Source organism: Thermobia domestica, chromosome 1 (genome assembly GCF_964235325.1).
Source record: "Thermobia domestica chromosome 1, izTheDome1.hap1.1, whole genome shotgun sequence".
Lineage (NCBI taxonomy): Eukaryota > Metazoa > Arthropoda > Insecta > Zygentoma > Lepismatidae > Thermobia > Thermobia domestica.
In genome coordinates, this window is record NC_137454.1 from 254,965,102 (window position 1) to 255,104,623 (window position 139,522).

At 36.4% G+C, this 139,522-nt stretch overlaps 2 protein-coding genes across 2 annotated transcripts; both read left to right on the forward strand.

Annotated features, from left to right (window-relative positions):
- Positions 1-2,688: 2,688 nt before the first annotated feature.
- LOC145679416 (uncharacterized) lies at positions 2,689-6,418 on the forward strand. Its single transcript, XM_081750001.1, has 2 exons — positions 2,689-4,078; positions 6,399-6,418. The coding sequence occupies exons 1-2, from the start codon at positions 2,689-2,691 to the stop codon at positions 6,416-6,418; spliced, it is 1,410 nt and encodes a 469-aa protein (XP_081606127.1).
- An 11,670-nt stretch (positions 6,419-18,088) lies between these two features.
- On the forward strand, positions 18,089-120,655 carry LOC145660523 (caspase-1-like). Its single transcript, XM_081725703.1, has 7 exons — positions 18,089-18,614; positions 80,408-80,679; positions 83,256-83,429; positions 89,329-89,579; positions 101,019-101,197; positions 110,485-110,614; positions 120,289-120,655. Exons 1-7 carry the CDS (start codon positions 18,582-18,584, stop codon positions 120,516-120,518), a joined length of 1,269 nt encoding a protein of 422 aa, XP_081581829.1. The 5' UTR covers positions 18,089-18,581; the 3' UTR covers positions 120,519-120,655.
- Positions 120,656-139,522: the final 18,867 nt, after the last annotated feature.

Genomic DNA, 139,522 nt, shown 5'->3' on the forward strand with positions numbered 1-139,522 from the left:
CAACCAAAAATTTTGAATAAATCCCAAAATATGGTAGCACTAACGTTAGTGCTTAGTGCGTTTAAGTGCACTAATCACGCTCTAACGATTGCCGTTAACCCCATGTTTCTACCTCTATTTGTATAAAATTTGATATTTCTGAAGTTGGCCCCCACCAAAGATCTTCAATAAATCCCAAAATATGGTAGCACTAACGTTAGTGCTTAGTGTGTTTAAGTGCACTAACAATGCACTAACGATTGCCGTTAACCCCATATTTATACATCAATTGTATGGAATTTGATATTTCTGAGGTTGACTCCTAACCAAAAATCTTGAATAAATACCAAAATGTGGTAGCATTAACGTTAGTGCTTAGTGCTTTTAAGAGCACTAACGATGCATTAACGATTGCCGTTAACTCTATGTTTCTACCTTTATTTGAATAGAATTTGATATTTCTGAAGTTGCCCCCGAACAAAAAAACTTGAATAACTCCCAAAATAAGGTAGCACTAACGTTAGTGCTTAGTGCATTTAGGTGCACTAACGATGCACTAACGGTTGACGTTAAATCTATGTTTCTACCTCTATTTGTATAGAATTTGATATTTCTGAAGTTGGCCCTCCACCAAAAATCTTGAATAAATCCCAAAATATGGTAGCACTAACGTTAGTGCTTAGTGCGTTTAAGTGCACTAACGATTGCCGCTAACTCTATGTTTCTACCTCTATTTGTATAGAATTTTATATTTCTGAAGTTGGCCCCCCACCAAAAATTTTGAATAAATCCCAAAATATGGTAGCACTAACGATAGTGCTTAGTACGTGTAAGTGCACTAACGATGCACTAACGATTGCCCTTAACCCTATGTTCCTATTCCTATTAGTATAGAATTTGATTTTACTGAAGTTGCCCACCCCACCGAAAATCTAGAATAAATTCCAAAATATGGTAGCACTAACGATAGTGCTCAGTACGTTTAAGTGCACTAACGATGCACTAACGATTGGCGTTAACTCTATGTTTCTACCTATTTGTATAGAATTTGACATTTCTGAAGTTGGCCCCCCTCATCAAAAATCTTGAATAAATTCCAAAATATGATAGCACTATTGTTAGTGCTTAGTGCGTTTAGGTGCACTAACGATGCACTAACGATTGCCGCTAACTCTATGTTTCTACCTCTATTTGTGTAGAATTTGATATTTCTGAAGTTGGCCCCCCACCAAAAATCTTCAATAAATCCCAAAATATGGTAGCACTAACGTTAGTGCTTAGCACGTAAGTGCACTAACGATTGCCGTTACCCTCGTGTTTCTACCTCTATTTGTATAGAATTTGACATTTCTGATGTTGGCCCCCCACCAAAAATCTTGAATAAATCCCAAAATATGGTAGCACTAACGTTAGTGCTTAGTGCTTTTAGGTGCACTAACGATGCACTAACGATTGCCGTTAACTCTATGTTTCTACCTCTATTTGTATAGAATTTGATATTTCTGAAGTTTGCCCCCACCAAAAATCTTGAATAAATCCCAAAATATGGTAGCACTAACGGTAGTGCTTAATGTGTTTAAGTGCACTAACGATGCACTAACGATGTGCTAAATTTTGTGAAAATGTGTCTGCATAAAGATGGGTGGGGGGCTAACTTCATATGAAGTTGGCCCCCCACCAAAAATCTTCAATATCTCGTAAACGCTGATAGTACTAACGTTTGTTCTGAGTGCACTAACGTGCACTAACGATGTGCAATGTTTGATGTAATTTTGGAGAGGTGGGGGGCCAACTTCAGGCACGTGTATTCTGAATATGTTTGTAGTGTTTTTTCCCTCAACATATCTAAGTATTAGAAAACGATAGTACCTTAATAATATTTTAATCCCACAAGGTTGTTTAATTAATCAGTTTTAACTCTTCGAAACAACATACTGTGGTTTCCCCAAGGACATCGCACCCATTCTTTTAGGTCACCGATAATCGGCAAGGAGGAAATAGGGTAGACCGGGGCTGGTTGACACAGATGTAGGTTGACACACTGCAAATTAAATCCACGTTCAGCAGTTGGTACCCCCGATATTCATGTCATGGGAGTGGCTATGTAAGACGCAGTTGCTGTTGTATTTCATGGATATAAGAGAGCATTTCAAGAGTTAAGAAGAAGAAAAAAAAGAGAGTATATTTTAGAGGGAGCAAGTAAATTTTTATAATTCTAGTTTTTATGTGATTTGAGGTAGTAATTTATTAGTAAAGAAAACTGGATTTCAAAGATCACTATTTCGCATACAATAGGCAATGGTGTAAACAGTGTATGACTCATTGTTTAGTCCTAACTTGTTTATTTAAATTGTTTAGTTTTGTTTAAAATGTTTGTTCAATTTAACTTGTTAGCTGTAGAAGAAGAAGAAGAAAGGGTAGGTGCTTGTTGAAACTGTGTATAGCAGCAGTGTGTGAGTGAGCGCGTAGCCTATAGCTGCATCATCGTAGTGTTCAATGTGCATTTTATTTTAACTCGGGAATTGTAAGAAATATTAACAATATTATTAAATCGAACTATTACAGAACGAACCAGCGTTTGTGTGATACAGTCCATCATAAAGATTTGGTCCTCCTACCCAGATGTTAATACGTGTTTATGTGTTTTATGTGACCTACGTGCTAGGACTTGTGTGTTAACAAGAAAGAAAAAAAATTGTGTGGGCGACAATGGAAGCTTACAATTCCCGAAAGCGTGTTTTAAAAGGCAAGGTCACTCGCGCTGAAAACTGCATAAACAATATCACAGAACAGGAAGATATTAGTGTAGTTCAGGTCTACAAAAACAAAGTGAGTGAACTGTCACGTGAAACAAATGAGCTTTTGTTTCTAGCCAGTAACTTGTGTGCCGAAGAAGAAATTTATTTGGTGCAAGAAGAAGAGCTTGCTGCTATTGAAGATAGACTTACAAAGCTTAACGTGAAATTAGTGGAAGTGCAGGGTAAATTATCTCACGCTTCTTCTAGTGAAGTGAATAGTCAAAAAAACACAACAGAAATTCGACTTCCAAAATTGCAGTTGCCATGCTTTAGCGGGAACTTAAATGATTGGCTTTCGTTTCGTGATTTGTTTATCGCAGCAGTGCATAATAATGAAAAATTGACGGGTGCACAAAAACTTCAGTACTTAAAAACTAGTCTGCAAGGTGAAGCAGCAACACTTATTCAATCTATACAAATAACTGACGATAACTATAAAGAAGCTTGGGACCTGTTAAATTTAAGGTATCAAAATAAACGAGAATTAGTCACGTCTATCTTGCGGCGGTTTGTAAGTCAAGGTCAAGTGCAGCAAGAATCAGCTGGCGCGTTGCGTCGGTTGTTGGATACAAGTGTTGAGTGTGTGCGATCGTTATCAGTGTTGGACATAAAGGTAAACGAATGGGATCCTTTGCTTATATTTCATATAACAGAGAAGCTAGACAGTGAAACAAAAAGACAGTGGGAACTTTCATTGTCAGACAGTGAACTACCAACATTCGACCAATTGGTGAAATTCATAGATCATAGGTGTCGTGCATTAGCAAGTAGCACTTCCAATGCAAAATCAACCCCACCTAGTGAGTCAAACAAGAGTATTAAAAAATCAACAATAGCGCATCATGCTTCAGCTCAATTTTCGTGTTGCCAGTGCAAAAGCAAAAATCATCCTTTGCATAAATGTGATGACTTTCTTTCGCTGTCAGTTGACGAACGTAATTCTTTAGTGAAAAACAAAGCATTGTGCTTTAATTGTTTACAATCTAATCATAAACTGCCCAGTTGTAAATCAGCATCGTGTCGTAAGTGTGGCAAACGTCATCATACTTTACTTCATTTTCCAAATAAACAGAACTCAGGTGTTTCAGTGGGGACTCATTTTTCAAGTGAAACTAATGTGCAACCTGCAGTGTTATTACAAACTGCAGTAGTGATGGTGAAGGATTCATATGGTAATTTACAACCTGTGAGAGCCTTGTTAGATTCAGCCAGTGAAAAAAGCTTTGTGTCAGAAAACTGCTCACAACGGCTTGGTTTACAAAAACAGCCTGTGTATGTACATGTTTCGGGACTGAGTTCCAGTAATGTTGCTCGGGCAAAAGGTGTTGTTAATATTTCTTACAATTCCCGAGTTAAAATAAAATGCACATTGAACACTACGATGATGCAGCTATAGGCTACGCGCTCACTCACACACTGCTGCTATACACAGTTTCAACAAGCACCTACCCTTTCTTCTTCTTCTTCTACAGCTAACAAGTTAAATTGAACAAACATTTTAAACAAAACTAAACAATTTAAATAAACAAGTTAGGACTAAACATAGCCCCCACCCTTGAACGATCTAGTTCAAGATACACACAAAATGATGAATCTCATATTAAATTCATTACGTTTGGAAGTGCATGATGTAATTGCCTATTCTGACTCTACTGTTGTGTTATCGTGGCTGAATTCGGATTCAAGCAGATGGAAAGTGTTTGTCGCGAATCGTGTAGCAAAGATTCAAACTCTTTTGCCATCAGTGAAGTGGCTCAAAGTGGATTCAAAGAATAATCCAGCAGACTGCGGTTCTCGAAGTTTATTACCTTCTGCCTTACTTGTACATCACTTATGGTTCTCAGGCCCAGAGTGGCTCAAAAACCCCATTCTCCCAGAGTGTAATGAAGATACAGTGGATTCAAGGTTAGTCAACCAAGAGGAAAGAAAACATATAGTTTCTATGTATGTTCATGTTGATACCTCCATTATTGACAATTGTTCATCGTTGGTGAAACTTGAGCGAACTATTGCATATTATAAGCGCATTATTAATAATTGTCGTGTGCCGCAAGGAAACAAGCACACAGGTCCACTTACAGTAACAGAACTTTTCCATTTACATATTGTTTCAATTTTTACAGTTCTTTCAAATATCACTAATTCATCTTTTGTGTGTATCTTGAACTAGATCGTTCAAGGGTGGGGGCTATGTTTAGTCCTAACTTGTTTATTTAAATTGTTTAGTTTTGTTTAAAATGTTTGTTCAATTTAACTTGTTAGCTGTAGAAGAAGAAGAAGAAAGGGTAGGTGCTTGTTGAAACTGTGTATAGCAGCAGTGTGTGAGTGAGCGCGTAGCCTATAGCTGCATCATCGTAGTGTTCAATGTGCATTTTATTTTAACTCGGGAATTGTAAGAAATATTAACAATATTATTAAATCGAACTATTACAGAACGAACCAGCGTTTGTGTGATACAGTCCATCACTCATAGTCATTGTTTGCGGAAGCAAATAAGCTGACATGGCACGATGGGGCTGGTCGAGACAATAGGCTTGGGGTAGATTGACACGTGTGTCAAGCAATTCTGTCTTGTGATGAAAGATACTTTGAATGTATTTTGCTAAGTCTTACGGGAATATTGTTTCATTTTCAGAAGTTTGGCATTTCCTTCTTTCAATTTGGTACTGTAGGCCTATATTTATTGATCGAAATTTCATTTCACTTCACGTCAACCAGCACTTTCCTACCCTCTCTCTCAACTCACTCCTTCCCAAACGCTTCCGATTTAGCAGGTCTCCTTTCTTGTCTAAAAGAGTATTAATTATTTTCTCCATTTTATTTCATTGGCTAAGCACGTAATGATGAGGAACTTCGAGGGGGTGTTTGCTGCATATTTGTCTTGCACTTTTGAGCCTTGAGACGAAGGACAATGTTTCTTGTATTCCTAAAGCAGCAGAAGAGTTTGCGGAAGAGTATGGTGCAAAGTATGTGGAATGCCAAGCGAAAGAGTATGATTTTTTAAGGTAAAAGATGGAGCCAGGAACGGTGAAATAGTTTTTCTATTGTAATATAGATAGGCAGGCAGAGACCTACTGTTTTTTTTTTTTTTTTTTTTTTTTTTTTTTTTTACAAATACTCAATGAATAAGAGGAAAGTAAAATGGGAAGTGAAGGGGAGAAGTAAACATATTCAAGCAATAACTTTTCTTTAATTTACGTCATTAGGTCTATAATAGGCTACTACAAGAAGTACAGATTGCAGCAACATGTCATTATCTTTACCAATAATAAACCAAACGAATCATGAATCCAATGCTCACGGTGCAAGTACTGGGCTCAAGAGGCATGTATTGACACTAGCAAATTCTAATTGTGCCATAATTGTGATTCAATGGACGATATGTCTGAGTGAAAAATAATGTATGCAACGTTTTGTGATTTGGTGTAGCTAGGCCTACTTTGTTGTGAAATAGCTATTAGGTCTACGTTAGATAAAAATATTTTACATATTGTTCTGTTTTGTTCTGTTGTGAAAAGGGTAACCAAAGGTCAATTATAGGCCTATTCCAATCTATAGTTCTCTTAGTTGTAGGAAGAATTAATGTGCAATTTTGATAGTACTTTTGATTGTTCTTGTTAGGTAGGAAAAAGAAGGACTGATTTCCTTTTTAAAAAATTGTGAACGTTAGCCTGCATATACAAGTTTTCAGTTGCCTACAGTAGACCTAACACTTCATTTGCATTAATTGTATTCAAATGTTTAAGATAATAGTAGTATTAGTCATTTTCGTATTTATTAACTAGAATGTATAATTTGGAAATACACTGAGTATGAAAGAAATAGATACAAAATATTTCAATATATGAGTGTGTCCACTTACCCCATACAGTGTGTCAACCAACCCAAACTCGGGGCTAGTTGACACATATCACTTAATGTTATTTTCACACGTCTAGCTCCCATAATATACTACAGATAATATTCCACATTGTTTTAATTAGTAGGAGAAAGTATGACGAGTTTGCTAATACTTCTTTTCCTTCTCTAGAAAATTTACCTCACCAGTTATAGCCGACAAATGAAAAAGCATCAATCATACCTGGTCTCCCCTACTGTCGGAAGATGCAGGTGAAACAGGATCTAAAAGAACTGACATCGACCACCTCTTTTTTCGGGATCCAGGATGCTTCGTGTATTTGAAGTTCGCGAGTGACGACGATTCAAAGAACTTCTCTTTGTCGTCGACTACAGATTGGAAGTGGCTGCACACGTGAAAGAACAGGGACATATCGTTTATGAACAAGCTTTCAGGTATCTTCTATGGACTTTGGACTTAAGTTTACCCTTTTCCTAATTATTCTTGTCCTAAATCAGTGCCAGAATACGAATAAACTCGATTTCTTCAGAAATATTCAAATCCAATAATAATAATAATAATAATAATAATAATAATAATAATAATAATAATAATAATAATAATAATAATAATAATAAATAGTACTAGATGAATATCAGACAAATTAGGTTTTTAATATCTTATTTTGCACTGCAAATCGTGGATCATTTCGTGGCAGAAAATATTATTTCATGAAAAAGAGTTTCTTCTGTTTCACATGTGAAAGTTCTTAGAAGAATAAAGTGGATAATAATTCAAATCAAATGTTCGAGATAATATTCTAAGAAATAACGACACGAGTGAGAACGTAAGGGCATTTTCAAGTTAGCAATCGTATCACTAACAACTAATTCCAGAAAAACGTCTGCTTTAAATGCAATGCTGCGATAGCCACAAAACGAAGTTTTATTGTACACGCAGGGTTCGTCACCAGTCATCCTGCTGTCTAGTAGCATCCTCGAATCTCTTCTGCATGATTCAATTTATATGGACTATATGTTCGGAATTTATCAAAACAATAAAAATATTTAATTATTTATACAAAAAGAAAAGAACTGAATAAAATTATTTGTTTAAAGGAATTCATATAAACATGAGAATAAAAATAAAATTTGCAGCAATAAAAAAAAAACGCGTTACATACTGTGGTGGCTCTGTGGTACAGCGCTCATCTCTGGTGCGAGGGGTCCTAATTTCAAATGGACTATATCGTTCTATCCAGCGGTCTTCAGACAGGTAATCGAAATAATTTCACAGAATAGAGGCATAACAAGACAGGTATTACTGGTGTAATGAAAATTATTAGTCCCATACTTTTCAGATGCCCTGTGTACGTTGTTGATCTGCGCATTTTAGTTTCATGCAATCTTTTATTCTTTCTTATTTGCGTTAGGTAATATTAGGCAGCATATTTGCGTGTATGCGTGGTTTCGTTGAAAGTGTCAATATATTGATATCACGTGTTGTAGTTTACACCACTACGTCCAAGCAATTTCGATTTTCAAGCGAGTCTATACATGTTTCGAGTACTTAAAGCAAAAAGTTTATTAAGAATAGTTTAGTCTGTTTGTTATCGTTTATTACGCTAAGTTTAGTTAGCGTCACGGTGGGTTAACTAGTTATTTAAGAATGAGTGGAAGAAAACGTAAATATTGTGAGATGCTCTCTCCAAGCAAGAATAATCAATCAAGGTATAATAGGCAGGTAAGTAAGTTCTTTATTCTTTAATATTGCATTCTTTTTTTTTTTTATAAAACATATGACGATAGTTGCATGTTAAGCTTACACGACATGGCTAATACCAAACCAAATATTGATCTTGAAGAAAATTGTAAAAATAGAGTCTTTGCTGGTGATAATCTAACCACCCAAGCCAGAAATTTATTGCTCATATTTGCGAGTACCAAGTAAGTTTACTATCAATGTAATATTAAGACTTATACCGCCTTATGCAGAGTCGTTTTGACTTATGATTAGCGTCATACTAAAGGTTTAACTACTGCAGGAAACCTATGTTAGTCGAGCTCTTTAGTATTGCACTAATCACTTGTCAGAACGACTCTGCATAAGGCCCATACTGTCCCGCGTAGCGTAGTCGCTAACGCTCTCGCCTTTGGTTGATTTAATTTGATTTCAGTTTAGCGTCACTTTCAGCAGCGAGGCTATATAAGACGTGGTCCTACACCTTAACGTGGGATCCGAACCACATGAGCTTCCGCTGGGAATCGAACCCGGGTTTCCCACGCCACAGGTGCGTATGCTAACCGCTTAGCCACGTAAGAGTTGCTCTCGCCTTTAGTGCGAGCGGTCCCGGGTTTGATTCTCGGTGGAGACACTAGGTCGAAAAAGCGTAAAATATTTTCAGGCTAGTCATACTGAATGAGGTTTTCCTGGGTTTCCTCATTCAACCAGATAGCCCCAGCCCACTTCCTTCTTTCCTTATTCATTTCTCTCCCCCCCTTCCCAGTTTTCCGGTTAGTGTGATCGCCGAGGTACGTAATCCCTCATACTGACGGCTGACGGGCTGTTGGCCATAGATACCCGAAGCCCAAAAATTTAATTTCTAATCCAATCCTAATTAAGTCTTATCTAAACATGACAATTTTTAATGACATTGTTACAAATTGTTGCATTGTTAGAAATAAACTTGTAAAAACATTGGAAATAAGTAACAGTGAAATATTGCGAGGAAATCAGTCAGAGCCTATACATTAAGAGTAGCATCTCAACCGCCTGAGAAGCTGAGAAAATATATTAGAAAAATTCGTCAGGATACTCGACAAGGAGCGGGAATCAATTTTATTTCGTCTACACCCATTTGATAAGATGAAATGAAATGAAATCTTTCTGGTTTATATTCCACGATTATGCGCTTTAGACTAAAGGAAACGATGATTAAAGCAAGTGAATGATGATGGAAGAATTGGCGGAATAAGAAAGTTGGAGGAAACTAAAGTGTCATGAGAAAAACCACGGACACGGTTGTCTACTTTAAACTTGGGCCACTTGATAAAATGTAGGACTGTTGATCAAACTAGTTTTCTCTCTTGTATTCATAAATGTTCTTTCCGATTTTGCTATTCAAGTTGCACACATTTTTACTAACTAACTATCTCTATGGCCTATGGAACCCGGAGGTTCAATGCCGCGTTCACCAAAGCTCTCCGCTGACTTCTATCCTTAGCTAACTGCATCCAGTTTCTACTTTGTATTCCAATCTCTGCGAGATCCATCTTAATATTGTCTTCCCATCTGCGTCTTCCTAATGGACATTTTCCGATTGGTCTTCCAGTCAAGACTTTGAAAGGGTTTCTACTTTCTTCCATTCTAGCTACATGAAGTACCCACCTAAGCCTCCTACACTTGACGACTCTAACAATGTTGGGTAAACCATATAACTTATGTAGTTCCTCGTTATGAAGTTTCCGCCATTCCCCATTCCCGTTCCTCTTGGGTCCGAATATTAATCTCAGGATCTTGTTCTTCTGATTGTAAATTGAAAGATGCGAAACGACAATCAAATGTTCCTAAAGAGATACCGGATTTCTCCGCTGAAGGCACTGAAAAAGTCTGCGTAAGAAAATCTTCACAAGGGAGAAAATGTCAAACAAAAAAGTGACGTACAAAAACATGAACGAGGTTTCATACACCTGTTGAAGAACGCTCAAGAAACAAGCAAACAAAACTTCCTTTTTAGGTAAGAGGATATCGCTCACTTTCACCCATAATATTTTCTACATGTAATTAGTTACTGATAACAGTTTAAAACGATTAAACAAATATTAATTTGTAAATCTATTTATTCATTTTCATCACATTCGTGTTTGAAAAAGAACACTTCGGTTAGCCTAGTCGAGTGTGTGAGGCAGTAGGCTACTCACAGGTTGGAGTCCCGCTCAAGACAGAATTATGTATTGTTGTTTCATCACGTATTTCATCCCAATCAATCACTTCTTATCGTATTCCTTAACTAATGTTGTAACTAGGATATTTTACTAGGGGACCTCTTATTGCTGAGAATTGAAAGAAATTTACCTATGGTAAAACGATGTTCTAGGCAAGCCGCCCCTCTAGTTTTGTCTATGCCTTTAGCCTAAAGAAGAAACGAAGGACGTAAAACTGAAAACATAAATAATAACCTTGTATTATAACATAGCTGGATAAAGAATAAAATTCTTTCATTTGTAGCGCAATTTCAACTAGATTTAAAAAAAAAAAGTGTTTCCTTGTGGTTTTTATATGTCAGACCTTAGTTTGGACAGGTTGAGATCTCAATTATGCAATAAATAGGCTACTATTTTTAGGTACTGATAATGGAGGATAAAGAAAAAAACTTGAATCTATTCTACATAGGCTTAGATTAAGACTATTGTGGATCCTGGAGCGGGAAAATACATGAGGCCCCATTCAAATAATAATAATAATAAATAATAATAATTTTAAGATTTTGAGAAACAAAATCGAATCTATTAACTATGGCTTTAGGAAGAATATTCTGAACAAACACTTAAGATTTATTTTTAAATTTACAATATCTCTTCCCCAACAAGCATACAGCCGCTCGCTTCAGTATATGTCATCGACTTACAGTACAGACACAACAGAGTAGCCTTTTTTTTTTTTTTGTAAGGAAGCAACTTTGAAACAAATTAAAATATTTTAATTGAATTCTTTATTAGTATATTATAATTACGAATAATTTAGGGGGCTCATCATGGAAAAAATCTTTTTTACGTTGTCTTTATGATGGAGCACTTTCTCAACATTTTGAAAAAAAAACTATAATTCATGTCATGTTTTAAAATTTTATAGTGAAATGTTTTTTTTTTTTTAGTAATTTTTAAAAAAGTCTTTGAGGCCCCTTGATCGCCGACCGCTCCTCCCTTAATACGGCCTGATTCTACAACTTCTCGAAAATTCAACAAAATCCACAGTTTAAACAAAATGAAATCTTGGACTTTTAGGTCCCAGAATTATGCCGTGTTATGTAAAGGATATGGTGATTATGAGAATTAATGAAATGGTAGTAGGCTATGAATAAAGTAAGAGGAAACGGGAGAATCCCGAGAAAACCTGCGCACGCGGTGTTTGACCACGAAGCACATTTGGTGCGAACTGGGATCGAACAAAGGACACCACGCATGAGAGATGAAGGCTCTACCAGTGAGCCATCTCAGTCCCCACCCCAGTTTAAAACGCCCGACTGAATAACTAATCGATTTCAACAAAAATGTTGACTTTCATATTTGCTGAACTTTCATATTACCTTTTAAAAATCTTGCATGGTATAGTCACACAGTTTGTGAATATGCATAAAAATATACGTAGCTATTTATGTTTCATTCAGTTTCTTTTTACAATACAAGTAATATAAGACAGGGTTTCTCAACTTGGGGGTTGCGAGACAGTTTTATGGGGGTCGCGAAGATAAGCAGAAAAGATAAATATAATTACAATCTAATACCGGAAAATATTTCTAAATATTGTTTTGAATTTTGTTCTGACAGACATATTTTTATATTTATACATACTATTAAGAACAACAAAAAGTAGGTCTATTAAACGTTTTCAACGGGTGTAGTGTTGTTTAAAAATCAATCAATTTTAACAGTTTTTGGTGATACTGAACACATATACAAGAATGTACCAAATTTACAACAATATGAGGCAACTCAAAGTGGCGGCCTCTCGAAAATGAAAATACTCAATAACTTTTTTAACAACTATCCAAGTTTTTTTAAAAAAAATCAAAATTAGAAATCACTTTATTTTTTTATCATATGACCCAAAATTAAGGGAGTTGTGAAGTTTTAAAATTTTCAAGCGGACTCCATTTTGATACCCTATGACGGATCCGATTCGATATTTGTAATACAACTGAACTGACCACTGATGATGAATGATGAAATTTGGTTTTAATCCATTCGCTTTTAGGAAAGTAACTGTAACCACTATATGTAAAAAATGGATTCTACTATTATAGAAATAGATGTATATCGTGAGATCTCCGCAATAGGTATATTAAAAATCCCACACAAGCTTATTACAAACCAGAAATTACAAGGGGTTCGCTGGCAAGAGGATGTGATAAAATGGGGGCCGTAATAGGAATTAGGTTGAGAATCACTGATGTAAGGTAACGAAGGTCATAAAGAATTCGTGCGTTAAAAACCTCGCTCAGAAGCAGGCGCTTCTATTGATTTTACCCGCTTACACACTTGCTCATTGCACGCAACATCATAATATGTATGTCATATTGGAGGTTCTTGGAGAAAATCACCCAGGTAAGACTTTCAAATTTATCTCTACAAGCTAAGGAAGAATTAGTTTACAAGGATTAGTAGATTAGGAAAGTTTTCTTCGTTTATCTTGTAGCGATATTTTTTTTTTTTCGATGTGTTTTATCTCAAGAACTGCCACTGCAAGTCAAACGAGTAACCTGTACGAAAGTCTACAATAACAAATTTTCCAATGAAGAGTTTATGTTGTCAAAGCATAACTCAAAACTACAGACAGTTATCGTTCATTTTTCAGCTGTATATTCTTGACTGGGTTCTTAAAAGTTGAATCAAAGTCGATGAATCTTCATTCATATCAGCCGTCATTTGCATATGATTTTCTTTATGATAGGAGCCCAGTAGAACTATTCGCAATGTGGCTCTGTTTCTCACTTTGTCGTAATATTATAGATGCAGTTTGTTGCTTGTCGATGAGGCACTGCATGATGTAACCACTATGTGATGAGTTGACAGAGGAAAAGTAAGTACAACTTTTCCTGTTTTGTGGAAACATTTCTCCACCACAAATCTCTTGTATAATGCGACCCGAGTTCAGTGCGAAAATTTTTGTTCCAAATCATTTTATAATTAACGGATTATCATACAGCATACAAGATCACTACTATTTTAGCAAGTGAGTTGAGTTGATTTTGAGTTTAACGTCCCGTTCAGCACCGAGGCTATATGAGACGTGGACCTACTGATTAACGTGGAATCCGAACCACATGAGCTCTATTTTAGCAAGTGAACCTACAGTATATTCCTACTTACATTACGATGAAATTCTTTAAACAAGTTCTATATCTTGTTTCTACAGCTCTACATTTCATTTGTTTATTTATTTGTTTACCTAGTTTTCTAGATTTTTAAATCTTAGAACTGCAAGTCTGCAGACGTTGTTCTCTTTTATATATTTAATCAAATGACACCTGAGTTTGATCGAAGAATGTAATAAGTAAATTCTTGCAGGATTTACTTCGCGAATCCGAACTTCCCCTGGAATGGCTGTCAGCATTACAGTATCGAGTTTGTTTTCCAAAGAGCAAATATATAATCGCTACTCTATCTAGAGTATATACAAAATGAAATGAAATCTCTGAGCTTTACGTCCCACGTATATGCTGTATACTTATACAGTCTTATACAGTCCTGTAAGTATGCTTTAACAACTGTATTATGTAGACTACGTCAGGCAGGAGATATTGTCGCTCACATAAATATTCGGTTTTTATTAGGAATTGCCAAAAACGAATTGGATTTGGATAATAAACGGTCAAGTAAACGTAATTTGTAAGGCAAATGATACGTGGATACATATTGAACTCTGAAAGAAAAAAAAATGTGACACAAAATGTTAATCAATGCTTGGTAACAGGACGTGAAACAGATAATGGACCTTAAATGCCTCCCATTAATATTCGGTTTCGATAACACCAACTGTGTTTACTCGTTTCTGTACTATGTAGAGGGCATGGTATGGTGACAAGACCTGTACTGCAGATGACAGCACAAGAGAGGTCATGGCACAGGTGCATAAGCATCACTGAATGTTGTGAATCAAACAGGTTACATGGACTGTGGCGAATATGGGTAGAAAAGGTAAAAATACAAGTCTCGAGCAGTGGCAATTGGTGATCTATCACCATACGAAAGGGCGTAAATACGCTAAAATAGTTGAAATATTACACATCTCCAAGAGTACCGTTGGAGACATTGTCAGGATGTATAAAAATGAAAATAGAATAGAATCCATACCACAAATTGGACAGTCCAGGAAACTGTCAGATAGTGACGAAAGTGCTATTCTTCGCAAAATTAAGAACAACCCCAGGCTAAATGCATTGAGTATTGCGGCATCCCCAACCCCGAGTTAGGCAAGAACGTTATCGTGGAAACAGTCCGCAGAGTGTTGAAATATTCCGTGTTTCATGGTAGGGTACCAAGTAAAAGACCATACGTAAGTAAAGTCAATAGAAGAAAAGATTTAATTTCGCACGAGAACATATAGGTAAGTCGACAGACTGGTGGGAAAACGTCTAAACCAAACACCTCAACTTTACTTTCGTCCACGAATAAGACTTACCCACTTACCCCACATGCATTGATAAAGCATATTAAAAATTCTGATATTACGCCACTTATCAATACGATTTTATTATCGTTGAAAATTCTATAGTAGTTACATGCATGTGATTTATTTTGCACGCCTTAGGCTGTAAACAAACATTAAATATATTGTAATATTCGTTACAATATTATTATTCAATATTGACTCTCGTTTTTAACTTTTTAAAGACCAAGGGATATATTTGTCCTATTCCTTTAAAATGTTTTAGAATTGTAATAGATTATCTAAAGTTTCAATTTAAAGGTCCATAGCTCCAAAACTATGGAACCTTCGTAGTCAGCTAAAGACTTCACTTAAGAACTGATATATGTGCGATCCAAAAGTACATGTTTGGGAATCTTAAGGTACTCACAAAACAATTTTTCTACAGGGAGTTTGGCTACGGGCATGTAATTTGAAGTACTCGTCAACTACCTCTATAAAAACTGTTACGAAAGCACCACAGGATTCTGAAACATGAATATTTGGACAGGGCACGTACTAGTTCCTAAGTAAAGTCTTGACCCGACTACGGTAGGTCCCATTGTTTTGGAGCTATGGACCTTTCAAGTTCATTTTTCCATGTTTTTGGAAGCCTATAACTCTGAAAGGAAGCATTTGTGCACCCAGGTTGGTCTATACGTTTTGTCTTACCTTGGTGTCAGGAATCACCTCAAAAACGTTAGAGATTAGGGATGGCCAATTCCGTAATTTTTATTTTCCGGAATCCGGAAACTAAAATCGGAAAAATTCTGGAATTCGAATCTGGATTACGGAATTTTCTAAATTCCGGATTTTTTCCAAATTTCAATTTTTTCTGAATTTCTGAATTTTTCCGAAATCCGGAAAGTGTAAGTAACCGGCTTCTGGAAAATTTTAGCCATCCCTAATATATATATATATATATATATATATATATATATATATATATATATATATATATATCGTTACTTACAATTTTTATAGTCCTGAAAGGGTTAAACAGTGAGGTTGTAGGGAATAGAAACCATCAAGAATATAGTATAGGATGCAACCATGTAATTTTTATAATTTTACCGAGGATCTAACCGAGGCCTTCAGTACAGTGATGGTGCCAGCTTTAATTTCTTGTGGGAAAAACTGAAGGGCGATTTTTTTTTTTTTTTTTTTTTTTTTTTTTTTTTTTGTACGGGAGAAGCTATCATTTTATACATTAGAAAGGATAGTTTTATATTACTTGCAGTATTTTAGCGTTAAGTTGCGCATCCATATTTCAGAAGTCCATGTTTCAGAATTCACAGATACCGGCGAAGCGAATGCACCATTTGTACTTAAAAGAGTATTCCTATACCTCAACTTCCTTTGTACTGTTTGTTTCCCCTGTAACGGAGGATGGTAAAACATGGATATTTAAATAAAGCGCATACTAGTTCCTGTGTAATTCCTTATACCGCTTGGAATAGGTCCAAATTTTTCTAAGGCATTTTGAAAAGTGATTTTTCGAATTTTCGGCGGTTCATAACTCTGAAAAGAGACGTTTTTCGATCCGTGTTTATTAGAACATTTTTTTTTCATTTTATATAAGGAATCACCTCCGAAAGTTTCTCGGTGGAGTTACCTTCCACCCTGTATAATCTTCCTACTTGATTCGCTTCTGTAAAGTAAATGCGAACATGCGATTCGTACCGAGTGAATTTGCATGATCTCTAATTCACAAAGTAAACTCAAAAATTGGTCATTTTTAGAACTTGATACTAATTTCTATAACACAGCTTAGATATGACATTTAATAGCAACTGCAATAAATCTATATCTAATCATTTGGTTTACATATAATACACAATTTTTTACATACACACACACAAGTAGAAACAAATTTAGCTAACGATTTTAAAAGCAAAAAAACAGCAGACTACTCAACTTTCCGTGCTCGCTTTTGTCTTTCACACTGTTAACACACTCTGGTATTGCGATTAAACAGAAGCCGAACTTAGATTGTGGAAAATGTATGTGAATTACCGATATCAACATAGGCTCCCGAAGGCCTCCCCCCCCCCTGGCTCACGAAAATGTATACATAATATAGCAAACAACGTATATTAAATACCAGAAATACCAGACGTAATATAGCAACCATATAGATGGGCCCCCTCTAGAAAATTTTCTTCGCCCCCCCCCCTGGGTATCCATTTCTATTTCCTAATAATTTTCCTTGAAATATGATTTAACATGTAAAAGGAAGAGCGAAAAGTATGCTGGATTTAAGATAGTACCATTCCCCTAAGTATAGTATCATTGCTACTGAAATATTTTTCCAAATGTCTCTTTGCCAGGTTGTTTCAGCTAGTGAGAAGCGCACATAACCACAAGCGCGCGCGCGTCACTTTCAAGTGGGAGCTTCACCCAAGGGTGCCGAATTCTCTGTAAATTTTGGGGGTCCCATTCAGATGCAGAAGGTATATAGAAGATTTTAAGACAAATTGAACTCAAATTATGCCAAATATTGTATATTCATAAATATAATAGGGGGCCCACATGAGCTTTTGGGGAGGGGGCCCTCGGCCCCCCAGGATCAGCGCTCTTGGCTTCACCAATTTCTTTCAGTCACGTTGATACTCGAGACATGTTTTTTTTGGATGTATCTCTGTAGCTTGTTTGACGGAAACAAAATTTTTCTTCCCCAGTTTCGAAAAGTAAAATGATTTACAAATTTAATCCTACCACTACTCCATTATCAATGCCATCGCCAACCCTATTACCATTACGAGTATATTTTTCTACAACATGAAAAGTGTATTGATTCTTACTTATAAAAGGTAATTCTAAAACTATGTACTTTTAATTTGAAAGGGTAGACAGCGTTTCAATGTGTCATTGAACTCTCACGCTACTGATTACTTGACCTACATTTTAACAGTCGAACAGGCTAGACAGCAAAGTACGCTCACCCCCATATTTCCCTTCTGTTGTCACTGCTTCAGTACCAAAAGGTGAGGAAGGTTGAATCCTTTATTTTTCTAACTCTTTCCAAATTACCTTGAGCTCCCCTGTAGCTACGCGATTAGTGTAACGCGCCTTTGGGTTCGATTGCCGGCAGGTAGCTAAACACAGTAAAATAAAATCGTAACTGACCTTGGACTTCAGCCAGGGCAATGTGTAGTTACTTGCGAACTACTGTGATTCTTCCGAATGTCATCAGTGATAGTTAGTAGCACATGTATCAACAAGCCTTTACGCGAGTTGTCTGACCTTCGATGATAAGTTGCACAATTGGATAAGTAGATGTCATTTGTTATAAAACACAGGAAGGAAACAGGAAAAAGCTGCTAAGCACGTATACGTATACTTTTTTTTTTTTTTTTTTTTTTTTGTGCAAACAGTATAGTTTCGCTATTAATATGTTTAAGTGATAACATATAAATGTATTGTTGTAGTGGGAGAAATGATATTAAAACGAAAAGAAAACGAAAAAAAAAAGATAACATTATCGTTACGCGGCAAACAAATGAAGCTCTTCTATCAGTAAGTGTTGTGTCTGTAAAGCAGCAGGAGTAAAGAGGAAAATGTGTGAAAACAAGAGTGATTCAAGCTGTCAGGTAAGTTAATAATGTAGACTTTTTTTAAAATTATTATTACTTAATGGATTTCCACTACAAACATGCGCACGTTTTCATTGTTTTGCCGATAGAAAAAGAGCCTACAATGTGAAAGGTATGTGGATTTGATCTTAATAAATGTTCAAGAGTTTGTCATGTTTCAACGCTCTGCTTGAAGAAGTTCTAGCCCACATACCTTTACGTAGTTGGGTTGATACACTAAGCCAAGGGCGCCAATTGGGAAAATCAAGGGGGCGTCGCTCCCTTCTAGAGGAAATTGTACTTCGGAAGATCGAAAACCCAATAGAATTTTTAGAATGCAGCCGAGCACTACGGATTACAGACCACAAGATTCATGAGATTTTTTCAAACTTATCGTATTCGTTGCTATTAAAAGTTCAATAATATCGTTGGATTTTGAATTTTCTTGATTTTTTTTTTTTTTTTTTTTTTTTTACATATTAAATATCCGACAATATTGTTTCCATCTTCAAATAATAAGCATTGATAAATCACGTAAAGATCAACTCTACCTTACTACTCTGTTTCAAATATTAGGTCAAAGTCTATTTTTTCTTTACAAATATTTGAGAGATAGCAACGCCAACTGGATATAGTATACATGAAGCTGCATCAGTTCCCGAAGGAGCAGGACGCTCATACTTTTAGGGATTATTCATTGAGTATGTACGAACTTATAAAGGGGGTAACAAAGCGACTTTTATTTACTTATCGACTGATACGAAAATAAAAAAGAACGTACCTGTACTTTATATCTGCATGTATAGTGCCCTTGTACTTTATCTATGACTATGTGTGTGTGTAGGGGGGAGGAATTTAACGCATAGCGCATGTCTTGTGCACATGGATACTTCTTACTATTGCACTACGTAGAAAATTTAATGTATTTCATGTAGAAGTAGTAATAGAACACAGAAGAAACGCAGATCAAAGGGTTCTCATGTATACTATTACCATGAAACATTTTCCTGTGAAATGCAAACAAAAATTATAAGGCATTTTCAGAAAACTTTACTGAAAAGAAGCGCAACCCCAAAAGTAAACTACCCCTTGTAGATTTTTCTACATTAAAATGGCTTATGCAATATGTTAGAATTACGAAATACTATCTGTATAAAATAAGAAAATTGCAGAAATCATGTATCAAAAAAAAAAAAAAAAAAAAAAAAAAGAACTTGCCTCAAGAGTATACTACTCCTTATAGTAGGGATGGCCACATTTTTTTGAAAAAAAAACGGAAAATTTTTCGAAAACCTAAAAACGAAAATTTTTTCGAAAACAAAACGAAAAACCAAAAATTTTCTATAACCAAAGATTTTTCGAAAAACGGAAAGCGAAAAAATTTCGAAAAAACGAAAAATGAAATTTTTTTCGAAAAAATGAAAAACGAAACTTTTTCCGGAAAAACTAACGAAACATTTCGAAAAGCGAAAAAGGAAAAAATTTTCAAAATACGAGAAAAGAATTTTTTTTTCGAGAAACGGAAAACGGATAATTTTCGTAAAACAAACTGAATTCATTTCATTTGTTAGTACTTCCAAACTATAATATACTATACATACGTATAGGAAGTCTTATAGAACGGCTATGTTCATCTGTCTGTCTATCCATCCGTTCGTATGTCGGCTGGCATCAGAGCAAGAGCGGTAAGAAATAGCGAGAAGCATACATAGTTTTGCAACACGAATAGATTCATCTAATCCATTTGACTCTTATTTAATCCAGAAATGATAGAGTTCTATCGCTTTCTGCTACATTGTTGATCACCACAGAACACGAACGGTAATATATATAGAAAGACGCGGTTTTCCAGAACCAATTCAATGTCCCAAAATATATTCAATGTTCGCCCTTACTACAATTGAAGCTTAAGCTATGCATAAGTGTCGAAAGTCTTTAGAATGGCTTTGTCCGTCTGTCTGTCGACAGGTGTCAGAGGAAAAACAGTAACAGATATTGAGAAGTCGTTTCTTGCGGTCGATTTAGAGCCCCTAAAATGGAGGTTCGATCTTCTCCATTAACCCTCCATTCAAACCGTAAGTGGTTCAAATACCCTTTTTTGGTTTCAATTTTTATCTCTATAGAACGAAAAGAGTAATTGATAGTGAAAAGCGATTTATTGCAAACAATTTAGCGTCTGAAGACAACATATAACTATCCACAACATTCTATCAAAACCAGAAATTGTTTATATTTACTATTATTTCCGGTTTCAATACTGAATTACGAGATATCGAGATGTAGATTTTTGTAATCGATTCAGCTACCAAGAAATAGGTCTATCTTTTCCATTAATCCTCTATTCAGATCGGAAGTTGTTTAAAATAACCATTTTCGGTTTCAACATTGATCGATATAGAACAAAAATAGTAATAGATAGCCACAAGTGTTTTTTTTTTAATCTAATCGATACAGCGTCTCAAGAGTATATAAGCTATATATCATCTCAACCCACAATACTATCGAAACCGAAAGTGGCTGACTTTACTAGTATATTGGTTTCAATACTGATTTATATAAAGCAAAAACTTGCAGAAATCGTGATTTGGTCTTTCGCGATCGACTAAGCGTTCTAAGAATATAGGCTCTACCTTCTCCATTGATCTCTATTCCCACCAGAACTGGTTCAAATTAACGATTACAAGTTTCAGCATTTATCGCCACAGTACGAAATTGGTAATAGATAGCGACAAGTGGTTCACCTACAATTGATTCAGGGTCTCAAGAGGAAATACCATTACAATCCGCAACACTCCACAAGGGCAAAAATGGTTGAAGTTGATTAGGCCCTACTATTCTTGATTTTATAGGTAATACTAACTTTCATAGAGCAAAATCGGTGAGAGATATCGAGCTGCATTTTTTTAAAAATCAATCCAGCATCCTAAAGAATAGATTCCACCTTCTTCGTTAACACTTTATTTGAACCGAAAGTGTTCGAATTAACCATTTTCGGTTTTAACATTTGTCGCGATAAAACAAAAAATTGTAATAGATAGCGACAAGTAATTTTCTGGAATCAATTCAGGGTTTTAAGAGAACATATTGTCATCACTCTTTTAAAACCGGAAATGCTTCAAATTTACTACTACTTTCGGTTCCAATAGTTATATTCATAAAGCAAAAACTATAAAAGATATCGAAAAGAGTTTTTTCTGAAATCGATTTAGCGTCCTAAGAATAGATTCCATCTCCTCCCTTAACCCTCTATTCAAGCCAGAAGTGGTTCAAATTAACTATTCCTGCTTACAATCTTTATCGCCATAGAACAAAAACGAAAAGTGATAGCTAATAATGGCTTCTTGATACGGATTCAGCATTTGAGGAACAGATTCTATCTTTGATCTTATTAATCTATTCCAACCAGTTTTAGTTGTGCTACTTGTTGTACTGAAGTTTGAGTATTCAATTCGCATATATTGGAAGTCTACCGTAGTTTTACCCTGTGAAACGAAACGCACTTGTTTCTCTACAAAAACAGGAAGTAGGAAAAATATATCACAACCAGGGGCGGATCCAGGGGGGTGCGATCGGGACGATCGCCCTCCCCCCCAGAAGAGGACACTTTCTTATTTTATATATAAATAAAGCCCATTCCAGAGTTTGAAGCTCTTAAAAGTAGCTCTAAGTAGCAGTATTACAACCCACCGCCCCCTCCCAGAAGTCCCCCCTGGACCCTCCCCTGATCGCAACTCCCGATTTCAGTATTGATCACCATAGAGCAAAAATAATAAGAGATAACAAGATATGTTTATATATATATATAAATCCAGGATTCGAAGATTGTCATCTCGATCGCTATCCCTCTATGTAAACCGGAAATAGTGAGAAACTACCATTTCCGGTTTCAAAGTAAAGAAAAAACGATAGCCGGAAGCAGTTTTTGATATGGATTCTGTGACACAATGGTAGTTTCCATCCTAAGTTTAATGCAACGGAAAGTGATAAATACTTACCGTACTATATCTCTGGTTACAATATTTTTTTTCTCATAGAACGAGAGAGGCACTAGGAAGCGACAAACGTTTCTTTTAAATATAATAATTCCAAGAAAAGATTTCAAACCCTGCCCACTGGTCTAGTGGCTAGCGCGTATCCCTTTGATACACAGGGTCCCGAGTGGGAAAACATTGAACGTGTTATGGTGGTTCGAATTCCACTTTAAAATGTAGGTCCACGTCTTGTATTGTCTCGCTCGATACTGAAAAGGAACGCTGAACAACAAACAACCAAATAAAAATATTTCATCTTAGTAGTATTCTTCTACTGAAGTTAGTAGCAGTAAAAACTAATAGGAAAAGGAAGACCCACTTCTTTAAAATTTGAATTCTCGTTTGATGAATTTAATATAGTCAGATACTTAGTTGTTTGTCCTACCGTATATAAAAACATCTTTAGAACAAATAAACCATTCAATAGTATTTTGTTAGTATTAAATTGCCTATTTTTGAAAGCAATCAAATTGTTTTTGATACTGACTTAATTAGTTATAGAAAATAAGACAAATGAATGGGGGATCTTAGTGAGAAGTCTTTAGAATTAGTATCAGTACATATAATCACTTCATGTTTCATATTTTGTTAAAAGTCAATTTATTACAGAGTTGTCTGATACTATCACGATCAGTTTATACAGGATCCTTCTATTTGGTAATTTGTTAGTCTTTTTTTTTTTTTTTTTTTTACATTATAAAATATATTGTCGGGTAAACTGCTGTATCGCCGGACCAATTTTAGGAAATATACCGGGTCAATTGGAGAATTTATTTAAGTTTATGAGGAAGAGTGATTTAAAGTCAGGAAAGGGGAATAGTAAAAGCTCAGAAAGTGATTGTATTTGGTTGTTGCTTTTGATGTAAGCGGCACTGTATGTGGAAGCGAGTTATATATTAGTATAACGCCCCACGGTTACGCACTTTAGACTAAAGGAGACGGATTAATAAAGAAAGTAACTGATTGTGAAATTAATTTTTTTTTGCTCTCCCACTGAGAATCGAACTCGGGACCACGTACACATTAAATACAAGACGAGAAGGATGTGACGTATTCATTATTTTCTTGTATTCATACGTGATATATAAAAATGAATGTTCGTTGCAATAAAATACCACTGCTTTTATCCAATCTATGTTGATTCGGAATTACGATTTAAAATACCACGTATACAAAAACTATGTAACTACAGCATCATTATGAAAATAATCACCGCTGACGTCAATTAATATTCCTTAGTACAAGGATTTCTGACTTCTTTAGTGTCAAATATCGAAATCCTTCACAAATTGTGTTACATGACTTTTCTTAATGCTCTACCTTGCAATTCATTACTCATTCTATTGACGATCTAACTCGGCATCAGTCTTGTTCTCAACTTAGTTTCGGCTCTGCTTAGAAAGGAATCGAAAATACTAAACACGAATGAATAAAAAGTTCATGATCTAACAAGTTAAGCAATCCTTTGTTTTAAAATTATACACGTAACAACTTACCGATCGAGCATTTGTGTTTGTATTTTCTAGCTTTATCAGTAACAAACGAAACAGAGAATCATGATCAGGGTTGCCAGATTTTGTAAACGAAAAACCGGGACACCAATCTCAAGCTATATATAAGGTCCTACTCATTTAGTCAGAATCAATTAAGTGCCCTTCTTTTCCAGATTACTACTCACAATTTTCCAGTTTATTCTATACGCAGTTAACATAAATGAAGACACAAGAAATGTACTGTATAACGAATGTGAAAAGGTAATATAGGCATCCCTTATTCCGAATTGTTGTATTTAACGGGTCCTAAATATTGCGCCAATTACAACACACCCTATCTTTTATGATTGAAGAGATATTGTTTTCATTGTTGCGTCATCACCTGAATCAGAAACTACCATAATGCTATAAATTTAGCATTTAGGGAAAAAAAAAAAACATTTGAAGTATAAAATAACTAGTAGTTAAAGCCCGTCACCGACAAAAAGACGTTCATTTCTATTTAAAGTGATATTCGAGAAATTATTGTCATAAAATATGCTCCTCTTGAATACTTTTTAAAATTCTCCTTTTCTTCCCTCTGAAAACGAAACAACCCCATAGGACAAAAGAATTTATGTGATTTTCAAACTCCTTGTTGTTTGTTTGAGATTATTTGGCTACATAAACTCGCCGTTTTTAGTGAGACATACTAGTTCTTGTAAGTTGATTTTTTCAGTCTAAAGAACGAAAACCGGGACAAACAGACGTCCCGAAAGCCATTTTCGGGACAGTTGATAATTTCACTGAAAACCGGGACTGTCCCAGAAAACCGGGACGTCTGGCAACCCTAATAATGATGAATGGTGGGTCGAAATGGACTATGGTGTGTGGGTGTCAGAATGAGTCTATGAGCCATGGTGGGTGCTGGGTCACAGTGGGGCTTGTAATGTTGACCAACGACCCACTCCATGTCTCCTACTTAATCATATGATAAATGCAGGCCCGGACTGGCACACCGGGAAACATCACAGTATAAATAAAGGTAAAGTTTTTAGTAATAAATTCTTACAGTTTTATTGGCAAAGAACCCGTGAAAGGCGCAGTGTGCCCTTTACATTAGACGCCCTTGCGAGACCACATCAAAGATGGACGATTTTATTCATTCTTCTGTATACTACAGTCCTGTACAGTACACACATACAGATACTATTGGTAAAGAACCCGTGAAAGATACAGTGCTCCCTTTACATAAGGCGCCCTACGAAACATCACATTATAGATAATTGGTTTTAGTTAGCCTATCCTGTATAACAGCTTTGTATAATAAATTCAAATAGTGACTGTTAATAAAGAACCTGTGAAAGATACAAGGCGCCCTTTACATAAGATGCTCTGCGAAATATCACTTTTTTTTTTTTTTTTAATATTCTTCGATATTTCAGTTTTGTATTATAAATTCATACAGTTGCTACTGGCAGAGAACAGATAAAGAGTATGATCGCTTACAAAAATATAAAGTTATGAAGTTATAAAGCGAAACAATGTGATACATCAAGAATAGTTCGGATAGTCAAACGTGCGATGCATTCATGAAATACTACATTGACACTAGTCTCTAATTTACGATTTTTACGGCATCTAAGCTTGCACAGTCTTAATATCCATCCATATATCCGAGCACATTGTTTGTTCCTTTGTGTTTTAAAGCAGTGTTCGGATAATCAGTACCTATTGTATTTCTAAAATATAGCTATTAATTTCCGTGAAATGAGGTCTTCCTATCACCCGCCATGGCGCGTTTTCAGGTTGCAAATCGAGAAGGCCTCTACATAAGGAGGTTAACTGCGAATATACTGAATAAGCAGTCACGGAGAGACGACAAGGGGTGGTTCTCCAACTTTGGGATTTGGTGTGAGGTTAACAACCTCATCCTGTAATTAAAAAAAAAAAGTATTGTTCAGATACTGTATATTCGCAGAATCCTCGGATTAGAACTGATAACTTGTCACGAACTCAGCAAAGTAAAATCGGTATGAAATTTGGAACATGGAATATAAGAAGTCTCTATAGGGCAGCGGCGTTAAAATTTGTAAGGAATTAGTTTAAAAATAATGGACCTAGTGGGATATCAGGAAGTTAGATGAGAAGAAAATGGAGGAGCCAAGTTGGGAAATTTTACGTTCTTTTAAGGGGAACGAATTTAAAATTACCAACTAGGAACAGGGCTATCCGTTCACAAACGAATAATATTAGCAATTACATGGATTGAATTTGTTAATGATAGATTTTCTTTTACTTCTCTTCAGGTTCGGTGGTGTAATATTTTGCTTTAAATGTATACACGACTCCAAAAGTGCATTACCACCTGCAATTCTCGTTTTCCTGCAATAGCAGGCAACCCAAAAAGCTCGGCGGTTGGGTTGGTTCCGAATTCGAAAGGCGTTGGGCCAAACCTCAATTTTGTTAAAAATATATCAGTGTGGCAAACTGAAAAATAAGGAAATAAAACAAATTGTTAAGAATGACAATTTTATTATCGTGACGGAGTTGGATGACATCAAAAGTTACAAAATGATCTTACTTAAGTTGTTCAAAAAAGATGAATGGCAAAAGACACATATCAGTAAAAACATTTCTTTCCTTCTCCCCCCCAAAAAAAGAATTTTAAAAAAGTTACATAAAGTAAAGGTTTAATATAAAAGACTCACCCAAAATTTTGAAAACTGACACACGAAAGGCAAGAATAACTGAACCCAAGTGAATAAAATTGTGCACAGATATTGCAGACGTAAAATGTGAAAATACAGGCTTCATATTTTCCTGGAAGAAAAAACGGTAGGGTGGGGCACGGACCCCTCCAAACCCTTGATCACGAGATATCAAAAATGCTTGTAACAGTATGTCAGATGTATGTAAAGGACATGAAGAATTGTAACGAAACTTTTTCTATGGACAACACGTAAAAAATAAAGGAATACGAGGTTTTAATGTTCTGCGGAAAACAGTTTTAGGGGGCAAAAGCCCCCACGAAAAGTTTTGAAATTTGACGTCCGAAAGGTAAGAAGAAGTGAACCGAACTGAATGAAATTCTGCACAGATATTATAAACATAAAATGAGGGAATACGGGTTTCTTATTTTCCTTTAAAAAACGGCTGGGTAGGGCGCGGACTCCTCCAAACATTTGATCATGAAATATCAAAAGTACTAGTAACAAATGTCAGATGGGTGTAATGGACATGAAGAATTACAACGAAACTTTTTGTATGGACAATACGCAGAAAATAAAGGAATACGTTTTTTTTATTTTCTGCGGAACCCACCCCAAAATTTTAAAGTTGACGCGAGAAAGATAAGAAGAAGTGAACCGAAGTGAGTGAAATATTGCAAAGATGTCGTAGGTTTAAAATGAGGAAATACGGGTTTCGTATTTTCCTGCAAAAAAAGGTTCGGTGAGGCACGGACCCCTCCAAACATTTGAACACGAAATATCAAAAGTGCTAGTAACAGTATGTGAGATGTGTCTAAAGAACATGAAGAATTGCAACGAAACTTAATGTATGGATAATATGCGAAAAACATACGAATACTGTTTTTTTTATTTTCTGCGTAAAAATGGTTTTACGGGGAAAAGCACCCACCCAAAATTTTGAAAGTTGACGAACGAAAAGCAAGGACAAGTGAATCGAAATGAATGAACTTGTGCACATATATTGTAAACGTAAAATGAGTGAATACGGGTTTCGTATTTTCCTGGAAAAAACTGTTGGAAAGGGCACGAACCCTTCCAAAGTTTTGATCACGAAATATCAAAAGTACTAGTAACAGTGAGGTGTGTGTAAAGGAAATGAAGAATTGCAACGAAACATTTTGTATGGAAAATAACCATAAAATAAATCAATACGAGTTTCTTATTTCCTGCGGAAAAACTGTTTTAGGGGTCAAAGGCTCCTACCCAAAATTTTGAAAGTTGACACCCGAAAGACAAGAAGAAATGAACCGAAGTGAATGAAATTTGCACAAGTACTGCAGACGTAAAATGAGAATAAGGGTTTTATATTTTCTTAGAGAAAACAGTTAGGTGGGGCGCCGACCCTCCCAAACGTTTGATAACAAAAAATCAAAAATAATATTAATAGTATGTGAGATGTGTGTAAAGGAAATGAAGACTTTCAACGAAACTTTTTGTGTGGGAAATGTGCTGAAAACAAAAAATACGGGTTTTTCATTTTTGCGGAAAAATGGTTTTATGGGGCAAAAGGCCCCACCCCAAAATTTTGAAATTTGGCACCGAAAGGGAAGAAAAAGTGAACCGAAGTGAATAAAATTTTGCGCAGATATTGTAGACATAAAATGAGGGTATACGGGTTTCGTATTTACCTAAAGAAAAAAAAAAAACGGTTAAGTGTGGCACGGACTCCTCCGAATCTTTGATCACGAAATTTCATAAGCGCTAGTAACAGTATGTCAGATGTCTGTAAAGGACATGAAGAATTGCAACGAAACATTGTGTATGGAGAATACGCAAAAAGAAAATGAATACTTGTTTCTTATTTTATGCGGAAAAATTATTTTGTGGGCAAAAGAACCCACCCCAAAATTTTGAAAATTGATGCCCGAAAGGTAAGAAGAATTGAGCCGAAGTGAACGAAATTGTGCACAGGTATTGTAGGCATAAAATGGGGGAGTATGGGTTTCGTATTTTCCTTGAGAAAACGGAAGCGTGGGATGCCGACCCCTCCAAACCTTTGATCACGAAATATCGAAAGTACTATTAATAGTATGTCCGATGTGTGTAAAGGACATAAAGAATTCCAAAGAAACATTTCGTATCGACAATACGCAAAAAATAAAGGAATACGGGTTTTTTATGTTCTGCGGGAAAACGGTTTTAAAGGCTATAGCCCCACCCAAACTTTTGAAAGTTGAAGCCCGAAAGGCAAGAAGAAGTGAGCCGAAGTTAATTAAATTGTGCACAGATACTGCAGACGTAAAATGAGTATACGGGTTTCGTATTGTCCTGGGGAAAACGGTTCCGTAGTGCGCCAACCCCTCCAAACCTTTGATCACCAAATATCAAAAGTACTAGTAACAGTATCTGAGATGTGTGTAAAGGACATGAAGAATTGCAACATATCTTTTTGTATGGACAATACGCAAAAAATAAAGGAATACGGGTTTATTATTTTCTGCGGAAAGACTGTTTTATGGGGCAAAACAACCCACCCCAAAATTTTAAATTTGAAGCTGGAAAGATCAGAACAAGTGAACCGGAGTGAGTGAAATATTGCACAGATATTGAAGGCTTAAAACGAGGGAATACGGGTTTCGTATTTTCCTGGAAAAAGGGGTTGGGTGAGGCACGGACTCCTTCAAACATTTTGATCACGAAATATCAAAAGTACTAGTAACAGCATATGAGATATGTGTAAAGGACACGAAGAATTGCAACATAATTTTTTGTATGGACAATACGCAAAAAATAAAGGAATATGAGTTTCTAATGTTCTGCGAGAAACGGTTTTAGGGGGCAAAAGACCCCATCCAAAATTTTAAAAGTTGACGCCCGAAAGGTAAAAAGTCATTAGCCGAGGTAAATGAAATTCTGCACAGATATTACAGACGTAAAATGAGGATATGAGTTTCGTATTTTGCTGAAGAAAAAGGTTGGCTGAGGCACCGACCCCTCCAAACCTTTGATCACGAAATATCAAAAGCGCTAGTAACAGTATGTCAGATGTGTGTAAAGAACATGAAGAATTGCAACGAAACATTGTGTATGCAAAATAACAAAAAAAAAAATAAATGAATACTGGTTTCTTATTTTCTACGGAATACTGTTTTAGGGGTCAAAATCTCTCACCCAAAATTTTGAAGTTGACACCCGAAAGAAAAGAAGAAATGAGCCGAAGTAAATGAAATTTGCACAGATATTGCAGACAGAAAATGAGGTTACCGGTTTCGCATTTTTCTAGAGAAAACAGTCGGGTGGAGCGCCGACCCCTCCAAACGTTTGATAACGAAAAATCAAAAGTGCTACTAACAGTATGTCAAATGTGTGTATAGGACATGAAGAATTGCACCGAAACTTTTGTATGGACAATGCACTGAAAACAAAGGAATACGGGTTTTTTATTTTTGCGGAAAAACGGTTTTATGGGGCAAAAGACCCCATCCCAAAATTTTGAAATTTGACGCCAAAAAGTAAGACAAAGTAAACGGAAGTGAATGAAATTTTGCACAAATATTGTAGACATAAAACGAGGGAATACGAGTTTCGTATTTACCTAAAAAAAACGGTTAGTTGGGGCCCTGACTCTTCGGAACCTTTGATCACGAAATATCAAGAGTGCTAGTAACAGATTGTCAGGTGTGTGTGAAGCCCACCAAGAATTCCAAAGAAACTTTCTGTATGGACAATACGCAAAAAATAAAGGAATACGTTTTTTTATTTTCTGCGGAGAAACAGTTGTAGGGGGCAAAAGAACCCACCCAAAGTTTTGAAAGTTGATGCCCGAATGGCAAGAACAAGTGAGGCGAAGTGAATTAAATTGTGCACAGATATTGTAGACATAAAATGAAGGAATACGAGTTTCGTATTTTCCTGGGGAAAACGGAAGCGTGGGGCGCCGACCCCTCCAAACCTTTGATCACGAAATATGAAAAGTGCTAGTATGTCAGATGTGTGTAAAGGACATGAAGAATTGCAACACAACCTTTTGTATGGACAATACGCAAAAAATAAAGGAATACGGGTTTTTTATGATCTGCGGGAAAACGGTTTTAGGCGGCAAGAGACCCACCATAAATTTTAAAAACTGACGCCCGAAAGACGCGAAGAAGTGAACCAAATTGAATGAAATATTGCACAGATATTGTAGGTTTAAATTGAGGGCAAACGGGTTTCGTATTTTCCTGAGAAAAACGGTTAGGGGGCTCGGACCCCTCCAAACCTTTGATCACGAAATATAAAAAATGCTGGTAACAGTATGTCATATGTGTGTAAAGGCCACGAAGAATTCCAACGAAACTTTTTGTATGGACAAATACGCAAAAAAATAAAGGAATGCTTTTTTATTTTCTGCAGAAAAACAGTTTTATGGGGCAAAACAACCCACACCAAACTTTTGAAAGTTGACTCCCGAAAGGTACATGTTGTCTCAAAGGCCGAGGGCATTCTTTATTGCTATTTTAAGGAAAAAATTTTCTAAGTCCAGCTTCGGGTATCTTCGGGAAAAAGTAAACCAGGTTCGAACCTCGAAGTCAACCTTTGCAATCGGGAGAAATTTTGCAGATGTGTTTTTCTTCTTTTAAATATAATAAGACTTGTTATTAATTGTATAAAAAGCAACATTGATTGAAATACTTACTAATTCAATATTTCGAAACTTTGTATTAATATCAGCACATGTCTGTTTGTCATTTAGCTCTCCATACGTAATGAAACATTTAGATACGTAAACGAATGTTTCCATATGTGAAAGAGTGCAGAAAATTAAGACATAGAACACAATTCTCGTCTGAGTACTAAAATAAAAGTCAAAATGGAACAAAAACAGCGTTTGCAGTGGATATGAATCAGAGCCCTGCACGGGCCGGGCGCGCCCGATTCGGCCCGGTGCCCGGCCCGGCCCGACCCGTTTCAAGTAATATCAAACTGGACCGGGCCAGGCACATTTCGGGCCGAACCGGGCCGGGCACATTTCGGGCCGAATCGGGCCGAGCACATATTGGGCCGAACCGGGCCAAGCCGGGCCGGCCCGATAGTCTGAAAGACGGTTCGGAAACTAATGTTGTCAGCCTACTTGTTTTTTTAATGTCCTCCACTACCTTTATTTTTGCCGTGTTTGTACGGTCTTACTGTCAGCCTATGTTAATCGTAACGTGTTTGGGAAACTGACTCTTTATTCAAGACTGTGATGTACTGGTAATACTATTACTATTACTACTTCTACTACTACTATTACTACTTCTACTATTACTACTACGACCATTGCTAATACTACTACAAGTGCTACGACTTCGCGTCAGAGTTGACATGTCTGATGGTACCGAATTTACCTTCTAAGTACAGAATAAAATTGAGAAATGCTAGTTATTATGGCCGGTCTGCGTAGAATGTGAACCGATGTTTGATCTACGAGGGAGAATAGTGGCTCAATAGAAAAAACACTCACATCTGGTGCTAGAGGTCGTCGGATCAATCCTTGCTCATGCTATGTGAGCTTTGTTGTGGACAAACATCGTGTGCATGGGAGTTTCTGGGGTGGTCCCGCTTCCTCCCACTGTTTTCTTTCCACCAATTCATCCCATCATCATCCATTCAGTCTGAGCCGTAGTTACCTAAAGAACGTATGGTAAAGTCAAGTACTTGACCTAGTAAGTAGAATTTGGTGCGCTACCATTGGACCACGGAGGGCAAAACCATAAACTGGCGTGCTCACAAGATCAGTGCAATTTGTAGTAATGTTCAATTAGCAAGGCAAATATCGAATGGTGTTACATGTTCATGTATTGTTTATAGTATGATGCTACAAATATAACAAAATATAATGATCAAATAAATCACCAAATCGCCAAGGTCGATTAGGTGTTCCTGGAACGGTGGCTCAGCGGTTGAGCGTTCACCTCTGGTGTATGGGGTCCCTGGTTTGATCCGAGCTCTCGCCAAGTGAACTTTGTGGTGGACAAACACCGTGTGGGGGGTTCGCGGCGTTCTCCTGTTTCCTTCCACTTTATTTACTCCACTATTTCATGTATTTCTCACCATCGTCTCCTTTAGGCTAGTTGGCATAACTTGGAAACACCTACCAAGAAGAATAAACTAATGGATTGGGAAGATAGACATTCAGTCTCTGGTGAATTTGATGATGAAGTAGACATCTACCTCAACATGTCATCATGTGTAAGAGAACTAGATATACTGCAGTGGTGGAAGCAACAAGAACAATCATTACCAAAATTGTGTAAATTAACGCGTCAGTATCTCGTCATCCCTGCTTCTAGTGCGTCCACTGAAAGAGATTTTAGTACTCAGGAACGGAGAAATGCTCTAAAGCCTGAAACTGTTGAATCTGTTTCCGTGCTATTCGATGCGTACAAGGACATACAGTAAAGCGATGTTCATTTTGCACTATTGGTTTCTTAGGAAACCTTATATTTTCATTTTCTTAATATCAACTATCCCTTCTATTATATGTGATGTTAAGAGGCATTTTTGATAGCTGATATCTATACATTTTTCATTCAGGGGACTTTTGAGGTATTTTTTGATCAACAATGATATGTGTGGATTTTGTTTTGATTTACTGCCTCGCATTCCGTCATATAGCTCTGTTATTTACTTGTTACGCACCGTTCCAGGAACATTTCATCGATCCTGGGGTCTGGGTGATTTATTTGATCATTGTTTTTTGTTATTATTATTGTAGCATCGAATTATAAAGAATACAGGAACATGTAATATGATTTGGAATCTGCCGTGCTAATTGAACATTACTACAAATTGCGCTAATCTTATGAACACGCCAGTTCATGGTTTCGGCCTCCGTGGTCTAATGTAGCGGAACAAATTCTAATTAGTAGGTCAAGGACTTGACTTTCTCATATGTTTTTTAGGCAATTACGGCTCAAGACGTATGAATGATGATGGATGAATTGGTGGAATGAAGACAGTGGACGAAAACGGTCTAATCCAAAAACTCCCACGCTCACGATTTTTGTCCACAACAAAGCTCACATAACACGAGGAGGGATCGATCCGACGACCTCTAGCACCAGATGTGAATGCATTCTACTGGCCAGACTACGCAGACAGGCCATAAAAACTAGTATTTCTTCGATTTTTTCTGTACTTAGATTGTAAAGTATGTACCACCAGACATGTCAACTCTGACGCTCGTAGCAGTTGTAGTAGTAGAAGTAATAATAATAATAATAATAATAATAATAATAATAATAATAATAATAATAATAATAATAGCAGTAGCAGTAGTAGTAGTAATAAGAGTAGTAGAAGTACAGTACTTTACAGTCTTGAATAAAGAGTTAATTTCCCAAACACCAGTGGCGGCGGTAGGACGTTAAATGTGAGGGGGCAAGACATGATCTGAATATTTTATATAAATGTTAGTTTTCCTGGTTGTTTCTAACATTTCTAACGTTTCTAACATCATAGTAATGAATAATGATGCTTGTTTTGCAAAAGTTATATTGAAACTGAGGATTAATGAAAAACTTAATATTTAATTCCAAACATGATATTAAATGTATGTTATTACTCTTAGAAAATGAAAGACAGTAAATACTACAAGCATATGCTACGACATTTAAAGAAATATTTGCTTTTGCAACTTCTTGAAATATGTTCGTTGCCATTAGGTGCAGATTTCACTTTCTTGGAACAGATCAAAACACAACAATACTTACAATCCACACTTCAGTTATACAAAATAAACTTAAAACCTAGAATTATGTTCAATTTACTAAATTTTATTGTATATACACTCGTACATCCTTAAACACAACACTTCACTCGTATATTACACTACAAAACAATGGAAAAGGTAGAAGTTGTTTCTTATCACGCTCTTTTTAATCGATATTCCTTACTTTAGAAAGAAGAAAAGACATTTTAGGAACTGTCAATTTTTGTGCAATTAAAGAATAACTTGTGAAATAGGCCCTACTTTTTTGCATAATGTTCTTTCGATTAGCTTCAAAGCGGCTCACTAACATATCGAGCCCTTGTAAGAAGAATGAAAGTATGCTGAAATTGTGCTCCAATAGGTTATTTTTTGGGGTTATTTTCTGTGGCGATTAAAACGCAATTACTGTAGCTTTCTTTACTCCACGGGAAGACAACCAATACGTATTCACGCAACAGCAAATATTATATGGCAGCATTTTTTCCTATTAATCAGTAACACATACAAAATCGTTATATTTCCAAATGAAACTATATACATTAATTGGTTACTTAAAAAAGTGCGGGGGCAACTGCCCCCCTTTGCCCCCCCTAATCGCCGCCCATGCCAAACACATTACGATTAACACAGGCTGCCAACAGTTTCCGATCCGTCTTTCACAGTGTTCGGACCGAGTCGGGCCGGCCCGGCTCGGCCCGATTTGTGCTCGGCCCGTTTCGGCCCGATTTGTGCCCGGCCCGTTGCGGCCCGGCTCGAGATTCGGGCCGGGCCGGGTCGAGCCGGGCACAGAATTCAGATCCATTCGGCTCGGGCCGGGCCGTCTTCGGGCCTGGGTTTGCAGGGCTCTGCCCTGCACGGGCTGGGCGTGTCCTGTTCGGCCCGGACACAAATGCTATAGGGCCGAACCGGGCGCACGTATTTCCGGGTTGGAACCGGGCTCTCAAGGACGGATTGGAAACTAATGTTGTCACTTTTTCCCTTAAATGTCCTCCACTACCCCTGCCTTTGCCGTGTTCGTACTAGTCTGGAGGAAATTCATCGAAACTAAAAATTTCAGTATCTCTAATGTTTCTCGGTGGCTTTTACATAATTTGAGGGTGCTGAATGTGAATCCGCCGGGTGTACAAATGTACACTATGAGCGTTTCGAGTAATTCAAGATGGCGGTCAAGATGGCGGCTGTAAAATTGATAGGAATATTTTTGTATATTTTATCAAGATGGGTATCAAATTATATGTTTTTTGGGTTGCAGATTCCAATAATAATGTCAAAAATGTTATGAAATTGATACAAATCGAGGTATTCAATATAGCGGCCGTAAAATTGACAAGAATATTTTTGGAGTATTGTATCGACATGGGTATCGAATTATATGTTTTTTGGGTTGCAGATTTCAATAGTTACTTCAAAAACCTTATGAAATTGATAGAAATCAATATATTCAATATGAAATATTCAGATTCGTGACCCTCGAGCTAGGAACATACTTAGAACAATATCTGATACACTGAAATTTTGGATTGAGTGTTGATGCTTTCTCCGTCACCGCAACTCACCTTGTTTGTGCTCCAGAACATTTTTTCCACAGTTTGGGCTTCTCTATATTTATTTACAAAACCATTCCTTTCTGTGTGCAAAAGAAAACAAACAACACAAGCTTAGGTTTGAAGATTTTCTTGTATTTTTTTCCTAGACGTTTTCTTAATCAAGAATTATGTTGCTGGCCACATTAATGCGAAATATGTACATTTACAATACAAAATGCCGATGTTTCTATGTTACTCCGCAACAAAATAATAAATATCACAGATCAGTCACTTGTCAGTCTTCGTCAGAAGAAGTATCTATGTTTTCGTCTTCTAGATTCCTAGTATTTTGACATGTGAAGATATTCTGGAATCGTTTAGAGGCTTCACAATTGCAGAAGTCAGTGCAGCTATTATGATTTGCCACACAGCCACAACGTCCTTTACACATGTTTTCAGAAGAACAGCCGCAACTCACCATCTTCAAGATGTCTTTCGGTGCCATCACTGTTTCTGGTGGTACAGTAACTGGTTCCAATGTTTTGTTCAACTCATCACGATACCACCCAAAATTTGTCGGATTCATGTCTGTTGTATCTGGTTTATCTGCTTGTTTCCAAATACGTACAAGCCTGGAAATGAACTCTTTTTACATTTTCAGAAAATGCCTTCGTAGTTGGTGGCAAGCTCTTCAATTTTGGGATATGTACGGCAGACTTCTTTGACAATTTCTTCAGCCAGACATCTCTTCTGACATCAGACATTGTAGGGGCAGTTATCCTACTACCATAGCAAGAAGCTATAAACTCAGTTGCCTCCTGAATCACATATTCAAGTAGTGATGTCTTATTTCCAAGCTTTTGAAGCTCCTTCCCACTTTGTAGTACTTTCATTGCCTTCTGCTTTCCAATGCTATAAAGAGTAGCAACTGTATCGCAGCCAGAAAGAGAATGAAGTGCTAGTAAGTTTGAAACAATATCACGGTATTTGGACACAGACAATCCAATGTCAATAACTCCTCTATGACTTTGAGTTGCCTCCATAAAAATGTTACAAGTAAGTTTTTGTGTGTGGTAGTGGCGCATCATGAGGAGAAGAACATCCGTATCATCACTAATTACATTTATTGTACAATTTCTGTCCAGCTGATTGGCTACCATCACTACTTTTGTGATAATTATGACATCAGCCTCTTCGTGAGTGTTTTTCATATCGTGAGTGTTCCTTGATACAATCAGCAGTTATTTCTGTTGTAACATATTCTGGTCCAGTGATGAATAGGCTTTTGGTGGAATCTGATGGCAACCCTTCTGTCATTAGATACTTGCAGATCAGCTGTACTAGTTGTACCTTATTCTTCGTAACATTCAGCACAACTTGTTGGGAGGGCAAGGACGTGTTGAAAGACAATTTATGATACCTGCTACATGTTGATCCTGTTCTGACGCTTCTTATTCCTCCTTTGGTGCTGTACTCCTTATATTAGTCAAATATCAGGTGCACGTTGCATTTGTTCAATTTTTCAAGCTCATATGACCGATACAATTTTATGAAGTCAAGAACAGTTCCGTTAGATGGCCAGTTGATCACCCATAAAACAGCACAACCATCAAGTATGATAGCATCTTCGTGCTTGTACGATCTCATAGACTTCTCTACCTGTAATATTTTTTTCAGTTTTGACTTACTTTTGCAGAACCTGGGAGTCTCATATTCATCAAACAAAGATGTGAGGACAGCGGCAAGCTCATATGAAATCACTCCTTTAGCATCAATATATCTTGTAGATGTGAGACATTGCACGCGTGTGCAAGAGTTCTGTCTCAATGACACCAATACTAGCTGTTCTTTTGACGTCATTGCAGGAAACATTACGAACCGTTGTTTAGATTGGATCGTGAAAACCAGTTGGTAATTTTTCTTCGTAAGAACACAACGCCTTCTCACCTATCTCAACAGCATTATCAAAATTCACTTTCTGGGAACAAATTTTCCCTGTCACAATATTCACAATAGTTTTTGGATGATCATCGGTCTTCAGAGGATCTATACGAGATAGCTTTTCCTTTAACTTAATTCGGTCTGCAGCATCTCCTTTTACTCAAGATGGCATTTTTTCCTTATGCTTAGTTATTTCCATATCTCTTTCAGCATCTCTCATGACATAAATGTCATTTACTAAACGACTGCAGGTGTGAAGGCTGAAAGTCCATCGCTTCACTGCTGATGGGTTTAGTGTAAGTCCGATTATTCCTCCTGGTCCATGGCCATAACGCATAAATATATTCTCGATGAACATGTCTGACCATATAGCATTCCAGATATACCTCGTTTGTGACGCAGAACATGTTCGCCTTTCATAAATCGTTCTAGTATTTTACTTTGAAGTATCTCTTATTTTGTTTCTGAGATATTTTTCCCAAATTCTATAAAAATGCAGCCACCTGTGAGCACAAAATTAAGATTTTATGATTTATTATTACTCATGTCAGTAAATATTTTCTTTTCAAAAATAGGTTTCAGAAATGACAACATAAACTTCTTTTGCAGCCGCCATATTGGGCACCATATTGAATATTTCGATTTGTATCAATTTCATAACATTTTTGCTTTATTATTGGAATCTGCAACCCTCCCCCCCAAAAAAACATATAATTTGATATCCATCTTGATAAAATATACAAAAACATTCTTGTCACTTTTACAGCCGCCATATTGGCCGCCATCTTGAATTACTCAAAATGCTCAAGGTGTACATTTGTACACCCGGCAGATTCAGATTCAGCACCCTCAAATTAGCTAAAAACCGCTGAAAAACTTTAGACATACTGAAATTTTTGGTTTGGTCCAAAAGTAGGGTTTTTCCTCCAGACTATACGGTCTTACTGTCAGTCTATGTTAATCGTAATGTGTTTGGGAAACTGACTCTTTATTCAAGACTGCAAAGTACTGTAATACTACTAATATTATTACTACTTCTATTATTACTACTACGACCACAGTTAATACTACTATAACTGCTACGATTTCGCGTCAGAGTTGACATGTCTGGTGGTACAGAATTTACCTTCTAAGTACAGTATTTTATAACAAGACTTGTCAAACAGGGTGAAATATCCCTATTTTCATTTTCCAACCATTTTTGACCATAAATCGACTTTTGCGAGGTGAGAAAGGAAGATACGACAGAAGGAAAACAAAGTTATTGTAGAAGCATTATCATCAATATTTTGCATTCCAAAATACGGAATGTTACTTAAAAAACATAACTTTAAAAGAAATATCTACTAAAATAAAAGAACAATTCTGGCATTTTAGGCGTGTGCGTAACAGTAATATACAAAATAAATATTACAATACTTTTACGACTGTTATACAATTCGTGTAATTTTCTACAGCACTGGGAGAAGATGAAGTTTTCACACCATTAATATAAAATTTGGCACTCTTATTGAGAAATATCTGAATTTTTCGAATTTCTAAAGGAAATAGAAGAAAATTAATGTTTAGCCCCCCTTTTGGAAGTGTAAACACAGAAGTTCATTTTCCTTATGGGAGGTTCAATGTTAAATTTTGGAAGCAGTTTTCTCCAATAAATATTCGTAAAGATTTTGGGGCAAATGAGTTGTATTTGTTACGAAATGCAAAAACACTCATTCACAAAGCTAGTAAAGCCGTCTCAAACATTATTTTGGGAAGGCCCCCCTTCGGGGGGCAAGGGCCGTAAAAAGCTGGTGGGTGATGTGTTACCAAATCCCAAAATTTATTTTCGGAGTGCCAGTAAACGTCAGATTAATCACGAATGTCACATAATTAATGCTCCAATGCTCCTTACATGTAAGAGTGACTGATAATGGGGCTACAGCCCCCTTTCAAAAGTAAGAAAATCACCAGAAATATCCTTAGTAGGGACATACGAGAAGAAGGTGTTTCTGTTAATTAGTGTGAAATTTGGCGTCATTGTAGCAAAAGAGTATGCATTTTTGAAATATAGAATGCTATTTTGGTAACGCACCACCTTAGGGGGGCACAGGGGACGAAGCATTAGATGATGTACCTTTATAAAAATTCAAAATTTTGTTCCGGAAATGCCAGTGAGCGTCAGATTTTTCACAAATGTCACAGAATTAATATTCTAATGCTCCTTGCATGTGCCAGTAACTTGTGTGGGGCTATAACCCCCTTTCATAAAATATCCCCATAATTCTTCAATTTATTTGAGGTGACCTTTGTGCTGCCTCTGTATCATATCGGGTTGTGCATTAATGGAAGCCATGGCAAAAAATAATATACATTTCCTTTCCCCCGACTTCGATCCGACATTTTGTTCTCGAGTTACGGCTGTTTTGGGCATTTGTCCGACTGGTTTTTGGCTGGTCATAGCGCCAAAAGGAAGCATTGTGCACCCAGGTTGTCTTATCACGGTGTCAGGAATGAGCTCTCAAACGTTGTAAGTGTTGTTTTGAAACACCCTCTATATTTCTATCCTGTTTCTGATTAGCTTCTCTTTGCCAATCAATTTCCAGTATTCCCAAAATAAACCAAAAGTGAACTAAATTCACTAAATCGCCTTCCCCCTATGCTTTCTTCTTGTATAGTACTTATTATATATTTATATTGTAATTGACAGAGATTGCCAATATTGATTGAAATATCTGGTTAAAATTCTATTAGAGGAATTCCCTCTTCAGTACAGAAAATCCCTCCTTGCATCCTACCGCCATTTTAGGCGAGATGGGATTAAGTAAGATGGAAATTCCCATCTCGCCTAAAATGGTAGACATTCTTATTTTGGAGATATAAGTGGCTGATAAATCGTTAGGCGAGGTGGGATTAGGCTAGATGGGATGGAATCATCTGAAAAGGTAGGGGTACGGTAGGTAGCGGCATGACGTCACGCTGTCCCCCATGCCTATCTTTGCCCATTGTAATTGCTTAGGAAGTGGGAGGACGCCGTACACAGTTTTTTGGAGGTGGGGATAGGGTCCCCCGCGTTCCCACGCACTTTAACCCCTGCTGCTAAGTATTAATTACTGTGAGGACTAACGAAAAATATTATGTGATAATAATAATAATAATAATAATAATAATAATAATAAAGTATCTGAATGATACAGATATTTTTTCAACTTTTATTACTGTACAATTGCTGTGGGTTCCCATGAATCTGGTTATATTGTTTTTGAAAGGAATAAAGAGGCTTCAAACAATATGATTTGTATAAAAGAAAAAAAAGCCTTATCAGTTGCAAGAACTGACAAGTGGCCTTGTGTCTGTTTTTTTAAACACAATGTTACGAGGCACAGAAGCCACCACGCCTGTGGTGTGCTTGCTTTTTTGCCTCAGGCAGCTTCAGTACTAAACTTAAGACTTTGCTTCAGGCAGACAGTACTAAAATTCTGTCAATTTATGTGTAGCTATCAGCAACCACACAGGTTCTTTGAAACGCTGAATTTTACAAGAAAGGTTTTGTCCATCGGATAGGAAGCGAACGAAGCCCATCGTACGTTGTAATCCCTCCCCTCTTTTGCACACTGTGTGAAATTTAACTTGTATACTGTAGTAAGTTACAGAAAAGAGAATGCTATTTTTTAAAAAATGACATTATCGAATAAGATTGACCATTATTACAATATATTCAAGATGAAAAATATTCTTTTAACATTCGTCGTACTTAGTTGTCTGCACTGAAATTCCCATAATGTTCTTTTTTCTTTTCTAATATGAGCTCCGAGCTTCTTCGTGTCTAAGTGGTTAGCGTACGTGCCTTTGGCGTGAGAGACCCGGGTTCGATTCCGGTGAGAGCTCATGTAGTTCGGGTTTGTCAATTAATCAGTAGGTCCCGTCTTATATAGCCTCGTTGCTGAAAGGGACGACAAAATCAACTCACATTGAGCACCATAGGAGATATAACTCCGAGGTGAATTTTGTCCCTGGAAAACTTCCCAAAATCATCAACGGTACGAAATATGTCTGCAATGCAACATGTCCATCATTTCCAACTCTATGCTCTGTGATCTAGTTTGCTTTTCATGTTTTCAGTATAACGACTTATCAAAAAGATAGTCGTAAACCTGGTTCGTTTGCTGAGATAAAAATTCGAAGTGGTAGTATTTCTTTGGCATGAAAATATTAGCTTTGATAATTATGTGCCATTAATCTCACCTTTTTAATAAAAAAGACAACGTCTATAAACGGTGCTAAACTGGTTTATTATTTGATATAACTTATAATATCCTTTTCTTAAAACTGTTAAGTACACAAACTCACTGACTAGGTAACCATAAAACATGTCCATATCAACAACTATCCCATAATAATCACTTACATATATTAAAAACATTCTTCTTTTGTTAATATGAAATTAGCATTCTACTAAGTATAGTGCACATGTATGAGTACTTTCTGCCTAAGGTACAGGTAAATATTACACAAACCAAAGTATTTTGTTATATAAAAATGTCGCTCGACAAAGGGACTGAATATAAAAGTCATGAGTTGGCTTGGCTTTTATCTTCAAGAACCACTGGTCCGTTTACATTAGTGTTCTCACATTACATATGTCCATCATATTTTGATCGCACCTTGTATATCTATTCATTACATTTCACATATACATTAAACAAATCTTACACTTCACCAATACTTACTTTTAGTTACATTAATTATATTTATTTCATTATTATCCATTATATTATTATTACATTTTCTTATTAAAAATATCGTCGCTTATTTAATTAGTCGTCGAAGGGTGCGATTTCAAAAATCGTAAAGGACAAACGTGGGTTATAAATAGTCAGAGCGCATTATATAATAAATAAGTTAGATGTTACATTTAAAGATATACATCGTAGCACTAAGATGTTATAATAAAGAAGAATTTCATTCAAGGTAGTCGTTGAATAATTAGTTTTATAGAATAGATCTTCTACTTAACATAATCTTTGACAATTAAGTTTTCAACACAAATCAATCTAATATAAATAATCTTTGCTTTTAATCATTTATGAATCGAATTATGATTCTTCACATTAACAAGAAAGAATAAAAATCATTTGAAAATCAATTTTCCAGTCTACTTAAAACTCTATTTAAGCATTTCAAGTATTTTTAAGAATCGTTTTCATTATTGATATTAACACATAAACTTTAAAATGAAAATTCACAAGAATCTATAACTAATATGGGTTTAACCTAATTTCATTGACGGTAATCATGTTACATTCGTACTTGCATATGAATCTAATAAAGTGCATTGTACCGCACAATCATGATTAGGTTCTACATTATGTTGTACATGTCTTTCATCGTGATTTTGATTTTGATATGAAGTGCCATCTCTTGATCTCCAATTACGTCTATCCACGTAGTTCGCTGCATTTCTGGAATTTCGCCATACATTACGTCTATTTTTAAACCTATTTTGACTATATGGTCTAACATATGAATTGCTACGATTAATTAGGTTAGGCGGATTCCCTACATAACCTTGTCTATTTTGCTCACTTGGATTGCTAGAGTATACTTGGCTTAGGTTAGGTTTCATATCATTCACACTTCGGATATCTAAATTCCGAACTGGCACCAAATGATCTGAATTATTCTTATTTTTACCCATTCCTGATTGTGGATTCATGGCATGGTATTGAGTTTCGTAGCATTGGACAAGCATCAATAAATGGCTGAAACTCATACACTGTGTGGAAAATAAGATCTGTTGCAATTTAAATGGAAGCAAATTTCGAATCGATGCTATTATTCTCGATTCCGATTGTAATGGATTAACAACCTTTAATTCGTTGTAGACATTTACAACAAACTCTACAACAGATTTATGCAATCGAGGATTGAAGTGTTGATTTCTAAGGGTGGCATCTCTATTTGCCAGCAAAAAGTCATTTTCATTACACTTACCACTGAATTTGCTCATAGCTCGAATTTCACACATCTTAACACTTAACTTTACCTTCTTTTTCTCATTCCTTGTTCTTGTTGAGTGATAGTTCCTATCCATGACGTGCTGTGTCGTCACACCATCTATGTTTCGCTCATCAGTACTCTCCGGACAACTTTCTTCATATTGCTTGTGAGCTTCGTCAAACCCCAGTTCTATCTTCTGTTCCATGGTCTTGTCAGATTCGTTGAACTTCTGTTCCATGGTCTGGTTAGATTCGTTGAACTTCTGTTCCATGGTCTTGTTAAATTCGTTGAACTTCTGTTCTATGGTCTGCTTTATCTCGGTAGACATCTGCATTAATTGTCGCTGTAAAGCTAATAAGAATCGATCCTCCGATGTCAAACCTGGTGTTACACTAGTTTCACCTTTATCACTAGTATTTGATTCCTGCTGCATTGTTTCGTTGTCCATTTTTCTTATGATTACTTTACCACTTCGCAATATGGTTAAGTTCGTATTCATTAACTGTAGTATAAAAGTAAATTCAACCTTACTCTTCTTCGGGAATTGAATTTACAAAGTCCCGGGTGAGGTAAACCAAAATTTTTATAACGACTTATCAAAAAGATAGTCGTAAACCTGGTTCGTTTGCTGAGATAAAAATTCGAAGTGGTAGTATTTCTTTGGCATGAAAATATTAGCTTTGATAATTATGTACCATTAATCTCACCTTTTTAATAAAAAAGACAACGTCTATAAACGGTGCTAAACTGGTTTATTATTTGATATAACTTATAATATCCTTTTCTTAAAACTGTTAAGTACACAAACTCACTGACTAGGTAACCATAAAACATGTCCATATCAACAACTATCCCATAATAATCACTTACATATATTAAAAACATTCTTCTTTTGTTAATATGAAATTAGCATTCTACTAAGTATAGTGCACATGTATGAGTACTTTCTGCCTAAGGTACAGGTAAATATTACACAAACCAAAGTATTTTGTTATATAAAAATGTCGCTCGACAAAGGGACTGAATATAAAAGTCATGAGTTGGCTTGGCTTTTATCTTCAAGAACCACTGGTCCGTTTACATTAGTGTTCTCACATTACATATGTCCATCATATTTTGATCGCACCTTGTATATCTATTCATTACATTTCACATATACATTAAACAAATCTTACACTTCACCAATACTTACTTTTAGTTACATTAATTATATTTATTTCATTATTATCCATTATATTATTATTACATTTTCTTATTAAAAATATCGTCGCTTATTTAATTAGTCGTCGAAGGGTGCGATTTCAAAAATCGTAAAGGACAAACGTGGGTTATAAATAGTCAGAGCGCATTATATAATAAATAAGTTAGATGTTACATTTAAAGATATACATCGTAGCACTAAGATGTTATAATAAAGAAGAATTTCATTCAAGGTAGTCGTTGAATAATTAGTTTTATAGAATAGATCTTCTACTTAACATAATCTTTGACAATTAAGTTTTCAACACAAATCAATCTAATATAAATAATCTTTGCTTTTAATCATTTATGAATCGAATTATGATTCTTCACATTAACAAGAAAGAATAAAAATCATTTGAAAATCAATTTTCCAGTCTACTTAAAACTCTATTTAAGCATTTCAAGTATTTTTAAGAATCGTTTTCATTATTGATATTAACACATAAACTTTAAAATGAAAATTCACAAGAATCTATAACTAATATGGGTTTAACCTAATTTCATTGACGGTAATCATGTTACATTCGTACTTGCATATGAATCTAATAAAGTGCATTGTACCGCACAATCATGATTAGGTTCTACATTATGTTGTACATGTCTTTCATCGTGATTTTGATTTTGATATGAAGTGCCATCTCTTGATCTCCAATTACGTCTATCCACGTAGTTCGCTGCATTTCTGGAATTTCGCCATACATTACGTCTATTTTTAAACCTATTTTGACTATATGGTCTAACATATGAATTGCTACGATTAATTAGGTTAGGCGGATTCCCTACATAACCTTGTCTATTTTGCTCACTTGGATTGCTAGAGTATACTTGGCTTAGGTTAGGTTTCATATCATTCACACTTCGGATATCTAAATTCCGAACTGGCACCAAATGATCTGAATTATTCTTATTTTTACCCATTCCTGATTGTGGATTCATGGCATGGTATTGAGTTTCGTAGCATTGGACAAGCATCAATAAATGGCTGAAACTCATACACTGTGTGGAAAATAAGATCTGTTGCAATTTAAATGGAAGCAAATTTCGAATCGATGCTATTATTCTCGATTCCGATTGTAATGGATTAACAACCTTTAATTCGTTGTAGACATTTACAACAAACTCTACAACAGATTTATGCAATCGAGGATTGAAGTGTTGATTTCTAAGGGTGGCATCTCTATTTGCCAGCAAAAAGTCATTTTCATTACACTTACCACTGAATTTGCTCATAGCTCGAATTTCACACATCTTAACACTTAACTTTACCTTCTTTTTCTCATTCCTTGTTCTTGTTGAGTGATAGTTCCTATCCATGACGTGCTGTGTCGTCACACCATCTATGTTTCGCTCATCAGTACTCTCCGGACAACTTTCTTCATATTGCTTGTGAGCTTCGTCAAACCCCAGTTCTATCTTCTGTTCCATGGTCTTGTCAGATTCGTTGAACTTCTGTTCCATGGTCTGGTTAGATTCGTTGAACTTCTGTTCCATGGTCTTGTTAAATTCGTTGAACTTCTGTTCTATGGTCTGCTTTATCTCGGTAGACATCTGCATTAATTGTCGCTGTAAAGCTAATAAGAATCGATCCTCCGATGTCAAACCTGGTGTTACACTAGTTTCACCTTTATCACTAGTATTTGATTCCTGCTGCATTGTTTCGTTGTCCATTTTTCTTATGATTACTTTACCACTTCGCAATATGGTTAAGTTCGTATTCATTAACTGTAGTATAAAAGTAAATTCAACCTTACTCTTCTTCGGGAATTGAATTTACAAAGTCCCGGGTGAGGTAAACCAAAATTTTTATAACGACTTATCAAAAAGATAGTCGTAAACCTGGTTCGTTTGCTGAGATAAAAATTCGAAGTGGTAGTATTTCTTTGGCATGAAAATATTAGCTTTGATAATTATGTACCATTAATCTCACCTTTTTAATAAAAAAGACAACGTCTATAAACGGTGCTAAACTGGTTTATTATTTGATATAACTTATAATATCCTTTTCTTAAAACTGTTAAGTACACAAACTCACTGACTAGGTAACCATAAAACATGTCCATATCAACAACTATCCCATAATAATCACTTACATATATTAAAAACATTCTTCTTTTGTTAATATGAAATTAGCATTCTACTAAGTATAGTGCACATGTATGAGTACTTTCTGCCTAAGGTACAGGTAAATATTACACAAACCAAAGTATTTTGTTATATCAGTAAACTAGACATACAAAAGGAAGAATAGAGGCTTTCTTCCAGAAAATTGTGTTCGAGGGTGGGGGGTCACACAGGCTCGTATCCACGGGGAGTCTAGGGGGCCGAGATCACCAAAACTTTTTACATTACAATGATTTATGAGCATTAAAGTAGTCAGCCATTAGGATTTTTTTTGTTTTAGGATGATACCAGAATCGACTCCTGGTGTAAGCTCAACTTTCAGTATTGTGTCATTTGCAGGTCTCGTCTCATACAGATTCGTTGAAAAACCTCTAAACATGTGCTATGACTAGTATGCGAACTAAAGTTTTTTTTTTTAGCAAAAGAGAGAGAAATTTCTTGCTTTAGACTCTGCCCTGTAATCCAGTTTTTCTGGAGGCGAGATAGTATGGTTGGGAACGACCTATCAGATTCAAGTTCCGAACCCACATATAAAAGACCTTCCTTTATAACCTTGGTGTTGTATAAAGACGAAAAACAAAAATATACTGATAGCTCCAGTAATAGATATTATAGCAAAGAGATTTAAAAAATAGGTGGTTTTGAAATAGAGAAAGGACAGTACCTGAGCTTTATTAGTATTACTATCATATATTACCCGCTTTGGTAAGTTAAAATGAAAATTTTAAAGCACAACTCCGTATTTCATGTGTTTAGTACCCGTGAAATATGCTGTTTTCGTTTTTAATGGCATCGATTTAAACAGCATCGGAAAGATCATTGATGAACTCGGCGACCCCAAAAATCATGGATTCGACACCAATAATGGTCATTTTCGGTCATTTATATATATATTTCCTCCTCCCCTATGTTGCGGGCCATGGCAACGAAAGTGTCACTGTTCATCTCAGCGACCCCCCACAAATGTGGATTCAGCACTAATTAACGGTCATTTTCCATTATCTTTAAATATCTCTTCCTCCCTTTCCCCCAAGTTGTGGGGTTGAATTTGAATTTAAACATTATCGAAAGTACCACTGCTCATCTAAGCGACCCAGAAAACTATAAATTTGACACTGATAGTGGCCATTATCGATCATTTTATATATCACTTTCTCCCCTTCCCGCAAGTGGCGGAGCTGATTTTGCATTTAAACCGGATCGAAGATGTCACAGTTCATCAGAATGATCCCGAAAACTATGGATTAGGCACTAATATTGGTTATTTTCGATTATTATTATTATATATAGCTCCCCCTCCCCCGTGCTGCGGCACACGAAATCAGAATTGTCACTGTTAATCTCAGCTACTCCTAAAACTATTGATTCGACACTAATATTACTCAGTTTCGATCATTTTTAAACGTTTATCCCCCTCTCCTCCACTGTACCCTCCACCTTCCCAACTATTAGGGCTGAACTTGGATTGAAACAGCATCAGAAGTGTTACTGTTTGTCTCATCGGGCCCGAAAACTATGGATTCAACATTAATATCGGTCATTTTTGATCATTTTTAAATTTCTCTCCCTCTCGCCCTCCCCTACGTTGTTTCGTCAAAGTAAATAGCCTAAAGCAATCCCTGCCCCTATACTCATGTATATTGAAAATTTGATTTAGATCGGTCGGGTGGTTCAAGAGTGATGAAGTCACAGAGACAGGCATTTTTATTTTTATTTTTTTTTTACATATATCTGCCCCCTCTCCCTCCCCTACGTTGGCTCGTCAAAGTGAAATGATAAAAAAACACCCAAGGCCCGACCCTCATATTTGTAGAAAATTAGATCGAGATTGGTTGGGTGGTTCAAAAGTTATTAGGTTTTATTAGTTTCTATTTATACGTTCCCCCCTCCCCCCTAGGATGTACCGTTAAAATAAAATTACAGAAATGTTTCCAGATCCAAACCTCATACATCTTGAAAATTTGATTGCGATCGGTCGGATATTAAAGATATAGTTCAAGAGTTATTAAGTTACAAAAATAATGGCTTTCAGTCTTATATAAATTGATTTTTATATATATCTCTCCTTCTTCTCCGCCCCCACGTTACTTCGTCAAATTTAAATCACACGATCCCAGGCCTGAGCCTCATCTATGTTGAAAATTTGATCAAGATTGGCCGAGTGGCTCAGGAATTATTAAATTTTATTTATTTTTACCCCCCCCCCTAAGTTGTACCATCAAAGTGAATAGCTTCAAATTTGATTAAGATCAGTGGGGCGGTTCGGGAGATTTATAGTCACAAACATAGTGTTTCTCAATTATATATATATATATATATATATATATATATATATATATATATATATATATATATATATTAGTAGTGTCGAATCTAGATTTTTTCCTATGGGGGCAACGTAAAATTTTACGGCACATTCCACCAGCCCCCCTTCCAACAGAACGGCGAATATGCATCGTTTTTACCACTACCACTCTACATTGAGACTTTTCCCAAATAGGCAGTACTGGCTTCGATAGAAGGAAAAAAAAGTTTGAAGGGCCGGATCGGGACAGTGAAGAGAAGAGTGGCAGTGTTGGGCAAATTTCAATTGAATTGACAATTAACAATTAATCTGTAAATTTAATTGTTAATTGCAATTGACAACGGAAGTAAGTAATGGTTAATTGTTAATTGCAGTTGCCCATTAATAAAGGAGAATCAATTGCAATTAATCAATCGATTGAAAGTAATTGCAATTGAAATTAATTAGCAATTAATTCAATTGCAATTTTTGATTTCCACAGCAATTACTTTCAATTGATTGATCAATTGCAATTGATTTTCACTGATTAATTTTCAACACTGTAGTTCAGAGAGAGTGTGGGGCAATGAAAACTTTAGCCACGACCAACTGACCCACCACCCATCGTGACCTATGACCCACCGTGACCCACTCTGTCCTATCATCCACCATGAACCACTGTCACACACTGTGACCCAAGACGCACCGAAACCCATTGTCATCAACTCTAACCACGAATCATGCCCTCTTCTCTACTGACTAAAGAGTTTAAACTTGTAATAAAACAAGGCTATGAAATTATCACTCATTGGATTTTAAATTTCTACGATCAATCACTCAAGCACCGCTCTATTACAATAACGGTGGATCTGACCTTTCTAATATAAATAAAATAGAGTTTGCTTGAGTGTCTGTCTCTCTATCTGTGTGCGGCCCGTGGACCAGACGAGTGGACGAAAGTTTTTAAAATTTGGTCGCGGGTAGCTTGGTCTAGGCCACAGATCAAGACGAAGAGTTTTTTTTTTTCAACCGGGACCGGCCTGGGAACCAGACAAGTTGGCAGAGAGTTACCAAATTTTGGACACGGATACCTTGGTTCAGGTCCCAGACCAAAGTGAAGCGTTTTTGACTAAATTCGAACCAGGGGGGTCTCAGGAGGGCGTTAACCCAGACATGTAAAAGTAGTAGAAAATGACCGATATTAGTGTCGATTTCATAGTTTTCGCGGTCGCTGAGATCAATGGTGATACTTTCATTAGCGATGATTTTCTAATTCAGCCACCATTGTATGTGGGCCGGGAGTCACCGGGGTGGAGAATTGCGAGACATGTAAAAATAATGGAAAATGACCGATATTAGTCTCAAATCAATAGTTTTCACTGTCGCTGAGATGAATGGTGATACTCACACAGGCGTTGACTTCCAAATACTGCCCCCATCGGCTGCTGGCCAGAGGCATGGTTTTTTTCAAAATTGGAACCAGAGGATCATAGGGGCTTTTATCGGAATATGTAAAAGTAGTAGAAAATGGCAGATTTTAGTGTCACATTCATAGTTTTCGCGATATCGGCTGGAGGCCAGAGGCGATTTTTTCACAATTCGAACCAAGGGGGTCTCAGGGGGCGTTTACCGGGACATGTAAAAGTAGTAGAAAATGACCAATATTTGTGTCGAATCCATATTTATCGGGATTGCTCAGATGTATAGTGACAACCCCGATAGTGTTTACGTTCAAATTCAGCCCCCATCGGCCTTCCCAATGAAAACACATGTATATATATTATTTTGTTTTCCATGTAGTTAACATTAATGTCATAGTAGATTAAATGATAAAATTCGAATTAGTAATTCTGTTTTACATTGCTCCATACATACACAGGAGCAAATCCCGGGGGGATGAAGGGGACATGTCCCCTCCAATCTTGGAACTGGGGAGATTGTCCTCCCCAATAATCCGATTTGAAATGTGTTTTTTGGGAGAGAAATTTGATTATTTGTGTCCGATCGCTAGAAAGGAAAGTGAGATGAAATTAATGTCCACTCAGAATAAGCCTCAAATCTGCCCGCCTCCCAATGTTGAAGACAATTCTGCTCCCCTGATCGTCTACAGCATTGTTTCTCGGCTACAGAAATATTTTGAACATCGCTATATATGTATATATATAATATGGGAACGATCTTACCCGTCCCCCCCCCTCCCCTAATGTTGAAGACAGATTTGCGCTGTTGCATACATACCTGTCGTTTCTCGTTTCTTTTTGTCCATGAACTCAAAATCCTGGACAAGGCTTGCATAAATTTCTCGCCGTGCTTTTTGCTTTTCAATCCTGTTCTTGGAAGAGTCTGTTATCTTATCCCATATGCAAAGTCTACATTCCACAAGTTCAATAACGGTTAAAATATCGAATGGAAAAATTCCTGCCATCTCTAAAAATCTAAGCAAAACTAGAAAGGTAAGAATGCAATAATATACAACCTTTTGATCCTGTCACTGTAGCTAAAATGTAGAACTCTATCAGGGGGTCGATTCCGGTACAAAGGGGAGAGGGAAAACTTGGATACATAGCTTTGGTCTTTGTTTTCAATTGCCATTCTACACATTATTTTTTAAAATGGGAGATTTGGGATAGTTTTGGAAGTGAGAGAAAAAATCTGTAACAAGTGAAGCATGAAGTCACATCCCTATTGTTGAGATCACAATCAAGAAAATGCCAAGTGAGTAACTTGTCCTTGGAGCTTGGGAAAGAGTGTTTGATTGTGTTGGTTTCGTTTCAAAATAATAATTCTACTTTGACTTGTCAAAAAATATTGTATTCAATCACTGCTTATTGAGTGGAACCGGGAAAAGTAATCTGCACACAATTCTAATGAAAATAAAAGGAAGTAATAATAATCAGGATTTTTTTCATATGCTTATGTTCACAGTGTATCAAAATTTGAAAATTACGCTTAAATTAATTTCCAGAATGTATTGAAATTTAAATGCATTAATAGATTAAAAAATATACCATCAAAGAGTGTGTGTGTGTGAGAGAGAGAGAGAGAGAGAGAGACAGAGAGAGAAAGAACAAAAATTAAAAATTAGTGGAAAATAATCAAGAACTTGGTTATCTAAATTTTCTATATTCTATTTGGTAATAGCTATTTAGAGGGAAACCAGTACTCTTCAAACTTCCCACATTTTATACTTATTTAATAAAGGGAATTAGCTACTCCAAAACAGAGACTGTAAAAAAAATAATAAGCTGTTCCGAAGTTGTTTATAGGACAAGATAATAATAATATTATTATACAATTATAATAGAAAAAAATGGAAACAACAAAATTCCAAAGACAAGAAACGAAACAAAAATATACAGCGCCTTGTCACTCACTCTCTTCATCTAACCCACTGGCCGGCCGACATTATCGGCCACATGTGCATCCAATCATAAGAAAACATTGCCACCGACAAAATCGGTGTCGGCGATACCGCCGACATTATCTGGGGCTTGGCCGACAGCATCTGCGTGTCGGAGGATCGGCCGATAATATCGGTGGCATGTGTAAGCTACGATTTGAGTACATTGAAGTCGATTTCACCGCCGACATTATCGATGCTTCCACCGATATTATCGTTGCCGTGTGCAAACGCACTAAGACTTCTCTTTGATCTGTATGTAAACTTTTGTCAGTTGATGCAAAAAATAAGTGTGTTTGTTCTACGCTCTACATTTCGAAACTGATTTTATAAGATGAACAGACTCCCCACACTTGAAAACAACATAGACAGATTTTCTGAAACTTTCGTACGTTGTTAGCTGCAATATTCCTGTACAGGTAATTATTCGCGGAGATGTTTACATACAATCAAGGAAATCTTTACGATCTATGAAGAGAAAGAAAACAGACTTTGTTCTTATTTGCTGTCAATCTGCATTCCATCGGTTTCTTTTTCTCCGCGGACAATCCTAAGTTCACGCACGTGACCTAGCGAGGGAAGAGAGAGAAAGAAATCTACCTGGTTAGATTCCTATCTGCTGTTCTGCACTGTTGCAAAATGCAGCCAATATCTTAAACAGCTTTTAAATGGAAGAAAATTAATTTTTAATTAGCGCGCTATAATATTACCTTAGCAAGAAAAAGTAAAAGTGAACATGCAATATTAATACTAATAAACATTTGGCCGAATTTTGAACTCTATAAAATAAATAGTTTTTATAAAATTTTGGAAAGAAATATGCTATGTTATTATATATATTAGAGATTGCCAAAAATTTTCGGATCCGGATATCCCGGATCCAGTGAGATCCGGATCCGGATCTTGCCGGATCCGGATTCGTATCCAAACCTACATCTGAAATTGTGATCTTATAAAATTGAATATCTAAAATTCGTTAAAACTTTTTTCGGATTCACTGATATAGTAGGTTGCTGTGCTTTTAAATGTTTCCGTAACACGTTTGTGCTACCTTTGTTCTTTATTTTATTTTAACCTTGCAATATTTACATGTTGCACTTTCTGTCGAAGTCGCTTTAGTAAAATGTTTCCAAGTTTGATTTCTTCCCATTTCAGAGTATAGTGAACTGTCTGAAAACTGATGTAAATGGTAACAAATTCTTCTGTTTAGCTCCTCTTCGAAACTTAATGTTAGCTTCACATTGATAATATTTATTTTATTCTTAGAAAATAAACTTTCTCCTTTTCTCAGATACAAATGAAATATCTTTTAGATAAGGCCCTTTTAATCGCAGGAATACTAGACAAAACAAACTCTTTATTAATAGTAGTTTCTGACTCACTAGAGTCCAATCATCAACAAATGTAATTATGAATATCTTTCACTTCGAAGGTATATACAACAAAAAATATAGACTGGTTGGCGTGAGAATTTCAGGAGAGCGATATGGTTGTGTTCGTTGTATGACTTTATTACCTAACTTATGGCTTGCCCTTCTGAGGTCGGTCGTTTGTTGAAGGAGTAAATATAAAAGAGATTTCTATTATTTTTTCTTCGCCCTCCATGTTTCTTTAAACATACATTGCAGGAGGTAACCAAAACATATCCATGCGTCGTATCATTGAAGCGTTTTGTGTTTCGTATATTAAAGTGTTCAAAAATATTTAACATATTCGCATTTGTTCATGTGATCTCAGGTTCAATTCTCGGTGGGAACATACATGAGAAAATTGAAAGCTGAAACAATATCAAAATAGTATTTAAAAGTCAGGAAATTGATATTAAAACTTTAGCTATATATTGGGACTGTAAGGCTGTAGCTAAATTAACCCACACGTTTCGTGAAGATATATAACATCGTTATTGTTTTTTCACTATAAGCTATCAGATACATCCTCAGAGGCTACTTTACACTGTAGTAATCAACAGATGAAAACATTGGAAAAGGAATGGAAGGAAGGTCTCCAGAGCCTTAGATCAAGGTACTAACCTAGCATTTGCCCAGTATAACTGAGAAACAACCCTGGAAAATCCTCAGTCAGGATGGCTGGTCTCCGAATTCGAATCTGGTATTATCCAATTGCGAAGCAAGAATCATAACAAGTAGCCTGAGCTCGCTCCGTATTATTATTATTATTATTTAATTAATGTAATGTTTTAAAATTAGTGCAAATTAAGCCGTACTTTATTTATTGCTGATGTTATAGTTAATACGTCTACATGAGACATCAGTCCGCTATCAAGAAAGAATACTAGAACTGGAATTCAGGAAGCGGGGGTAAAGAGATTAATGAGGATGAGGAAACTATGTACGATGCAAAAACTGAGTAATTATGACTTCGTCACAGATATATTCACTTACATACGTCAATTAATATTTCTCTGATACAGTGCACTCTTACTTTCTATAGTGGCAGGAAAATGGCCCGCTTTTGTAAACGAACACACTAAGCACGTGGGTATAGGTGCAATGTCCGTGCAAAGAAATATAGGTAAAACTAGAAAAAAATAGGGAAAGCGAGGAGAAATGATAAACCGCCCTTCAACTTAAAAAAAAAAAAAACTAAAAATAACTAAACTTAGAGTTACGAAAGACGCGAGACGAATTTTATTGAAAAGATTGCTTTTCCTTAGTGATTAGTTCTTCTAACTATGAACATGAATTAAAAAGAAAACAAGTAGCTAGCTCCGAGTTTCGCAAACTAGTTGAAAAGAAAATATTGGATAAAATTTAATAATAAAGAAGGCATTTATGATAATTAAAACATACTAAATTCTTGGCACGACAGTCCTTTGGTTCCTACCAGCGGCCTTACGTTCAAAGTGGGGATGTGTAGTCAACGCATCGACACCCGAAGTCCTTATGCCGGCTTTCTATACTGGAGTCCGCTACCTCTTACTTAAGATAACTCCCCCATGATGCTGGGTCAACATCGAAATTGTTGAGTGCCTCTCCGGAAATTGAACCCATGACCACGGGCACCGAAGGCAGGCTTTCAGTCTTCTATAGACGAAAAGCTATAGTTACACACATTATCTAATACAGAAATAAGTTCTGATTCTCTAATAGCTGCTGATGGTGATAGTCAAGGTTCACCGAAGCATGAACCCAAACCCAAACTGAGATATTGATGTCACTGGAACGCCTGAAAAGTCATTGTGGGTAAGTGAATTGCCCGGATGTCCGGAATTGTCAGGATGAAGGGCGATGGTGATGTGAAATGCGGGGCTGTCAGAGATACTACTTATGATAATTGGATTTATAATCTATGTTGCCATAAACCCTCTTCAAGAACATAACTGTTAATCTTAGCTTTGAAAATGTTACATAAGGAGTTTTATTGCTATTATTAGGTTGCATTAGGAATTATCGGATTTATTTTAACGCTTAATTTTTACATCTCTTCTAATTTACGAATATTTAAATCGCAATTATACCCTTAAGGTCAATTAGTGATATTTTAAATCATGAAATGAAATGAAATCTTTAAGTTTAACGTCCCGCGGTTATGCCGGTTAGGCTAAAGGAGACGGTGATAATGAGAAATGAGTGAAATGGTGGAATGAAAGAAGTGGGAGGAAACGGGAGAACCCCGAGAATACCCACGAGCACGATGTTTGTTCACCACAAAGTCCACACGGCGCGTGCTGTGATCGAACCAGGAACCCCAATCACCGGAGGTGAAGGCTCTACCACGGAGCCACCGCACCCTTCATTTTAAATCAATTCGAACCAACTTTATATACGGTTAGTCTTACTATATTTGAATAATTGAGACCAGAAGCAGTCTACACGCTAAGTCCAAAAGAATCTTGGCCGACCTCCTGATAAACCACGTCTTTCAGAAAGGTGAATTGTGGCAATCCGATACCCACATGAGGAAATCTTCGGTTCAGTGTGAAAGCTTCCATAAGAACCAGCACTCTCATCAGTGAAATGTGCTTTGGTAATTTTTATTCAATGTGAAAGTACCTAACTTTATTGCTAAAAAAAATGGCATTTATTTCAAACAAGTCGCCATTACAGTTTTCGTATTTAAACACAACACTCACGAAAAGTCATGTTAAAGCGCGATTTGCCCCTGAAAAAGAATATATATCTGTTTTTAGTTTCTCGTGTTCCCCAAAGTACACCCGGACTTAGTGCAAGTGCCTTCCGCTCGCACTACCTAGGTACAAACGGCTACGATCATGGTACTAGCACTTGTTTCGGTTTCCAGATCTCAAATATTTATCTTTCAGCGTGATTCTATGTATGAATCCGAAATTTCAAATCTGGATAAGGGGCACCAAAATTCATAGTTTATTCTCGGTGCTCATATTGTGATTTATTAAATAATTATTAAATCTAATTGTAAGTTATACATTTGATATTTTGAGCAGACTGAGCAAGATAAATATACGTAAAAACTAGTCAATACTTATCTTAACTGTTTATGTTTTCTTAACTGTCAATGAAATAGGTGTATTGAGGAATTTTAAATATTCGTGTTTTGTATTCCGGTTTCAAATATAAATATGTATGTATTTCATCTCGGTCCTGCAACCGGGTGGACTTAGATTCGACATTCGAACTCTCATCCGGATCAAATCAGATTATTTTTTAGTTAGGCAAGCATTTAATCGTTAGTGTAGATTGAAGGAGACAAATAGACTTGCCAGTATTCTTCTTAATTTTCTGTTTTCTTCTTCACTGTCAGGACTTCGTGAAATTTCTTTCGGCGAATTTTTGATATTCAAGTTTATCACAATTTGGGTGGGATGTGGGTTTGGATAAGAATCAAGATCTGAGATCCGAATTTCGAACCCAGATCCGAATTTCGAATCCAGATCCGAGATCCGGACCCAGATCCGGATCTTCGAATCCGACCAGATCCGGATCCGGCCATCCCTAATATATATAACGTTACCCTCGCGTTCCCCCTCAGTTTTACTCTTACTATATATGAGAATTAACATTTCCCTTTATACTTATTATGGACATAACAAAATGGATACTCAGAACAGTTTTGGTTTTCAAACACTAATGCCAAGAAGCAAGCATATCTCCATGAAACAAGCATATCGTTTTGTTTATTTCTTTCTTTCTTGACTCTTCGATCTAGTCGATCGCCTGAAGGCAAAACATCGCACAGCAAACAAGCTGCTTCGACACGTGCCAACGACAGAACGAAAGTCTTGAGTTTAGTACTCAAACTACACTCAGGCAAAAAAAAAGCAAAATGCCCGCACGCTTCTGTGCCTTGTAACATTGTGTTAAAAAACAAACAAACACAAGGTCAGCTGTCAGACACCTGATAAGACTTTTATACAAATCGTCGTTGTTTGAAGCCTCTTTATTCCTCATAAAAACAATATATCCAGATTCGCGAAAGCCCACAGAGATTCTATTAGAAAGTTAAAAAAATATCTTTATCATTCAGATCATTTATTATTATTATTATTATTATTATTATTATTATTATTAGTAGTAGTAGTAGTAGTAGAATTACCACATAATATTTTTCGTTAGTCCTTACAGCAATTAATACTTAGCAGCAGAGGTAAAAGTGCTTGGGAATGCAGGGGAAGCCGTCCCCCACCTCCAAAAAATGTGTACGGCGTCCCCCCAGTTCCTAAGAAACTACAATGGGGAAAGATAGGCATGGGGGACGGCGTGATGTCATGCCGCTACCTACCGTTCCCCTACCTTTTCAGATTCACTTTATCTTTGCTTAGCAGGAAATCGATACAAGAGTTAGTAGGACAGCCACTTTTTATTGATAAAAATCGTAATTTGGCGTTATTAAAAACAAAATTTCTGTGTCTAGAGGTAGAAGAGAGGGGACCATGGAAGTTACTATTGCCACGTACAAAAATGAAACCTGTATTCAACACTGACTACGTATAATTCAAGAATTTTTTTAAAGCAAAATGCTTACACCTTTTCAAAAGTAAAATTAAAATAATTACTAAGAAATACATTCATTGAAAAACTCAGGGGTGGCAAGTCCACCGTTTTAAATCTGCTGCAGAGCGTTCGAGTCCAAATTCAAGTAAAGTTAACGCATGGAAGACCCAGGCTCGATTCCCGGTGGGAGTTCATGTGATTCGGATTTGACGTTAATTAGTAGGTCCACGTTTTATATAGCTTCGCTGCTGAAAGGGACGTTAAGTTCAAAATCAACTCAAGAAAAGTTAAAACAATGAGAATGTTTTCTACTGTTTTGTCGTATGCAAATCTATGTTAAATAAAACTACATACACTATTTGATAATGGAAGCATCGTCAGAAATACAGTATCCAATAAATAAAACTTTTCACGGAGGGTTTATCTGAAGATACATACAAATATTGAAAATAGTTTAAAAAGGTGCATAATGCGGAAATACTATTTTATCGCGTATGAACTTAAGGCTTCTAGAACAGCAAGTTCTGACCAGATATTAACACCGCAGAACCAGAATATGATCAAGGGATGGACTAAACCAGCGTTTCCCAACCGGTGTGCCGCGGCACAGTGGTGTGCCGCGAATGGGTCGCTGGTATGCCGCGAGGAAATCGGAACAAAATTATTAATTCTATAGCAATCAAATTGCAAGACATACAGAAAAAGGTATATTTGTATTTCAAATTACTAGGCCTACTATAAATCTAAAATTTAAAGTTTCATACTGTGTTACTTTTCTGTAGAACATTTTTCTGTACATTTCTAATTTTGAAAAAAAAAGCGTTATCATTGTTATGACCATTATTGCTTCTTTATTGTTGCAGACTATTTCGTAACTTGAAATTTTAAAATATTATTCAATCCTTCCGGCAAAGTAAACATGCATACGAATTACTTATATTTGTGTTTTAAAAGTAAAAGAGGTTCGTTTGTTCGTTCGTTATTTAGTGATCCTCCTTCTTAATGAAAGGTTGGATACAGTTTTCGAAAAAAAAATGTATTTTTAACAACTTGAGCCCTATATCTGATTGTAATTGTTTTCTATTTTTAAATTAAAATGAAAAATAAGCATAATGATTTACCACGGGGAAAAAACAGTGGTCTAGCTTTCTTCTCTGTGAGAAGGATGTCAGTAATCAGAAAAAAATACTACAGTATTTTATATTTTCAAATAATAATAATAATAATAATAATAATAATAATAATAATAATAATAATAATATGTGTGCCGCGAGAATTCAAGTTACCCTGGTGTGCCGCAAGTTGAAAAAGGTTGGGAAACGCTGGACTAAACCATAGTTTCCAACTTTACCCAGTGTAAATAAAGTAGGATTGAAACCCACTCTATCCAGTGTAAACCTGAGCGTCATGGGGGGGAGGGGGGCTTATCCCTATCCCCTATAAAATTCCTCTTGGATCCGCGCCTGTTGAAACCAATTCATATTTCATAACTTCATACACGGCACGATCAAGCACTGAATCTATTGAAATCTTACTACATAAAATAATTATCAAGTGTCTACACTTTTTCTATTAAAGCTCATAGTATATTCCATCATAATATAAATTGTCACTCATGTAGTGTGTGCTAATATAACTAGGGATGCGCACGAGACAAGATTTGTGGCTGTCTCGTCTCGAAAATGTGCTGTAAAAGTGATGTCTCGACTCGAAAAATGTATATTTCTCTATTGGAAGTGCCATGTCTCGACTCGAATTTTGTCAGGAAAATCCTGTCTCGATTCGTCTCGTGCGCATCCCTAAATGTAACTCATGACAAAAATGTTTTGTTTTAAAACAAAATTAAACGGTTGAAGTGGACTCTGCCGAGTAGAAGACATCCAATTTATTAAACCGCCTCGCAACTCACTTGGCAGCACACTTAGGTTACACTCTTCACCTTTTTCCCATGCTATCTAAAGTATCGGCTAATCTTAAATTCGCATTGCCGATTCGGGTTTTCTAACAAGAATTATTATGTTGCAACTTAATTTGGATGTGAAATCCTGACTTAATTAGCATTTAAGAACTTCGAAGTCTGCATTAAAATCATGACAGAAATATAGTTAAATCTCAGTTCTAAATTTTATGTCTAGCTTGCATCTAAATACTTGTGCTGTCATTTCTTTCAATGTTGGTAGGAGCCGAAGTTCCAATTGATCCCAATTTTTCGCTTTAATTCCCTCTATTTGTTCATAAAATTTTAGAGAAATATTATTATTAACAAGCAACACTTCTGAAGTGTAACACTCCGATCTTGATAAAATTTGGAAGGTAGATACTATACATGAAATAAATGAATACGTGTTTCTTATTTTCTGTGGAGAAAAGGGTTTTAAGGGGCAAGAGACCCCGCCCACAATTTTGAAAGTTGACGCCCCAAAGGCAAAAACCAAGGAAACCGAAGTAAACGAAATTTTACACACATATTGCAGATATAAAATGAGGGAACACGTGTTTCGTATTTTCCTGGAAAAAACGGTTAGGTGGGGACCGGATTCCTCCAAAACTTTCATCACGAAATACCGAAAGTGATAATAGCAATATGACAAATGTGTGTAAAGGACACAAAGAATTGCAACGAAACTTTGTGTATGAACAACATACCAAAAAATAAAGGCACACGGTTTTTTTTTATTTTGTGCTGAGAAACGATTTCAGGGGGCAAAAGCTATCACTCAAAATTTTGAAAGTTAAGGCCCGGAAGGCCAGAGGAAGTGAACCGAACTGAATGAAATTGTGCACAGATATTGTCGACATAAAATGAGGGAATACGTTTTTCTCATTTTCCTGAGAAAAAAAAAAGAAAACCGTTTAGGTGGGACACACACACCTCCAGAACATTGATCATGAAATATCAAAACTGCTAATAACAGAAGTGTTTGAAGGACATGACGAATTGGAACGACACATTGTGTAGGGACAATACGCAAAAAATAAACGAATACGGTTTTTCTTTTATTTTCTGCGGAAAAACGGTTTTAGGGGGCAAAAGCCCCCATCCCAAATTTTGAAATTTGAGGCCCAAAATACAAGAAGAAGTACACCGAATTAAATGAAATTGTGCGCAGATATTGTAGACGAAAAACGAGATAATTGGGTTTCGTATTTTCCTGGGAAAAGCGGTTGAGTGAGTCACGGACCTTCTAAACCGTTGATTACGAAATATCAAAAGTGCAAATAAGCATACGCAAAAGTTCCTAAAGAATATGGTGAATTGGAACGAAACTTCGTAAAGGGACTATTTGCAAAACAGTATATGAAACGTGTTTTAATTTTTGCGGAAAAACAGTGTTGGGGCCTAGGTCCCATCCCAAAAAAAAAAAGGAAATATTACCGTAATAGCTCAGAAAGGAGTGGACCCAAGCAAATCAAATTGTGTGTAGACATTATATGTAAAATAAGGGCTCTCATGTTTCTCAAGTGTTCCTATCCGTTTTGCTTCAAATTTGGCATACCAATAGCAAACTGGAAATAAATCGACACGTGTTTTTCTTTATGCTGAAAAAACATTGCAATGGTTAAAGGTGCCTTCTGAAATACTATAAAATGCGCTATACTGTTTGTGTTTGCTGTTACTTGATCTGCCAAATTTGAAGAAATCGGATGGAGACACGACACTTGTGAAACACGAGAGGTCATATTTTACATATCCAATATCTACATACAATTGCTTTCGCTTCGGTCCACTTCTCCCGCGACTCAACGCCTCAGTTCATTTTTTTTTCTTTCAGGAAAATACGAAACACCTCTACAATATTAGTGGACATTTCATTCACTTCGGTCCACTTCTTCTTGTCTTTCGGGGTCAAATTCCAAAATTGTAGACGGGGGCTTTTGCCAACCAAAACCGTTTTTAACCAAAATTAAAAAATGTATTCGTTTATTTTTTGCGTATTGCCCATATTCGCAGAGCTCCTCCGTGGCTAAACGGTTAGCGTACGCGCCTTTGGCGTGGGAGACCCGGGTTCGATCCCCGGCGGGAGCTCATGTGGTTCGGATTCCACGTTAATCAGTAGGTCCACGTCTCATATAGCCTCGCTGCTGAAAGGGACGCTAAACTAAAATCAACTCAACTCAACCCATACACGCAGTTTGATGCAATTCTTCATGTCCGTTACACGCATCTGATATACTGTTACTAGATATTTTGATATTTCGTGATGAAGGGTTTGGAGGGATCCATGCTCCACCTGGCCGTTTTTTCCAGGAAAATAAGGAAACATATTCCCTAATTTTGTGTCTACAATATTTGTCCAAATTTCATTCACTTCAGTTCACTTCTTCTTACCTTTCGCGCGTCAACTTTCAAAATTTTGGTTTTGGGTTCTTTTGCCCCTAAAACCGTCTTTCCGCAAAAAAGAAAAACATATTCTTTATTTTTTGTCCACACAGAAAGTTTTGTTGCAATTCTTCATGTCTTTTACACACATCTAACATATTGTTACTAGCATTTTTCATTTTTTGTGATCAAAGCTTTGGAGGGGTCGGTGCCCCACCCAACCGATTTCTAAAGGAAAATACGAAACCCGTATTCACTCATTTTATGTCTACAATATCTGTGCACAAATTCACTCCCTTCGGTTCACTTCTTTTTGCCTTTCGGGAGTCAACATTCAAAATTTTGTTTGGGAGGTTTTGCCCCCCAAAAACCGTTTTCCCGCAGAACATAACAAAACCCGTATTCATTTACTTTCTGCGTATTGTCCATACAGAAAGTTATGTTGCAATTCTTTATTTCCTTTACACACATCTGACATACTGTTATTTTTACTTTTGATTTTTCGGGATCAAAGGTTTGGAGGGGTCTGTGCACCACCCTACTGTTTTTCCCAGGAAAGTACGAAACTCGTACCCTCATTACACGTCTGCAATATCTGTGCACAATTTCATTCACTTCGGCTCACTTCTTCTTGCCTTTCGGACGTCAACTTTCAAAATTTCGGGTGGTGGCTTTTGCCCCTGAAACCGTTTTTCCGCAGAACAAAAAAAAGTATTCATTTTTCTGCGTATTGTTAATACACAAAGTTATGTTGGAATTCTTCAAGTTGTTTGCACACATCTGACATACTGTTGGTAGCACTTTTAATATTTCGTGATCACAGGTTTGGAGGGGTCCATGCAGCACCCAACCCTGTTTTCCAGGAAAATAGAAAACCGTATTCCCTCATTTTACGTCTACAATATCTGTGTAGAAATTCATTCACTTCGGTTCACTTCTTTTTGCCTTTCGGGCGTCAATTTTCAAAATTTTGTGTGTGAGAGCTTTTGCCCCCTAATACCATTTTTCAACAGAACATAAAAGAACCCGTATTGCTTTATTTCTTGCGTATTATCCATACAAAAAGTTTCATTGCAATTCTTCATGTCCCTTATACACTTTCTACATACTGTTATTAGCATTTTAATTTTTTGTGATCAAAGATTTGGAGGGGTCCGTGCCCCACACGACTATTTTCTCCAGGAAAATATGAAACCCGTATCCTTATTTTATGTCTACAATATATGTTCACATTTGCACTCACTTCGATTCACTTCTTGGGGCCGCGGTGGCTCAGTGGTAGAGCGTTCACCTCTGGTGCTTGGGGTCCCGGGTTCGATCCCAGCCCCCGCCAAGTGAACTTTGTGGTGGACAAACACCGTGTGCGTGGGTTTTCTCGGGGTTCTCCCGTTTCCTCCTACTTTCTTCATTCCACCATTTCATTCATTACTCATCATCACCGTCTCCTTTAGCCTAACCGGCATAAACGTGGGACGTAAAACTTAAAGATTTCATTTCATTTTTTTTTCGATTCACTTCTGTTTGCCTTTCGAGTTCAACTTTCAAAATTTAGTGTGGGAGCTTTTGCCCCCTAAAACCGTTTTCCCGCAGAACTTAGAAAAACCCGTATTCGTTTACTTTTTGCGTATTGTCCATACACAAAGTTATGTTGCAATTTTTCATGTCCTTGACACACATCTGACATACTAGCACTTTTGATATTTTGTGATCAAACGTTAGGGAGGGTCCGTGCCGCACCCACTCCTTTTTTCCAGGAAAGTAGCAAACCCATATTCCCTCATTTTATGTCTACAATGTCCGTGCACAATTTGATTCACTTTGGTTCACTTCTTTTTGCATTCACTGCGTCAACTTTCATAATTTTGTGTGAGAGCTTTTGCCCCTAAAACCGTTTTTCCGCAGAAAAACCCTTCTCCTTTTTTTTTTTTTTTTTTGCGTATTGCCCGTACATAAAGTTTCATTGGAATTCTTCATGTCCTTTACACAAATCTGATATACTGTTACTAGCACTTTTGATATTTCCTGAGCAAATGTTTGGAGTGGTCCGTGCCCCACCTAACAGTTTTTTCAGGAAATACGGAACTAGAATTCCCACATTTTATTTTCACAATATGTGTGAAAAATTTCATTCACTTCGGTTCACTTCTTCTTGCTTTTTCGGCGTCAAATTTCAAACTTTTGGGGTGGGTTCATTTGCCCCCCTAAAACCGTTTTCCTGCAGAACATTAAGAAAACGTATTCTTTCATTTTTTGCTTATTGTTCATACACAAAGTTTCGTTGCAATTCTTCATGTTTTATACACACATTTGACATATTGTTACAAGAACTTTTATTTTTCGTGGTCAAATGTTTGGAGGGGTCCGTGCCCCACGCGGCCGTTTTTTCGAGGGAAATACGACATTCGTATCCTCATTTTACGTATTCAATGTCTGTGAAAATTTTTATTCACTTCGGTTTACTTCTGCTTTTCAGGGGCCGCCGTGGCTCAGTGGTAGAGCATTCACCTCTGGTGCTTGGGGTCCTGGGTTCGATCCCAGCCCCCGCCAAGTGAACTTTGTGGTGGACAAACACCGTGTGCGTGGGTTTTCTATTGGTTCTCCGTTTCCTCCCACTTTCTTCATTCCACCATTTCATTCATTACTCATCATCAACGTCTGTCTCTTTTAGCCTAACCGGCATAACCGTGAGACGTAAAACTGAAAGATTTCATTTTTCCTTCTGCCTTTCGGGCGTCAACTTACAAAATTTTGTGTGGAAATTTTCCCTCTAAAACCGTTTTTCCGCGGAAAATAAAAAAAAACAATATTCATTTATTTTTTTGTCCACACATAAAGTTTCGTTGCAATTCTTCATGTCCTTTACACACATCTCAGATACGGTTACTAGCACTTTTGATATTTCGTGATCAAAGGTTTGGAGGGGTTAGTGCCCCACCGAACCGTTACTTCCAGAAAAATACTAAAACCGTATTCCCCCATTTTATATCTACAATATCTGTGCACAATTTCATTCACTTCGGTTCATTTCCTTTTGCCTTTCGGGCATCAACTTTCAAAATTTTGGGTTTGAGCTTTTTTCCCTTAAAACTGATTTTTTCACAGAAAATTTAAATAAATGTTTTCCTTTATTTTTTGCATGTTGTCCATAGACGCAGTTTGATTAAATTCTTCATGTCCTTTACACACATCTGACATGCTGTTACCAGCACATTTGATTTTCCGTGCCACGTTCCGTGCCCCACCTAACCGTTTTTTCGAGGAAAATACGAAACTCGTATCCTCATGTTACGTTTGCAATATCTGCGCTTAATTTCGTTCACTTCGGTTCACTTCTTGCCTTTCGGACATCAAGTTTCAAAATTTTGGGTGGGAGCTTTTGCCACTAAATCCGTTTTTCCGCAGAAAATTTAAAAAGGCCGTATTCCTTTAGTTTTTGCGTATTTTCAATACAAAATGTTCCGTTGCAATTATTCATGTCTTTTACACACTTCTGACATACTGTTACTAGCAGTTTTGATATTTCGTGATAAAAGGTTTGGAGGGGTCCGTGCCCCACCCAACCGTTTTTTCCAGGAAAATACGAAACTCCTATTCCCTCCTTTTACGTCTACAATATCTGTGCACAATTTTATTGACTTTGGTTCAGTTGTTCTTGCCTTTCGGGTGTCAACTTTCACAATATAGAGTGGGGCTTTTATATTAAAACTTACGTAACTTTATGTAACTTTTTCTTTTTTATGAGATTCTTTTTTTGGGAGGTGAGGAGAGAAATGTTTTCCTCTGATATGTTTCTTTTGCCATTCATCTTTTTTGAACTGCTTAAGTAAGATCATTTTGTAACTTTTGATGTCATCCATCTCCGTCATGATAATATTATTGTCATTTTTAACAATTTGTTTTATTCCCTCATTTGCAGTCTGCCACACTGATATATTTATTACAAAATTGAGGTTTGGTCCAGCGCCTTTCGAATTCGGAACCAACCCAACCGCCGAGCTTTTTGGGTTGCCTGCTATTGCAGGAAAACGAGAATTGCAGGTGGTAATGCACTTTTGGAGTCGTGTATACCAACATAAAATAAGGATGACGATAAAAAGGACAGTTTTTACGAACGCGTATTCATCTCCCGCAATACCATATGAAAATTCTGTTAGGCCGTTTCAATGCGAAGGTAGGACGAGAGGGTATTTTCAAATCGATTACAGAGAATAATGTCTGCATAAGAAAGGTTGTGACAACGGCATTAGACTCGTGAACTTTGTAACATCCAGAAACCTTATCGTGAAGATTACAAAATTCCCACTTCTTGACATTCATAAATATACTTGGATTTCATCAGATGGGAAATCACATAATCAAACTGATTATAATAGATAGAAAAAAATATCTAGCATAACTAATGTTTGGTCGTTCAGAGGAGCTAATTGTGATACTAATTACCACCTGGTAGCAGCGATAATAAGAGAGAGACAGACTTTCGTTGAATAAAGGAAATATTCAATATCTGAAAACGGAGCGGTTTTATTTAAAGAAATTAGGGGAGAGTCAGGTGAGAGGGGAGCCAGATTAAAGTGTCAAAGAGATTCTTGATTTTAGAAAGTTCGGAGTGTACTAGTGTTCATTACTTAGGATACTTGTTTGAAATTAGAGATAATATTAAAATTTCAGCAAAAGAAAAATTGGGACACGCAGAGATACGTAGGAACAAACCATGATTCAACTAGGAATGCACTAAAGTAGCAGAGAAGAGAAAATAGAAGAAACGACGTTGGCTTTAAAAAAAAATCGGAACGAAATAACTATATAAAATTTCATTGTCATCTGGCGAAAAACTTCCAAAATTTTTATAACAAAGAAACGCGATTTTTGAAAGCTAAAATTAATTAACTTGAAGATAATAATAAAAGCAAAAACTAAAACATTCGGGTAAGAAGGCATGTCAACCTCGTGCTTATATATTAAAGAAAGCCAACGGAAGAGTTCTCACTGATAAGGATAGCATCTTAAATAGATGGAAAGATTTCTTTGACGATTTGCTTAACATATAGCCAAAAACTAATGTTCGTGGAGAAAGTGAAATGCACACAGCATAACCGTATATTCCAGAGACTAACCAGACAGAAATAGAAATCGTTATCAAAACAGTAAAGAAACACACCTCTCCGGGTGTAGACGAAATCCTGGCTGACTTAATTTTAGCTGGAGGGGAAAAATTGTACAGCAAGATACACAAACTCATTCTCCTTATCTGGAACAAGGAGGAATTACCACAAAAGTGAAAAGAATCAATCATTGTTCCGGTTCAGAAGAAAAGCAACAAAACTGATAGTAATAATTATTGAGGCATTTCTATTCCGTCAACATCCAATAAATCCTCTTAAACATTCTATTAGAAAGATTGCCTCCATACGCAGATGTAATTGTTGGAGATTATCAGAGCGGATTTAGACAAAATCGATCAACTATCGACCAGATATTTACCATTCGACAAATACTTGAAAAGAAATGGGAATACAATATCCTGGCACATCAGTTATTGACTTTAGACTAGGGTAGGAGGGAAACATTGTACAACATGCTTACAAAATTTGCAATATCGAAAAAGGTAGATTAATTAAGATATGTTTAAATGAATCCCAAAGTAAGGTTCGAGTAGAAAATTCTTGTTCACGTTGAGAATGGCCTGAAAGAAGGAGATGCGTTGTCGCCATTATTATTTAACTTTGTTCTGGAGAACACTATAAGGAAAATCAAAGACAGCAATCAGATCCTTGAGCTGAATTGTATTTACCAGGTCATGGCGCATGCTGATGATGTAACTTTTATAGGGGATGTTAGAACAATAGAAAGGAATGCAGAAATCTTAACTAACGCTTGCAGGAACATGGGCCTAGAAGTAAATGCGGAGAAAACTAAATACATAGAAGTTTGTCGGGATCGTAATACTGCATTTTATGGATACGTTAAAATACCAGATAATGTTTACTTTCGACAAAGTGGATACTTCCAAATATCTAGAATCATTATTAACAGACCAAAACCATAATCACTACGAAATTTGACGTCAACTGAAAACAGGGATTTCGTGTTATTATTCAGTTAAAAATCTTTTGTTGTCGCGAATTCTGTTGAGGAATTTGCAGCTTAAAATATAAAACAATAATCATGCCTGTTGTGCTGTAAGATTGCGAAACATAGTCACTGACTCTGAGGGAAAATCGCAGACTGAAAGTATTTGAATACAAGATTCGGACTTCAAGAGGAACGAGAATGAGGAATGGCGGAAACTTCATAACGAGGAAGTGCATAATTTATACGTTTACCAAACATTGTTAGGGTCATCAAGTCTAGTAGGCTCAAATGGGCAGGTCATGTATCTAGGATGGAAGAAAGTAGAAACGCTTTCAGTCTTGACCTGAAGACCAATCGGAAAACGACCATTAGGAAGACCTAAGCACAGATGGGAGGACAATATTAAGATGGACCTCGCAGAGATTGGAATATAAAGTAGAAACTGAGTCCAGTTGGCTAAGGACAGAAATCAATGGAGAGCTTTTGTAAACGCGGCACTGAACCTCCGGTGTCCATAGGCAATAGAGCTACATTAAGTTGTTGATATATTTAGCTTCTTTTTATTTGGCAGAAATGCGGTTACAGGTACTAAAAAGTTTTTCTCTATTAAAGAGAATTTCGATTCGAGGTTTCCACAAATTAGCTATTTACGTTAATACTAAAACAAATTTGGTGGTGATTTTGATATAAAATTGCACCCATACTTTCTTTCAACGTCTGTACATAATATATATATATATATATATATATATATATATATATATATATATATATATATATATATATATATATATATATATATATATATATATATATATATATATATATATATAATGTATGTCCCGTTTGTATGGGCGCCCTTTTAGTAGACTTGTCCACCGCCCTCATTCGTATCCCAGCACGGACCTGGATAAATGGTACGTATGCCACTGTTTCTTTTGTAAACAGATCACCTTTTTATCTTCCTCTTCAAAAGGCATTATTTCTTAATTGTGGAATACTAGACCTATTTCAGTACCAGGAAGAATCTCGTGGATAAATTCGATGTACGTAGTTGCTTTCGGGATATTCCCGTTAATTTCCTACTTTACCACGTCATTAATTGTTTGATCATCATCACTATGTCAAAGATAATATAGACTAAAATACTTTTATGGCAAAGTTAGTGTGCAATGTCAATAATAACTTAAACACAGAAGATAAGAAGCTAAAAATTTCCGAGGTGCTACTCGGATGCGGTACTGAGTGTAGTCTAATATCACTGGTCAGCATGAAAATCATCTCACGAGAAAGAATAGACATTCTTTTTAGTTTTTGAGCTGCTGATTACGTATTAGCTATCCAAAATGTTCCAAGACGTCCGTTTTGGGGAGCGTAAACATTTTTAGTAAACGTATATCGTAAAAAGTATATTCCCTTAACTAAACACTCGTTCATTATATTTGCGGGGAATCTCTGCACTTTCAGATACGGTGTTAATTCATGGGTTAAATTTTATTTGCAAAATCATGCCCAAGCTGTTGAAATACCATTTATATCAGACACAGCTGAATCAGCAACTCATAAATAATTTAAAAGGATCTCTACCGGTGTTCCAAGGATCAATATTAGGACCTATATTATTTCTGTTATATGTAAATGACTTGCCAAATGACGTAACATTAGCAAATACAACTGTGTACGCTGTTGAAACATCTAACTGTAACAAATGCAAGTTATGATATTATCTGCGATAAATTTTACGAGGCAACCCGTAATTTAAAAAACTGATTTGCCCCAAACAAACTAAAATTAAATACAGACAAATCTACAGCCCTAATTTTTCATCACATGCAAAATAAGCATTGCATAGATATTGATACCGTGTAACGTGGGTTCCTGTCACCACGGCATGGCGCGTCCTGAGGTTGCGGATCGAGGAGAAGGCCTCTGGATATAGAGGTTAGCTGCGAATATACTGAATAAGCAGTCGCGGACAGACGACTAGGAGTGGTCCTCCACCTTGGCGGTTTGGGTGAGGCTAACAACCTCATCCTGTAGAAAAAAGAGGCACTTGTTCAGAAACATTCACAAAAGCCTCGGACAAGTACTGATAACTTGGCACGCGCTAAGCAAAGGAAAATGGACATGAGATTTGTAACATGGAATATTAGGAGTCTTTATAGGGCAGGCGCGTTAAAATCCGTAACGAGTGAGTTAGAGAAATAGAGGATGGACGTAGTAGGAGTTCATGAAGTTAGGTGGGAAGGAAATGAATCGGTGAATTCCGGAAATTTTACGTTCTTTTACGGAGAAGAAAATAAAAATCACCAGTTAGGAACAGGGTTTTTCGTTCACAAACTAATATTACCAGCAAATAAGCGGGTTGAATTTGTTACTGACAGACTTTCTTTTATTACTCTTAAGGGTCGGTGGTGTGATATTATTGTTTTAAATGTACATGCCCCAACAGAAGATAAGGATGAAGAGGAAAAGATAGTTTTTACGAACAAGTGGAACGGATATTTGATCAACTCCCGCGACACCATATGAAAATTCTATTAGGGGATTTCAATGCGAAGGTAGGACGAGAGGATATTTTCAAACCGATTATAGGAAACGAAAGTCTGCATAAGGAAAGTAATAACAATGTTGTTAGACTCGTGAATTTTGAAACATCCAAAAACCTAATCGTGAAGAGTACAAAATTCCCACATCGCGACGTTCATAAATACACTTGGACCTCATCAGACGGAAAAACACATAATCAAATTGATCACGTTTTAGTAGATAGAAGAAGGCAATCTAGCATAATTGATGTCCGGTCGTTTAGAGGGGCTGATTGTGACACTGATCACTACCTGGTAGCAGTGATAATACGAGAGAGAGATTATCGTTGAATAAAGGTAATATTTAATGTCCGAAACCGGACAGATTTAATTTAAAGTAATTAGATGAGAGCCAGGCAAGAGAGAAATACCAGATTGAAGTTTTGAATAGATTCTTGGCTTTAGAAGATTCGGAGTGCACCAGTGTAGAGGATACCTGGATTTAAATTAGAGATAGTATTAAAATTTCAGCAAAAGAAAAATTGGTACACGCGGAAATACGTAGAAAAAACCATTGTTCAACAATGAATGCATAAAACTAGCAGAGAAGAGAAAACAGGCAAAACTACTTTGGCTACAAAATCCGAATGAAATAACTACACAAAATTTCGTAGACATTAGGCAGGAAACTTCCAAAACTTTTAGAACAAAGAAACGCGATTTATTGCAAGCTAAAATTAAAGAACTTGAAGATAATTGTAAACATAAAAACATTCGGGACATGTATAAGGAGATCAACGAATTTAAGAAAGCCTATCAACCTCGTGCTTATATATTAAAGAAAGCTGACGGAACAGTTCTCACTGATACGGATAGCATCTTAAATAGATGGAAAGATAGATGTCTTTGACGATTTGCTGATCACGCAGCCAAAAACTAATGTGCGTGAAGAAAAGGAGATACACAACGCAGAACTGTATATTCCAGAACTCAACCGAATAGAAGTAGAAACCGCTATAAAGAGACTAAAGAAACACAAATCTCCGGGTATAGACGAAATTCCGGCTGAGTTAATTTTAGCTGGAGGCGAAAAATTGTGGAATAAGATACACAAACTCATTCTCCTTATCTGGAACAAGGAAGAATTGTCACAAAAGTGGAAAGAATCAATCATTGTTCCAATTCACAGGAAGGGCGACAAAACTGACTGTAATAATTATCGAGGTATTTCTCTTCTGTCAACATCCTATAAAATCCTTTCAAATATTCTATTGACAAGATTGACCCCAAACACAGGTGAAATTATTGGAGATTATCAGTGTGGATTTAGATGAAATCGATGAACTATCGACCAAATATTTACCATTCGCCAAATACTCGAAAAGAAGTGGGAATACAATACCCCGGTACATCAACTATTTATTGATTTTAGAAAGGCGTACGACTCAGTTAGGAGAGAAACATTATGCAACATTCTTACAGAACTTGGAAGCTAATTAAATTAATTAAGATATGTTGAAATGAATCCCAAAGTAAAGTACGGGTAGGATTTTTTTTTTTTTTTTTTTTTTTTTTTTTTTTTGTCCACGAATTTTCACGTGAAAAATGGCCTGAAACAAGGAGACGCGTTGTCGCCATTATTATTCAACTTTGTTCTGGGATACGCTATAAGGAAAATCAAAGATAGCAACCAGGGTCTAGAGTTGAACTATATTCACCACATTTATGGCATGTGCTGGTGATATAAATTTAATAGGGGATGACGAGAACAATAGAAAGAAATGCAGAGATCTTATTAAACGCTTGCAGGGACATGAGTTTAGAAGTAAATGGAGAGAAAACTAAATACGTGGAAGTTTGTCGGGACCGTAATACGACAAATTATGGATGCGTTAAAATATTAAATAATACTTTTGATAAAGTGGTTAGTTTCAAATATCTAGGATCAATATTAACAGACGAAAATCATATTCACGATGAAATTAAATGTCGACTAAAAGCAGGGAATTCGTGTTATTATTCAGTTCAAAATCTCTTGTCGTCGCGAATTCTGTCGATGAATTTGAATATTAAAATATATAAAACGATAATCATGACTGTTGTTCTGTATAGTTGCGAAACATGGTCGCTTACTCTGAGGGAAGAACATAGACTGAAAGTATTTGAGAACAAGATTCTGAGGTGAACATTCGAACCCAAGAGGAACAGGAATGGGGACTGGCGGAAACTTCATAACAAGCAACTACATAATTTATATGGTTTACCGAACATTGTTAGGTCATCAAGTCTAGGAGGCTTAGGTGGGCAGGTCATGTAGCTAAAATGGAAGAAAGTAGAAACGCTTTCAAAGTCTTGACTGGAAGACCAATCAGAAAGTGGCCATTAGGAAGACCTAGGCATCCCCTTAGATGGGAGGACAATATTAAGATGGATCTCGCAGAGGTAGGAATCCAAAATAGAAACTGGATCCATTTGGCTAAGGATAGAAGTCGTCAGTGGAGAGCTTTTGTGAACGCGGCATTGAACCTCCGGTTCCATAAGCCATAGAATGAGTGAGTTAGGTAGTTAGTAGATATTGATACAATGTTAAATAATCAAGTGATTTTATTTTACTTTCTATGTTGTTTTAACATACTATGAGTATCTCTGGTTCAAAGTATACTGACAAGTTGTAAGTTATATGGAACGAAATTCCCGTCTTCGTCGTGGACATCACAATATAAAATACTCTCTCCCTAAAAAATAGTACATTTTCTAAAAAAGAGGTTTCAGATTCGAATTCAGCAGCGTGAAATCTATAGGGAACATCCAATTTAACTGATGGGAGCGAAAACAATAATTTCATATTTCCGACTGGCGTTTTATGCGTCTGGTTCAACATACTCAACATGAGAAGGCGATGGATAGCTGTATTTAGCTGGGAATAATATAGATATTCAGTAGTTATGGGTTGTCTTGAAGTGTTCTTTTTCAGTACTGAGTTCATATGAAACGGATGTGCTGCTTACACTGAAATAGGGGAGGGAGGGACACAGTGGCTTAATGGTAGTCTGCTTACCTTTTAGCGCGAGCGTAACTAGGCCATGTGACTTTGTGATGGAAAACATCGTGTCTCTGAGTTTTCCCGAGGTTTCCCCTTTACCTCCTACATTCGCGTTCCAAAAGTGATTTCACAATCCTTCATTTTCATGAATTATCCATCTCCTTTAGGCCAACAAGCATAAATGTGGGACGTAAAATTAGAAGTTTAATTTCATTTCATTAAAGTGAGAGAGTAACTGATGTCTCCGCCAGGAATTGAACCCGGAATTAGGCGCATTAGGGATGAAGGGACACACCAAGAATGTTGTGTACAAAAGAAATTGAATTTAAGATATTTTTTTTTTCAGATACCTTGTTACTAATTAAGTTCTATGAGAGGAAATATATATTTTTCTCAGAGGGATCGAAATTACTGGAAATCGACCTTAGGACCGGATATCAGGCTGAAAGACTGCTAACTATTAAAAATTTGCCGAAAAACACCCATAGTGAAAGTTCCAGCTTGGAAAGCACTCATTAATGATTTTGTAATATAGGAAGGGCCGGATTTAGGGGGGTGCACCGGTGTAAATATACACTATCTAAAATGAGAAGCTAGCAGTGAAAATAACAACACTTTCTGAAACTTTTTGCCATCATGTTTCGGTTTGGGGCTTCAAAAAGAGAGGAATTTTGCAAAAGCAATAGTTTAAGTCGATTTTCTGAAGGTTGAAAGTAATGGATTCACCAAGCAAAGCAATATAACATTTGTCAAATAGGAAGAAAACAGAAACCAGAAAGAGAGATCAATTTTTCCTGCATATCACTTGTGACACTCTCTAAAATACTCCCCCTATCAGTGTTGTTAGATGTAAAGAATATTGTCACATGTCTCTTTGAAGAGTTTCAATGAGACTGGTTATTTTGATAGTTATGGTGCAACCCCTGAATATGGGTATATTATATGACTGCAGAATAGAAACAGATCTTAGGCTTTTGCTAATTGGATCCTTAAGAAATAAAAGTAGACTATTATCTTCTGAGACAATTCTATTTCAAAATTTTATTATTTAAACTCGTTGCTCCCTCTAAGCCTTCAGCTCAGCTCCAAATTAAATGCACGGTAGGGCAAAATAGAAGGCAGCACAACTAACAACTATTAGGTTGACCATGAACAATTGGGATTAGCTGACTGAAGGAATTGAATTGAAATGAAATATTTAAGTTTATCGTCCCACGGTTATACCGGTTAGGCTAAAGGAGACGGTGATGAGAAATGAAGGTCTCCAAAGATGTAAACGCTAACCATACAGTTACGAGAACGATCTAATTTATCAACAGTAGAGGTGTTGTACAATTTTACAATTGTAGCAATTTCTGTATATTTCATGGAACAAATATGTGAGACTGATTTCATTTTACTTAAGCCTTCCTTGCTGATGCAATTTTCACAAACACCAATATAGATTTCCAATATTTTAGTTTATTTGATGTCAGTGCTTAGAAAATATCAATAACGATGTTATAGTTTTTTAAGAACAAATTTCCGGTAGCTAGGTGCTAATTTCCTTGAAAAATAATTAGAAACTTACTTTATCTTATCTTATCCTTAAATATATTTGATAGCACTTAACCGGTCATACGTAATCAAAGCGAGTAATGAACTGCTATATTTCGATGATCATTTCTGTAAATGTATATTTCTTTGTTTTCACAATCATAAAGCAATTATCAGGATGAGTCATGTTCAATGATAAACATTAAATATTTAATTTTGTAGTCAGTGTTGCCAATTTGGGATAAAAGTTGCTAAATCTAGGAGATTGGATTTCCAGAATTGTGACAAAAATTATTATTTCCAATTAGCAACTTTTTTTTTTGGTGTGGCGACTTACTTACAAATCTAGCGTCTTCTGTATTGTGAACAAATCAATCACCATTAATTGGAAGCACTTTTTATATGTTCATTTTCCTTTTACTTATTTGAGTCACCGCAAGCGCCTATGAGTTCGACAAATATACAGCCTATATTGCCTGCAAAATCTCCAGAATCTCGCTTTGTTTCCTGATAGGCTACGTCTTTTTCTCTAACCGAGAACAATTTTAACCTTCAATATCATTTAGTTTGCAGAACTTCCGTTTCTAACATTTTGTGTTCTCTTTGAAGTGATATTGAACATAAAGTAAAACCTATGTGTTGTACTAAAAAGAGATTACTATCAAGGTACTGTAATATATACAGAATGGCCCATTTTAATCTATTCACTGAAATATCTCGCTCTAAAATGTTGGACGTAAATGAACCGAACAAAAACTCAAATGAGAAATGCCATGGAGCACATCGAATGATGTTATCGCGGAGCACCCCAGGGTCATTTTGAAAGTAGTGACCTATATGAAAACTCTTTTGCCATAATACTGCTTATTGTTTGAAGATCTATCGAACGATGTATCACTCGCCGCATGTTTCCATTTAAAATTTTAAAGTTCGACCCTGAACCCCATGAAGGCGGTTCTGGGGTGCACTGCGACACCACCATTCGATGTGCCCCATGGCATTTCCTATTTGAATTTTTGCTTGTTTAATTTGTATTCAACGGTTTTCGAGATGTTTCCATGGAAATACTAAAATATCAGGAATAATTTTTTCAACGTTTCGTCCAGATTGGAGTCATTTCACCTCCCATTTAGTGACTTCTTGTGTCACTAATAAATCTCTCATAAACCTCAATCAGGGTAGCAAATACTATATTAAGTTAACTAATTTTTCCTCGGTCGTTCTTCATTTGTATACAGGAAACATATCCATATTTTGCTTCGTATTATTTGGGAAGACATGTGATTTTGTGACATTAGAGAGCCGTTCTTGAAAGTGCGGATTTTATATTCGAAATGAGATACATCATATTGTCGGGTGATATTGAAATGTTTATTTATGAAACATAAAGGAAATAGACTGAGCCGTTTCTGAGAATATTGTATTAAAAAATAAAAAATAAAACTCAATCCCCAAAGTAAAACATACTTTGTGGACTTTTCAGCATCATATAATTTTTAGTGTCATATTTATGTTGAAATATGAAGAAATTTGGCTGAACAATTTTTGAGAAAATAATTTCAAAATAATTCACCTCCAAGAACAGATAGCTATAGTACCCCTTATGGAAACCTTCAGCAGAAATGGTTTACGCCACATTATAGCTTTGTATATATATATATATATATATATATATATATATATATATATATATATATATATATATATATATATATATATATATATATATATATATATATATATAATAGATATAAATGAAATCTCTGGAGTTGTTTTTTTTTAAAAAAAAGGAAAAACAGAAAAGTTTACTTTTAAGAGTAAACTACTTTTTGTGGATTTCTTTTTCATGAAAAATGCTTATGCAATATTGTAGAGGTGTTGATGAAGTAATTATTTATGAAATATAGACAATCGCCTGCATTATTTTTTTTTAGAAAAATCTTCAAAAAAAGAACTCTCTACCAATGATAAATTATCCCTTCTGGATTTTCCCAAGAAAAAACAAACTACTTGCACAGTAGTTTAGGATCGTTAACAGTACATTGATTCTTGAAATATAAACAATGTTGTTAGAGCCACTTTCGAGAAAATCGATTTCGATTTCCATACTTCAGTAATCTATTCTTATTTTTGGAGTAGGAAGAAAATTCGAAAAAAGAATCCCCTAGAGAATTTTATAAACACTTTAAGTTCATAAATTGTCTTGGGTACGTTTAACCATCTAACCCCCTGGCAAATGTATATCGTAACGAACAGACGATTAGAGATCCAAAAATCTCTTTTTCAGCATGTAGAGTTCATGAAACGTGTAAATCCATTGAAATCTCGAATTATTATTATTATTATTATTATTATTATTATTATTATTATTATTATTATTATTATTATTATTATTATTATTATTATTATTAGAATCTCTACTTTTCTCTCCCGTATCGATGCTCAAAGAAAGAAAAAGGCAAAAATATCGGACAGTTTAAAACAACGAGATCCTCAAAATTGATGTTTTATAGATTGACTACTTACGTGTATTATATGCTTCATACTAGACGCGATTTCTGTATAATTTTTGGGGCGATAAAGTGTGTTTCGCTCTCTCTCTCTCTCTCTCTCTTTTTTTTTTTCAATATAGTAGTTAATAATATATTTAGATAGACGTAAAGATGGTTTCTGTATGTATTACAAGTTTAAATATACATAATTGTGCAACGTAAAACAAGTTTACTACTAAGTCATGCTAAGTACTAAAAAAAATCCTTTTAGTTACAAAAACGTGGGGGCATGGTGGCTCAGTAGTAAAGCGCTTACTTCTAGTGCATGGGGTCTCTGGTTCGATCTCCGGCCAGGTAAGTTTGTGGTCGACAACATCATATCCGTGAGTGTTCTCGGGTATTCCTGTTTCCTCCCACATTCTCATACCATCAATTCTTCAACCATCATTTACTTGCTTTATCATCCGTTTTCCTTAACCTAAAGAACATAATCGTGGGACGTTAAACTGAAAACTTGTGTTTCTTTCTCAAATAAAAATGAAAGAAAAAAGCACCATAAGAGTTTAATATTGACTTTGGATGTTTTCCCCAACTAATATAGATACAGTGATAAAGTTTACAGACCTTTCTCCTGGATAGATAGTTTGCGTTCGTGCCTTTGGCACGGAAAAATCGAGTACGATTCCAGCAGAAGCTCATGTGCTTTGTATTGCTGTGATGCTCTAGGTCCACGTCTCGTATAAACCTTGGTGCTATAAAGGAATACTGTAGCAAACACAAAAAAAGATTACAAGAGGTATGTTGCAGTAAAGAGGCAGTTTAGCATCCACTATTTGTCAATGACGCTGTAGATAAAAGGTGTCTTAGGAGAATTTTCCCTTTATGTTTACATATACTTTTCCGAATTTCGTAAACATCATTCAAGAAGCCTTTGAAAAATTTTGGAACAAAAGGGCCAAAATTGAATCACGTTTTCGATCTATTATTGATTGTAAAAAGTAATACATCCAAATATATGCAAGTCAATTTAACGTTATAGGCCTATACTTAGCCAACAACTTTGAAACATAATCCGCCTTATGCAAAGTCGTTTTGATGTATGGTTAGCGTCATACTAAAGGCCTGACTACTGCAGGATAAATATGTTAGTCGAAATCTTTAGTATGGCTCTAATCACCCGTGAGAACGACTCTGCATAAGGCCCAAGATTTCTAAATTTGTGATTATCTTATTAAATAGTACATACCTTCTTCTGACCCTGGAATTTACATGTTACAAGTGTAATAGGGTACTTTTGTTTAGCAGTGTTCTCAATAATGTATGTTTTACTCTTTTCTCTGTCAAAGGTTGAAGAAAACTGTAGAAAGATTATAAAAATCAACTCTCTTCTGGTGGTTGAATACAATATTTCCATTCTAGTCAAACTATGCTTTTTTTCATGACCTTTTTCATTGTATCTTTATAGGAAATGTTGTTATCATACGATGATGATGATGATCGTATGGACACAGGAAAAACAAATGAAGACGACGATGAGGGTGATATCAATGATAGTGGTATCCACGACATATCAGTCACAGATTCTGTGACAACTAGTCCTTCCAAAGAAGAAAATCAAAATAGAAATGAGGAGAAAGAGAACAATACTATGTTGACGAGGGACTTAAGTGAAAACAACAGATCCAAGGATGTAGTTGATGCTAAACCACCTGCACAAGACACACTAGAGAACTTAAGGTATGTATTCGCATTCATTACCTCTGCAAGTAGAACACGAACATTAGCTTATAGAGTTATATCTAGATGACTGGTAAAATGATAACATTATATTATTATGGATTTAATGTTTTGTACGCATAAATGACTGAAGAAAGGATAAGTACAGGTTAAAGAAAAAGAGGCATGATAAGAAGGGATTTTATCCAAAGATTTCCCACCTAATCGAAAAATTTGGATGTTTGTAATATTGTGAATCTACAAATAGGATTTTGAATAGTATTGATAGCTATTATCTTAACATAAAATTCTTGATTTTGTGTATTGAAGAGCAACTAGATTTTGGAAAGAAGTCAAATGATAAGTACAGGACAAGAACACTGAAAACCAACGCACGCATAAACAGTATGGTAGATACAGAGCCAGAGCCGTAGCTAGAAATTTCAGCGTCCGGGACGAAGTAGAATTCGGCGGCCCTACAGTCACCTTACCAAGCTTTTTTTTTCACATACTGTATAAGAGAAACAGCTTTGTTATACTACACTGAATTTTTATCAAGTTGCTTGGACAGACCATTGAAACAGCCAAAAGCAATAATTATTTATCCTTTTACAAGAAAGAGCTCTTTTCAAGAGGCTTATCTTGAACTTTTTGTTTAACTTGACAAAACTACCTTTGGGTGCATATAAATCCATTTGGAGATCAGTTTTGGAAATTTACAATTATTTACAACTTCTCATACTATCGACAAGAAATGAAATTTCAATACATTGGAAACTATGTGCTTTTAAAATGTTCGAAATAGGTGACAGCATTAATTTTCAGCAATAATTGTAAACTTTTGTAACTTTATTCTATATGTGACCACACAAATAGCATTTTCATTTCGATTCTTTTACGCCAAAATAATATATATATATTTTAATGTAACGGAAATTCAGAAGTAGCCTTCTGTGCGAATTTCTCAATATTGATCGATGAAGCTGAAGAATGTATTTAATGTTTGTATTTAAAATCGAAAATGTACTTTGTCTACAACATATCTTAATAGCTATTATAGTAATTATTAAACATGGCTACATGGCTATTATAGTGATTATTTAATTTCTTAATGAACGAAACTTCTGAATTTAAGGTTACTTATTATTAATTAATATATTAAAAATACACACACACCCACACACACAGATACATACGTATATGTATAATGTGTGTATGTGTTTTGTATGAACGAAGATAGATAAAAAATATCACAGAATTAGATACGTATGCACAATATATACATCTCTCTCTCTCTTTCTCGATATATATATATATTCTGGCGATACAAGTAGTTGGTGGAGAAATGATTCCAATAAATTCCTTCAAATTAGAAGCATTTTATATATCAATGGAATAAAAAATGACGAGTGATGATTAGTCTTTGAAAAAGACGAAATTCGTTAGGTTAAGTTTTGATCCCTTAAGCCCTATTCTACAACTGCTTCAAGTTCGAAAATATTATTATTATTCCCCTTGTTTACCTTCATTTTTAATATTCCTGCGGAAACAGCAGCTTGCGTGTGTGTCTTCACTCCTCTCATTTTCATACATTCATGCTCACCGTTGCTGTTAAACCGATTGGGTAGAAGAGCGTGATTAACTAAGCAAACTCATCACCATAAACGCCGATTGGCCGTTTCCGATTTTGGAAATGATCATGCGTACACTGTAAGTCATTACTCGGCACCTGGTATATCATCATTAAAAAGTTATATATAATAATTTTCCTTAAGTAACAGTAAAAACTTGTTGAAACGTTTGAGTTGAGAGTGGGGCGAACAAGAAAATTTTTAACAAATCTATTTCTTTGCATACTGACAACAATATTGATTTAATAGGGCACCAGGAATAAAAGTGAGGGAGAACGCTGGGGACACCGTCCTCCCACCTCGAAAAATTATGTACAGCGTCCCCCAAGTTCCTAAAATATTACAATGGGCAAAGGGAAGGGCGTGACGTCTTGCCACTACTTACACCCCTCTACCTTTTCAGATCCACTTTTACCCTTGTAGGGCACCAATACCTTTTCAGAGCGACACGTCGTTTATTCGTTTCCAACACTTTTCTTTATTTCTACTCGTTCGGCGCGCTCTTACTATCAGCACCCGGGGCAAAGGCCCCGCTCCCCTGTCCCCCGTAGCTATGGCTCTAATGAGAGGGGAAAATATTTTAAAAAGCATCGCCAGAACGAAAATTTGAAGCAGAACACATGGATGTCTAATGTCGGTCAAAAACTTGAACATCTAAGAGAGTTTTATGTAAGTTGGTAATGAAATAAGAGTTCTAGAGCTCTTCAAACTTACTACAGTTTTATTATTTAAAATACAGCGACAACTATTGGTTGAAATGTTATATAACATAAAACGTATATTGTAAATTTAGGTAGCAAAGGTTCATACTTCTAGTATATATACGAAATGTTCTTAAAACTTGAATGCCATCAAATGTTTAGCTTAAGGGTAAGCTATTGTTGGTTTGTTAGTTTTCAGGTATAATTTTTCTTTATAATATTATGGTTCTTTATATTACTTTCATCTTTTCGTGACATGTATTAGATCTCCCAGAGGAATGGATGTCATCGACGCATTGGGACTTATTCCACGCACTGAACGCAGAGAGGTTATTCACCCATATTGCGATGAAAATCAAATAACGTTTCGTTCAGAAGCTAATGTATCAGGAGATGTGGTGGATGCAAGGCCTTCTGGAGGAACTCCTACAGATATCAGGTTTATATGTTTATTACAGTTTGTGTAATATATACGTCAGTGTTGGTAATGTAAAGATGTTAATACAGATCCATTGTGTAATTTTGCATAATTGATACCAGTTTCTAAAACTAAATTAAATTCTTAATCCTAATCTAATCTTCTAATATAAATAAAATAAAGAGTGAGTTCATGTGTTTGTCTGTCTGTCTGTCTGTCTGTCTGTCTGTCTGCCTGTCTGTGTGCAGCCTGGGGACCAGACGAGTGGACCGAGAGTTACCAAAATTTGGCCACTGGTACCTTGGTCCAGGTCCCAGATGAAGACGAAGCGTTCTTTTTCAAATTTCGAACATGGGGGGGGGGGGGCTTTATCGGGACCCGCCTGGGGACCAGACACGTTGACCGAGAGTTACCAAATTTTGCTCACGGATATTTTGGTCCAGGCCCCAGACCAAGACGAAGCGTTTTTTTTTTTTTCAAAATTCGAACCAGGGGGTCTCAGGAAGCGTTTATTGGGACATGTAAAAATAGTAGAAAATGACCGATATTAGTGTCGAATTCATAGTTTTCGCGGTCGCTGAGATCAATGGTGAAACTTCCATTAGCGATGACTTGCAAATTCAACAATTGTATGTGGGCCGGGGGTCAGCGGGAGGTGGATACCGAGACATGTCAAAAATAGCCCAAAATGACCGATATTAGTGTCAAGTCCATATCTTTCGCGGTCGCTGAAATGAATGGTGATACTCCCACAGGCGCTGATTTCCAAATACAGCCCCCATGCGAAGAATGGGTATATTCAGCTAGTCTTTAACTATATATCAAACTACATGAATTGACATAAAACAACGGTCAGTTCCAGTTGACGTGAAAAGTTGAAATTTGGCATGATTGTAGCCTTTCCGAACTAACCAACAGTAAAATTGCCAAAAGTGAATATTTTTAATTTTTAAAGGAATGAAAGGAGGTGATGAAGAAATTCCCCCATATTATTTAAATAGACCTTTTTGTGGACCTGTAATGTCATGTTTTAAGTACTTGGAATTAAAACTTGAAATTCGGTATACTTGTACGTTTTCGTTAGCGTTACCTAAGTAAATCACTAAAAATAAAAATTTCCAGCTTTAGAGTGGTTTTATGGGGAACTGAAAAATCTTCCCCATGTTTTTATATGAGACACCTTTTACAACCCAAAATTATTGGGCACTTCCTGTAGGACTACAGTGATGGAACTAACATACAGGAAAATTGCCAGAAGTGAATATTTTTAATATAGGGGGTGTAAAGGGACGATAAAGAAATTCCTCATGTTATTTAAATGTTCCTTTTTTGGACCTATAATCTCATATTTTAGGTACTTGGAATTAGAATAAAAACTTGAAATTCCGTATGCTTGTACGTTTTCTAAGTAAATTACCAAAAATAAAAAATCCCAACTGTAGAGTGGTTTTATGGAGAACTGAAAAATCTTCCCATGTTATTTAAATGGGCGTTTTGTTGGGATATAAAATCTTATCTTTTAGATAGTTGAAATACGAAAAGAAACTTGAAATTTGGTAGAATTGTGGGTTTAACAGGTGCGATGCCGTAGACCGAGTAAATGCGGGAGTCAGAGGGGGTGAAGCCCCCAGTGGAGCCAAATTCAGGAAATGTTAAGAGCAAATGCACGAAATTCACTCTTGACGCAAAGACTGATACGTAAGAGACGCGACGTCGTAGGCCGAACAAGCGCGGGGAGCTGAGGGCGGAGCCCCCAGCTAGCCAAATGCTAGTATTGAACATAAAATCTTCCTGCAGAAATTTGCAAAACATTTTAATAGAACAATTCCTTGCATAACTTTATTTTGAACAACGAGGGTTTTGCTATAATGCTGTTACTATTAGACATACGAGTACTTAAAATTTGCAATAGGTCTGCAAGTTCATTCTTTTAGATAACCAAATAAAAGCACATATGAACAGTGGATATACTATGTAAGTCGAGTCGAGCATTAGCTTGTGACATGACAACGATAACTACAGTTGAAGAATGGAAGCCCAGTGTACGAGTTCCCTGGTTTTTATTTTAGGCCATGTGAGTTTAGCGTGGGCAACATTGTGTCCATGATTTCAGATTTTCTCGTTTCCTCTATTATTCTCGCTCATTTCCTTGCAGAACCTTTCACTTTCATTATTCATTCGTCTCCTCGTTTAGCTTGGCATGTAAAACTGAACGATTTCATTTGGCATGTACAACTAAAGAAATACTCGTTTTTTACAATTTTTATACGTTGTAATGTATTTCTTATATAGGGTCAGTGAGGGTAATTATGAGACAGATTTCACAACTTTTCCACGTTACTCAAGTTACATTAGTCTTGAAAGCAGTTATGGTGCCAATAGAGTAACAATTTGCTGCCAAGAAATTTCCTGTCATCTCATAAGTTGATGAATAAATGTCAAATTTGTGCTGTCTCATAATTTCCCTCCGAAAGGTTAATGTCCCCAGCTTTCTCTATGTGATATTGAGGTATGAAGGAGTCCAATTGTGAGTGAAAGAAGTCTTCGTTATTATGTGTTTATTACTTGAAGATATCAAATACTTGGCTGAGTTACAAGAAAATAACTAAGAAAGAAAGTATAAATAACTATGATGTTATTCTAACATTTTTGTGAGTTGACAATAATAGGCCTATAGGCTAATAGCCTGTATTAGATAGTTTCAGGTTACAAAACAGGCTTATGAAACAAATTTAGTAGAACAAGTTCTAGGCTGTTCACTGAAAAACAACTGAGGCTACTTCTATTTATTTATGTTTTAGTATATTGATATGGAGTCTAGGCTATTTTCAACAAAATAATGTACAGGGCTTAAAAAATCTTACTTGCTAGTACTAGCTAGCTAAAAAAATCTACTATCCAGACCATTTTGCAGTCAGTGTCTTTACTCGCCAATATAAAAAAGTACTCGCCACTGGCGAGCAGGGGAATGGATTTTTCAAGACCTGGAAATGTAGGTCTACAATTTTGGAAGTTACTAAGAAACAAGATTATAGGACTGCCTAAACTACACAGTACAGCGTTTTTGAAACTTAACATACTAGGATACACAGAGAGATTCCAGTTATTTCTCAAGTACATTAATCTAGCATGCGTCTCATAATTACCCTCCATATAAGCAAAATGAGATACAATAACAAAAAAGTTGAGCCTCTGAAACGAAAACCTAAGGGACAAATTCAACTTAACCTATAACTGCTGATCTACCAGGCTTCCACTCATTGGTTTTAAAACTGTAATATAACTGCACGAGTAAATACAAAAGTTAATGATAAGATTTCAAATTTCAAAACAATTTTTTTTAATGAGTTTGTTAAAGTAATTGGTACATTCAAACTTTTGTAAACTAAAACTTAAAAATGTAGACAGCGCATTGTGAAGGATGTTACTAAATGCTTGTGCTCTTAATTTGTATTTATATACAGTGGATGAAGGTCAGTGAGGGGTGTCTTATAATTATCCTCCATAAACAGTGTCTCATAATTACCCTCACTGACCCTATATATATAATTTTTCATTTATTAGATTGGTGTGGATGAAATATCCGCTGCTGTGCCGAATGTTTCAATTTGAATTCGTGTAGAAGAATCACTCGCAACTGTGTATTCTCAAGGTGCATTTTCATACGCGCCTGTTCTACAATGCACTATTTCCTGACTGGCTGGGAACCTCACCCCTGTTTAATGTACGTATACAGAATTTGCGTTAGATGCGTGACCATAGTCAATTGATGTATTGTGTTGCTGTGTTGAGACCAACGCCAAAGTCGACATTTCCTTTACATCAACCTAATATTATCCTACATTTTTGTGATGATGAAGTTCAGTTTCTAAATCCTGTGTAAATGGCCTTCAGCAACGCGATTTTATAAACGCCGACATTCCTTGAAACTAATTATCCGGTTATGCAATGTATTCCTGTACACCACATAAATAGTATGCCGCTATTTAATTTAATTCTATCGAACTTGCCTAATAGTATAAAAAACCTGGTATATATTTTAATTAAGAGCCTTGAAATGCCTTGGAATAAAAGTTGATCAATTTCTAATATGTTCTTCAATTATTTTTTAAAATAAGAAGATTGAAGTAAAAAATAAAAACAGTTTCTTCGAAATATTAAAAGTGCAAATACCCATATTCAATATGTTTATCAAATGATAACATAATATCACTTTGTCTAAATGTATGGTCTTTGGAAGTAAAAATGAGAATATATATTTGTTGTGATATGAACATAATACGGGGGATTTTGTTCAATGAACTTCTCTCATTTTTCCGGCAACATCATAATCCCTTCGCTATAGAATTTCTGTGGGTTCTGATTAAAAAAAAAAAAAAAATTGACGTGATTATCACAGGGCTCGATTGAAACCAACTTAACACAATTCAGGAAGTCTTGCAGAGATCGAAACAAATGATAATCTCACGGTACCAGGTCCTCGCGATACTGTGATGCATTTAACCATCTCAGCGAAGTGCTCTTAATCTCTGATAGGGATGGTATCGAGACGAGACGAGACTTTGTGCAGTCTCGGTCTCGTCTCGGTTGATAAATAGCGGTCTCGTCTCGGTCAACAGATGCTTGTCTCGATCTCGATCACGAGGACTAAATCTCGGTCTCGTCTCGAAAGTCTCGAAAAAATAGTGTGAAATTAAAATTGTGAAAGTATTATTATCGTGCAGTCTGTCGTTTCCGCTTGTTATTTTTTGCCTTCATTCTTGACTTAGAATTATGGTATGGTGTACCTCTTCATAGCTAATTTGCTAGCGCTAATGCTTTCCATGCGCGTGTTCCAGGTTCAATCATCAGTAAGTATACGTATCATGCCTGGGCTAAAATCCTAATAGTAACCCATATTTCACTTTCAGCAATAGACTTTGTCTCATATAGCATCATTACTTCCTATACAATTAAACTCTATTAAATTAACTCCAATACTACACAGTAGTTTATTTCCTTCCTTTGAATCAGAATTGCTCAATACCTCCTAACGGATAAGGCAACACATAGCAGCACGAATGTATTTAATCATGCCGAAATTGAAATTTTACAATTTCTCATTTATTATCCAATATATATTCTGTTTTGACTGTCATTTTAAAAACAGAATATAACGTTCATTATCTTAACAAATAGGGTAAATTATTACTACAATATATTTTGTTTCAAATTGATCAAATGCTTTATTAACGTTTTACATCGTGTTTAATTGACACTCTATAATGCGAACTTCCTCAACGTGCTACGACACTTATCTTTGCTATGTGTGATCTCGGGTTGGATTACCAAACGAGTTAGATTCAAAGTCCGATGTTTCCATAGTTTGCATCTCACTTTAAGTACATTCTGTTTCTTATACAAGTTCATAAGGTTGTAATGCATTACATAAACATATATCCAGTGACGTAACATAGCTTAAGCTTATTCCTGAGATCTCAACGGTGCATGTAATCTTTATTCGAGAAAACTAATCGTGCGTTCAGATTCAACTCGTTACGTTTCAGCAAGTAAGTTTGTGGTGGACAACATCGTGTCAGGAGTTTTCCTGACGTACTTCCGTTTCCTCCCACATTCTCATCCCATCACTTCGTCTTCGTCTTCGGTTCGAAAAGTCATCGGTTTTTGCCCTAGAGAAGCCTAGAATATTGAAAGGCAGGGTATACAAGTAGTTCTTATGTTCTTAATATTTCAAGTATGAAAATATTCATGACTCAAAAATATATTATTTTAAATTTTTGCGAAACTACATAACGCCATGACAAACTGATTGAAAACCATGGATTTTTTTATGCTTTAGTATTAACTGATATGTGTTAACTTGTTGAGTGAATTTGGTAACAAATGTGAAATATTTTTATATTTTGTAATTCTATTGCAGTCCAGCAGGTGGTATAAAAGTAGCTCTGATGCCTACAGAACGTGATGACGAGGAATATTTTATGAAACATCCTAAAAGAGGGCAATGCATTATATTTAATCACGAAACCTTCGAAATTCCTGGTGTGCCTTCTCGTGAAGGATCTTCTATAGACTGCAAAAGACTAGAGACCACGTTTAAGAAACTGAAATTTGAAGTTAAAACATATTCGGAATTGTCATATGACAAAGTAAAAGACACTATTACAAAAGGTAATGTGAAATAAGTTTCTGTCTCTAGAGAAATCTTGTTTTGTAATATAATACTTTAAACTAATATATGCTATAAATTGTGCTAAGTGCTTACACAAAATATTTATAATAGTAATAATTGTCATATTCTGACTAAAAGTTGTAAAGTGAAGGATTCGTTCGTGAATTATTAAGTTCAAGGCATTACTAGTAACTGCATCCTGATAAGTAGATAATTTTATTTGAAAGGTCAAATACGGTTACAAATAATTATCGAATACAATATATATATGTAATATATACATTAATATGTACGTTATAATCAATGTTTACAAAAACTGCACTGGTTTAGTGCTAGAGTACTCGTCGTTGTTGCCAAGGATTCCTGGTTTGACGGCAGTCATGAGAGTTCTTGATAGACAATATTGTATCTATTCTTGGTCTTTCCGTTTCTTACCGTCTTAAAAAAAATTAATTACATCTTCCTTAAACATAGGTTTTCATGAAATATGGTGTGTGCTTTGTGTGAAGCTTTCCAATGGCTTTCATTCTTGGGAGGTTTAGACTATTCAATCAGTGAATCAAGTTAGATGCGAGGGCATGAAATCAACTCAAGTTTATTAAAATTATTTCCAGGTAACACAAATCATGAAACGATGTGCATTTCGTTTATGACTTAAGAACTTCACCAATTGTTTGATGTACGGTCCCTGGTTCGATTTCAGCTCGCGCCAAGTGAGTTTTTTGATAGACAAACACCATGCACATGAGTTTGCTCGAGGTTCTCCCGTTTCCTCTTAATTTCTTCATTCCACCCTTTTATTCATTTTTATCGTCACAGTCTGTCTCCTTCAGCCTATACGAAATAATCGTAGGACGTAAAACTGAATGATTTCATGTTCATTTCTAGCGCTTGAGGTTGAAACTGGTCAAATGTTAAATGAGAAAATTGTCCCAACCATAAAAAGAGATATTATTAGCTTCTACTGTACACGGGACCGCTTATTTCAGTAGTTGATTTCACACTGTATTCAAGATAACCACAAAATTGACTTACCAACTATCTCGCATTCTTCTAAACATATTTTCCCTTCGTCACATTTTAAATTTACAACAATCGTCAACATAGTGGTTTGAGACACGATGTTACTTTGGAATTTTTTTGCGTCTTACGGATTTTTTTTTTTTTTTGCGTCTTTGTGGATTTTTTTCTGTCATGTGGACCTGAAGACATTCCTTCCTATGTTGTCAAAGGCTGTCTGTATTGATATATTCAAGTATCCACTCCATACTATATTCAATACGTCCATAAGAACAGGCACTTTTCCGGACAAATGGAAAGAAAGTTTAGTGTGTCCAATGTCAAAGTCTGGAAATAAAAGCGAAATACAAAACTTAAGACCTATAGCTATATTATCTCCTTTTGCCAAAATTCTTGAGAATATTTTATATACACGAATTCTCAATCATGTTAAACCAGCTATATCAATACTTCAACATGGTTTCTTACGCAATAGATCTACTGCAACAAACCTAGCAGTTGTAACAAATTTTATAGGAATGAAGCTAAAGGCGGCCAGGTAGACGTTATTTATACCGACTTCAGTAAGGCATTCGATGTCATGGATCATTGTGTTCTAGTGGCAAAATTAGCAAGCCTAAAGTTTACAAAGTCGGCAATAGAATATATTGTGTCGTATTTATGTAATCGGAAACAATCTGTTCTATACAAAGGACATATCACTGAAAAGTTTGCTACTCTGTCTGGGGTTCTTCACGGATCTCATCTGGGTCCTCTGCTATTTCTCCTACTTATTAATGATATTCCGCTTTTTATTGAAAACTGAGATTCTTCTATTCGCTGATGATCTCAAATTATATTCTAAAATTAATTCAATTGAAGACTGCATACAACTATTTGGTCTAGGAATTAATTCGTGCGGTTGGTACGCACACATTGAAGCTGTAGTACAAACACAAAATACATAAATACCTTAAGAAAAATATTGTCCATCGCTAGCCACCACTTTCGCCCATCTGTCAGGCAATGTACGGATTCCGTGGCGAAAGAAGTCCTCATCCTTGGAAGCGATCCAGTCAGAGACCCATGTTTCGATATCTTCTGAAGAAGTAAACCGCTGTCCAATCAAATCGTTGTTCATGCAATCGAACAAGTAGTAGTCCGAAGGAGCAACGTCTGGTGAATACGGCGGGTGGGGTAAAACTTCCCATCCGACACTTTCTAAATAGGTTTTGACCGGTTTTGCGACATGTGGGCGAGCGTTATCATGTTGAACAATAAGTTTATCATGTCTGTTCTCCCATTCTGGTCGTGTTCTGGCCAGAGCTTGCTTCAAACGCATTAATTGTCGTCGATAACGTTCTCCATTCATAGTTTCACCCGGTTGCAGCAGCTCATAGTACACCACACCTTTCATATCCCACCATATGCACAGCATAACCTTTGCACAGTGAATATCTCGTTTTGGTTGTGATGGACCTGGTTCACCTGGTTTCACCCAGGCCTTTTTTCGTTTAGGGTTCTCGTAATGAATCCACTTCTCATCACCCGTAATAATTCGATGCAGAAACCCCTTTCTGCTCTGTCGTTGAAGCAGCAATTCGCAAATGGTTTTTCGTCTTTCAACGTCTCTGTCTTTCAATTCATGTGGAACCCAATGTGACATCTTTTGATTCATTCCCATGGCTTTCAAGCGTTTGGAGACTGTTGTTTGATCAACGCCTAATGCTGCTGCAAGTTGTTCCTGCGTTTGACACGAATCCTGCTCGAGCAATGCTGTCAATTCTTCGTCTTGAAATTTTTTTGGCTGTCCAGCTCGCTCTTGGTCTGCCAAGCCGAAATCACCACTTCTGAACCGTGCAAACCACTTCTGACACGTTCGCGCAGCAGGAGCATGGTCACCATACACTTCCACCAAAATATGATGACTTTCAGTCGCACTTTTCTGCATGTTAATGTAATGCAGCAGGACACCCCGCAAAAACACTTTATCAGGCACAAATTGCGCCATGTTCACTTAACTACAAACTGGTGTTGTTGACGCTTTAATCCACTGCCCTATACTACGAACGATACGCGATGACAGGGGTTTGCAATACATGTGTGGATACACGGAACTGTGGGACGCCCCGTTCGTTGCGCCATCTCTTGTCCACCCGCACGAATTAATTCCTAGACCAAATACAACAATACCTACAGCAAGTTCAAACATGGTGCAAGGACAACAAATTAATAATAAATGTATCAAAGTGTAAATCCCTTTCTTTTACGAGAAAAAGAAATCCCATCACATTTGACTATACACTGAAAGAAACCAATCTGTCTAGGTCAAGTACTGCTAAAGATTTAGGCGTTATTTTTGATCCTGAACTAAATTTCAATCAACACATAAATATGATAAACAAACAGCGCATTTAGAAACTTAGGTTTAATGTACAGAGTAGGGCAAGACTTTTTCCATGAGACAACGTTAGCAACACTTTATTTTACATATGTTAGATCAAAATTAGAATATTGTTCTACTATATGGACCGCCACTAATAAAAAAATGCTCTCAAGAAATAGAAAGCATTCAAACGAAATTCTTGAAAATGCTTACATACAAAAAACTAGTTTTTATCCCAAATATTTTCCCTACAATGATTTAGTAAACAACTTGAATTTTCAAACTTTGGAAAACAGAAGATGGATGTTGGACTTGTTATTCTTATACAAGTTATTAAATAATAAGATTGATTGTGTGGAGTTCGTCTCGAATATATCACTGCGGATTCCCACTTGCAAAACTAGAATAGATAATACAGGTACATTTTATTGTGCGAAATCCAGAAGCAATATATTATTTAAATCCCCTATGTGGAGACTGTGTACGTTATATAATGACATTGTAAACAAACTTGATAAAGTGGATGTATTTTGTTTATCAGAAAACAGGTTCTGATCATATGTGAAACAAGAAATTTTCTATAGAAATAAGTAAGAATTTTATGTAACATTTACTGTATGTACACAACACTAAAATTGGGCATTAAGCCTGTTGTGTTGTATATTAAATAAATAAATAATCAGCACAGATGGTAACCTTCCTCCCCCTTCTGAAAAAAGAAAAAAAACAAATAGTATCAACTTACATCCACTCAAACACACTATACTGTAATTGAATTTACAAAATTAGGTATAAGACAAGCTAGTTTCCTAAATGTTTTCTTTTTAATGAACTAGTAAATACAATAACACAATGTCGTTAAATATATTGAAAAAAATTATAAGCAAAAATCTTGAACAATAACTTATTAAAATTCTCAATTTTTCGCCAGAATAAGTCACAATTCTTCAATTTAAGCAACAATTCGTTTGCATAACTCAAGGTTAAAATGAGAATAAACTCAAATGATCAAATCAAAATAGATTTCAAGTATGGGAATCCTTTCATTCGTTAAACAATAAAATTAGAATTTTGCAACAATTTAATCAGAACTGAATTTAGTTGAAAACCTTTATAGGCTGATTTTAATTTCTGCTGATTTGAGAAAGCTACAGACTTTATTCATACAAATTCAATTCAAGTACTTGCTACCAACACAACTACTAATACTAAAAGGAAAAAAAATACTCATCAATTCCATCCAGGAAAATTAGGCAGAGACAACGCTTTTAACAAGCAACAGAAGTCCTTGGGACATAAACTTTCCTTCCTTCCAATGTTCGTACTAGTAGCCCAGTCAAATTAACCCAAAAAAGGGCCGTGCCTTCCAAAAATTAGGAGAAAGCTGGAAATGCTTTTAGTTCACTTGGGACATCCCTTAGAAGGGAAAACTGAGTTTGCACCATTTTCTGAGTAGAGCTTCCGACACTATGGCCAAAAAAACGGCCAAAATTTTGGCTTTTCAAACTTTGCCTTCAGATTTTTATTTACATAACTACTGCTCCCACAGTATGTCCGAATTTCATGGTTACTACGTCATTCTCTTCAGAATAAGACAGACTTTCAAAAAACTATGGATTCGGTCCGTATCATATGTGAAAAAAGGGAAATTGGGGTAAATCGGAAATTTCTCTGCAAAAATTCCCTTTTTTGAAGTTTGGGGCTCTCTGGACCGGCCCTGGGTCAAAGTATGCAAACCTAAAATAGTCTGAAAAATACGATTAAATATTAATGTTTTTGCCAAATATAACTCCAATATGTTATATAGTAACCGGGAAAAATATTTCCAAATTTTGTCCCAAAGTAGTAACTATAAGAATAGTAATAGAGATAACGAGGATCTAAAATTTCTAGACCGAGTAATATTCATACAAATTTGATGGTTAGTACGTTATTCTCTTTAGAATGACGCAATTTTTAAAATCCAATATTGTTCACGTCCCTATGACGTACCAATAAAGGTAAAATTGGACAAAATCGGGAAATTTCTGTGAAAAATACTTTAATTAAGAGTAAATTGAAAAAAAAAAATGAAATCTTTGAGTTTTACATCCCAAGGTTATGCCGGCTAGGCTAAAGAAGACGGTGATTATGAAAAATAAATGAAATGGTGGAATGAAGAAAGTGGGAAGAAACGGTAGAATCCCGAGAAAACCCACGCACATGGTGTTTGTCCACCACAAAGTTCACTTGGCGGGAGCAGGGTTTGAACCCAGGACCCCATTCACCAGAAGTGAACGCTCTACCACTGAGCCACCATGGTTCCTAAGAGTAAATTGAGTTTGTACCATTTCTTGAGTGGAGCTTCAGTCGCTGTACCCAAAAGCAACCATTTTTTTTCAGTTTTGAGAATAATAAGTCGAAAGAAAGCATATTTTACGCAAAAGCCACTATATTAAAAGTTGTAAAGAATTTATTTTTGCATGGCGTGAATATCTAAACTTCAGAATTCGACAAAGCGATATAGTCTGAATCGGCAGTCAAATGGGTAAAAGCTGATTTTCCCCTCTCTTTCATAATTGTCTAATAGATGGCAACATAATACAAGTGTCTAAATAACTTTACTTTTAATTTGCTTATATCTAATTAATTTTATACTTTAGTTTAATTCTAGTCTTTTTCTAGATACGAGGGTAAGTCAACTGAAAACCATAAAAGTAGAAATAAAAATCCGCATATGGCGCCAGTGAGCTGTAAGTTGGCATGCCTGTTTACGATACTATGCCGGATGTCTCCTAGGTGGCAGCAGCCGGCAGATGCACAAACACCGGCGCAACAACAGTTCCAAAATGGCAGCCCCACTAGCCACATGCACCAGCGAGGAGCAGCGTTCTGTGATTCGGTTTTTGCGAAGTGAAGGTGTGAAACCGATTGACATTTTTAGGCGAATGAAGGTTCAGTATGGAGATGCGTGTTTGTCACAGCCACAAATCTATGAATGGTGCCGGAAATTTGCAAATGGTATTACGTCTGTGGCTTCAACGGCTGCAATGGTCTCTGGAGTCACTACGCGCCAAGCCTGGCCGGGGCGTGGAGCATCGGCCACAGACGTAACACCATTTGCAAATTCGCCTAAAAATGTTAATCGGTTTCACACCTTCACTTCGCAAAAACCGAATCACAGAACGCTGCTCCTCGCTGGTGCATGAGGCTATTGGGGCTGCCATTTTGGAACTGTTGTTGCGCCAGTGTTTGTGCATCTGCCGGCTGCTGCCACCTAGGAGACATCCGGCATAGTATCGTAAACAGGCATGCCAACTTACAGCTCACTGGCGCCATATACGGATTTTTATTTCTACTTTTATGGTTTTCATTTGACTCCCCCTCGAAGGTTATATTTGTTTCAAATGTCGTTATAATGTATTAGTTGGTTCTTCTTAATTACGTAATGAAATTGTAACCCAATAAAAGAATGGCGAAGACTTTGGGAGATAAATGTCTGGGCGACATTACTTTCCGTTGACTTATAGTTCTGAAATGAGTGTTATGGCGGCTTTGACTTGTTTCATATGTGATGATAGTATGACAGAGGAAGAAGATGGAGTTACAGTGAAGGAAAAGGGAATATAAACATATATTGAGTGCAGTAAGAGGAGGAATGATGGAGAACACACTTTGTTACTGGGCAAAACGTCGGTTTTTGTCCATAACAAGTGCAGGAAAACGTACACAAAAGAGCAAAACGTCGAGAAGGCTGCAGGAGGAGCTGCACCTCGTGTGATGAGATCCTTCGCGGAGCCTTTTGATTTTAAAGAAAATTGCTTGTTTCGTGGGAAGGATGCAAGTAATGTTTTCAAGCAAAAAGAAACAAAGAAACCGATTTCCAAACGAGATAGAGTACATGAGATTCAAACTCTAGGGTTTATTGCATCCATAAAAGCCGCACCCGATGATAGAGACGATGCATGGAGTGAGGAGGCTTTACGGAGGATTGGTACTGTAGCAGATCTTGTAGCTGCTGAAGGGCGGTACCACGGTACCTGTCTTAAACTGTTCTTGAAACCTAATTCAGTAGTCACTCTTCCTACTGGCCGACGTGAAAGTAGTGACGTTTTTGACTGTATTGATTTCATCTGTAACTATATGGAAGAAAATGAGGACATATGCGAATTTACACTAGATGACATTCTCAAAACCTATTCCGGTTATGTTTCCAAAACTGAGACCATTATAAAGAAATTGATAGAACGATACAATAACGATGTAATTGTAGTAAGTGGAAGTAATCAGTTCAAGTAGACAATCATATGCTTTCGAAACACTAGCCACACAATTCTTACTAACAGTTGGTATGAATCCAAGAACACAAACATGCACGATGAACGTCTCCAGGTTGTAAAAGCAGCCGCGCAGATCACAAGTGTATGCTCTGGATAAATATCCCTCTCCAGATATGTTTCTGCATGGAGTGGACGACATTCCAGCTTCTCTAAAGCTATTATTGGACACTATCACAACTTAAAGGAAAAAACGAGGAAGTGAAATGAAGCATGAGAACAAAGTGAAATCCATAGCACATGCAATAATATCTGCTACCAGACCCAGGTCTTTCATATCCCCTATTCTGCTAGGAGTCGGAACATTCTTATACAAAAAGTATGAATCTAGAAAGTTGGTGGATGTGCAGTTTGCATTGGGATTCTGCAGCTCTTACAATGATGTCAGAACCTTTGAAGTTTCAAGTTTGCAACAACCACTGAAAATTGTTGCCAAAAATTCTTTCACGCAATTCATATTTGACAACGCCGACATAAACATGGATACAATCGATGACCACGACACCTTTCATGCCATGGGAGGTATTCAGTGCTTCACTCCGAAGACATCCATTAGCCCAAGAGTCCCAATTGATAAGGTCCGGTGCATTCAGAGTGCAGTTTCCTTGAGAAAATATGGTAATATACCATTAGTTGGGTTCCGAAAACCAGGCCAAGGAGGATTGGTCAGTCTGACTGTTTAGAATGTCACCAATAGTCACAAAGCAGTGCTTCCAATGTCAACTGATTTGCTGTGGATGTATGGGAAATGGAAAGAATTAGACTTCATCCCTGGATGGAATGGGTTCATGGAGAGCGTCACATCAAACAAGAGCTTCTTATATTCTTATCAATATTCTTATCACGAATATTGTGCTTTCCATTCATTAGGGCTCCACCCTCAAATTATGACATTTTTTACACCGCTCTCAAAACAACAGCTCACAAATGTGTAGAACAACGTCAAAAGAACTGCTTTGTCCTTTTGACCAGCCTCTCTACATAAAACCTAGAGAAATTGTGGCTTCCTGTGAACCAGATAGGGATGTGGGTTCCGTGATTGTTCGGCTTGGAGGGTTTCATCTATTGATGTCGTTCATGGGTGCCATTAGGTATATAATGGATGGAAGTGGTTCGCAAGATTTGTTCAATGCCTCGTACGCATCAGCATCTACAAACTCCATGATGTCAGGCCATTTCTATTCTAGAGGTTTAAGGGGTCACATTTTGGTTCCGCTTGCTCTGGCTAAGAAAATATCTCAAATGAATGTGACGGAAGAAGAGAACTCAGCAGTTTCTCTTCTTCCCTTCTTGGAAGTTTTAGGACTGACAATTTGCAGATAGATCAACCCTGCATGCACGCATTATGTTGAAATTCAAGGAAAAACTCCAGAACTTAGAGCAAAATGATCCAACAGCGAAACTGTGGGTGCAATATTTCCGTATGGTTACAACTCTCAAACGCTTTGTTGAAGCCGAAAGAAGCGGTGACTGGCAATTGCACCTTGAAAGTATAAAGGACATAATACCATATTTTCACGCAAGTGGCCATTTCAATTACGCAAAAGCAAGCCAGTTGTACTTGCAAGATATGTTGGTGCTTGAAACCCGGCTTGCACCCACTGAATATGAACAATATGTTACAAAAGGTTTCTTTACTATCAGACGGTCACATAAATATTGGTCAGGAATATGGTCAGATATGACCATAGAGCAGGTGCTTATGAGAGCATTATCTGCATGTGGTGGCTTGTCACGAGGACGGGGTATTAGTGACGGAACTCTGGCAAGATGGATCGCAGCAATGCCAACTGCTGTAGATGTATCAAATCAGGTAGAGGAATTCTGTGGTGTGGCTTTTAACGCGACAGATCAGCACGTTGATACAAGTTCTAGAAGAGAGACGACACCGATGCTAAGAAATTTTGTGACTGACTAGATGCTTATGATTCATTCCCTCTCGGAGATACTATTATGTGTATAAATACTGGAGTGCTGGGGGATGAAAGCATCAACTGCCACGAAGCTCACGAAATTGGGAAATCTAACATGATAAGCATTACAAGCAGTAATTTCAAGGAACTGAAGTTCAAAAGAAAAACCGAGTAATGCCACTGCGACGCATGGACTGTGCTGTCAATATCCACGACGAACAGATCCCTATAAATTCAGATATGATTTTCCGAAGAATTCCTTTCCATATGAAATCAAAAGAACAGCTGATGTCATATTTCGCATTTGAATTAGCTCCTTATCCATTATCCCTTTTCGATGACGGTGGAATGCGTAAAACACCTTAAATCAGCTCTGTATAATTTGTTCATTCGAGGATTCCATAGTCTTTAAGATAATCGAGTGATATCTTTCACAGACAAAATTCTATCAACTGGTTTATTGGCTAACTCTAGTTATCATATTGTTATAACACCCTGTATTAATACAATTTGGAACTCAAACTCTTCCAAGGTCTTTAATCACAAATAGGAGTGCCAAAGCTTCTCCACTAGTGAGTAATCCCTCCCGGAAATTATGTGACGTTGCAATTCATTCCACCTGAAACCACTGGACAAATTCAACCATTGGACGTGTTTTTTTCCTGCATACGAAACACACTTTCGCGCCAATTGTAGGTTCGTTATTCGGGATGCCCCTTTGCAGAAACAACTCCATGACAGACTGTTTCGCATTCGATTGCATGAAATTATCTTTCATCAGTTCTCCTCATCTTAGTATACCATTACGATTGTGTATGCATTTCATAGAAGTGGCTACCAACGTGATCGTTCTGAATACTTGATAGCTCCCAAGAAGTATCCCTTTTATCTCACCGAGGTTACATTCTGTCATCAGTATGGCTCGACATATTTTATTTGTTTTCATGGTGCAAGGTTTCAGTGTGTTTGGGTCATTTTGTGAAAGTGGCAGGTGTCTGTTTTGTGAAGTGTACCACGTACATTCCGTGCTTTGCATAGCCAATGGGACTTTGCCATCCCATCAGTGTCATCTGTACAAAGTAAGTCACTAGCGGTTCAATATTATATTTCTCCATTATTGATGCTGAAATTGTCGAATGCTACACAATAGACAATGTATTTATTCAACGTTTACCTTTACTTTGGCCTGTTGCCATTCCTACACTTCTTCCTGTGCGACACACTTCGGGCGTTTGTGACCCCGTTCTCAGTCGTTCTGCATATTTTCCCGTGAAATACGTACATATTCCTTATTTTCTTCTTGTATATTTTATTATCAAAGAGTCACGTTCCTTCTATATTCCAGGTGTTCGTTACGTCTTCCTGCAATTTACCGAAATTTGTCTATTTTTGAGATAAGTTCCCCTTTGACTCCCTCTATAGTGACCATTAGTGCTAATATTTTCTGTGGCTGATGGTGGGCTGAGGCTTCACGTACCATCGACGATATCTTGCTACTCTGTCTTCGCACTCAACTATTCTGCTTGTTGTGGCTTACATAAACTTTCTATCATTTTATCTTAAAAAAGCATATTATCTAAATTTATGATAAATTGTCTTATTCACTAATGATTGATATCTCTATTGAAATCTGTATCTACGTACCGAATTAATTGCGATATCTTTGTCATTAAAATAAATAGCGGTGATATCCATCAATTTTAATAGTCAAGTTTGTATTATAATATTGTTCAATGTAAATGGCAAAAATGTAATATTACTTTGACTTAGAATATTTTAAAAGAGTTTGACGACTACTTTTTTCTCGTTCATTATCATTCACAGTTGCGCAAGACGATCACACTGATGAGGATTGCCTAGTCATTGTAGTATTGACTCACGGGGAGAAGAATGACATTCTTTATGCCAAAGATTGTTTATATCCATCCAGTTTCTTATGGAAACAATTCACTGCTGATAACTGTACCACATTGGCGGGAAAACCTAAACTGTTTTTTATTCAGGTAAGAATATTAATGGACTATGATGGCGTAAGGTTATAATAGCGTTTCGGAACATAAATTCCAGACAAAACGTTAAAAAAAGATAGGAATATCCATAATTAGCTTCCATCAATTTTTTATATGTACCTAGGCACACTGATTGCTCACTGAATTACGACCATCTAATATTTTGTTTGTCCACCTTTTGCTCAGAGGGCGGCCTGGAGACGGTGTAGCATGGATTCTAGTACAGGGTGATTTTTTAAAAACACGGATTTCATTTGGGTCTAGAATTTCTAACTGAAGTCCGATTTTCATGCGGTTTGTGGCAAATGATCAAGGAAGGATGAGAGATTTATGGGACTATATTTACTGGTTTAAATTAATCTGAAATAATATCGACCACGCCTGAAGAAAAACAGTAAATATTCGCCAGTGTACCTTGCAATTGGAATTAGGTTTTGGATTTTTTAAGCGAAATTGCTGGATACAAATTAAATATTACTGAGAATACAAAATGTTAGTGATAACACCCATAAATCACTTGTTGAATAGTTATAGCCGGTTTCTTGCGACAAATGACGGAGAGATTTCTTGCGCAACCTAAGGAGTCGATAACTGACATCTTTCACAACACAAACCTACGGGATCCGATGATTCCCTATCTCACTCAGAAGCGATCCTGTTTCTTCTAATTCATTCACTAGAGATCATATTATGTTCCTGTCTAGAGCAGAGCGTGAGACAAATTTGTTCTAAATGCCCTTCGCGTAGCAACAACAGATTCCGTTCTCCAAAAACTTTTAACGATAAACTCATGTTACTCCAAAGAGTAAACTATTCTTACTCTATCCTGATCATACAAGTAGCACAGAACTGTACAACTAGAGATGCAAGGGCTCGGAAAAAAACCGGCTTTTTTGGAAAAAAACTCGGTTTTTTCTGCTTTGCTTTTTTGCCTCGGAAATTTTGGGCTTTTTTCAGAATACTGCTTTAAATTGATAAAACAGACTTTGTATCGCTTCTCTATAACACAAAAATCATTTAATTAGTGGTTGATGCTGATAATAATATAAAACATCGAAAATAAACTATGAATTTCGAAAAAATATTTCAAACAATTTTTCTTCAACATATTTACATTATGAATTCCACAGGATTAACCAATGTATATAATAAGAATTTTTTAACCTCCTATATACAAAAGTAAGCAGAGTTGGCAAGAACCGTGGTTGTTTTTGAATATGCCAAAAACCCGTTTTTTGGGGGATGTTTAAACCAGGCTTTTTTGGTTTAAACCAGGCTTTTTTGACTTAGATTTTTTGCTTTATGTATTTATATTACATATTCACAGAAATAGCCTAAGTTTGTTTCGCCTTGATGTTATTATGCAACAGCGGGGTTATGCCGGAAGAACTCCCATAAGCTTAAAGAAGTGCGGTCAGTAAATTTCTTAAGTTGAGAATCTCCCGCCCTAGCCATTGGGAAAATCCCGTCATTACTTGAAATGTAAGACAATAACGGGAAAATCCTGTTATTGCTTTGCATGTAAAATTTAAAGGTCAACGTACCATAATCAGTACGCTAAAACTGAGGTATTAAATTACAAATTTAGTACCGGTACGTAGATATCATTGAAAGTCCAATCCAAGCTAATGTTGGAAGCTACGTAGGCAATCGATAAATTTTGCCAATTTCTATCAATATATTTAAGCAATATTGGCTTCTTTATAAAACAACACGCATTTAGGCATGTAGAAATATACAATTTGGTTTGTTTCGTATATTTAGGCTTAACATCCTTACGAAATACCGAGGTTATCAAGGAGAAGACTTTCGCTTAAACTGACATCCGAACCGCTACTTGGGTTACGCATGAAAAAAGGATTGTGGTTCGACCGAGAATTGAACATGGGACACCTTGATTAAAAGGTGAAAGGAAATAAAACTATTGCAGGTGGTTTGATATCTGGAAACGTTACCATGAAGTTCACACGATTCGCATTTTTCATTCTTTTTATTTTTGTGGTTTAAACCAGTTATTAAAAAAAAAAAAAGTTGGTGTAAATCAGCCAACCCTAAAAGTAAACACTTCTTTTTAAAGAATACACAAATAACTAGCAAAATAGTACGTAGTATTTTTACTTCAAAATATTCCATACCCTCTTTTTGAAACAAAATAAAATTAAAATAAAACATAAGAGAAATACTTAGATTTATATGATACACTTAAAGGCTGCACATCTAGAGCTTTTGGTTCTGTATATTCTTGAAATTCTACAGTTAAGTTTTATAGAACCACCATCACAGTTTACCCAATCCTCAAGTTTTCTGAATTTTTAACAAGAGGGATTCAACATATCATTACGGAACTCCCCCCCCCCCAAAAAAAAAAAAAGACTACGGAATATATTTAAGTCAAGCTAAATACAACTGCACAACAAACATGACTGAGTGATTAGCTTTTGCGCTTCTATCGGGAAGTCCGGGATTCAACCAGCATTCGACCATTCTGACAAAGCTTTTCTTCATTCCATCTGTGAATGTAGAAATAGTGCGTGTACTGTGAGTTGGGCGACTTCCTTTTTTATTGTTTTTAAATCGTTATTATTACTAATTACCAGCAGTGACGGTTTTGCGAAGGTTAGGGGAGCGGTCTTTCGGACTGAAGCCCGTTCCCCAAAGTTACGGAATGTCTGCAACAAACGAAATATCTATTATTTATGCCTTTACTCATAAACTTTAAGCTCCCGTCAAATAAAAATTACGAATGTTTAAAAAAACTAAACATTAGTAAGAAACCCTTCCCAAAATACTTTTCTAAATCCGCCACTGATTCTCAGTATAAAATGATTTTTAAAGTTGTATCCGGAAGATTATTGCTAAACATATAAACGAAACGAAATATTAGTTATGCCTGTACTCGTAAACTTCAAGCACTTCCCAAATAAAATTAGGACTTTTTAGGAAACGAAACAATCAGAAAAAACCCTCCTAAAGTACTTTTCTAAATCCGCTACTGATTATTTGCATAAATTGGTATTCAAGGTTGTGTCCGGAAAAGTATTGCTAAATCACTTCACAGCTACAGTATAACAGAAATGTGGAAGTACGGTTTGACGGATATATTGAAAAACGTACGCTTTGACGGATAAATAGAAAAACGGGCAAGTTTAACTTTTGCGCTAGAAGCTAGAGTACTAAAAGCTCTTAGAAATGAAACACGGATGACAAACTAGAGAAGAAAAAAGATGTCGATAACTCAAAAGTTAAAATAAAGTTAAATAGCCTCTAAAATTACCCTCAAATACTACATTCTTCATGTTAGCTTTAATTCGTAAAACATGTGCTCCATCCATCTTGATGGTGAATTTCAGAGCGAAATATCACATTCAGGTCATGGAATTTTTATCTAATTATAGAATATACTATAAGAAAGCTATTTAGATAGAAAAATCATGAAGTTGAAAAAAGCCAAAATTTCCAAAATTCTCGTTTTTTTCCCAAAAAAGCCGGCTTTTTATGTGAAAAAAACCATCGATTCAAAAAAGCCGGCTTTTTTGCATCTCTATGTACAACACAATTCTCAATACAACGACTTAGTTTCCTGTTTCTTATTCACCTTGGCGAGGTTACCGTTTAACCAAGAAAATTCCAATCTCCACATCGCTCCGCACCTCATTCCAATTGTAAGGTACACTGGCGAATATTTACTGTTTTTCTTGAGGTGTGGTCGATATTACCCCGGATGAATTTAAACCATAGTTCCACTCCTCCATCCTTCCTTGTTTCTACGGGGATCTGACACCGCATATTCCTGATGGCATCCCACAATGAGTCCACAGATGTCAGTGCAGAAGTTATGGTGTGACGAGCTCATTCCGCAACATCCCATAAGTGTTCTATAGGATTAAATTCCGGTCAGGTAGGGAACCAATTCATATGCTGCAGCTCCGTGGAATGTTCCTTAAGCCAAGCAAGTACAGTTCTGGCTTGGTGACACCGTGCATTGTCATCCTAGAAAATGACGTCTTCATATGGGTAAAAGTGTTGCATTGTAGGGTGTGACGTGATCCTGTAATGGATGTTTCACTGTGGTCCATGCAACATGGTCCCAGTCCATGTCAACAGAAGCATCCCCAAACCATACAGCTGCCTCCACCTGCCTGTACAGTACGCGCCATGCACGACATGTCCATACCCTCGTGCTGTTGGCGTCACGCATACATACGCCTGTCCGAGAGGAGTAGCACAAAGGGTGATCTATTGGACCAACACACCCTTTTCCAATCACCCACGATTTAATTGTCTGTTCCTGTGCCCAAGCGCGATGAAGTCTGCGATGACGAGAGGAGTGGGTCGTCCGCTGTGGAACTTCATGCGTGCCAGTGTACGCCCATATATTTGAGTGGACTATGGGTGCTGTGCATCCATCATTATATTGGTCACGTAATTCCTGGACACTGATGATTCGTTTGCCTGTCACGGATTGTTTGACGCGGCGCTCGCCCTATGTTTTTAACTTTCGTATGCCCCTGTAGTTCCGTTGAGTCCGTTACCCCATTTTCTTCCGACTCCTTGTACACCTTCACTACACAGGAAAGTGTGCATCCGACAAGTATCACTGACTAGGTAATTGACATACCTGTTTGCTCGGGTATCCATAAACATGCACTGTTGAAATGGGGATGAATCCTCCACACTTCCAATTATAACCGTGTTCTGTCTACCAACCTCGAGTGTTCTTTCTTTGCAATACTGCGAGTCAGAGTGGTTATGTAATCAGCTCAGTTGCTGACTACACTTTCTTGTGTGGAGGAGTGGTTGCAATTCAGTGAGTACTCAGTGTATATACACGTACATATGAGGTATTTTGAGTAGTAAACGCAAAATTGCATTTGAGGTGTTCGAGTAGTAATATCAAATTGCTCTGTGTCAGGCAGTTCTCTTGCCTATAATCTTAGTTTGTAGAAGTCTTTTCTCTTTCCTTTAGAAAATACAGTTTTTCCAAATAAACGGATGATTATTTTCAGCGTTCAGAGTGCATTTTCAGGAAACAAGCCTTTGTTGAATTCTCCTTTACTACTCGAAATGCCTGGTATCTAAATTAAATTATTCATTCTCTCAACGTCAAAAGACGTTCATCTGTCGCTGCTGGTTTATGACTTTTAATCGAGATATTACTTCTTCGTAGGTGAAATTTAAGAAAAAAAAACTTTATTTCTTTCTAATGTGCAGTATTGTTGCTGTTTGTTAGAAAAAATTGTAAATATTATGACTATGGTAAATGTATAATCTCAATACTTTGTATTTAACAGTGAATAGGCTTGGCAAGGTGGCGTAGAATGTTTTACACAATAGAGCGTCATGCTCTTTAATTATTTCAATTTAAATTTAAAACACAATTTCAATTTTATACACAATTTAGTGTATTGCAATTTTTATGGTATTTTACATAATTTTTTTGTATGTTCTTCGTTTCTGCCTTCCTTCTTATCTAACGAAATAGTGTGGAAACAGAATTACTTGAAACAGGCCAATTCGTCCAGTTTGGAACGGGCCATCTTCTACAATTATATCAACAAAAAGATTCCAAACAATTATAGTGAAGCAGTCAACTGGGCCATAGTCAGGCACGTAGCCAAGGGAGAGTCCGGGGGGTCCGGACCCCCCCCCCTTCGAGACCAGAAATGAAAAAAATTAAGGATAAAAAATGAAATGAAAAAAAGAAGGATCAGCGTTAAAAATGAACTACAGAAAGCTTTTGCTTACTCTTTCTTATGAGGAGATTTGTATTACTTACAATAGATGGTGGAGAGCTGAACGAGATATCCTGGAAGAATCAAGGGAATTTGAAATTTCTAGAAAATTTACGGAATTCCTATACTTATTGAATTATCGTAGTTGGAGAATTTTTTAAAATGATTTCTCTGCATTAACGTCAATAAAAATGAAGCACAGAAATTGCTTGAATCCAGAATCAGCTCTTAGTCTCGCACTCTCGAAGATTCGACCACAAATTAACAAGTTGGCATCCCGGAAACAAGCTCAGTGATCTCCTTAACACTTTAGTTCCAAAGTTACTTTTTAGTTTTTGAATTTTTAACATTGTCCTCAGTGTGCGAATTATCAGGGAGGATGAGGGGAAAATCGCCCTCAGTAGAATTGGATGACTCCCATATGTTTTGAAATTTCCCATGTTAATTTTTTCGGATGTGGATTTTATCCCCCTGAAATATTCTTTTGATTGGCACACTGATTGTTCTGTTGGGTCTCTGTTTGCCCCCTTTTTAATCAACAGAACACGTGTATTAAGGTTAATAAGTCAATTTTGACATACAGAAGTAATTTCTTTTAATCAGCTTCAGGGATACACAATTGAATGGCGAACTGAGTCTAGGGGTACGCGAGAAAAAAGGTTGAATAGCACTGGTTCAGATTGGTCAAGCTCCTGGACCTTCAGAATTTCATGTCACGCCCCCTCCCCTGTTACGAAATCCTGGCTAAACAAACCAATATATGTTCCAGTAAAATAGTTTAGAATGATCGAGCCTCTGGTGTGATGACCATAGTATTTCATGTCACCAACCCCCCCCCCCCCCCCCCTTACGAAATCCTGGCTACGTGCCTGCCATAGTGCTGTGACTTTATTATAAAATAGACAGTGAATATAGCAATTTGTAAATATTTAGCATAATGGGCCTTATGCAGGGTCGTTTTGATATGATTAGCGTCATACTAAAGACCTGACTACTGCAGGCAACATAGTCGAAAGCTTTAGTATTGCACTAACCACGTGTTAGAACAACCCTGCGTAAGGCTCAATGTGTCTTGAAGTTGTTGATTTATACTTCACAGCATTGATTTATACTACATAGTTATAAAAATCTTGGACCAGCAAAAACGATTAACAAATTTAACGGTGATCAATGTAATATTAACAATAAGTACTCCCGGACACTTCCGGAGATGGCTTATTACATAACACTACATGAATAATTACTTTGAATTCTTTGTTCCTGAACGTCAATCAACTTGCAGGCGTAAACGAGTTTATGTACATGTAAGTATCCACCTCTTCAAAGAAAATCGTATATATTTTAACTGATAGAACCGCCGTTGGGTAGTCAGTAAGGCGTCCACCTACTAAGTGGCCCGAATTCAATACAGACAGGGAGCGAGATTTCTTTTTCACTCTACTTTGGATCCGATGCGGACAAGGGCTTTCACCTAGCGTCTGTAAAATGGCTACCTGGGAAACTTATGGGTAAAGGCAGCGGATCATGGTGCTGATCGCATATCTCTTGTTTATCTCATTGGTGCAGACTTACAGAAAAGTTCCGTACGAATGTTGTATAGGACTTAGTAATATACAGGAACATGTTTCATGGTAGTTTATTTGCGTACATGCAAAAATTACAGGAAAACCCTTCATGTTTTCACTTTATCATGCAGAGTGTGTCAATTTGTCTCTGAAAAAATCACAAAAATACCCTGCCTGAAAGCATTTGCATTTCTGGAAAACATGTCCCAATGGACTATGCCGAAGTCGAGTATGAGTGGAACTTTATCTGCACATCAGCTGTGGGGTTCATTGGCCTGTTCCGAATAGGGGTTACACCTTTATCTGTACTATAGCTGATGGCCTTTTAAAAGTGGCGTTTCCTTGGAATTTTAAATGGATTTTGAAACTTTAGTACAAGAAGAATATGCTATCAAATCCTTCTTTTATTATTACGAGCGACGTTTCTTTCCACCTCTTTTAAACCAGCAGAGGGGAACCACATGAGATGACGAAACGCGGATTGGCCAAATCTATTCATTGGAGATCGCACATCTACCATACCAAAAGTCAGACTCTAGTGTTCAGTTATTATGGAGTAGCGAGCGTGAAACCGTATCGAGGGCAATCGAAGCGCCCACCAAGTGTGAACTAGGTGATGTATTTCCGTTTCTCCTGGTAGATGCTAAGTTCTCTTAGATTCCGAGATCAGGCAGCCCAGAAACTATTCTACCCCTTTCAGAAACCACATGATTCACGTATTTATCAAGACTACCTTTCGCCACAAATGTCCACCCTCGACTACTCTCATCGTGTAAGTCGTTAAGACTTTCTTTGAACTCCTCGTAGTAGGACTTGCTGGAAATGAAACGCAGCAATATTTCCCATGGGGAATTGTCGCCGATGTCCGCCTCCGCAGCGATAGGGCTACCCGCGACTCTCCGACTCGCGGAAAGTATTCTACGAAAGTAGCCGTCCCGGCACAACAACGTCGAAACAACTTCCCACAGGTCAATTTTGGGTCGGCAAAGGCGCGGCAAACCTACGACGTTGGTTTTAAAAAGACGTCGGAAAGAGAACATCCGACGGTAGATTTATGGTCGACAAAACGGTAGTCTAGAAAACGACAGTGGCACAGAGGCTCTTAGTTTTTTCGGTAGGAAGTCGGATCTCTGACCGCCTTCCGCGACGTCTCTGCCGACATACAGTCGGCAAAGGGTCGGAACATGATCGGGGGCTACCTGCCACCTCTGATCCTAGCCGGCAAAAATATGATTTTTCTGTACATAGTCGTGTATGATCCGTACCGGCGGCCCGCCACCGTCGGCTGTGGCCCTTCCACTTTTCGATCGCGATTTCCCCATGGGGTTTGAAACGCCATACTTTAAAAAATCCATCTTTGTATAATGTAATCCATTAAAAAAGGATCAATGCTATACCGACATATTTTTTCAATTGTATTCTAACATATTTGTGTCAATATTCTAACATGATGTTGATGTTGGGAGATTGGCAAGATGTGTTAAATGCGTTAATATTGGCAATATGAAAACTGATTAAAAGAAAAAAGAATTGTATTGACAGTACATGATATATTCGTTGATATGACTTTTGCACGAAGATACGAAGTATTTGTTTATATTGCCCAAATTTTATGTATGTGTTTATATTGATGATATATTGAGTGAAAATCATATTTGGTATTAAATTACGTGTCCAGTGGTATATTTTGTTAATTATTTATTTGCAGTATTGATATATAATTTATATATGAGAATGTTAATGTGTAGTTAGGCCTATTTAGTAAGCCTAACACTATATGGAAAGTTACTGTTTAAGTGGTTCGGATTCCACGTTAATCAGTAGGTCCACGTCTCATATAGCCTCGCTGCTGAACGGGACGCTAAACTAAAATAAACTCAACTATCAACTGCAGGACATACATGAAATTTGAAGAGTAGTAACAGTTGAAGATACGTTTTATCATCTTGTTACATAATAACTGTATCTGAATTATTCTTTTAAGGCTTGTCGTGGAGATAAGCTTGATCCTGGGATACAACTACAGCGTGGTAGGACACAGACTGACTCTGCTGCTGATTCATATAAGATTCCAACACATGCTGATTTCCTGGTGGCATTTAGCACTGATGAGGGTAATAAACAACTCCAATAATTTACTTTGTTATAAGCTAAAGTTTAAGTTCGTGTTGTTTATTTATATTCTGAATTAAGGAATCTTTATTTTTACATTGAAATTAAAACCATTTACCATTGTATCATTAGTGGATAGAAAAGGTGCTCATACACACATTGTAACGGGTAACTTTAATGCCGTGATGAGGGAATGATATTGTAGGAAGAACATACAGTGGGTAAATATGTTAGAAGGAAAGAAGTGAGAGAGAACTTGTTTACTTATTTGATGGAACTTGATAGTGATATAGATCACATGGTATAATTAACACAGACGATATCTTTGGAAGTCTTTACCCATAGTAAAAGATATAAACCCTTCAAGTTGAGAATCCGAGTGTATGCTCGTCATTTAAATCTCTATCCTATGGGTGTGGTTCCGAGCAGTACGATTAAAATTATTCAAATATTCGTTATTCGAATAATTTGCCATTATTCGAATGTTCGTTTTTAATATTCGAACAATTATTCGAATAAGTGAATAATAACACAGCCACACAAAAAAGTTCTGTGGAGCGGACCCCAGAATATGGATTCCATGTATTTTATTTACACAGAATCCAAATTTTGAAACCCCAGGACGAACGATCGTGTCAATTTTGTTTCATGGGTGAAAAACTGTAGCGATTGTTGGATAGGGAGGATACAAGTTTTTCGCCCTTAAAACAAAATTGACACGATCGTTCGTCCTGGGGTTTCTAAATTTGGATTCTGTGTAAATAAAATACATGGAATCCATACTCTGGGGTTCGCTGCACAGAACTTTTTGTGTGGCTGTGTTATTATTCACTTATTCGAACAATGAATATTATTTTATTCGAATATTCAAAGAATCTATTGTTGGAATAATAGATTATTTGAATTTTAACACCATCAGTTCCGAGTAGCCACTCGATAAATGAAGAGTATTTAGACTGTCGGCGTTGCTCTATCATCTACCTAGGTATAGTTTTATTTATACCTTACATAGAAGCTTTAAAATTCTTACAACCGGATAATTATTTGAATACTGTCAGCAGGGTAAGGAGGTAGGGATAAAAATGCCGGTTTGAGACGTAATAGTAATTTATAAGTATATTGATTCGAAATGCAGTGGTCTCCAGAGCGTGAAGATTCTTCCTGGAGCAGTCACTTTTTCATATCACAAATTGTGACGACTAAAGTGGAAAATATACACACATACAATTCGAATATATATAAGATGTTTGACAGGTCATTCCCTATTTTTTAATCATTGTAATTCTTGTATTTATGAAATGATTTTTATGAAACTAGCATAATGAGAGAGATCTTCACTAGCCTTAAAGATTGAAGACAAGTAAGAAGAGATATGGCTTTTAAAGAAAGCTTAAGATTAGGTAGGCTACATAAGCCCCTACTGCAGGATGAATTATAGCTATCATGGTGAGCAAAATAACAGAAGTGATAATAGAAAAAAGATTAGCTTTAACATAGTGAAAGAAAATGTCAAACATAGATAAAATTATCTTCTTCTTTATACCTTAATCCAAGTGGAGACGTCAGTTACCATGATAGCTCGTTTCTACTAATATGGCGAAGATAGTTCAGAGAAACTGTGTGTTGACACTCGGTTCTCCTTTCATCTTGATCCAACTTTCCAGGAAACCTGAGCTTTTATACTTCTGACAATCCATAGCTTCTTCTTTAATGTTATTCAGCGGGAATTTCTATTTACGTACCAAGCAATGTCAGAAAAATCCATCATTTGGTCAAATAGTGCATAGGCAGAGAATAGCTGAGGGCATGGATTGGGAAAATAGGTGTTGAGGATACTTTGCTGTTTGCCACAATTTTCGTTATGTAAAAGTTGCGTATTCATATCTAGACTAAAAGACTGAAATGTTATTTTCCATTAGCAAGGCTTATAGAATATAAAACAAAACGAGGATAAAGAAATTACTTCAGAGAGGTTAGTAGAAATGAAGTTTACATGGAACTAGGAGTCCTTGCTTGGAGTCAAGACGGGATTTTCTTTCCTAGGCGATCCAAAAGCAATGAATCGATCCTTAACAATAATTAAAAAGGAGAGTATTTGAGGTTTTGTTTAATATTTTGTAACAACTTCACATGAGCACCAACATTATTAACACTTTTCCTAAGACCACCAGGTACATTCGCCACTGCCACTTGAAAAAAAAAAAAAAAATGGAGCATTGTTGATTCGTCAGCTATTGTTGCTTTCATTCATCCAAATTGCGTGTTTTTTCTTTATATGCCCTCTCCTTTAGCCAAGGGCGGATCCAGGGGGGCGATCGCCCCGATCGCCCCCCCCCCCAGAAGAGGAAACTTTCCTATTTTATATATATAAATGAAACCCATCCCGAAGTTTGGAGCCCTTAAAAGTAGCAGTATGACAACCCACCGCCCCCCCCAGAAGTCGGTCCTGGATCCGCCCCTGCCTTTAGCCAATCCTCAGAGGGAGAAAAAGAATCACAAGGCGTTAAATCTGGACTGCGGACTGGCTATTAATGTGCATCACGTATCCCCATCTAACGAACTGCAAACCTATCCCGCAGCCATTTTAGGTCTTCATTATTGTAATGTGCGGTGCACCATTGTACATAAAAATAAACTGTAGTTTGTACCAATTTGAAATTATGGGCCGCACACAAATTCAGAGCATCTTTCGCCATTCATTTTAAGTTACATGAATGATGAACAACTGCAGATGACAAAAACACTCCATTCCTTCGCCCTGTCCTTTTTCAACACATATGTTTAGATTATTACGCACCCAGAAATGACTATTGTGTTAGTTCACAAATCCACTAGCTTTACACTCGGACAGCAGATTCCTAAACCTCATATCGAACAACTATTCCGGCCCGCTTTTAGTACAGGCGGCATTTCTACTGAAACCACAAAAAAGTAAAAGAAACGATATCAAGAAAATCTCGAATGCTATTCCTCTAAATATATTAGTTTCACAAAAATCTTTTCTTCTTTTTTCATAAACAAGGAAGTTACAATGATTAAAAATAGTGATTTATCAGTTACTGAAGAAATTTTCAGAAAAACAAGGGATAGAAAGAGTGTATATTCAAAGGTCCGCGGAAGAATGTCTATGGGAAGTTAGAGAGAGATTTATAAAAGAAACTAGTAAATATTTCTTGAGATTTCTCAAGCACGTTTATATTATGCTCACTTCTGCATTTTTCTTCATTTAGATTTTTTTAAAGTATAAATTCCACATTATTGAATGTACATAAAATGATACTTGAGTGGTATAATAAAACCACTTCTAACTTTTGAGGTTGAAAACATAATTATACGTATAGATATGTTTATATTTTTGATCTGAAAGTTACGTGAGATACATTTCTTCTAGGCATTTATTTTTTCCTATTCATTACAAATTTTCCTATTCATGACATTTTGAGACATTTTCTTAATCAACACATTATCAAAAAAATATTTTAACCAGTATTTAGGAGAATATATATTTATGGCTCCGTGGCTGTTCTCCATGGGCGTCTCTGGTACGTTAAAATTGGGGGGAACGGGGACGACTAGAATGCTAGTGACCCCAACTAAAGTTACGTCAAAATTATGAGTAAACTGAAATCTACTTTACTAATGGCATCCGCTCTTTCTACCTTTAGCAACACAATTCATCATAATTTTGTTCTATCCCTGGTAGACTACATGCCGAAAAAATAAGTTTATATATAATATGGTTCTTAGGTAATTTCTTCACCTTGATATTCCTACCGGTGAATTCTTGCTCAGTGTTCTTAAACGCATTTCCAGCAGTGTAATTTTATAGTCCTCATGTATTTCGATTTTTTTTAGTTAACAAAATCTTAACACTCTAAAAGAAATCTTAGGATGATATTTGATTTGATTGCGAATTTCGAATTTTTGATTTTCATTCTTCTTACGTATTCTTAATAAACTCAATAGGTCACTGGCGGATCCACGGGGAGGGCGGAGGGGGCGACCGCCCCCTCCAAAGAGTTTTTTGAACTTTCAGCATTTATCATTGGAAAATACTAACATGGTCTTTTTCCTGACCAATCCAATGTGTATGCCAAGCATAGCAGAGTCTAATCAAAATGTGTGGTACTTAACAGTACTTAATAGAGACATATTTAAATTGTGAATACTTTTCTCCCTAGTTCCTTGGGGCAGTCACTATAAGCCCAAAGGAGCGAGAATATGATTCATTCGTTGGACGAACAGCTGTAAGAAGGAGGGTAAGACGGCTCACTCTTTGAACTAAAAACTTATATTTTAAAATTGTGTCCTAGAAAAAGGATATGGGAATGGAATTCGGGTCCTGAAACTTCAAGTACCTTTACCTTGAATAAAGAGAAATATAGAATCTTCAGCGCCCCTTACCGGAAAGCTCGCTGAAACTGAGACTTTTCAGTTGGTTGATTGATTAATATGTATTTACGTCGTTTGCCAAAAGCGAGATGGATCTGAACCACTGTAGTGCGTTCGATGCTCACTCACCGGGAATCAAACCACAGAACCTCTTGCATCAAAGATCAAAAGTACGTTCGCTAGCTACTAGATCAACAAAGAGAGCCGTGACTTTTGGGGTTCAACACGGAAACATTAGGAAGGGACCAGGGATTTATTATGGCTTCAAATGGCATTTCATCTTTTCTTGAGAAATAACACAAGCTTATTATTGTAATTCATACATAAAAGACGAAATCCTCAGTGAGTAACTTCGTACAGGCCAAACCACTTAAGCTAGAAACTTGAGATTAGGACAGTAGATAAGATTTGTTACGTAGGGTATTACTAAGGAAGGATTTTTTTGAAATTCGAAGAAAGGAAGGGAGAATGGGGTGGAAATTACTTTAATTAGATGGCCATCTCTTCGAATCCGCTAAGACTAGAGACTTGAAATTTGGCATTTGGATTTCCATTTAAAATAATTTGACACGCGTTTCAACTTTTTTTTTATATTATAGTAAAACAGAGAAAAAAGAGATGGAACAAAAAGTGGCGGCGATTGCAAATATTATAATAAAATATCAATATCTAAGAATCTTTGAAGGTTAGAAACATGAAATTTCGTATATGGACTTTCCACTTAAAATAATTCAATACGTATAGCAGCATTTTTTATATTTTACCTAGAAGGGAAGAAAAGGGGTGGGATTCTTCTTCTTCTTTCTTCTTCTTCTTCTTTCTTCTTCTTCTTCTTCTTCTTCTTCTTATTATTATTATTATTATTATTATTATTATTATTATTATTATTATTATTATTATTATTATTATTATTATAAGATGCCATATCTCGGGATCCCTTGCGGTTAGAAACATGAAAGTTGGTAGTTTGATTTTTCATTTAAAATAATTCAACATTTATTTGAACTTTTTTTTTTTCACTTAACGTAGAAGAGAAGGAAAAAGGTGGGGCTGGTTCATTAAAATGCCTTAGGAGGTGTTTGAATTTCGTGACACAGTCTTAGCTCAATCCAATTCTATATGAAAGGCAGAAGGAAGAACGCGAAATATTGTGCCATGGTACCACATAGGAACATTTGCTACGGCCGTATGTCGAGCAGATTGGGGATCTGGGGCGAGCCCCACCTAAACGAAGGCTAGTATAATATACCTAGGTAATTTTATTGTTGTTGTAAGCATAACTATAATTATACCATGTTTCGTGGACCCCACACAAATATAGAGATAGATTAATTTTGTATTAATTTTTCTAACTGCTGTCCCGCAAGTTACTCAAAATATAAATGATTAGAGCAAATTGTACACTCTTTCGTTAAAATGAATGATATCGTCAATACAGTATTTTCTTTTGTGCAAGTACTGTGCCAGACAGTGCATCTCATATGTTGCGGTGACTGTGTGTGAAGTGAATCATGACACCGTCACGTCTCCGAAACGGAAGTACGTATTTAATTTAAATCTACAGAAAAAATACTCCCAATAATAATATAAAAAAAAAAAATCGGGTCCCAAAGTGGAATCTGGGAATCATTTTTTTCCAACCCCTTCCAGCCCCGGATTCATATGAGTCCCATTCTTGCAAATTAAATACTGGTCACCTTGAAGCTACGCTAATCTTCGACAAAGCGAACCGCCCCTCCCAAACGATCCTTCTGGATCCGCTAGTGCAATAGGTATATTATCTATCTTTTTGTTCTTCATTTCGCTGTTATGTTTTTGAACTTGTCCAATGAACCATCCTCAATTACTGCGTTTTCCGTTTATGCCTAAAGTAAACAGTTTATTCTTGCTGTCATCCGGCTCCTCAATGTATTCTTTCCATCTTCCTCAAACTCAATTCGCTTATTCAACACTCATTTCTATCTTTAGTTTCATAGTAGTTGTCCCTTGCTGCCCTTCTATAGTATTCGCATAAAATTTACTCTCATATATAATATTCAAATTTCGCTATCTTTTTAAATTCCTCTTATCACCTTCGCTTCTATTGTATATTTCCCTGTCTTTGTAGATTTCCCTTCTTAATTCGCAGATAAACTTTCTATACAACCTTTAATTCCCTTCTCCAGTCTCCCTTCGTCATGGGAACTAATTGTTGCTGATTAAGCAATGAAAAACTTGTGAAACTGCAGCTGAGACTACTTTGACCAACCAAGAAACGTAACTTTAAAAAAGAAAAAAATGTGGCACACGTCAGGCGGACTTTCTAATCATATTAACCTAAGTTTAAGAACAAACACAACTTTAATTTGTTCTGCCTATGTTTTTACTACTTCCATATAGATCTAAATACTTTCAGCATTGATCCGTTTATCTTGTACTCAAAATATTTGGGGGGGACGCGTCCCCCTCCCCCTTGCTGTTCTCTTTCATGGCAATTTCCTTTTCTTGAATTTCGGAGCCTGTCCCCGCAAGAAGAATGCCGTCCTGTCTTTTTCTCCAAGTGAATGAAATAGTTATACTTTATAACCCAGAATGCTAATCGTTACTGCATTTAGATGTTGCACTATTAATAGAAACCCAGAGTTATAGTTTGAAGGCAAACTACTGCAGTAACTTTCCATTAGAACGATTTGACACAAAATAACTCATTTCGGTCACAGTTAGTTATGAAAATTGGCAAATTTAGGAAATTTAGGAATCAGACTGGCTCACAATGTGCTCAAGTTTCACATGAATTAAAATTTATAGAAAAGCAATATAATTACTTACAAGTTAGTATGCATACACAGCACCAAATAATAATAATAATAATAATAATAATAATAATATAATCATAAAATCTGAAATGAAATTCTTTGAAAGACTAGGGACCGCGGTGCCTCAGTTGTAGAGCGTTCACCTCTGGTGCTTGGGGTCCTTGGTTCGATCCCAGCTCGCGCCAAGTGAACTTCGTGCTGGACAAACACCGTGTGCGTGGGTTTTCTCGGGATTTCCCGTTTCCTCTCACTTCCTTCATTCCATCATTTCTTTCATTTCTCATCATCACCGTCTCCTTTAACCTGACCGGCGTAACCGCAGGACGTAAAACTTAGATTTCATTTTTTTCTTTGAAAGACTATTAAAAATCACAATAAAAGAACTGCACCTATGGAAGAAGGAAACACGAACAGAAACGTAAAAAGCAAATTATATATATATTCTTTCTTCACACTATCGGTACATTTCCTTTAACATAACAACCAGGAGTGTAATCCCAAGTTATGCTTATCTTTAGAGGAAATTAACGTAACAGATAAGGATGCTATACAAAACCACAAATGAAAATTGTTATTTTTCCTCATCCCAAACATAATTTGTAAAATATATAGTTCTCCATTTAAAACATAATGTGATTAGTTTTTATTTAATAATATATATAGGCCTACTATTTATTTCGATTATGGTGTATCCCTTTGTCTTAGCTCAATATTAAGAAAAGTAATTAAAACAGAAACTTCTTGGAGCGTTATCTTTTTGTTTGATTTTGTTGTTTTTGTTCTCGATTCAGATATAGTTAAGGAGTTATCTGAGTCATGACTTTAGGGGAATAACCACGAGTGAAAAGTCATTAACGACGAAAACTACGATGGGGAAGTGTCTACGAAGGGCAAAAATAACGTAACGATAATTGTTACCCAACATTCAGAATACGAGTAGCTAATATATTTTGGGTTGCAGGCATGCAGGTGCGAAGGAGAAAGAATTCTTTAAGAGAATGACCAACTTTTGTTTCTAGTAATATCTGTCATCTTTATGTAACAAATAAAATTAAAAATATAGACTCACTAATTTTTGTATAAAATTCCATATAATAATAATAATAATAATAATAATAAAACTCTATTAAGCGGAGTATGTTCAAGAAGAATTCAGAAAGTCTTTGAGTAGAAATAAAGACAGTTTTCTTACACAAAATGCAGTATTTCAGTACAGTATTGTTTTTAAATTTCCTTACGTTTTCTTTTCACATATTAGAAAAGCTTGAAAGCAGAATTAAGAATATATACAGACTCTCACTGCAAATTCTTTTTATCCTTTATGATTATTGATTTTAATATTTAATTTTGTCTACAAATATCTGTCTTTCTAATAATGAGTAAATCTTCAGTAACATTTTGTACATGTGCTTGCAAAGTTATACTTTCCATTAACGAGCAACAGTTATGCGATCACAATACTAGATATTTGACTTTCCTGCTCTGTGATGAACACAATATTGTTCCAAATCGAGGCAAACTGTATTGAACGGAAACAAGATTATGGTACCATGGGATTCTCATTAAATAAAATATTAATATCCATAAATGAAAGAATACTTTTTTCTTGCATATGAAACGAAAACTGATGCTGTTAAGACGATTGTCAGCTAAATGTTGTGCAGATGAACATTGGCTTCCATTGCACCATTCCTGGTTTCTCTTAAAACAAAACGGTTTTTCAGTAGATTCGCAACTATCTTGCCTTGCTGAGTTTCACACGACAAATTCTCTCATCTAAGGAGAGTTCAACACAGGGTCATGCGCACGCACAAAATGCCTTGGCGCTCTCTTTTTGACTATACGAAACACAAATATTAACGCGTTATTATAGTACCTCATATTCTATTTATATTAATAAACCTATCCTTCTAAAATAAAATTCCATTTGCACTTGTAACATGTACTTGTTTGGTATTAAAATCAGATTTTTTAAGTTTTATTTCTTTACGATGTGATAACATCGTACATATATTCGAGAGCCTTCCGAATGGTAAAATGTTTAATTGCCTGTATAGAGACATAACTGCGTGAAAACAAACTTATCATAATTTTGCACTTTTAACGTATTATTTTACTAATTTTATCTTAAATATTAGTAGTTGCAATGGATATAATGGATTAATAAGTTTATTTATACTTATTTTAAGAATATTTATTTAGTGTGACCCATGATCTGTCCTAGAGTAAAAGTAATTTGTATTTCCTTATTGAGGCTCTATATCTCAGACCGAACCTTGAAATACTATTATTATTATTATTATTATTATTATTATTATTATTATTATTATTATTATTATTATTATTATTATTATTATTATTATTATTATTAGTAGTAGTAGTAGTAGTAGTAGTAGTAGTAATAATAAACATATTTATTTGATAATGAATTGCACAACATTGGATGTCACTTTCATAGAATTTAAAATTTATTTTATGTTTATTTACAGGATACTACTCATTTCGAAACACAGAACATGGGACTTGGTTCATCAGAAGCTTATGCGAAGAACTGGACAAACATGCAGCTAATAAGGATTTGCTGAGTATAATGACACGTGTAAATCGCCGAGTAGCATTTGATTTTGAGTCGTCCCACCCCACGTCGCCCATGTACAACGAACAAAAGCAAGTGCCTTCGGTGCTCTCAAAGCTGACACGAGATTTATATTTTCGATAATTGTCCACTCTAGTCATCTTGACGTGCTGAAATGAACATGCAACTGTATAAATACAAATGGTGTGTAATGCTCAATTAATTTCCAGAAGAAAGTGTATTAATCAAATACAATAAAAGGAAGTGAAACAAAAATAGTAGCGATTGCCTTTTACTAGTTGAATAACCAACTGAGGATTTCATAAATGAAAACAAAATCTTATGTGTCTGTAGAATAAAACCAGTTGAGAATGCTCCAAGAGCATTGCCAGAACGAACTTAAAAAGAATAAGGAGATGAAGCGGCAGGATAACTGTGATTTTTCCTACATGTAAAAGTAAATCTTTTTATCCGCACCTTCTTTAGTTTTTCGCAAAAATTCGCAAAATATCATCTCTCTATGACTTACAGTTCTCGAGATATGGCTCCTGAAATCTCCCGAAATTCGAACTTTTTTGGCCAAGATCGGGGGAACGGTGACCCGTTGGCCAGTAACCAGTTTATCAGTGGCCACTGGTTACTATTTGGTACCAAAATGTTCACCATCTTCTTTGGTATTGATCGACACCAATATCTTCTGTCTATAACTTATGGTTCCCGATATATGGCTCCTTAAATATCTAGAAACCGGCCATTTTTGGCCAATATCACGAGAACGGCAAGTCATAGAGAGATGATATTGGTGTTAATTAATACCTGCTAAACATTTTGGTACCAATATTAATTTGTCGCCACTGGCCAAACCAGTGGCCAATTAGACAGTGGCCACCGGTTACTATTTGGTACCAAAATATTTACCATCCTTTTAAATATTGATCAACACCAACATCATCTCTCTATAACTTACGGTTCCCGAGATACGGGTCCTTAAATCTCTGGAAGTCGGCCATTTCTTGGCCAATATCTCGGGAACGGTAGGAGTGACGCAAAAAATTTAATCACTTTCTCTGATAGTTTTTGATGCTCTATCGAATGCAGGGTTCAAAATTGAGAAAAAAATCACAAATAACAGACAGAGAATTCAGTAACGAACTTTTTAAGTTCGTTGATAATTTAGCTCAAATTGTATATAACATTCAACATGTGTATGCCAGGCAACAGACACCCGCAACCTAAGATCTTGGTAGCGCAGAGGTTTGCAATCTTTATTCTCAATAACATGTTTACTCTATTTCAAAACGAAAACTTTTTGCACCAAACAAAAGTTGTCAAACAATTCTTATTGACATTATAATGATCGATTATTATTATTATCGAAATTATTATACTGTAATGATCTGTGAAGTAGTATACTATATTATAAGATAATAGTACTTCTATTGTAAAAATTTTAAAAATCGTAATATGAAAATAAGAAAACAATCTAAATAATTTGGATGAGCATGATTTTGCTTAAGCCTTGAAAAAAATCCTTTCGTTGTTTCGACATCGTGTGGGACTCATGATTGAGCTTTAGGAGGCGATTCCTTATATGAAATGAAAAAAAAAAAGTTCTAATAAACATGGGCCGAAAAACGTCTCCTTTCAGAGTTATCAACTAACGAAAATTCGAAATATCAAAATTCGAAAATTCGAAGTTACTCATATATATATATAAAGTAACTTTCTATGTGTACGCAAACCAATAATAATATATCAACGATTAAGATCGCCTTTTTTTTTTTTTTTTAGCTCTTTGGGGTATGGTGGCTCAGTGATAGAGTGCTTAACTCTGATGCCTGAGGTCTCTGGTTCGATCGCCAGCCAAGTAAGTTTGTGGTGAGCAACACCGTGTAAATGTCTTTCCTCGGAGTACTCCCGTTTCCTCCAATATTCTCATTCCATCAATTCTTCCATGATCATTCACTTGTCTGAATCATAGTCTTTCTTTAGCATAAAGGGCATAAATGTGGGGCGCTAAAAAGAAATATTTCATTTTCATTTTTTTAAGGTTTTGAAAAAGAATTCTTGAAAATGCCATTTTTGACATTAATTTTCATTTTTTTTAAAAAAAATAGAATAAGGATCGCATCAACCCTAATTCCTCAGTACCTCATAAAATGAAATAATACACACTTGCGAAAGGTTGCTTTAAGTATCTCATCACTGATAATTGAGGAGAGATGTTCCGTTGTATCAAGGAATATTTCCCTTCTCCATCATGTAGAAAATTTCTAAGAAATTTTAAACAATAAACAAAAAAGAAAAGTGCTATAATTCTCTTGTGTGTTAGGACCTGAGGTGCAACCCCCCATTTTACTAAGTACTTATAGTATGCATTTCAGAGTGCACTAGCAAAATGCCCCTATTTCACACGAATAGAATACGTTTCATTTCCGGCACCAGAAGTGTCACTGTTCATCTCAGTGACCCCGCAAACTATGGATTCGACATTAATTTGATCATTTTCGATCATTTTTATATATTCCCCCCCTCCTCCCTCTCCCTTAAGTTGCGTCGTCAAAATAAAATGATAAAAAACAATCCCTGGCCCGAACCGCATCTGTGTTGAAAATTTGATCGAGATCGGTTAGGTTGTTCAAAATTATTAAGTCACATACACAGTCACTTTCATTCTCATTTATACTCAATGGAGTTATATTTGAAAAACAATTAGATGTTTACTTTCGGTATGTTTTGTTTTAACCCCGGTATAAGTAAAAACGGCAGACGCAAAGCCCTTTTGAAACTAATGTTGTCAAGGATATCACGTACTAATTATTGTTGAATCTTTTGGTGTGCTAATAAACTATAAACACTTGTAGCCTTTTAGAATTATTATTAGGACATTTTAGAGTTCTGCTGCGTGAAAGGAGATGTAGTCTGGGAAGCCAGGTGTTGATCAATGAACATCCATTTTGTTATATTTCAAACAATTCTTTGTTTTACGGTGTAGATCTTACACATAGGCCTTTATTTACTTTTACTATGACATTTAAAGTTCTGTTAGGTGAAGATGATAGGGCACATTTAGGAAAACATTTTTTTCTCACTGATTTGTCATGTAGGTATCTGTTGTTTCCATTAGACCTGTCTTGTTTATTTCGTTAACGGTACAAAATAACCTTTTACGTTCTATTGTTCAATGTGTATTTCATCATTCTTATTATTTTGAATATTTTTTCTTGTGTAGCTATATTTTGTTTGCATTAGCTAATTTGAATAACAAAATAAACGTTACGTTCATTCAATATCTATCAGTGATAAAACGATGTATGATGTGGTAAATGTTCGTAGAAAGTGCTCGTCATCAGGACCGGATTAACCCATCAGAAGGACCGGGGCTGCAAAAAAATATGTGGCCCCTACTTACTTCGCCTAATACTTTTCTGTAAAAGTACAGTGGGAAAGTGAAGGGAATATGTTTAATATTTTTTGGCCATGTTTTATTTTATGATGATTGTATCTTTATGATTCTTTTTAGATAGCCAGTTGAGATTTGATCAGAGTAGAGGCCCGGGAATACAGACCCCCTAAGCCTCCCTTAATCCGGCCCTGATCATCGTCATCATAGGTGTTCTGCTATTGTTGGTACATCACTAGCTGCAACTGGGAAGCTTCCATACTCCACGGTCTTCCGCTAATCTCTTCGTCTTTACGTACGATTTCTCTGTTTTGATATCGTCCATTAATTGTAGTCTCCTTCGTTCCCTCCCTCTCTTTCCTGCCACCATACCCTCTAGCACGACCCTCTTGACACAGTTTCTTCTTAGCCAAAATCTCAACCAGTTTCTTAATAATATCTAAAATTGTTCTTTTCTCACAATCATTTCCAAACCTCTCACTCATTTTCCGCTCAACCCAGCTAATTCTCTCCATTCTTCTTCACATCCATATTTCGAAAGTTTTCAGTAGTTTTCCATCATTTTGCGTAATATCCATGTTTCTGACCCATACAATACAATGCTCTACACAAAGCATTTTATGAGTCTTTTTCTCGACTCTCTATTCAAGATCCCACAAAATAGTATTTTTTTTTTTAATCCTAAAGACTTCTTTCGCTATTCCTATCCTTCATTTTATTTCACCTTCAGACTTCATATCATTACTAATAGTACCGGTACTACCAAAAAGTGTTCATGCTTAATAAATTCATTATTAATTACACTGGATACATAAAATATATCACAAAATTATAACAAAAAATAATGTTAGGAAATTAAGCAAATCTCATGGGAAAGGGAGATAAGTGGGTTCAAATACTTTCCACAAATCCTTCTCCCCGTGTAAAGAACGGACATTTCAGCTAGCTAATAATGTGAACCAGCATTTTATTTAAGCGATATCGCATCACATCGCAGTTTGCTACACAAGATGCTTGAATTCTGATACAAACAAGAAATTGTATCGCAAAATCTGTGTTGCAAAACTAGAAATTGTATCGATAGATCCATGATCACAATTTATTACCGCAATAACCTACTTTTGTAACAGAAAACAGTATATCATTATCCTTTATGGTAGAACGGTTCTTTTTCAATCTTACACAGCTAAAGCTTACTGATTAATTTCCTCGAAAACTGACCTTTCCCTTTAGATTATGTTTTCAAGAACACAACCACGAACTACAAACCAAATTACCGAAAACTGCCTGTAGAAATGATGAAAGAGGTCATATCCTCTTTGAGAATTAAGTCTATTTGTAAAGAAAGTAGCTGAATGGACTCTCGAAGTCCAAAACTTGGAACTAACAGGACCAACAAGTAGTGATGAGCGCAAGAGTCTTGGTCTTGCAGTTTGTGCAAGGGTCTTGCATAGAAGACCAAGACCAGGAATCCCGATGCAAGACTAACACCAAGACAAAGGGGTGCAAGACAAGACCAAGACCAAGAGTCTTGCACATGTACCGGTACTACTTGATTTTTTTTCTAGTCTGTAAAAAGGAAGAGGAAAAATCATTACATCTTTCACTTGAATTTCTTGGCTTCAGTAAAAACGCCACTGGAGTGGATGTGTTCCCAGTAGTTTATGCAATCCGTGCGAATCAATCTACCCCTGTAGCATATAGCTACAGCATGAATCGGTTGTTCGTGAGCCGACCAAGAGTATAATTCTATGAATTGTCACAAAGTATAAGAACTTTAGTGTCTGATTTACTTTGGTCATCATTTGATACATATATGACCAGGCCCGTGCTGGGATAGTAATGAGGGCGGTGGACAGGTCTACTAAAAGGGCGCCCATACAAACAGGAATGTATCTCTCTCTCTCTCTCTCTCTCTCTATATATATATATATATATATATATATATATATATATATATATATATATATATGTATATCAAAATCATCACCAAATTTGTTTCAGTATTGACGTAAATAGCTAATTTGTGGAAACCTCGAATCGAAATCCTCTTTACTAGAGAAAAACTTTTTTTGTTCCTGTAATAACATTTCTGTCAAATAAAAAAGAAGCTTAATATATCAACAACTTAAATATACTGTAGCTCTATGGCCTTCGGACATAGGAAGTTCAGTGCCGCATTTACAAAAGCTCTCCTTTGATTTCTGTCCTTAGCCAACTGGACCCAGTTTCAACTTTATATTCGAATCTCTGCGAGAACCATTTTAATATTGTCCTCTCATCTGCATCTCGATCTTCCTAATGGTCGTTTTCCTATTTGGATTTCCACTTAGAACTTTGAAAGTGTTTCTATTTACTCCCATTCTGGCTGCATGGCCTGCCCATTTGAGCCTCCTAGACTTGATGACCCTAATAATGTTTGGTAAACATATAAATTATGCACTTCCTCGTTATGAAGTTTCCGCTATTCCCATTTCCCGTTCCTCTTGGAGTCCGATATTGGTCTAAGAACCTTGTTTTCAAATACTTTGTCTGCGATTTTCCCTCAGACTCAGTGACCATGTTTCGCGACCATACAGCACAACAGGCATGATTATCGTGTTTTATTTTTAAGCTACAAATTCCTCAACAGAATTCGCAACAACAAAAGAAGTTTAACTGAATAATAGCACGAAATTCCTGCTTTCAGTTGACATCACATTTCTCAGCGATTATAGTTTTGGTCTGTTAATAATGATCCTAGATATTTGAAAGTATACACTTTGTCGAAAGGAAATATTATTTGGTATTTTAACGCATCCATACAATACAGTATTACGATCCCGACAAACTTCAATGTATTGAGTTTTCTTTGCATTTACTTCTAAACTCATATCCCTGTAAGCGTTAATTAAGATTTCTGCATTCCTTTCTATTTTTCTATTATTCTCTATTAAATTTACATCGTCAGCGTACGCCATAATCTGATAAATACAAATCAGCTCTAGGACCTGATCGCTGTCTTTGATTTTCCTTATACTGTTCTCCATAACAAAGTTAAGTAATAATGGCGACAACGCATCTCCTTGTTTCAGGCCATTCTTGACGAGAAAGCTCGTAGACAAAAATTTTCCTACCGGGACTTTAGTTTGGGATTCATTTAAACATATCTTAATTAATCTACCTTTTTCGGTATTCCAAATTCTGTAAGCATGTACAATGTTTCCTTCCTACCCGAGTCTAAGGTCAATAATTGATATGCCAGGATATTGTATTCTAATTTCTTTTCAAGTATTAGTCGAATGGTAAATATATGGTCGATAGTTGATCGGTTTTACCTAAATCTGCTCTGATAATCTCCAATAATTTCATCTGTGTACAGAGTCAATCTTGCTAATAGAATGTTTAAGAGGATTTATTGGATGTTGACAAAAGAGAAATGTCTTAATAATTATTATAATCAGTTTTGTTGCTTCTCTTCTAAACTGGGGCAATGATTGATTCTTTTCACTCCTGTGGTAATTCCTCCTTGTTCCAGGTAAGGAGAATGAGTTTGTATAACTTGCTCTATAGTTTTTCCCCTCTAGCTAAAATTAACTCAGCCAGAATTTCGTGTACTCCCGGAGATGTGTGTTTCTTTAATTTTTAAATATCGAACTGTTCTGTTGGCTTTCTTCAATGTATAAGGACAACGCTGATAGCATTTCTTAAGTTCGTTTATGCATTTATACATGGCCCGAATAGCTTTCAAAACTCGTGCTTCTTTGTTCTAAAAGTTTTGGAAGTTTTCCGCCAGATGACAATGAAATTTTATGTGGTTATTTCGTTCGGATTTCGTAGCCAACGCTGTTTCTTCTGTTGTCTCTTCTCTGCTACTTTAGTGCATTCCTGGTTGAACCATGGTTTGTTCCTACGTATTTGTGCGTGCCACAATATTACTTTTCCTGAAATTTTAATGGTATCTCTAATTTCAACAAAGAAAGTATCCTGAACACTAGTGCACTCCGAACATTCTAAAACTGAAAATCGATTCGAAACTTGTCACAGCCTTCCTTATGCAGACGTTTATTCCCTACAATCGGTTTGAAAATACTCTCTCGTCCTACCTTCGCATTGAAATCATCTAACAGAATTTTCATATCGTATTGCGGGAGATGATCAAATACCCGTTCTATTCTTTCATAGAAACTGTCTTTATCGTCATCCTTATTTTCTGTTGGGGCATGTGCATTTAAAACGATAATATTATACCACCGACAATTAAGAGAAATAAAAGAAAATTATCATTAATAAATTCAACCCATGTAATTGCTGATTTATTCGTTTGTGAACGAAAAGCCCTGCTCCTAGCTGGTAATTTTTAATTCGTTCCCCGTGAAAGAACATAAAATTTCCCGACTTGATTCTTCTATTTCCTTCTCATCTAACTTCCTGATATCCTACTAGGTCCATCCTCTATTTCTAAACTCATTCGTCACAAATTTTAACGCGCCTTACCTATAGAGACTTCTTATATTCCATGTTCCAAATCTCATGTCGATTTTACTTTGCGGAGTTCGTGCCAAGTTATCAGTTATGATCCGAGGATTCTGAGAATATATCTGAACAAGCCTATTTTTTTTCAGAATGAGGTTGCTAGCTCCACACCAAATCCCCAAGCTGGAGGATCACCCCTTGTCTGTCTGCGACTGCTTATTCAGTATATTCACAGCTAACTTCTATATCTAGAGGCCTTTTCCTTGATCCACAACCTGAGGACGCGCCATGCCGTGGTGACAGGCAGACCATATTTCACGGAAATTAATATAGCTATACTTTAGAAATACAACAGGTACTGATTAATCTGAACACTGCTTTAAAACACATAGGAATAATCAACATGCTCGACTGTGAAAGCTTCGATGCCATGAAAATCGTAAATTAGAGACTAGTGTCAATGTACGTAGTATTTCATGAATGCATCGTACGTTTGACTATCCGAACTATTCTTGATGTATCACAATGTTTCGCTTTATAGCTACATAACTTTATAATATTTTTGTAAGCGATTATACTCTTTACCTGTTCTATGACAATAGCAACTGTATGAATTTATAATATAAAACTGAAATACAGAATAATATATTTTTTTAAACAATATAATGTGATATTTCGCAGGGCATCTTATTTAAAGGGCACCTTGTATCTTTCACAGGTTCTTTATTAACAGTCAGTATTTGAATATATTACACAAAGCTTTTAGGCCTATACAGAACAAGTAAAACCACTTATCTATAATGTGATGTTTCGTAGGGCGCCTTATATGAAGGGCGCACTATACCGTTCACGAGTTCTTTACCAATAAAAGTTAAGAATTTATTACTAAAAACTTGTACCTTTATTTATACCGCGATGTTTCGGAGAGCGCACCGGGACACGTCCCGGTGTCCCGGTGGGCCAGCACGGGCCTGATACAACTACTCTGGGCACCAAAGTAAAGAACCTCTAACCTAGTGGGCATTTTCGAGGAAAAGTTGGCAAACAGCATTTTCGCAAAGTTCAGTGTCCACATAATACAGATCCACCGAATTTAGGTCTCCATTGTTTTCTACAATTCGCCAGAAAAATGTAATCAAAACGCGATTTTACATATATCGAGATTAAAAAGTACATTACAGAGTTATATGAAAGTGACTAGATGGCAGGAAGCTTAGGACTAAAGTTCACTGCAACTAATATTGCTCACAAGAGTTGTTTTATTAATAATAAGAACGGAATATAATATAAAATTAGAAATTTCAAGAAAATAAACTTTTAAATCTGCATTCTGTTACAGCTGTTTGTATCTAGTTAAAATAAATGTTAAGTCTTGCAGGGTAGTGTGTTGAACTTCTAAGCTTATAATCTTGGTTTACCTTTCGATAAATGCTGATGGCAGTATGCAATCTCAGTGTGGATGTGGTTTACTTTTCATTTTTTTTAAAGTATGCAATGATGTTCAAAAATTTAAGTTGCTAACAAGGCTTCAAGTGTTTAAACCTAGTCTGAGTAGCCCCAGAACAGAAGTTTTACACCATCCTGGCAACAAACACCATATATACTTATGTTTTGTTACTGTCAGGGGCGGATCCAAGACGGACTTCTGGAGGGAGGTTGTAATACTGCTACGTAGTTACTTTTAAGACCCCCAAACTTTGGGGTGGGTTTTATTTATATATAAAATAAGAAAGTTTCCTCTTTCGGGGAGGCAATCACCCGATCTCGCCCCCCTGAATCCACCCCTGGTTACTGTACTTCATCATATAAATTACATACCATGCTCAGATCTCCTTCTTCTGTATGCCTAACCAGATAAATATATCAATAAATTAACAGATACTGATATCCAGCTCCCAATGATACTGCTAATGAATGCTCATGGCCCCAGAGAAGCGTTACCTTCTACGGCCTGTCCATCTTCGGATAGGAATGAAATTGCACCATTACAACGTATTTTTGAAGTGATTTACTTTACGGAAGATAAAGTTAACGCTATCATTAGTTTCCAGTTTTTAATTCATTAGTGCTGTTGTCATTACGATAGTTTCGGATTTTGTTGTGTTTCTGAATTGACGACATTATTCGGATTCCAACATGGAAGCCGTTTGCCGGCTGAAAAGTAATGAGAACCCCGATGTTGAAGAATGTGTCAGGATAGAAGTGAGAGATTAATATGTAGCACCGAGCAAGGTCTAGATAAATTAAGTCAAGCTTCCTAGACAAGAAATAAACTGCTTGACACGAACAACAGATCTGCAGTTAATCGGATCCAAGCGGTAGTATCATCAGGAGTTAACGTATTGTGGTGGCATAAAGTCACGTTTTTCATCCTTCACAAGCAAGACTAAGATTCAGTGACAAAAGGGAGCTAACAGCTCAGGATCCGAAAATTGTATATCCCCCCAAAAAACAGAAGCTCAACACCTTGGTCTTCTAGCCAACGAAGAAGAAATATGTTCACAACGAGGCAATGAAAGGCAGAATTAAGTCCGATTCGTGATGTGAAGATGCATTGGTTTTAGTTTTGATGGGATTTGGCCTTTTCTCAAGTAATATGTCTCAAATATTGCAAACAAGGACTTGGCTACCTAAGACATTGAAGATGGTCTATTGACAGCTGAACAGAAAGGACAAGATGGATTTGATGTCTTTGTGAAGGACAGGTTTCTGCCAACTGTAGAAAGAACGATAAATTTCAGGGACAAGCTCCTTGAAACAAATACCTGATCTTTGCATCTCTGTATGAAGTGAAACAGCTAGATGCAAAAACTAGGAAGAAAAATAGTGAAAGCTGATAGGAACATTCTGCAGCGACTCATTACTGCATATGAAGCACTACATCCAGTCAACCTTAACAACATTATGAAGCATGAACTATACATCACTCCTGTATCTCTGTCAGATGCAATTTGGTAGCTTTGCTCAAGCTCAAAAACAATTCTTACTGAAATGTATTGACTGATCGTATTCCTTGTTTCAAAAAATTTGATGCCAAAGATTTTGACGGCGAATCACAGCTAATCATTGATGGACAGGCCCTGGTAACTGCAATTGGAAAGCCACAGACAGCACACACTTTCGGAGACCTTGCAGATACTTTTGTTCAAAATGTTTTCCAAAGTGGGGAACACTTCCATTGATATCATTTTTGATCGTTACTACCATCACTCAATCAAGGGTGCATACGGAAACGGCGTGAGAATCAGGAAACCAATAGATAACAGAGATGTGCCTCTTCCTACAAAGTGGGAGAACTTTATTATTGACGATAACAACAAAGTAGATGCATTTAAATTTCTCTCACACCAGCTGATTCTGGAAGCACCATCCAACAAGACCATAGTTGTTGCAGGTTGCTTCAGTGGTGAGGAAAGGGTCTCCACTTCTAATGCAATCCTTGACTTGCATGCTAAATATGAAGAAGCTGAAGCCAGGATTATTTTACTTTGCGTTAAGACCAGAACAAGAAGCATTGTTGTCTCGACAAGAGACACTGACATCTTACTAGTTCTTCTGGTTAGTTGCTTCTACATGATGTCATGCCAGAAACTGTGGATGAAAGCAGGAACACCAACAAGCAGAAAGTACATTCCAGTCCACACCATCGTTGAAAAGCTGCAAATGGAACCACAAGTTCTCCAGCTTCTTCCAACTTTTCATGCTATCACTGAATGTGACTCAATTTCGTACATTGCTGGACATACGTAGAGGAAATGTTGGGATGCGTTTACACAGCATAACCATCTGCTGAGAGGATTAGGAGCTGATACAGTCCTTAGCGACCACACCATTAGGAGTGCTAAACTCTTCTCCTACAAAGTGTATGGCGCGCTGAATGCTGACAACCACATCAATGAAGTTTGGTCTAGAATCTTCGTCAAGGGCATTATAGCCCCTAGACCCCCCTGGATGGGGGCCTGCAACCAACCAAAGATTCTCCTTATTTTCACATACAGCATTCTCATAACCAGGTATTAATGTAGAGACAAGCCCACTTGCAGCATCCAGTTCTGCCTTCCCCTTTAACAATGAGATGGAAAATGGAGAATAATTCGCTTGTTCCTCGTTTATTAACATTGCCACCAATTCCAGATGCTTGTGAGGAATTAATTACCCATATCTGTACCACTAGAAGCAAGTCAGTTCGGTGTAACTCTAAACCAAAGCCATTCACAGCGTCTTTCATGAATTAGTAATTGAAATTTGATAGGAATTTTAACGTTCGAGCTGATATAAAATCAACAGTTTGCAGTAGCGGCTCGTAGTCTGTACAAGCACCGGTTGCAATGTTGTAATATCAAAGGTATGTAGGTACGCGCAAGTGTTCCCCTCCCCCAGCATTCTTGAGCCTTATCCAAGAAATATTCAGGAAATATGAAGAGGAAAGTCTTTTAAGCTCTATTTGTATATTATTGATTAAATTATTTCTCGAATATTAATTTAATATATAAGCTATTTCCTTTTTTTCAAACAACCACTATCAATGTACGTTTATACACTATTTATATACAAAACCTCTACACTCATGTTATTGGACACGAGATAAATCGAATATATAGTATGTGCTGTAAGCCATGAATGATGGCGTTAATCCGAAAAGAAGAAGAAAAAAAAGCAAGAAAATTGCATGCACGCAGTTACACAAAATTATTTAATTATATAAACTATGCATTATTTTAGAATGGAAGGTCTTTCTTCGATCTTTCGGGGTTCAAATTTTTCTATGATTTTATTGAAATCTGAAATGCTGCTCGCCAAGTTTCTCTGAATAGAAAGCATCGCTACCGCAAATATTTTCCGCTTTATTTTCTTTGGGGTCCAGAAACACCTCTCTCCTCCGACAATATGCATTTTGTTAGCATTTCTTTGTATAAATATACGGAACAAAAAGTCCATTTTCAGGAACCACGTATTTTTTTGTCTGTAAAGAAGCATGAAATCTAAGATGTTTTCCTTTGAAAATTAAAAAAAAAAAATAGTTTAACATTCCAGCAAATTAGGCTAAAGAAGACAGATGATTTGATATTAATTTATGCTCTCCGCCGGAAATCGAACACGGAATCATGTGCACGAAGGACACAGAGCTAGGAATTAGACCCGTAGTAAGACATTTTCTTCTTGGAGACTCGATTGACCCCCCTTCCCCCCGAATAGGATTTTTTTAAAAATAAATCTTATCCCAAGAATTTTCACCTTTGTATTATAAATGTTAAATAAAATCTATTGACTTCGAACGACCGCCCCCCAAACTTTCAGCCTGGATCCGTCCCTGCTACCACCAGACTTATATTTGTTCTTTGCGAGTTTATGTTTTGTGAATAACTTCTTTCTTCCACGCGTCTGTATCTTCTTCACCCTATCAACTGACTCAAGCGCTGCTAAGCGGAGGAATTCGTAACTATTACAGAAGCTGACCAGTTGCGGAAAAAAATGCAACCGTAAGGGACCAATACGGGAAGATAGGAGCGTTGCAAGAATAAATCCACTTCCCCATGTTAAGAAATAGGAGCTCGCTGCCATATGCTCAATGTTACTGCTTCCAGTGGCAACGTTCGCTGCCACTGGAAAGGTAAATCTCTCTCTTTCTTTCCGTTTTTTTAATTGACTTTTTTTTAGAAATGCATCAATACTGTTTTGCGCTCAAGAGCAAAGGTTTATTTTTTACTGATACACTACTTTAACACTTAAAAATATTTTTAGAATTAAAAAAAAAAAATCCGGTTGCACAACCATGCAACATATAGTACCAGCCGCCACTGACAGTTTGGTACAATGCATCATGTACTTCACATATGTGTATTATCATCAAAAAATACCAAATACTCTACAAACCGATACAGTGTCATGTAAAGAAAATAATGTTCCTAGAATATCGAATAACGTTCGTATCAAGTTTGTCGTAGATACATTGAACTGTAAGGAATATATCGGAAAAATAATTTTTAATAGGTTGGTAACACTGACAACTGGGTGCTTGAAGGTTTAGAGTCCAGCAATTGCTTTTCTAGAGCGTCGAAGATTATTCATGCAAACTTGAATAGAAATTTTGTTGAGCGTCGTGCAAACTGTTACCGAACAAACATATATTTTGAATTCTGTATATTACAAAACATACTTTCGACCGCCATTTTGTTTTTGTGAATTTCTGAGAAACAGTGAATATTACAGCGTGGCATACAGCAGACATGAATTTAGCAACAACAAAACATACTGAAACAGCACTTCAAGTGTTTTTCCTCATAAATGCCTGCCCAACTTTAGCCTTGAGGATTTCTCCATGTGCACACCTGAGTGGACGGTTCATGATTGGATTTTGGGAAACCATACGAAGAATAGTTGTGCCCATAAGAAGCGGACAAGCGAAAAATAAACTAAAACTTGTTATGACCGCGGTGACTCAGAGGTGGAGTGTTCACCTCTGGTGCATGAGGTCACCTCACAGCTTCCACCATGTGAGCTTTTTTGGTGGACAAACACCGAGAGTATGGTTTGCTCGAGTTTCCCCGTCTCCTACTTTTTCATTCCACCATTTCATTAATTTCTCATCATCGTCTACTTAGCCTCGGTGCATAATCGTGAGACGTTAAATTAAATATTTCATTTTATTTCAAAACATATTAGTGGTGTTCTTCTTCCAAAATACAAGAGAAATGTAGTATTGAACATCAATAATTCTGTACATCATAGCTACCGACTGCATGGGTATGGCCTTGGCTCTCAGGCTCAAACATCCGTTGGAAATTTTAATGTATACCCATAAAATTAATATCTAAATAACATTTTCATGACACTGACAAAATGTTAGTGCATGTGAAAGCAAGTTTGATTTCATAGGTGGTACGTTGAATAGTTGTTTATCAACGTAACTTTTAGCCTCCTTAGGTATACGACACATCGAGGATTGACCGATATAACATTATACAACAATAAATAATCCATAGTCACAAGTGAGAGTTATTGTGTACAGTTACTTTAAATAACTTGGAGTTTGATGCTGTTATTTTGTATTTCTAATATAGGTCAAAAGTACTATGTAAATTGAGTTTATACATAAGACATAGACAGTTGAGTCGTTTTCAATTTTCACTCAAATTAGTCTAAAATATTAAGAGATTTGATTATAATCATTATTATTTTATTTTTTTCTCTTTGGACAATATTGCTAAACACATTATCATCATCATAGTTATTCTGCTACTATTGGCAGGTCACTTGCTGCAACTAAGAAGCTTCGATGCACGATGGTCCTCAGGTGGTTTCTTCGTCTTTACGTAGCAATTTTCAGTTTTAATACTTTCCATCAATTATATTCTCCTTCGCCCCCCTCTCTTTCCTTCCACCATACCCTCTAGCATGTCTCTCATAATACAGTTCCTCCTCAGCCAATGTCCCAATCAGTTCCTCTTCCTCCTCTTAATTGCATCTAAAATTCTTCTTTTCTCCCCTACTACTACTATTTCTAACACTTTCTAATTCGTTTTCGGATCAACCCAGTTAATTCTCTCTCTCTTTTTTTTTTTTTCCTGCATGGCCACGTTTCGAAAGCCCCTAATTTTTTCATCACTTTTGCGTAATGTCCGTGTTTCTGCCTATAGAGTACATATTAGAATCAGTAAAACAAAATCTTAATATTTAATTGGAAGTGGTCGCCTATGATGTAGACTATGATCACACTTATACGAAGATAAACTATTTACATTTAGAAACATACATTGTATTTCCGTTACTACCGGCGCATTGTAAAATTTATTATCCTTATATCCAGAGTAAAATTTACCTATGAAAAGCATAAGATTTCTTAAAAGCAAGACTTGCAAGACTCTTGCAACCAAGACCAAGACTGGATGTACAAGACCAAGACCAAGACCAATACCACCTTGGTCTTGGTCTTGCATTTGCTCATCACTACTTGTTGACACTACATTGATAGAAGTCTGGCTCATGACAAGTAACAAGGCGTTGCAAACTTTTACTCAGTTGATGCCGTGCTACAGACGTTTTGGTTTGCCACAAGTAATAGTGTCCGAAAATAGTCCTCTGTTCTCCAGGAAGACAATCGAAGACTATTGGAGAAAAAATAATGTTAAGATTCTACACTCTTCGCCGTGGCACTCAGAGTAATAGATTGGCGGAGAGAGCGGTACGAACGATCAAGAGATTAATGAAAAAATATGTGGTAATTGAACCAAGTAGTATAGTCCAACAAGCAATTGGATGAACTATTGGGACAACCTATTGTATATATTACGGATTGCCGAATCCTATAATTTAAAAAAGTCACCAACATAGTTCGCTTTTCAAAGGAACCCATGTTCTCATATAATATGACATATCGTAGTTGTTGGAAAGAGAAAAATCACGGAGAAAGACCACACAGAGAAACTGAAAAGGATCAGAGAAGGGAGAATAATAATAAATCTAATGTCTGAGCAAGAAGTATGAATGAGGAAAAACAGATATAAGTATTCCAAGTTTAGACCAGGAAAAATCGAAAGATATGGTTAGAATTTTTATGAAGTAGAGGTAGATGAAATTCCAGGCAAAGTTAATCGACATCAACTAAGTCCAAGCTACCAAAGAAAGAACTTTAAAGAGGAGACGCGAAAGCAGAAAATGGAAGTATTGAAAGAAAAATTACCAGAAGTTCGAGGTTCCGAAAGAATGAGGAGGGGGCTCACAAAATCTATGATTCGAATCAAGCCAGGACAATTAGGACAACTAATGAAGGCTGTAGAGAATATGAACAAAGGGAAAGAGAAAAGGTAGAGGCGAATTGGTAGTGGAATACATAAAAAGAGTAAATATAAGGTATCAAAGAAAGTTCTGTCGCTTTTTCACCCACCATTTTCGAACATCGATATGTCACCTAAGACGTACCTGGAAGATCAATCACAATTCCAATCAGCATCGACTACCTTCTGCAAACGTTCTGGAAGGCCATGGATTCCATCGTGGTAGAACTTGGTGGGCCATGAAGCGACGAAGGTATCAAGTGAATTTTGGTCCAGGAATGGAATCATCCCTAGTAAGATGAATCTTGTTCATCACTATTAATGTTTACGAACATGATGTTGCTTGAGTTGAAGTCCTTATTTTAGATTTTCTGATTGTTTCCACTGCAGAGTTTTAACTGTTCAAGACGACTTTCTGCTTCCAACGACTTTATTTCTTATCTGAAACTAATTTTACCTGATTTTTACTGCTTTTCTATCCCAACATCCAACATTTTCTAGAACTGAAACTAATGTGGTCTATCTTTAATTGTGTCTCAAGCAGAGAATAACAAAAATCGCGCCTTAATACTAGCGTCGGAAATAGTTCCAATCAGAAAAAAAAAAGGATTTTTGGCGGCGGAAAATATGAAGCGAATAGAAAATAGCAAAAACTGGATGAAACCAAATTTTTGGGAGGATATGGGCATCTCAGTGGGACGAAGGGGGTCTAAATTATGTCTGCCAAATATCAGATTGATGGATAATTTCAAGAATTTCTGTCCAATTGCGGGCCTATGTTTTCGTATAGCAGTAAAGTGTATAATTTCAATACTCATCCATTTGAAATGCCCATATACAGGTTTTACAATAAAATAATCTAATATAAATAAAATAAAGAGTTTGTGTTTGTCTGCATGTCTGTCTGTGTGCGGCTTGGGGACCAGACGAGTGGACCGACAGTTACCATATTTTGGTCAGGGGTACCTTGGCCCAGGCCCCAGATCAAGACGAAGCCCTTTTTCAAATTTCGAACCAGGGGTTCTCAGGGGGGCGTTTACCGGAACCGCTTTGGGAACCAGACAAATTGACCGAGAGTTACCAAATTTTAGTCATGAATACCTTGCCCAGGCTCCAGACCAGAGTTAAACGTTTTCGTCAAAATTCGAACGAGGGGGTCTCAGTGGGGCGTTTATTGGGACATGTAAAAGTAGTAGAAAATGACCGATATTAGTGTCAAATCCATAGTTTTCGCGGTCGCTGAAATCAATGGTGACACTTCCATTAGCGATGACTTGCAAATTTAGTTACAATTGAATGTGGGCCGCGAGTCAGCGGGGGGGGGGGGAGATATCGAGAAATATAAAAGTAATCCAAAATGACCGATATTAGTGTCAAATCCATAGTTTTCGCGGTTGCTGAGATCAATGGTGATACTCCCACAGGCGTTGACTTCCAAATACAGCCCCCGCGCGAAGCATGGGTATATTCAATTAGTGTATAAATAAAGATATTATTCCTCAAAATATAATTCCTACTGGGTTATTCAAAGCTTCCACATTAATTTTGGTTTGAATAAGGAACAAATGAATATACTATATGGACCGAAGAATATATATTGGAAAATCTACATTATACAGTATCTACGTTAACAAAATATTGGGCCCCTCGAAACAAAAATTTCATTACTCCGACTGTAATGATACATTATATAAATGCTCGTCAATTCATTCGAAGTGCGGCAGACAGAATGAGATCCAGACTGTGTTCTAACTCCGACTCAGAAAATAACCAGTTGTTGCGGGGCATTTCAGTACTCCTTCTGCTAACATAATTAAGTGAAACATACGTCATGGAGACCATAAATTAGAAAGAATCTGCAGACCTTTCCGTCTTGGTGAAACTGCTGCAATTCAAAGGTTAAGGAATTTTGCAGACAACCCTACAACCGTAAATATTTCACCAAATTTATTACCAGTGATGAGAACAATTTCCACATTGCCGTGTTCCACAGCGGAATGTGAGTGAGTATTTAGCTTGATGAATAACATTATCACTGACTTAAGATCGTCATTGCTGATTACCCATGTCTCCAGTCTTATGTTCATCAAATCAAATGGACTACCACTTGATTAGTTCATGCCTCAGCAATGGGTGAATCTTTTACAGCGTCATTTTATTATTAACAGTTTTCATGTGATAAGTGGGGAGCAGGTTCGAGTTAAAAGATGGAAATAGCTCCAGGGGAAGAATTTATAATTCCAGAAGAGGTTAATGGTGGGTTTTCAAACTACTTTGTTCAAGCTTTCTGTTTTGTGTTGTTATTAGTAATATTTAAGGTATTTAAAAAAAAGTGATCTAGTGACAAGTGTGAGGACAATTAAAAGTAGCACTTTCGAGTTTTATTGAACAAACGAGCGCAAGTAGCTTCCGAAGAAAAATTCATCCTTAGGTTAGTGTCACATCTTATATTATATCAAAGGTTTCCACTCTTACTGTTGTTAGTAGCTACTATTATTTGGATGTTATTATACAGG

What these genes read in the sequence shown, in the direction of transcription:
- LOC145679416 (XM_081750001.1), top strand. Translation starts at nt 2,689, where the DNA reads ATGGAAGCTTACAATTCCCGAAAGCGTGTTTTAAAAGGCAAGGTCACT. An exon ending in TGTTTCGGGACTGAGTTCCA is followed by an intron (nt 4,079 to 6,398) that starts GTAATGTTGCTC and finishes TGTTCTTGTTAG; the next exon opens with GTAGGAAAAAGAAGGACTGA.
- LOC145660523 (XM_081725703.1), top strand. Translation starts at nt 18,582, where the DNA reads ATGTGTGAAAACAAGAGTGATTCAAGCTGTCAG. An exon ending in GGAACTCCTACAGATATCAG is followed by an intron (nt 83,430 to 89,328) that starts GTTTATATGTTT and finishes ATTCTATTGCAG; the next exon opens with TCCAGCAGGTGGTATAAAAG. An exon ending in GGCATTTAGCACTGATGAGG is followed by an intron (nt 110,615 to 120,288) that starts GTAATAAACAAC and finishes GTTTATTTACAG; the next exon opens with GATACTACTCATTTCGAAAC.